General features: G+C 39.5%; 8 protein-coding genes across 18 annotated transcripts; 4 read left to right on the top strand and 4 right to left on the bottom strand.

Moving 5' to 3' along the window:
- Positions 1–1,707: 1,707 nt before the first annotated feature.
- On the bottom strand, positions 1,708–6,085 carry LOC107224730 (arginine/serine-rich coiled-coil protein 2). 5 transcript variants are annotated; one of them, XM_046734183.1, is made up of 6 exons: positions 5,941–5,998; positions 5,263–5,346; positions 4,633–4,714; positions 4,055–4,182; positions 2,736–3,417; positions 1,708–2,431 (listed from the first exon to the last, which is right to left on the bottom strand). In XM_046734183.1, the coding sequence occupies exons 3-6, from the start codon at positions 4,708–4,710 to the stop codon at positions 2,123–2,125; spliced, it is 1,197 nt and encodes a 398-aa protein (XP_046590139.1). In that variant the 5' UTR covers positions 4,711–4,714; positions 5,263–5,346; positions 5,941–5,998; the 3' UTR covers positions 1,708–2,122. The 5 variants fall into 5 exon arrangements, with proteins under 5 accessions (XP_046590139.1, XP_046590140.1, XP_015520391.1 ...); XM_046734184.1 differs by having other exon boundaries at positions 4,657–4,714; XM_015664905.2 differs by lacking the exon at positions 4,633–4,714 and having other exon boundaries at positions 5,941–6,085.
- Positions 6,086–10,583: 4,498 nt separating this feature from the next.
- On the bottom strand, positions 10,584–57,902 carry LOC107224728 (serine/threonine-protein kinase STE20). 4 transcript variants are annotated; one of them, XM_046734179.1, is made up of 8 exons: positions 56,651–57,902; positions 43,546–43,612; positions 28,260–29,886; positions 23,891–24,254; positions 23,288–23,484; positions 21,010–21,399; positions 14,778–14,980; positions 10,584–14,238 (listed from the first exon to the last, which is right to left on the bottom strand). In XM_046734179.1, exons 1-8 carry the CDS (start codon positions 56,682–56,684, stop codon positions 14,163–14,165), a joined length of 2,958 nt encoding a protein of 985 aa, XP_046590135.1. In that variant the 5' UTR covers positions 56,685–57,902; the 3' UTR covers positions 10,584–14,162. The 4 variants fall into 4 exon arrangements, with proteins under 4 accessions (XP_046590135.1, XP_015520388.2, XP_046590136.1 ...); XM_015664902.2 differs by lacking the exons at positions 43,546–43,612; positions 56,651–57,902 and adding exons at positions 39,756–39,893; positions 39,971–40,155; XM_046734180.1 differs by lacking the exons at positions 43,546–43,612; positions 56,651–57,902 and adding an exon at positions 39,756–40,155.
- Positions 17,373–83,592, top strand: LOC107224743. 4 transcript variants are annotated; one of them, XM_046734187.1, is made up of 6 exons: positions 77,602–77,982; positions 79,488–79,605; positions 79,838–79,919; positions 80,016–80,096; positions 80,433–81,070; positions 82,980–83,592. In XM_046734187.1, the coding sequence occupies exons 4-6, from the start codon at positions 80,091–80,093 to the stop codon at positions 83,362–83,364; spliced, it is 1,029 nt and encodes a 342-aa protein (XP_046590143.1). In that variant the 5' UTR covers positions 77,602–77,982; positions 79,488–79,605; positions 79,838–79,919; positions 80,016–80,090; the 3' UTR covers positions 83,365–83,592. The 4 variants fall into 4 exon arrangements, with proteins under 4 accessions (XP_046590141.1, XP_015520408.1, XP_046590143.1 ...); XM_046734185.1 differs by lacking the exons at positions 79,488–79,605; positions 79,838–79,919 and adding an exon at positions 17,373–17,460 and having other exon boundaries at positions 77,712–77,982; XM_046734186.1 differs by lacking the exon at positions 79,838–79,919.
- LOC107224719 lies at positions 73,060–75,679 on the bottom strand. Its single transcript, XM_015664891.2, has 2 exons — positions 75,551–75,679; positions 73,060–75,479 (listed from the first exon to the last, which is right to left on the bottom strand). Exons 1-2 carry the CDS (start codon positions 75,590–75,592, stop codon positions 74,904–74,906), a joined length of 618 nt encoding a protein of 205 aa, XP_015520377.2. The 5' UTR covers positions 75,593–75,679; the 3' UTR covers positions 73,060–74,903.
- Positions 83,593–86,780: 3,188 nt separating the features above from the next.
- On the top strand, positions 86,781–90,150 carry LOC107224718. The gene is made up of 2 exons (XM_015664890.2): positions 86,781–87,015; positions 88,680–90,150. Exons 1-2 carry the CDS (start codon positions 86,983–86,985, stop codon positions 89,274–89,276), a joined length of 630 nt encoding a protein of 209 aa, XP_015520376.1. The 5' UTR covers positions 86,781–86,982; the 3' UTR covers positions 89,277–90,150.
- On the bottom strand, positions 89,672–93,699 carry LOC107224716 (zinc finger protein 184-like). Its single transcript, XM_015664887.2, has 4 exons — positions 93,018–93,699; positions 92,243–92,500; positions 91,629–92,150; positions 89,672–91,468 (listed from the first exon to the last, which is right to left on the bottom strand). The coding sequence occupies exons 1-4, from the start codon at positions 93,234–93,236 to the stop codon at positions 90,914–90,916; spliced, it is 1,554 nt and encodes a 517-aa protein (XP_015520373.2). The 5' UTR covers positions 93,237–93,699; the 3' UTR covers positions 89,672–90,913.
- Positions 93,700–94,000: 301 nt separating this feature from the next.
- LOC107224717 lies at positions 94,001–97,378 on the top strand. Its single transcript, XM_015664888.2, has 2 exons — positions 94,001–94,262; positions 94,337–97,378. The coding sequence occupies exons 1-2, from the start codon at positions 94,138–94,140 to the stop codon at positions 95,655–95,657; spliced, it is 1,446 nt and encodes a 481-aa protein (XP_015520374.1). The 5' UTR covers positions 94,001–94,137; the 3' UTR covers positions 95,658–97,378.
- A 2,730-nt stretch (positions 97,379–100,108) lies between these two features.
- On the top strand, positions 100,109–102,787 carry LOC107224736 (protein takeout). The gene is made up of 6 exons (XM_015664915.2): positions 100,109–100,296; positions 100,806–100,898; positions 101,241–101,391; positions 101,508–101,641; positions 102,052–102,201; positions 102,547–102,787. Exons 1-6 carry the CDS (start codon positions 100,239–100,241, stop codon positions 102,696–102,698), a joined length of 738 nt encoding a protein of 245 aa, XP_015520401.1. The 5' UTR covers positions 100,109–100,238; the 3' UTR covers positions 102,699–102,787.
- Positions 102,788–112,308: the final 9,521 nt, after the last annotated feature.

The following is a 112,308-nucleotide window of genomic DNA, read 5'->3' as shown; positions in this document are numbered from 1 at the left end:
TTCCCAATACTCGTGAACCTAACGCGCGCAATTGATTTTGCATTCCATACAACCACACACGACAAGATCGGCGCGCAAAAATAATTGTCAACGGTCCTCAACCAGGTTAGATTCGATAAACATCGTGTTTTAGACAATCCAATTTTCTGTGATTTTTACAAACTGGAATGAAACTTTTGATTTCCTCATATTTTTTTAAATTCCGTAACAATTACTGGCTTTACATTATCATGTAAACACAGCAAAAAGTGTCCATTGTCATATTCATATTGCAATTTAAAAGAAATTTTCAACATCACAGTAAACGGTCTTGTGAGCTAATCGTGTTTTACAAGTTTTTCTCTCTCCTGGGCAATGAAGCCATTTTGTCCTTTGGGAAATGGTACAGTTTGCAATTACGGTCGTGTTGTCATTGGGAATGATTTGGGAAGATAACGAAAACACCAGCAATTGCAGCCAATTCTCGCTCACGCTACTGATATGTGAATCCTAACATCTTGCGAGCATCAATTTCCCTACATTTTCCCAGTAATCACGCAATTGCGATTATACATCTTGTTCTTTCCAAAAGTTTGGAGCATTGTTGCTGCTCAGGAGAAGAAAAATGTAAAATGTAACTTCATGAATTTCCTTGCAAATCTGGGAGGTCCGATATGCATTTAATTGTAAGTGAAGCTGTGAAATTGGGAAAAATGAGAAAGCCTTAGACTATTCACAAGTGTTCTTTCGTGAATATTTCATTCCGAAAAGATGAAACTGATACAGCAACAACTGGTCTTGCTATTACACGTAGTCAAATGCCAGAGGCGATAGAATTAATTGGAGAGGTGAGGCAGTGCATATTGCTACATTGTAGAACTATGAAGAATTTTTTGAAACACATGAAATGAGGAACTGAGACTTGTTCTGTACTGCATTGCAGCTTGTCTCATCAAACAATAAGTCACTGAAAACACTAAGTGACTGCACCATGTGCTTGCCACTGAAGTAATTGAATCCAGCACTCTTGAATCTTGAACCTTCCCCAGTATGGAACTTACAAGAAATGGCAGGAGTGTAAAAATTACCTATTAGTTCGAAATTTGCTTGAAAAAAAGTTGAAAAATCGTTCTAGTTTAAAATGTGTCGAAAATTTGTATCACTTTTTCTTATTCGCCTTTACTTCTTTCTGAATATAGAATTTTATTTACAAGATCCCAAGTATAGAATTTCACACTAGCAAAATTTTAAGCATGATTCATCCCATACCATGTATACGTAAGTCAGCCGGCTTGCAGAGAATGAATTAATTTTAAACTTAATCTAAGTTGGAAAAATTCATGCGTGAAATAATTGTAGTTTCTTTTCTACAGCCACTGCATTTTAGTATTACTGTACAATGTAGGTATAAGTCGTACTTACAAAATATTTTTCGTAACATCGTAGAATAGGACTTCTTGTATCAAGATATATTTCGTCAAAATGGAAAAAAAAAAAGGAACATCAAAAAGAAAAAACACTTACAAAGGAAGCGCTTTGTCACTTTCGACAAAAATTGGTTTATAATTGACTATTTTTAGTGTAGCAAAATTACATTTTTACACAACTGTAGGTGATAAGATAATGATGATTGTATCGCGAGCAACGTGTACATGAATAACCTATCCCACGAGACCAACATTTTTCGACTTACCTCAATTGAGGGAAGTAAACGTATTCCGTACAAAGTAATGGGTCTGTATTAAATTTATTTTCATAGTAGAAGTACATGATAGTAATAACTGTCTCTCTCTCTCATACTGTTTTCCCCGCACTCCCGAAATATATTTTTGTTATATGTATTAACGCTTTTTTAATTTGCGACAATCTAGTGTGATTTTGGTAACGACGGTTACTCAGATATTTTGTTATAAAATACTTTGACATCTTACACAAGTCTTGTGACTATGTACGGAGCATACCTATACGGATTAACAACACCCTAAAGAAAAATCGATCTCAATATAACCTTTACTTACCATTTTTGAAAAGTTCTCAAGAACTCTTCAATTAGCTACTGGATGAATACTAACGGGTAACCCATGTCCGTAAAAATAACTCTGTAGTATTGGATATAGCAAAGTCTAAATGCACACCAGACTTTTTATCGTGGAAATTGATACCCCCCCGTAGCATAGCCAAATCCGACTCCGCGTTGAGTGTGGGTTGTAGCACGTGCAACTTCGTATTGCTGTTCCATGTTACTGAACATTTCTTCCTGTTTTTTTAGTATCTCTGGTTTAGGTCCAGTTTCTGATCCAGGTCCGGAAACTGGTAAGTCACCTTTGATCCCCATCAGTCGTTTGAACTTTGCCGTTACTTTACCGTCTTGGTCGTGCGTAAATGTCGTACCAACCCATGTGTTGGCTGTTCCAGCTGCCAAACTTGTGGATTTACTTTCGTCCGGCTTTGACTATCGATTCAAAAAGTAGTTCCAACAGTTAAGTTATGGATATGAGCTTGAAAAAACTAATGCACGTTAAGATGAGAAATGTTTTTACATCATATAGGCACTGGGTGGAATAAGATAAAATGACTGGAATTGAAAAAGAGATTCTTATATATGTTACTATAAAGCAGAGAAGACATGATGCTTGCATTTTTTCTTTCTTCTGATTCTGATGAGACTGAGATTTTTGATCTGTATCTTATTCCACCCACTTTTTCAAAGTTAACCTTAATTCTAAGATTGAAAACTGATAAAAGTAATTCCTCACCTTGTTAGCCCACAGAAGTTTCCGCTTCTGTATTTGCTCCGCATACTTTCCTTGAGTAGCTGTAGCCAGGGGATTATAATAATTCTGTTCACTCTGAACATTCGTTGCACTATTTTCCCCTTCTGGAGCTTTTAGTTCTATGCCTAATTTTTCAAGCTGCGCCATTTTGTTTCTACTTTTTTCCTCACGATAAGTCATTGCCCTGAACGGGGGCACTACATGATCTTTAGACCTGGATCTGGATCGAGATCTGACTCTTTCTTTTTCTTTCGGATGAACTGGACGCTCTTCTCTGTGACGATCTTTGATTCTTTCCTCTCTGGGATGTCGGCGATCTCTGTCACGATCTCTGCGTCTGTCTCTATCTCTCCGATCATCTCGATGATGATAATCTTTGTTGCTTCTATCCTTATCTTCGCTTTTCTCTTCTCTATTTGACCTGGAAGCAGATCGATCTTTGCGTTTGTCTTCTTCCTTAGTCCTCCTCTCGTCATCTCTAGACTTTCTGCCATCCTTCCCGTCTCTGTGATCACTGTCCCGTCTTCTTCTGTCATGGTCGTGTGCAGATTTTCGATATTTGTCATCGCCGCGATATTTGTCTTCTGAATGTCTGGGTCGGTCTGATTTCTCCTTCTTCTGTTCTTCTCGTGGGTTGGTTGTGTGCGTCTCATGGTTCGATCGCCTGTAAAACCATTACGTTCTGCAGGGATATACCACACAGATTTGTATTATTAAATTGCTCGCTTAAAGGGTGGAATTTCAGAGGCAACGTGCATGTAACCAAATCCTTTGATACATAATTCATTAAATTAAAATGAAATAATTCAATGACATCGTATAGCTTTGAATGTACAATTTCTAATCATATTAGAGTTAACTTCGCAGAAAAAATTACTAGAGGAAGATGACATGCACGACAGCGGTCCTGAGAATAAAATACAAAACCACTTATATTACCCAATTGTTACCCTCCATTATCTGCGAATGCACGTTACCGCGGCAATTTAAGGATGAACAACTCTGGCGTTTACAGATTCCGAATCAAGCCTTGTCAAAACTCTTGGATACTTTTACAGCAGGAATCACAAAGGGGTCACGAGTAAATAAGTTGAAATAAGTTACGGGATTTAATATCATGGCGATTGCGCAGCCGGTAATTGGAAGTTCTCAGGCTTATAGACTTTCCGTTTTACTATCATATTGACTATTGATATGACATTAGCTTCCATAATGGTTTGAATTGAAAATAACAGCAGCGTATAAAATGCAGTTCATGTTATCAGCAGCATCAGAGAAAAATAAGCAACAAACCAGCCTACCTCTGGTCTGAGGATGACGAATGCGACCGCCCTGCTTCCACTTTTGACCCACGCCGAAACTGTGCGGTAGCGGGACTGTTGGCGCGTTCGCTGCTTGACTCGCCAGAAGAGTTGTTATTGTTGCTTTCCTAAAGAAATAAAAAAAAAAAAGTTTTAGTGCAATTCCCCAACTGGATTTAAGTCTGGTAATTTGTGTGAATTCCCATAACCAAATGAGCGAATGTTTGGTATATTTATTGCAGTAACACTTATATTGTTATTAGGCGAGATTTTTGAGTGTTTCTACACAAGTATCTACCTAACAATCCCTGAGCTATGCTGGTGTGAAAGTAAATGTCGAATGTTGGAATTCATCGAACAGTATACTTGCTAAATTATATTCAAACATATGAGATGTTTCTCAGTCTGACTCTGTGGTTTCCGATTTGTGATCAATTGGGACGCTTGTTTTAGAAATAAGCCCGGATTCTCCGAAATAAGACAATCATTAAGGGAGCTTGCAAAATTCATGGGCACCAGCGTTAGTAGCGGTTTAAATGAGTCATTGAAATTTTTGTTTTCTTTGGTATGGTTGTTACCTTCTGCTGGCTTCTTCTACTCACCTTTATCTTCGGATTAGGACTTGGGGGTAGTCTTGAAAGACCCTCACACAGCATAGACCTTGCCGAGGTGCGTAGATATTGTATCATGTATTATCAACAGAGCTACGTGTTAATATTTTCTCACGAAATGGCACCATTCCCATTTACTTATGAATATTAATCAGGTCAATAACAAAGCTATTCTGATCATCAATGCTGGTCCGTAAAAGTTTCATGCTTTCAAAATACTTCCTCCTAATCGAAATCAATGTCTACAAATTGCACCACTGTGTAAAGAGCTTTATAGAGTTATGCCAGTATTCACCCAGGCGCTCCAATTAGCATGATATACTTGTAGGCCTGGGTGAAATCAGAGATAAAAACATCTGTTGGACGGAAAATTTTGGTAGAAATTCTAAACTTTGTACTGTTTAGATTCATGACTTATGAATTTAAGCATTAGAGAGATAAGTTCACAAGACTTTCAAGACCAGCATAAGATCGTTTCTAAAAAGGGTGTCGATGCGGCACCACGAAAGTGATATAAAACTGTCTAAAATTGTGAAAATCATAGCATATCTAGGCCTTTCTGTTTTGTTTACCATATTTCGCACATTTATACCATACCTCACTCATGTCCATTTGAACGGGATCGTAATTGGCGTCACTGGCACGTCTTGCAGCAACCTCTCCTCTCTCTGAGTACGGCATCTTGATAAAACAAATTCAGGTAAAATTAGGCCAATATCGGTACCCAAAGGCTTGCCTTTTCCCAAGAGAATATTAAGCTGCATTTATGAATCACCAATGTGGTAGGATCGGTAAATATTAGTTTGTCAAGTTATAAATAAGCCACTATCAGTTTCAACATTTCCATGTAATAACACGGTGTATGGCATTGTGTGTTGCCCAAATATTGAACGGAAATATTCTCAAGCACAGTATCACCAGTTCGAAAAACATTAGCCTTAAATTATTATGGACCTTTGGTTGTAGAATGAGTCAAAGGGGGCCAAAGGTAAAGCTGATCAATGATTAAATTGCGAGTTTCTTGCGAAGGAGCGTAGAAAACAATTGGCACGAGATTCGACGCGAGTCGAATTTTCCAGGCGATAAGTCAATGACGTGAATTGTCATGGCAATGCGAAAGTAAACTAGCTTCGAAGCCATTTGCAACGATTCACTTCCAAGATTGACGATGCATTCAACTGAAAGCGAACATCGCTACGACGCTAATTCGCAAGCTGGGAACGAGGCTCGAGTTGACAATCGAGCGAGGAAATACCTCGTTACTTCAGAACTTACCTTCGAATCGTCGGATGCGTTGCTCTCCTCACCGTCGCTCGTATAACTCGCCAAGGAGTCCATAATGGCGTACTAAGCAAAAAAGTAAAACACTCTAACGCCGACGATTCGTACGCCTAGCAGAGGCTGCTGTTGCGATTTATCAGTTCGGCGCATGCGCGGAGCGTGGAACGGCAGATCCCAGAACTTCTACCGATGACGCTCTTTCACGTGCGCGCCATTTTTCAAAAACCAAAAATGTTTTTAAACTACTTTTCGAAACCATGAAATTTTGCTTTATGAATTATGATAAAACCGATGTATATGATTTTCATCAAAGCACTCGGAGTAAGCGTTCAATTTTGTCGCGAGGTATTTCCAAGATTTTTAAAAGGGAGACGGATCTTTAAGTCCCAACTTTTCACAGGATTTTCTCGATTCCTAAGCGACGAGAGTTCAATCATTACGGCTTAGGCCATTTTGATCGATTTTTAGGATTACGTACATACCTGAAATAATAAAAATGGAACCCTTATAGGATTACTTCGTTGTCCATTTGTCTGTCTGTTCGTCTGTCAAGACCCTTTTTTTAGGACCGAGTAGAAGTATCGAGTTGAAATTAATATCGAATACTAAGGTCTACCGTCCCTTAGAAGTGTAAAAAATTCAATCTTCTAAGTCAACGCAATCAAAAGATACGGTCATTTATGTCACGTATTCTGATATTCGCAAACTTACTCACCGAAACCTGTAACTAGGGGACTTCCCGTTGACCTAGAATCATGAAATTTGGAGAGAAGCAAGGTCTCACAACACAAGCGAAGGAAAAATTCCGAAAATTGTTAATTTGTAGTTATATGATATAAAAAAAAATAATAAAGTTTGTACGGAACCCTAAGGGCGCGAGTCCTACTCGCAAATTGTCTGGTTTACAATTGAAGGCAAGATGCTGGGGTGATGACGACGTGAAGTATCTTTTTTCTTCAATTTTTAATTCATATAGTATAGTTATTTGGAGAAGAAAATTTTACAGTTGAATCAAGTTTACACGTATAGTTTATAATAAGTTGTAGCACAATATGAGATTTAGTATTTAGTGTGTATCAATATGTTTGATTGTCTAAATTCAGAAACATGGCTTTCTTTTCTTTTTGACTTTCAAACAACATTTGCGTGTTGCAAATAGTATCGGTAAAACATAAATCGTATAATCTCAACTCTTTTATCGTGCCGAGCCACTTTTTTAAATTTTCACTAGACTCGAATGAACTCTTCATCGGTTCACCTATTTTCACAATCACGTATAATGTTTGACAATATATTTAAGTATGAAGCTACAATATTTTCCTCGTGAGTTAGTATGGTAAGACAGAAATTTTGTGTGCATTAAATATAAAGTATAAAATATTTTTGTGCATTTAATTACAAGAATATAAGGTGTGACAAACATTTATACAATATGAGTATATATATATATATTAGTTTTATCATAATATATTCGGGCGTATCAGTTATTAATGTAATATACATATACATCGATTGCATTAAGCTTATAATCATTACATAATGTACCCGTAGTTTTTTTGTAACGTCTGAAAAGGCTATACTTTTGCGTACGATGTACGAAATGAATCAATATAAATTTTATAACATACGTTCATTATTACAAATAATGTAACAAAGTATATAGTATTTAATTACGATGAAACTACAAGTTGTCAAATTCAGGTACCTATCGATTCAAGTCACATTGTTCATATGTGCACGGATAAATGGAAAACCAAATTCTAAACCTTCTAGACGTATTTATTCACGTACTGAATAAGTGAATTCAAAGCCCAATTACCAAATATCACGAATCGACAAGAACGTACCAAGCAAAGATCTCGTTATCGATTTTTTTTTCTTCGACAATAGCAACATACAGTCGAACCCTGGAAAATCATCGCAAGGATCATATACGAAGAAAAGTTGAGAGAAAAAATAAACAAAAAAAAAAAAAATTCAATACAAACATAGCCCTCCCAGACGTCATTCATTGATCGTTCAACAAATTATTACCAGATGTTTAATTTATTATTATTATAAGGGTAAGTCGAATTTTCGATATGACTTCAAAAATTAATACGATTCGCTTCTTATCGTATTTTACAAGCCTTAAGATACTAAATTTCTAAAGTCGTGCCTACATAATGGTCCCTCAGCCTTTAATATAAGGTCTCCGAATTTTCTATTATATCTTCTGCTTTCATTAATTTTTTTTGATTAATTTACCTTGTATCTGCTCACTATTTGTCTCATTATTAATATACACGAAATCATGAACATAAGGGTTCAAGACCGTTGTTTTCGAATACACATTGCCGACAGAGAAAGACAGAGTAAGAGAGGGAGAGAGGGAGAGAGAGAGAGAGAGAGAGAGAGAGAGAGAGAGAGAGAGAGAGAGAAGGACAGACAACATCGCTGTAAGTGACGTATTGAAGAAAAAGATATTCGGGAGAGTGAAAACTGGTGTTTGGGCTTCTATAATACAACCAAGTAACTTATCAAATTATTTTTCGTTCAGAGTGTTTGCCGCGTGAAAGGTTACTTTTACAAGTAAAAATTTCAAAAGCTCCGCATTTACATATGGTTTTTAAAACTTTCGCTACACATTGGCTGACAGCTATTAATATATGTTAAAACTATTTACATGTATGTGAATTAAGTAGCAACATGTAACAACATCTAGGATTGAATAGAAAAAATTCAAGTATTTAGAGTAGAGTTTACGTACGTGGATTATAATAAATTTGATTACTCGGCGTTGGATATTTGCAGTTTAGTTTTCTTTCCTCTTTTTTCAACACATCGCGCGTATATTTCAGTGCATTTTTAAACGCTGCAGGCATAGTATAGAGAACAGTTTGAATTACGTACGGTCATAAGGTATTCTATAAATTATTTGGAGTAAATAAGCAGTTGATAATTTCGATATTGTTATACACAAATATGTGGCAACGATATTATATAATTTACTTGTCTATAAATATTTCGCTCATGATTCAAAATTAGCTGTATTCATAATAATTATTTATACGAGTGAGAGTTTTTCGCATTAGTTTGCACTTATTTACGACTTGTTTAAAAACTGTTTGAAATTAATCAAAGTGACGCTAGTATCATCAATTACGAAAAAACAAAGGAATGTAAAATTATTTTTCACGTTTCAGAAGGTACATAAGTATATCTCATACGCAGTTGTACGTAATAAATTCTACCGACGTACGACATTGACGCCGCGTTTCTATCAACGCAATCAATAACCCGCAGTTATTTAAGGGGGGGACTGATTGTTTCCGTTTCCTCGATACTTTATCAGTGAAACTCGTGTGATTGAAAAAAAAAAGCACAACGAGAAAGAACAATACTGTAATAAACAAAATAAATGAAATGTAAAATATCGGATCGCGCGGGTTTCCTTTTGTCATGGCATACCTATACCTACACCTACATTAACATGAATTCGTAAACATGGACGTGTGTAAAAGGCAAAATGTATAAAAGGATCGCGCGCAACGTCACGCGGCACGACTGCAGATACGTATCGATGATTTTAGGAATAAATTTCGTTTTTTATCGACGATCAAGACGTGACACGGCAAAAACTCCGCACACAATGCTCTCTGATCAAGCCTCCGGAGGGCGACCCATATTGCACGTATGTTACACACATAAGTGACAAGCATACATCCACGTAAACAATTATCTACTATTGCATACGTAACGCCTCACGTCGTGTCATTAGGTTCACGTTATAACACACAACACGTATCATATATAGGCATGTGTACGTATATATATATATATATGTTATATAAAGTGCTTGTGCATTGTACAACAATATTGCATGTAAGTTTCTTGTTATATACAATTACAACGATAATCTAAACTTCGGCTAATTACAATCCGCGCGCGCTTTATATTCGTTATAATATACTTATATAAATTACAAATTTTCTTTCGTCGTCACACATTTTTGCAGCGGGTGTTTTTCTATATACATATACCTATATATATGTAAAGCTAGCAGTGATGAGCGCGAAAACCGAACTTCTTCGCAAGCAAGTTGCAGCGCCGCGAAGTTCGTCTCCGCATTTTTTCAATGTCATAATTATTCATTCCAAACGCTTATATTACGTACCTATATTAAAAGTAATTCGTCGAAGTTGGTCATAGTAAAAAATCTTTTTATTGATTATTTACTATGACCAACTTCGACGAATTATTTTTAATATATAACCAAAGTGGTTATTAATTTCAAACTCCTATACTATATATACATCGTTAAATTATGGAGAAAAAGAACTCATGACCGGGTTGTGCAGGTATACAAGCGTTTGGAATAAATAATTATGACATTGAAAAAATGCACAGATGAACTTCGCGGTGCTGCAACTACATATACATACTAACATATATATATATATATGAATCAATAAGTAAACCACGTGTCACATGATAGCTTTACGCCGACGAATAAATCGAAACTTGTTATTATTATTATTATTATTGTTATTATCGTTATTATTATTATTTGAAATACCGCGTACCTAATAAAGCTCGTGCAATTACCGACATAAAATATACATACTCAGCGCTAAAGCGCAACGACCGAAACTGCGTTTTTTTTTTTTTGTTTCTTTTAATCCAGAGTTGGGTTCGTAGATACAGGATAAAATCTTATACAACATCATAGCTATCGTGAACATGCGGAACGTGAGATTTAAATAGAAACGATCGATATCTCAACCGGATATATTAGAGTGACTCAATTACGAATATATTTAGAGAACTTTCGTTGATCGCTTCGCTAAGAAAGGTGCACTTCGTAAAATGAGAAGATATTTTACTGCAGGTATGCATTGGAGAATGTGAATAATGCGAGATTCGATAAACCCTGAATTTAACCCAATTGCGATAATAATTGATAATTACTGTAGTAGTATCGAGGTGTCAAGATATCGTCGGAGATTTCGAAATAAAAGATGTAAAATATATTTCTTTTTTGTTTCTTCGGCCTCAGTTACACGAAGTTTACTACGAAAATTAACTCGTCTCACAATCAGAGATTTTCACCGCACGCACAAAATTCGCTCACTTCATACGTATTATTATCATTTAATTCGCGGACTTGACGCGCGAAGCTTACCTTTTAGCCAAGTATAGAGCTTCTTGCACGTTTCACGTGACTGAGGCTTTATATTATTTTACAAGCACTGCGCGTACATTATGTACATTTAGCAAACGCCCAACCCTGGTTTGTCCATCTAATGGGTAAATCGGAGAAGCGTGTACGAATTAACGATAAGACGAATTAGCAAGCTCGAGGAGCTCGAGGAGGTTTTGAGCTTACTTACGAACCTTGGTACATATATCCAACCATCATCGAGGCAAAAAGCCTCATCTCTATTTCAAACCGTAGACTCTGAGACAAACTGGAGACGTTCGGCTGAATAATTTGTCAGTCGATGTATAAAAAACGTTTAATTAATCAAACTTCATCGATAAAACCCCTCGGTGGGTGGAATGAAAAATTCTTAATGATCGCAACGAGAAGTAAAAATTCAAAATCATCACGAACAAATCATACCAATACGATTACGATTGTAAAAAAATATGCCGGCAGTCGATTCGAGGACGAGGTTTAATTACTCGACTCCCAACTTACCGCGTGACCGGTAATTTCGAGAATTGTCAAGAGTCGTAGTAAATCGACGTTCTGAAATCATTAGTGTTATTAATTTCTCATTCCCACCCTTTCGCATCTTTCCTATAATCAAACCGGACACTCGCACTCGGCGTGTAAGCCTCGGAATGAGATTTGATCGGAAATTTGGCGCGAAGATCGGCGCCGGTTGAACCGATCATATTGTAACTTCCGTCCCGTCGACTTATTTCGAAAAAGCACTGGGGCGTGGTCCGATTGTTCCCGGTTCGTTACCTTCTGTTTACGCGACAGTGCGCCTAACAACAGCTCTCAACACCGAGGCCATCGTAACTATAATAACACCACGGATCGCAAAGGCCTCCGTCCACCCCCCTCGTCGTAGTTACGAGCCGTAGAGAAGCTTTTCTAGCCTCGAGCTTTAACGCGGACCGCGCTATTTTATCGGCTGTATTTTTCGTTTTTTTTCCTGCTTATTGTTCGTTTCCAGGGGTGTGCGCGAAGAGGGGTCAAGTCGGATGGAGTATTTGACTGTTAGAACGAATGATTCACAGAAATTATAAACCTAGTTGGAATTATTTCTGTAGCTTAACTTAAAATTGCTTGGTTTCAAATCTCGAGTCCGCTATTTGATGTTTCTTGTTTTAAATATATTTACGTCTATTTTTCAACAAATTGTTAATTTTGTTTTTACGAATTAGCGGTCAAATTTCACGTTAAAATATTATCAGTGATTTCGAGAGATTGACGAATTTCAGAAATAGGTGGGTAAACTTGATTCTCAAACCAAGTTATGAAAAAAAGTTGCGAGTTTGATTTGATGATTTGAAGTATCCGAAGTTAAATTGAATTATTCATTTAGTATAGAATTATGTACACACCTTCGTTTAATTTTTTTTTTTTTTTTCACTTTTATGCATCGTTTTTTTGGTTTCGACATTGGCGAATAATCTTAACTCCGTTTAGTCGAAAGAATTTTATGCAATGGATTTTTATGAGAACCAAAGTCTTGCGTGTAAGAAGAACCGACATTTTTAGCAACTCGATCAATAGAATATTGATAAAATTTTAAAGCTCATTCATTTTCCCTTATTCCGAATGTTTCACGTACCTCAAGTCATCCGTATTATCAAAACTACCGAAAATGCAAACCGATTTTTTAACCGTGTGTCGAATACTGAAATCAACAAATACGAATCTCAGGTTATTATATACGTGTATTAAAGAAACTGTGACAATTTTACCGTGTCTTTTTCATTGTAACCAAGGTTCCCGCGTCCCCTTTAATTAAGGGATAACAAATGACGTATAAATATTAATATGTAACGAGTATACGTACCTATACAATATTATACTTATATGTCTTACATGCTTATACATAGATTTATTATATTCCTTATCTGTTATTTACGTATATAATAAAGTTCAATATATATATAATTTATATACAGATCAGAGATAAAATTTGACTCTCATTTATTATTAACAACAGGTGTACGTATGTATGTATAATGATTATATCCTAATTGTGTAGATTAAAAAAATCGGCGGTGCTTATGGAAGATTATAATTTCGTTGGTTCGTTCAGTTTTCAGTATTATTATAACAATAAGGTACAGGTATTATAATTGTGATTATAGTTAATGCACATATCTACGTATCATACGCGTCTGCCCTAAGTGTTCATATATATTATAATAAAGTCTTGCCGGTAATTTTAGGAGTCGATGACCTGGTCGCGTGGTAATAGTCGTACTAAAACCACCCACACACCTGTTTATTTTACTTTATACGTATATATATATATACACATATAAATATATTTATATATATATATATATATATATATATATATATATATTACATAATATGTATCTACCTACACGTGTACGAAATATAGGAGAATCACGCTCGGTCATGGTGCGAAATTTTTTACGGGTAACTCAACGTCGAATATGTTCCTTTTTTGTTGTTGTTCTCCTTCTTCTAATCTCTCTCTCGTTTTTTCGACACGGATCCTTTGTACCGCCGCTTTTAACAGGCATATAGTAATATAATATCCTGATTCGGCACAGAAAATTACTGTGCAAGGATCGATGTCTAACGCTTTGTTATAAGTTTGGTCAAACACAGCTGTGCGTATATACGTATGTTAATATATGTATACGTGCTAAAACGGCTTAAATTTACACACCTTATTATGTATTATTACACGCAATGTATATCTTATTTTCCATCATATTTGGCACCTAAGTTATTCGGAATTATAACTTCTATATCATACACCCGGCACGAAATTCAAATTATATTTCTGTCTTCTTTACCTCGCGCTTTTCTTCTACCCCCACTGCATGAGAGGAGCCGCGTAAGTTTCGAATTCGACATTTCGTTCTTTGCTCAGGGTGAGTCGTGTTGAAAAAAATAAAAAAAAAAAAAATTACCTTTGACCGCAATCGTCGCCTCGAAAATATAACACGGTAATTAACGAGGATCGATTTGCTACGTTTTAAAACTGCCGTTGCTCCGATATCTTATATCATCGCTTGTAAGAATCGCTCTCTTGTATCAAAGCTTCGGTCACCGGCGGCAACGGACTTTCCACGGACACTTGCCTGAAAGAAATTCGCAATTGCAGGATAACAGTGAAAAAGAACTGAGGCTCTAAATTTTTGAACGATAAAGAAATACGATTAAAAAGAATTAAAAAATGAAGACATTTACTCGCGTTAGGCGACTTATGCTAATTATGTGTTTGTTCTTCCAGAAAGTGAGATGAACACGTTTCGGCATATTGAAGAGAAGAGATGAAAAATAGATCATTTTTACGGAAAGTCTGCATGATTTACAAGAAAGAAACGTTCAGCACTGATTGCGAAAGTAACGCACCTGGAAACTGCGGGTTAATTAATTGGCAATAAACTCTCAGATCTAATCGAGCTTTGCCGAAATTATCAAATCCTCAAAGAGCAGGTTTAATAAATGTTTTTGCATAAACGCCGATCAATTACACCTGCACTTTGTTTGCAGATCGGTTGATAATTTGTGTAAATTTTCTCGCTTCTTTCCTTTTTTCTCACCCCTTCTCCCCTGTATAGGTAATTGTATCATAAACGAGGCGTGGAATTGAGATTTTTTCGTAACTCGATCTCACCTGTCGCTGCAAAGGTGACCCTCGAAGGTGTCCGGTGCCGAGTTGCTTCTTCCCGCCTCGTGAAATTTCTCCGCCCGGATGTTCGAACTCTTCTCGGATATTCCGGAACTTCCCGTCCGGCCGGCAATCGGTGGTTGAGAAATATCACCTGGCATCGTGTCGCTGGACACAGATTTTGTACTTCTTTTCGCCAGGAAGGGATTCTGCGGAAACGATACTTTTATCAAACCGTGAAGATTCGACAAGTTCAAATCTCGAACATCCCGAATTTTCTCCTTGTATCCTCGTTAAGTTTCGTTTCATTTTTCGCTTTTGATTTATCTTCACCTCTTTTACTTGCAACGTTTCTACTTGAGTTTAACAAATGCAAAGGGTATAAAAATTAGATAACGGTTCACCGACGTCGCGTTGCACAATTTCTATTTTTGCACGATTATTTTACATTCGTCGAACCCAAAGAATGGAATTCGAGCCGAAAAAAAAATCGCCGACCGGATAATAATTACGTTAAGTGAATTTAATGACATGTGTAATATTAGCATAGTCATCTCAGAAACACTGATCGTGATGTACAGCTGTATCATCGAGTGCCTAAATTTTGATGAGAACGCCTAATGAGCACCTTAATAGCGCTTGATTATACGATTTATCATTGAACGTCCGGCGATCCGCAGGACATTTTTTTTGTTTTATATTAAACGTCCATCTCAGATGCGTTATTAGGTTTATTCACGACGTTGCAACGTGCGTCAGAATACAGAAAGACGGTAAACCGCGTTAAAAAAGAATAGATTAGGTACGTGTCTTGCAAGGAATAACAATTATGTAAATTTATATCACATATACCGAATTGCCGTATCGTAATTCACCTTCTCGATTAACGCTGTTGAGGCAATTCATATATAGATATATATGGGGCATTCCATGTCAATTCGCCGGGCCATTGGCCTGACCCCTTCCGATTTTGATGTCCAATTTATTTTGGGTTCTGTTTGGCGCAAAAAGACGACCTCAAATTTTTGGAAATTTTTATTTCATTTTTAAGGGGTTGCACGAGCTCGAAAATCATAAAATTGTGAGAAAACATGAAGAGGGATCGTTTTTAAATTGATGATTTTTTTGTCACAGAAACTAGGATCCGAAAAATAATTTTTCGTCCTAGTCCGAAAGTGGGCCAAAAACTAGAATTGTTGATTTTTTTTTTTTTCAAGAATATTTTATTTTCGGATTATAATCGGTTATATCGGGTCAGGCCAATGGCCCGGTGAATCGACATGGAATGCCCTATATGTATATTTGTTTGTGACTTGGTATTTGATATCCCGTCACATGGGCTATTGTAATGCACTCTTCCCTCCTTAGAATAACAAATAAACAGCGAAGGCACGTCGTCGGCCAATACTCCAGAAACAACGACTAGCTAATTTTAGATTAAATTTCTTACATCAAGCTAATACCTGTCTATTATTTTTGTTTTTTTTTTCTTAACTTTCGTACCGCACTACAAGAACACCCGCCGAGAACATAGCTTCGAGAGAACCATATATCGCAAGGCAGAGGTCACTGATCGGGTCAACAACGTCCTACCGGCAGCCAGAGGACAGATTATCGCAACCTAACTCCGGGTGGATGCCTGCAAGGATTGAGAACAGGGTCATTCGTGTTGGTACCAAGCGCAAGGTGCCAACACAGACCTCTAATGACCGGACTTATCGGCCAGGAACCGAACCAACTCCAATGCCTATTTCGCCGTCAGCCATCAAGCAGGAGCATGTTTGTCCGATGCACATGTCTCGTCGAAGGATCGCAGCTTGGCCCTCAAACCCGAGTAGCTGGGTATGGGCTATGTCGGACCGGTGATTGTTGGATGAGAAGGCCCGTGTGGCAATCACCTCTCGGTACGATGGTGCCGTACAGCGATTATAACCGAGCCGCGACTAAGGGGGCATCCATTAATCGCGTGAGACTCACGAGGGGGGGGGGGGGGGGGGAGAGGGGAGGGGTATTCGAAAATATCACGACTGATCGCACGGGGGGAGGGTAATATCACGTGTATTTTTTGGTGAATTTTTTCTAAAAACACCGAGTATATTTAAAGATTTTTATCGGTTTTATCGCATTTTTAACCCATGCACGCGAGTAGTCGATCGGCGAAAAAAATCACGTGATAACGTGCACAGGGGGGGGGGTCTAAAATTGATTATGAAGGCATCGCGTCATTAATGGATGCCCTGCCCTCTAACCGGAGAAATGGACTGCGCGGGGAATACCAACGTAGCGAGGAACAGGAAGCTTTAATTAAAATCATCATCTACCGCCAAGATCTATTCCCGCATCGATACCCCCCCCCCCCCCCCCCCCCTACACATCGATCGACGAGTCGATAAATTTATAAATGTCAACGAGGGAGCCGTTGGACTACCGCCCGTCTTACCTGTTGAATCGTGTCACGTGACTTGCTGGCCCAATTACGATCACCCGTAAACAAGGACGGCAATACGGCGAAAATCGAGCGAGATCGCGAGGAGCATCCCTCGACTAGGCACATTCCAGCACATTCTACGTCTAGTGTTCGCGCTACGTCGACGTGCTTTCCGCCACCTCGGCAGTGTTGTTACCGCATTTGTCAATTTTATTTGTTCTATCGCTGTCCGTGCCGTTCTCGCCTGGATCTTCTATTCACGTAAGTGAGGTTATCTTTGTTAAATTGCGAAGCCCGAAGTTATTTGCATCGTACCTTATCTGTATCTTTTACCTATTTTCTCTCTTATCTTTTCTCGCGGCTCTAGCTGCGTGGGCCACACGGGCTCGTCCTTTATCGTATCCCTTGTTGTATAATATCGCAAATAAGTTCGCGGCTAGTTAACTTGCTTGTTCGATTTCTAGTGGCTATTGCTCCTCTTTATTAATTTCGCTTTGCTTACCTAATGTCGCTGAATTGCAGCGTTTGGCTAGCGCTTTGCTTCTGATTTCATCGAGATTACCCATTTACCTGTTTTATTCGAATAGCTGACTATTGTTCGTTGTATTGATCGAAAAATTAACTAGCTTGTATACATTTTCTCAGTTTGTCTTATTCTTAGTCCCTTGTCTTTATCTTTTACCGTAATTTCCGTTACCTTGTCTAGATCCTTTGTCTGATTCGATTGATTTGCCTTGCCATCGATTATTGTTGAGTAATTAATATCGTAAATATGTCTCTCATCGCTGCGCGGTGTATGTAACACGTCGTTCTCGGAGCCTGGATATTGCGCCGTACTGTGAGTAACGTCTTTCTGATTAATTCTCGCTTCTTTTATCGCTGGCACGTAGTTTGTCCGTAGTTCTTCTCGCTTGTAATATATCGCATTATGGTATCTTTCGTGCAATTTTGTTTCTTGATACGTTAAGAATATCTATGTTCCCTATATCTTACCGTCAATTATCTCATATCTATCGCATATATTCCAAGCTAGACACTACGTATCGATTTGTCTTCTTCAAAACCATTTGTAAACTTTGACTATTATATCGAGTATTTTGTCCACCTAAATTTGGATTATTATATTGTTTCGCTAAATTGAATTGATGAACCGCTGAATTAACTTAGATATTATCTGATTGACTTGTAATTCTTGTTTCTTTCGTTTCTCACAATATCTCCGAATTTCTTTATTATTTTTAATGTTCTCTGCTAACTGCAGATTACCCCGACTGTTTTTATTTATTGTAATATTACTATTCTCGCGTTATCTCATTCTGTCGTCGCTTGCATTGTGCCCTAATTTAAGAACCTTAGATTGTGGATTGCATACTAGCCTACCTTGATTGACCGATTTTGTAAATCTCGCCAAATGTATCCCAATTAATAGTATCGCGAACGCACGCTCCTCTATCGCTATCGCATACCTCGTCTTGTTAATCTGTTGATTCTCACTCGTACCTTTTCTTTGGATGTATTCGAATTTCTTGCATGATTTAATTGTATCTGAATGCCTTGCATTTTTCCCTTGTAATTAATATTGCTCGCCGTTTTATCAATATAGTCGATACTCTTACTATACTCTGTTTTATTGTCTTTAACAATAATATCTTTATCGTTAATTATCTCGCTATTTTTGATCGACAATATTTATATATATACAAATATATATATATATATATATATATATATATATATATATATATGTATTTATATATATGTATAAATATTGTAAAAATTCTACAAACAAAGCAGCAGAGTTTGACTAGGAATTATTCGAAAGGTTGAGGATCATGCATTAGTTATAAATGAATCGCTCTTCTCCCGAGGGAATCACGAAGGCTTTAAGGGAAAGCCGTCCTTGAATATTACAGGTGTAAATATGAATCGCTCGATGGGAAAGATTGCGCAGAACTGCGGCCCACATCCAGCCCACATGTCCTCATATACGAGTATATTTCTCGTAGCTGATCGAAGGTACCTAAATCACTCCGAAACGAAACGGTCGAAGGTACCGATTAGGTACTTCCAAAGCTTCGCAATGCAGCCGAGGCCCGTTCAAATTTATTACTTACTAACCGTAAATCACCGTTCTTGCATTAGTAATGAAATTGAATCGGTATAATAATAAAAATGATAATCACAACAGCAACAACCACAATAATACTAATAATAATGCTTAAAACGAACAGCCGTTACGTATGATATGTTTTATTTTTCGTCTTGTTAATGTTAGGACGGTTCTTATGGGAATGTATGTATATAGTCACTTGATCAGATAAAAAAGATTCACGATTAATGGTTATTACCGTTATCGGTATTACAATATCATACATTTTATATCTTCTTCGGCAAGAGTTGAACAAAAAATGAAGCTTGCTAAATATTTTTACGTATTTCTCCATTCGGCGTGTAAACGAAGCCGAGAAACTCGAACGTTATGTTATATATGAAATACTTCGTAAATATTTTTATTCCTCCAACCTAACGATAATAAGAAGTAAGCCCGGTGTTTCAATTAAGCGCCAAGGGCTGCTTGTTCAACTTGATGAGTTATCCTTGTGAAGATAAAAGTTATTCGCAGCGCTGTATTATATTTTCTTTTACGCTTCTTTGAATATTTTATTTTTTATTTTTCATTCTGTAAAGTTGTTTAGTATTATTATTCATCAAAGGCTAGGGAAGCAGCTCGTCTATTAAATCAAGCGAAAAACAGAGCGATAATTGCCCTGAGAATCTGTTTGCCACGTACGAGTAACATGCGATTAAGTTTTTCTTCGTAAAAAGGCGACTACCGGTGCATAGATTTTACACGAGACGTATATTTATAGTGTTTATAAGTACCTAGAGTTGCACGACGCAATGTGGAGGAAAATCAATCGTCGGTACGACGCGTGAACTTATTTATTAATTATTAGTCATCGAGGAGGAGTCTTAATCGAAGTAGATGACACCGGCAGGCAGATTCTCGGAATTGAAATTTAGGAGGGTTCTTTTTCTTCGCCGTATAGACTTGTTAAAGATACTCGAAAACGAAAACGCCTTCAGCTTGGTAAAAATTTGGAGTGACGGTGAAACAAGTAAGCTTGATTTTTCAATCTTTGGAAATCATGAATTTTTGCGGGAAAAAATTGACTTTGCCGATTCTCCGAGGACTTGTATAAAGACGATATTTGCAACGCGTATAGTTTTCGTCAGACTTGATACGAGAAAGCTCGATGCGCAAACTTTACGACGGTTATTCCGCGCGGTGAAATAGAGAAGAAAATTCCTTGCTCCGGGATATAACGGGATAACATTCCAGGTCGTAAATAATAAATAAAAACCCCTCGGAGAAGTCGAGGAGGGCTTCATGTATTCTGAACGAAGCTCAACCTCGAGAATGTCATTAATAAGTTAACGCGAATAAGAAGGACGAGGTTCGGACCAAGTTTTCCGATGAAAACTCAACGCGCAGAGAACTCACGGTGTTCAAACACAAGCGTACAAGGTTTAGGCATTCGTCTGATTGTTTGCTCGTTTCGTTCTAACAATACGCGAGTAATTTCGCTTTTACATGCCCCTAAAAGCATCCTTACATGTATATGTGATCAGACAGCGCGGAGCCACGTGTCCTAGGAAAAAGACGGCCTGCGGTAGTAAACAGCCGAATAAAAAGCTTCGAGATTACTTTTCTCGAAAAAGTTGGCAGACATGATTACGGACGTTTCGGTACACTTGGCTGAGATTTCGCCTTGATTAAAGATAACCGGTTGCTCGGATTTTTCTCACCTGAAAGCTGTGCTGCTTGAGCATCGTTTTGATTAAAATGAGGGTGTCGAGCTTAGGAACCCTGGTAACGACTCGGGCGACCTCCTCGTCAGTGACGGTAACCGGAAGTCTGCAGTTGTCAGCTTCGCTCGGCAGAGCTTCCGCCCCCTCGTTCGTAACCCACGGATGTATCTTGATGTCCCTCAGCGCGATCCTCGCGGACGGTTCCTTCTCCAGCATCCTGGTTATCAGCTCCTTCAGTTTCGCAGAGAGCTCTGGTTTTTCTGGGAACTTTAACGGCTCCGATCGCACCGCCGCCTGCACACCGATTATGCTTCCGGATCCGTCCCAAGGCACTTTTCCGGTCACCAATGAGTAAAGAGTCACTCCCATCGACCAAACGTCGCAGAGCTGTGAACGTGGAGAATTTGCAGGGTAAATTATTTTAATTAAACTGCATTTCTTTCCCCCTTAGCCGGAAATCACGAATTTTTATACTGCTTTCTGAGAAACGATACTCGTAATTTTTCTTGAAATTATTGTAAGATTCCAAGTCACGACGCAACGAAACTTATACACTGAGAGAAATTTTTAGTTCCTGTTACCGCTCGGTCCTTAACTATTTTCATTTTTTTACCACAATCATGAAGTATAGTTCTAGGTAGAAAATGAAAATTAGTTTTCTAGCCGTTACCGGAAAGTCTATTATCCGTTACTATTCTTTCTCATTACGATCACTGTTACTATATTTTCTTGTAACTGTTGCGAAAATTTAATGCTCGTGCAACGATAAATTGACGTTAAAGCCTTGCTTAACTAAAAAAAGTAGAGTAAACCTCGGAAACTGATGTTGCGTTGCAATTACCAAAAAAGGATCGACAATAATGCAAAATGGTTACGCGCATCTAGTTTTTCGTAATTCCAACAACATTCAAATAGTTTTTTTTAACGATACCTGTTTTATTGAATTTTTCTAGTTACTATGGCAAGTAAAATTTTTCTCATTGTAACCATTAATTTTTTTTTTTTTTTTTCCCAATACATATATATTTATTTTTTTGATTCCAATAGCTTAATCTGCTTCTCATTTATATGTTCCGATGCATTTGGTAATTCTCAGACGGTACAGCTTGTGGAAAAAATCGTTTAATAATTCATAGTCTTCGATCAGGTTTGGGATCCCCGCATTACAGGTTGTGAAAAATGTATGCAACAGCAGTATTATAAGCACGGTCGTTGCATACAATGTGAATTAATGTTTTACGCAAGAGAAATTCCTCGTTCGATGATAATTATAAATAACACTATTGATTTCGCGCAGGTAAGAATGAATTGTTACGTACGTCGTATAGCTATAGATATACTAATAACCGTTATAAATGTTCAGTGCCGCGAACTTATCAATTCTCTTGCACTGATATTTGTGATGATAATAACCGTAATAAAACCGCACAACGTAGAAGCGTAAGCGCGACAACTTAGCGTTTGTCAAATGGTGCCGACTCTGTAAAAGTTGAGGACAGTTTTAACGGTGCGATAACTTTGAAAGGCGTTAATTATATTCGTTCGGAGTGCAGCCTCCAGGTATGCATCGCAGACTGCAGAGAACTCGTTACGTGTCCGGACAGCTGCGTGGAGAGGCTTTAATAGAGTCATGCTGGTGCCTAGCTCTACGCACTTTGACCATACATTATGCATAGGAGTACCGGTATACTGGTTTCAACTATTTTTCCACAATCCGATACTTAAGCGGTCGCCTAGCAGTATACCAAACCAATTAGCCAACAAGCCAATTACCGCACTTGTGTATTTACATAAAATGACACGGACACGCGCGCATTCGGTACAACGTGTCATAAGAAGGTTGGTTGGCTGACAATCGGCACTATATATTAATTTAAATAATAATAACAATAACGATGATAACAATTTAACGACGCCGAGGTGATGGAAGAACAGCGAGCAAGTTGAAACGAATAATCGACACGAATAAGCTTATTTCGTTTATAATTCAAATATTTGCTATTCTTTTATTTTCAAAAAAAATCTTCACAGCTTACGAATGTAATATTTCGACTATTCTAACGAGACGTATTGAATTTTGGCCGATCAATCAATCAATGAATCGATCAATCTCTTTTCTTTACATCAACCGTTTCTCGATACACGTTCGATTTCGCTAAAGAACACGTTACTTCTGCACTCTAGACCTGTAAAACGTTGAAGAAAGAAGATTTTCACATTTAAAACTTTCACACGAAACCCAAACCCGTGTTTGGAGTTTAAATTTTTCACCCACCGTTCCGGAATACTGCGCTCCAGGAGTGGTAGTTTCCGGTGCGGCAAACGCCGGCGTTCCAGCAGGTCCCGAGAGCAGTTCACCAGCAGCCCTTAATTCCGCGCTGACACCTAAATCCGCGACCTTAACGTGACCCTCGCCGTCGACGAGCAGATTGCTGGGCTTTATGTCCCTGTGTACTATCCGTTGGTAATGCACTGGAAGAACAAAGTTCGGACGAGAGCCGGGTGTGAGTTCACATCTGCGGATGCTTTTGCTCGCTCTGCAGTTGGACGCCACACACACACACGCACACACACACACACACGCCAACACACACACACACACGCGCGAACACACGTGCACTGATACGTGGACGTTCAAGAGCTGGGGGAACAAGAAGGGGTTGAAATGAGCTTTCGAGCACTCTTTGACGCTGTGAAACATTCCGACCGCCTCCGGTGCAGTAAAGCTCCGCTTGTCGAAGGAATGATGCTGGAAGTGAATAAGAGGCGAGAAGAAAAGAAAAAAGAATCACCAGGCTGCCACGCTTCGTTCTTAATTATGAATTTCACGTAACGTGAGGGAAGGAAATTACGATGACGAAGATGAAGAAGAACTCACGATATTCGACCCCCAAAACGATGTCGCGAAAGTGAATCCGCGCTGTGTCCTCGTCCAATGGTTGATCGGTCGGCAGCTGGAGGACCTCACCCTTTTGCACAAGCTCGAATACGAGGTAGAGGTTGTCCTCGTCCGGGTCATCGAGGACCTCGACGAGCTTCACGACGTTCGGATGATCGAGCTTTTTGAGAAGGGCAATCTCCCTGTAAACCTTTGCCAACGGATTAGCGAGCCCTTTTCTCCCCGGTGCCATTCTCCCGAAAATCCCGGCCTTCTTCATCAGTTTTTTCTTACTTAGGATCTTCATCGCGTAGTGCGTTTCGTCCTCTTCGTTGTAGGCGAGTTTGACAATACCGTAAGAGCCCTGAAAGAAACGCTGACTTAAGTTGCGACGTAACAAATTGGTGTAGAAGAAAAAGAGAGAGAGAGAGAGAGACAGCGATTATACCGGCAGCGCCATGTTGCTGACGCGTCCATCGACACGTTCATTATAACGAACATGACGCGTGATTAGACCCACACGAGCCTTAACAACTCGCGTTTAATTATCGATATTAAATTATTCATATTGTAGAATATTTTTTTCTTATTACTATTTTTTTCAAACTTTCTTTTTTTCAATAACGAAGCCAGTCTTACGGTCGTTCCTACTTTATCTTTGCTTACATTATACGCCGGATGAAGCATCGTAATGTTGGGCCGTGTAACACGCGTGTCAGATTTGACAAAGAGGTTTTATAGCTTTACAATTAGGTACGTATGCGTCGATATTATACCTATAGAGACGAGTATTTCTCTGCTAGTATTAAAAAAGCCCCGATCAAGCGTAGAACGGACGTGCGTGTCAGCGCTGTGGCTGCATATGATTATATTCGAATGATTTCTTACACCAGCTGAAACAGCTTGAACAAGAAGTGGGCGAACGACTATTACCGTGTTCTTTGCTATGCAAAATGTTATAGCAGGCTGTATAATGCCTCGGCTTATCGAACCCGGCTATCGGTAAATTAATTAATTTTCACACCGCGCCGAACAATGCAGTATAATCCCATGGCGTTCGGAATCCCCGATCCGCAGCTATAATACACACCTAATCGGACCCGACCGAGCCTTTCTATTTTATTTCAATTTTCGTCGTTGGAAAATCCGGGCTGCGTGAGCTGCGGGGAAAAAAAATTTACGATAAGAGAGGCGAAAATAAAAGGAAATAAAAAAATTTTTAATTGTACAACGAAATAAAAACAATTTTATCCCGTACGATCAATTCTACATAATTTCTGTAAATCTCGTTTACACCTACGCTAGATTTTCTCCTCCACCTGTATTACGACCTCAAAACTTACGCTTTACACGTTGGACTTTACACACTCAAAAACCGCAATAAATTCTTATACCTACGTATAACGCATATGATAAAGAAACAGTTTTTGCAGAAAAGTTTCTACGACTTTGAAACGATATTGCAGCTGATATATATATAATATATAAGTATATATAAATATAATATATAAGTATATATAAATATATATATATATATAAAGAGAGAAGAAAAAGGAGAAAAGAGAACCGAACAGAGCCGAACCGCGTGAGTTATGCGCCAATTTACGACGCTATAATATTATACATTAAATGCGGGTCGCGGCGCGGCAATATTCTTTATTGATGTATCATTTCTTTCGGCGCATGGTGTACAAGGTATATTGTGTCCTGCAAGCCTTGGTATAACTGCTGTGGACGTCGTCTAGTTACTCATTTTTTCATACACGATTTCTCATACATTATATCTACGGACGAGACCCTCGGCGAACGTTCTTACGGGCAATAATTTAAGCATCAATTTTATATCCGCAGCTGTTACAATGCCTTGGTTCAACCCGATGACGTTCGAAACTTAACGAGTGTTACATATTTCTTGTCAACGACTAAAACTGGCACGTTGGTTAATTTTTAAATCGTTCCGGACGCTCTCATTACCCTTTGAAATATTTACAAAAAGAATTGTAGCGGTATTAAGGTTGTCGTCGTTGTTGTTATTATTATTATTATTATTACTATCATTATTATTATTATTATCGTAAACCAGCACGATAATTGTCGTGCGAGGAAAGTTTTTATTTCGATCGATCTAATTGGCGTTCACCTTATTTGTGCGATTTTCGAACGTCATGCAACAATAGAAGTAATTATTTGTACAAACGATTTGATGATTTGGTGATATTAGGATTGAAAACTATTCATGTAAGTCTTATGCGAAATGTGTTCGGGTATTCAGAAATAGCAAAAAAAAATTTACCTACGTGTTCTTCTTATTTTCTCTTGAGATAAAAAAAAAAAAACAAAAAACCGTGCGAACCTTTTCCGAATTCAAAGTGCCCTGTCAATACAGAGTCGAGTTTTTCTATTTCGAGCAAAAAAGGTGTTCGTCGCCTTTAGGCGATTCCATTTCGTCAAAGGTTAAAACGTACGTTCGACCGATTTCTCGTGTGTGGAAAAATTTCACCGTATTATAGGCGAGTCTAATCCCGTGGCCGTATCGTGTCTTTGAATGACTATGCGTGTAGACGCGAATGAGGAATTTTCAACAACTTGGCAAAAAACGGTCCCCGCAATGCTTTATTTACAACCAGCTAATTTTTGACCCGCTTAATTCGCCAGCAGCACGCGAGACGTATAATTTAATTCTACCCCCGCATTAGCGGCGAAATGTTTAAATCTAATATACGAGTATAATATTTGTACGATTTTCGTTTCGTCGGACTTCATTAATTTCAATCTCAAAGAAGATTATTTCCTCACGAGATTGCTTTATCCTTTACATCTTGTTATGGTTACAAAGAAATTGAGAAATCGTAATGTTAAAGAAGAAAAAAAAAAATGTATGAAAATTTTCCAACCGGAATTGCAATGTCTTTTCCGACAAAATATGGAATTTGAATTTTTTTTTATATTCCTCGCTAATACGAAAATCCGGTGTACTTTGCTGAAAATATTTTTACGTATTCTAATTTCTGTATCGCTGGAAAAAGTCGTGAGAAAGTTAGCACGAGCACTCGTTCAAATAATCTTTCGTTATTTATTTATTTTTTTCATTGTCACAAATCATAGAATTGATTAGTAGCGGAATTTATACAATTCTGTGCGGCTCACGTTATTTTATAATGTTACACACACGGTCATTAAGGTTATCTCTTAATATTCCTTTACCGTTTAGCAGTGGATATGTAAATTTATGGAAACTAGCGGCTCTCTGCATATATTAATACTATCTAATTGCTGGAGGCGAACTGAAATTTGTACGTAGGCGCCTTTGATCTAACAAGTTGGGAATTCCGACTTGTGTAACGTATGGAACGTGTGATGTACGTATGTGAAGTGTAATAAATACGTACGAATATATATACTCGAGGAGATATTCAAATTTGAAATTATTACCAGACAAAACGAGGCTGCTGCCACCTTTTCGACAATCGGTTTACTCTTGACCCGATAAATACTTTGGTCACACGCGAACGGAGGCCAAACTTTCCGTCGAATTCAACTCCCGCGTTATCGAGGAAACGTTAAATGGAATTAGTTGGATACCCGTATTTTTCACACTTGGTTATTTTTTGTTTTCACCGTGCAAAGAAGTGATAAACAAGTTGCGCTAGTGACTAATTGTTATTTCTGGTTGACTCGTTAGTTTTCTTTTATTTTTCTCCTTCAATCCTATTCCGATAAGTTGTTTAATTTTGCAACATCGATCTGTTTTAACAAACCGTTATACCCATTACGGCTCGTCGTCGAGATCTACGCAGGTACGCCTCTAATGTGAGGCAAATATTGGTATAGCTTGCAGCGGTGTATTCGTTGAGTATTATTTGCAGAGACCAAAGTTCCGCCTATTCTTATTTTTTATTCTTTTTTTTTTCTTCTTCTTACATTCCTTTTTATTTGAACGTGTAATTTATGCCTTATGAATGATTTTACCTCTGGCGTAATTCCGACGGAAATTCTGATCTCATATTATACATACAAACGCTGATCCAGAAGGTTTTCAGAAGATCCACGATCCGAATTTTTCGACATTCAAACGAACTAGGCTAAAGCTGGCAATTAATCGTAACGATGTATTTCTGAGAAAAGTCGTGATGTCGCAATTTTAGAATTCTTTAAAATTCCGTAGATAAACCATATAAAATCCGGAAAAAAATACGAACAAATTTTTACAAATTTGATTCCTTCGCACTAATTATGACATAATTCATAACTTGAAACCCGTTGAAAAGAAGCACAACACAATGGGACTGAAAATCGACGACATTTCCAAGTGTCAAGAAATTGGCGAGCAGCGTTCTCGCAGGTTTAACAAGTACAAACATTGACTCACCTGTCCGATATTGTCCAAGAGTTTGTACTGATTAAGCTGAAGAGCACCCTGTCTATTGTCGATAGAAACGCGCCGACTTTCTCTAAGAGGTCGTCTCCTGGTCCTCGGCGATCCTTGAGGACTGCCGTACGGCGAATATGGACAATAGGGATAAATGGGTCTAATCCCGATCCCAGAGTCGCCGAGCAGTCGCTGCGACGCGCCCATTTCACCGGGGGTTGAAAGCTTGCGAACCGGAGGATCTGCGAGATTCGAAGAGGGTGAGAGGTGCGATCTTCCCTCGGGAGCGGCGGGAACGCCAAGGATTTCGGGACCCTCGGCGATGACCGGGGGGGCGGTTCCCGTCGTTCCTTCCTCTCCCGGAAGTCGTTCCTCGTCCTGCCGCGTGATCTGCAGTGAAATCCGCCTGTCGGCCAGGTTCGGAACACCGTCGCCTCGGTCCTCGGACTGCGTGGACAGGAGCTGGTAGACCTTGACCGACCTTGGCAGGAGTTTGCCGGTCGCAACGACATCCGCTCCCTGATCGTTTCGTTCGACCGTCGTCGGCGCAGGGGGTACAATGATTTCCGGCGTCTTGTCCGACGGCCTTTCGAGTATCCTCTCTAGTTCCATGCTCGGAAAATTTGGAGTGCTGTACTGGTGGACGATCCTCTTGTTTCGCTGGATACCGATCTTGGAGGCGAGCTGATCAACGCCGGTCGACGTCCGCCCGGGAAGATCGGCGGCGTCGAAGGACTCGACCCGCGACAGGACCTTGGACCTGTTAATCGGACCTCCGGGCTTAGCCTGCAGGACCTCGGCGTAGGAAAGAACCTCGCTCGGTGATTCCGAGGGTCGTTTCTGGGCCGGTTGATTCGAGGCGGTTTTTCCCCGCCTTTCGACGCCCTCCGCCTCGCGGATCTCGGGATTCGATACCTTGTTCCGGTTATCCGAATTCTCGGGGTTGGTCGTGTTCTGTTCCTGTTCGATCCTGCTTGTACAGCCACGCGTTACGGGGACGAAAGTCTCGGAGGTCAGCCTCTTCGTCGAGGACCTCCGGCGCTCCCTTATCCCCGTCAAATCGACCTCCGATGTCCTCCGCTCCTCGTCGAAGGTGCCCAGGTTGCTCGCGTACCCGCTGCTCTCCCGTCTCGGGGTCAGGCTTCGCGGCGAACGGGCCCTCAGCGACTCCCTGAGGTCCCTGAGTCCCTCGACCTCATCCTCCTCGAGGTAGAGGGCGCTGTCCTTGCGGACCTCGCGAATCTCCTGCGACGGGGTCGAGCAGATCCTCAAAAGCTCTGGTTCTCTGCAGGCCGGCGTCGCGGCGCGTTTCGCATCCTGCATAATCGTCACTTCCGGTATACGCGTTTCCACCGGCTTCTCGACGCCCTCCGGGGTCCTAACGACGCCACCCAGTCGGGACCGGTCCCCTGGGACCTGCGCCGAGCCCGAGTCCTCGTCCGCGCATTTCGCCGATTTTTGTACCGGCGATGACTTCGAGGAGAAGACGTCGCCGTGCGTCGATAAACGCAGCTCCAACATGTCACCACCCTCAGCTTCGCCCGCTGAAACGGTTCTTTGCGACGGAGAGGCGGCTCCGAGCCCTCCAGACGCTGCTCCTGGCGACTCCTCGTCGACGGCTGTGTACCTGGAAAAACGGAAAGGATGCGTTGTTTAAGATACGGGAGAACAACAAGTTGGGTATGTTGAATTTTACCGCAACCTTAAACAACGAAGGAGGGAAATATTTTCAATGTATTTTTTTTCTTTCTCTCCACACCCATGTATTATAAAAACGATTCACTGGACCAGAAATTTTTATTGTGAACTAATACAAGCAAGTTTAATTGAACCTGCAAAATTTTATCCAATGCAATGAAATTTTTCTTGGTTGATTGGTTTATTTTCATTGATTCGCATCACTGCGGCATGTATATATAACCCTTGTTTTATATCCCAGGGTACAAACGAGACCACGCCTTTTTTCGCTAATTTAAAGCACTTGAATCTAAAAAAACCAGGTCTCTGGCACCGTCTGACATTTTGATATTTTGTTATATAACCTATTCCCCAGATTTCTTATAGTTTCAGTTTTCTATCCGTACAATCATAGCCCAAGTTTTCTTTTTTATTTTCAACGTTGTGGCGAAATCATTCTACCTATGAGCCAGCGAATTCTTCGCGTCGAAAATAGGCATAAAAGAGAAAATCTCCTACTGGGAAATTAAACGATTGACCGTATAATGTAAAACGTATGTTGTTTGAAAATCACCGCCTGCAGCAGCCGGCATTTCTACGAGACGAGACGAGACGAGATGAGAATTCGCAACCGGCACATTTATCAATCTGTATGTTGCAACATTGGTCAGCGATACTCGCGGATCGAGATGCACGCAGGCAGGCATCAGTCGGGAGATTTACGAGGTTTGTTCGGTTCTAAATCACGAGCACATGCAGGAATCTACGGTGAAAATTGCAGGTTTCGAAACATCTATTACGGTATACGAATTCGAGTAGAATATGGGGCAGTGCACTTTTGCTTCACTTTTATTCTTAGCATATTTTTACCAGTCATTCGGAAAAATGTTTTCAAAATTGCTTAACAATGTAATGCGAATGATATCAATCAGCAAACTTTGAATTCTTAATTTTCCAAAACGATACGTTTGGAGAAGATTTCAGAGTAATCTATTGCGAAGTACGTCCTCTCAGCTTGTTTCTTTCAAAATTTTCCGTTAAACTAGTAGACAGAGATATTAAATTTAGCTGTCAACTCTGATATTTTCTCCTCGAAAAGGTAAACTCTGAAAACTCTCGTTTCACAGGGCTTTACGAACTTTGTGAGAAAATATCAGAGTGTCACATAATCATCACGAAGACAAAGAAAAGTTTCCGCAGAAAGAAAATCCACCCTATTATTTTTCACTTCGCGAATTTTAAGTCTATCTTTCTTTTCTTCTTCTTCCTTTTCTCTGTACCGCATTAATACACTTGAGTTTAAGAAAATTTTTATTTAACATGTAAAAAAATTTGCGACGAACACTGACAACGGCTGAAGAAATTGATCTACCTCTTTCACAGAAAGTTGAAGTTTCATCGAATTCGTTCGGTAACCGGTTGCTATAAATTATAATATTTGACCACGAAACGACGGTATCAAGTTAAAATATCAATATCCATCAAAGATGAAATTATACCGGACGTCTTATACCATATCCGCGAGTTAATTTGCAATGCAAAATTTTTTCATCCAGCGGTGCGGATAGACATAGTGGACACGCGGTCGCGAAATGCGCGCACGTGCAATCGTAAATTCCTCCCTTCTCCCTGTTCTTCTTTTCGATACAGCAAAACTCATCGGCGTCGTGTCTCCTGCGCGGAATGTGTAAATCGTGTGTAAACGCACGAGTTTTATCGCGCATTGCTTTCGTCTGCGATCGTCAATCCCCGTCTCTTCTCTTCTCTTCACTTCGTTTCTTGGACCGACTGACGCACTCCGCAGAAGTCCAACTGCGTTTACGCAACACCGGGATGTGGATGTACATGTTTATATTATTTCAATAAGACGCGCGCAAGTAACGAGAAACAGAGAGAGAGAGGGGCGCAGAATAAAGACGGTGAACGGAAAGCTGATTACGCTTGCGGTAGTTATCAACGTTCATAAAAATTGTACAGTGTGTTTGTCGATAGAAATATTACACTGTTTCGATTTTCCTGTTAACTCAGAAAAGGAAAATATACGTAAAAGGGCGCAGACGATTCGTTGAGCTGCAATAATATTTCGTTTCGCAGTACAACGAGAAGTGTGCATTTTGTGTTTCCCCCCTTTTTTTATCGCTGACAATGATTTTCTGCCCCTGATCAACCGTGACCAGCATCGTCGGGGAGAGAAGTTAGGCAACCCTGCACGCAGTGATGTTTTGTGGAAAACGCGTTGTGCAAACGTTCATTCTAGGCGACAAGTGTTCGTATTACGCCTAATTATTCCACTAGACTGCAGGATGACGTTACGAATTTATACGCTGCAGCAGCATGCCGGATGGATTATTATGTTATTGTTCGACGCACGTATCTCACTTCCAACTCACTTTGCGGTTTTGTAACCGCAGCCAGTTACCGGAAGTTAATTATCTCCGTTGGCACGTATCATTTGTTCGGACCATGCTGTTCTCATTACATGGATGTATATATGTATAATTATGCGTCCATTTACCGATCAAATTGGACTTCGATTACTTGCGATTTATCATAGGAGGTATCGTTATTATCTGTAAGCCTTGACGCGTTGCTGGGAATAACGCAGAATCGAGATGCACAAGAGTTTCATTTTTCGACAAAGAGAATACTGGGAAATCGAAAGGCGAGGGTTCAGAGTTCAGAAAAATCGCAAAGCGTCACGGCTAGCGGGAAATATATTCTTTGAGGCTTCTTTATCCGCTCGCGACATTCGAGATTAATTTTATTTCTCCACTTTTCTATTTCGTTTGAATCCCTCTGGTAATTCATCAATGGGGGAGAAAATACGATTTCTTAAACTACGATCGGTTTTTATCATATTTGACATATTTCAGTCGTTTTTATAATAATAATTTTCGGACTCCAAGCGAGTAAGGACAAGATGACATTTAACGGTGCTGCGTTCAAAGAGAGAATATATTTTACAAGAGTAAAGGAATCCGGCAGCCGTGTATTTGATTTTCGTTCGTTTGTTCTGAGAAAATGAGTTTTTTTCACTCTATTATTACCCCACACAGAGTCTCATTTGCGAGAAATTGACCGAAGTAGACTTTTTTGACTATCGTCAAATACTCGATCGTCGTGAAGAATTAGAGTTATTTTTCAAATACAGCTATACAGCTACGTGTATAATATTTAATTATTTGACCTGATTGCGAGTTTTGAATAAACGACTGTTCATTCGTCGTTCCATATTCTTGATAACTGTATACATACATGTATAATAACCATAAAAAATCTAAGAGAAATAAATAAACTGTAGAAGAGTAAATCACGTCCGTCGCAGTTAAATATTTTCGAAACGATATCTTCGCACTCGCGCAGCTGTATAATTCACATGCAAACGTATATCTATAGATTGTGCAAGAGAGACTTCGCGTAATACGAAGAATTAACGCCGCGCAGTGTCGTTTTGTTAATTGGCCGACCATATCTTTGCTCATTAGCTGTCGCAGTTGTCGCTTTCATCGCACCGATAACCACATACCTGAAAACCCCTTACTGAGTCTCTTCTGGTATCTTATGTAAGTTTCATGCAGGCATTTGCGTGCCTTATGTACGTACATGTACACCTCTTGTATATAACGGCTAATAGAAATTGGATTAATTTATCCGACACCGTAGCCGCCGCTATCGTAAGTATAAAATGTACCTACTTGCACACGGCATGCGATACAATCCATGATATGCGGTTGGTTTTCACTTCGAACGTCGTGCAGACAATTTGGGAAACAGAATTCAGAGGGGAGAAATTATACACGCCCGGAACAATTGTAAGTTGTTGTAGGTCTGAGCACTCGAAAGTTCGACTTGTAAGTCGGCTTGAAAGAGCTTTGGTACATCAGACGAATCCGTTGCTGTAAAGACGAATCGCCCTGGCAGTCGAAACATAAAATTGGAAAAAGAGAAAGAATCGTTTGAAAAATATCCAGCAATGTTATTTGCGTCGATAATTCCGCGCAAATTCAAATAATACAAGTTCAGATATGAAGAGTTTGAGAGAAGGGTTATCATTAGAACGTTCAAAATGATTAAACTCTGTTTTTTTTTTTTTCTTTTTTTTTTTTTTTTTTTTATCCACAAAGTCTAATACTTTTGAGCTTATTTTTTTTCGTCGTATATTCTCCATAGGTCGGTTGAATTTTTTTTTTACGAATAGCTGTGTCCAGAGTGGATAAAAATTGATTTGTGTAAGTACACGATATTATACAGACTAGTTACTATACTGTAATAGAAGACTTGTCAAATGATTTTTGAATAATTTGTGGGTATCGACTGAGCCAATAAAATGCGTCCATAAACGTGAGAATCGGCTCAAAAACAATCAGATTCCGATCATTCTAAACATTCTAATTACAAGGCCTTTTTTCAAATTGATGATGTGTTTACAAATAGCTTGTGTTGTTCAGATTTCTTTACATTCAATTCTATTACACGATAAGAATGTTGTTTCATTTGTGTTCACCACACCGCATAATTGTCGCAAATAACATATATTTCTGGAGATTTTTTTAAACGCCGGTCTCTCTCTTCTAACTTTCGTCATTAACCCTTTGAGTCATAGTAACAAGTATTCTTATCATTTATTTTATACCCATTTTTTGCATGTTTAGATAACTGTTAACCATATTTCTTAGCGGTTTTTTGCTATTTCTCATAGTACACTAACAGGTTTTGAATACTCGAAAGTAATTATCGCGATATAATTTAAATTATTGTTGTCAGAAGCAAATTCATTGGGAAAAATCGTGAAAATTCAAGAAATAATTCATTTCTGAGAAAATTACCCCTCTACACATGTACGTGTATTACGTAAATTATTAATTATTGTGGTCGCCAATTACGAATCAAAAATCATATTTCCAAAATTCAAGATGGCGGACCCAATATGGCCGAAAAAAATTTCAAATTCGATCGAAATCGGAGAAAAAACTCCGTCCAGGGATTTTTGGGGTCGCTTATATTACGAATCTGAAATCAGATTGCGAAAATTTGGTATGGAGAATGCAATCGGCCAGCCCAAAAACCTCTGCACAGAATTATTTCACCGTATTCGATGAAATTTGAAATTTTTGGTCCACCGTATTGGATCCGCTATTTTGAATTTATGAAATCTGACTCCACGTTTGTAATCAGCGATCCCTAAGACCACATAATACTATCTTGTTGCAAAAGTTGTCTCGGCACAGCAACGTCTGACTCAAAGGGTTAAGGCACAAGGTAGACACGTGCAGTGCTCGCGCATAGGAAGAGGATTGATTGCACCCACGTTGGGATAAATCGAGTGGGAATTGAGGCATTAAGAGGCAGACTGCACGCCGCGTCGGCCAGTTTCATTTGGCATCTACTCCTCGGCTAGGTGCTGGATATAACGGCGAGTGTGCCGCGTCGCGACGCCGCTCGTCGCCGACGCTTATATTCGCTTTGCGAGTCCCGTGGGAAATTCTATTTCACACGGTGTCAACTTATACACCTACCGACGTGCCCGCGTCCATACGTTCATTGGTACACAGCCGTACCCTTGCCGCCTGGTCTTTCATTAGGGCAAAGTGTCATCGGATATACACCTCCTCCTTTTCCCCGGCCGATCCGCGATCGGCGGACTCGGTAAATCGCAATTGAAAACCTATCGGGTATAGAATACGCTATGTGATATCTACGCTTTCCCCAGACGCTTCTCGCCGGATCCCGCAAGTTTATCACGGGTTTTTTTTTGTGTCATGTACGCCACGCGATTCCTTTGCAATGTAATATCTATATACCTGTTTAAAATAGTTTGGTAATTTTCTCTTTTTATATTATAAATTTTATTCCCCTCTCATAATATTATTTAATGCAGGAATTTCTTGTTCTTCTTCTTTTCCTTCACCTTCTTACATTTTTTCGTTCACATTTCTACGCCTCCGTTATAACGGATCGTAATACACTATCGTTGCCTATTTATGAACAAACTCTATTCATCCATTCATCCATCGACATGCCGATCTATAACCAATCGTCTATACGCGCCTTGAATCCGTTTCTCCATTGTCTAGCCTAAGGCTTTGGCTATTCATGCGAATAGTGTGGTTCTCCCCCTTTCTGGGTGAATAATTGTTGTTATACGCGACTGCGGAATGATCTTCATCAACGCTGATGGACAATATTTTTGAGATACGTTTATAAAACGTGACCATGGATCATGTTCCGGATTATATCTACAGCCCAAGCATATAGAACAAAAAATTGACCAGCTTTCCTAAGCGAGTGACGCATCCTCGATGATTAATATCGTTGAAAAAGTAACTTTCTCTGTTTATTTTATATTTTTTTTTTATTAAAAATGACCTGTTTGGAGCTTTACAATTTCGCAGATATTTCAGTTCCCCTTGATTAATTATGTGTCGTAATCGTCGCAACTTTTTCACAAAAATATATGCACATTAGGGGTGGTCCTTATTTAGGGTGGTGACGAATCTTTTCCACCCGACCCCCCAAATTCGACGCTTAGCACACTCTCAAAATCTGGTATTTTTTTATTTAGACGAAGTGCGATACGTCTAGATCGTTCAATGTCCGCTAAAACCTCGCAGTTACAGATATTTCGGAACATTATTACTTTCATAATAAAAATACATACTGAGAAAGAAAGTTTTTCGCATGTTATTTTCATACGATACATCGATGACAATGCGGACTATCGTAAAAAAGTGAAAAAAATTAGGCAATTGTCTTTGAATTATTTCAAGTTGATTTGTGGGGGTGGGGTGAAATAAAATTATCAACACCGTAAATAAGAACTACCCGAAATACACTTGTATGTTTAATTACAAGACGACTGAAATCCGGGGGTAAGTTTCGCCTGTTTGTCCGAGTTGATTTACGTGCAAAAATTTCGGTCACCCCTTCGTAACAAGTCTTTTTGCCCTCGCGCCACTTCTGCCGTTGCTGCTGCACGCGACGCTCGTTATTACTCGATATAATATGCCTACACGAAGTTGTATGCGTGTATAACAGCAACAGCACCGTATCTCCGAGAGCTGCTTGACACCTATACTCGAGTGCGGAGAAAGTAAACTCTCGTTAACAAGGTGCCTGTAATTCAGACGTGCCAAAGCCTCCCGAGTATCGCAATCATCGACCCCTCTGTGGCGCCAACCGAATTGCATATCCAGCTCTCAAACGTTACGGGAATCAGCCAATGAACGTGCGATTCCGAAGTTTGCGCAAATATTTGCACAGCTTTGACGTGACGCAAAAAAAAAAAAAAAAAAACTGCGAATGGCTGAAATTGCATCGCTCAAAGACGCGAGGTTTCCCATTTCCTTCCCTACGAACGAATAATATGTGTAATGCTTGTGATACCACTTCGACGAACGTGTAATAACATGTAACGAAAAAGGTATTCGAATTGTGGCAGCGATGCGGAGAGTCGACGATGATGACTTGACGTTATGCCCACGGTGTTTGACAAGGGCCGATACGTGTCCTCGCATCCTTAAAATTATCAACTCACGTTACACGTGCAAAGACGGAACGATAATTCGTCAGTGCGGATCAAAGTTTCCGTCACGTCGGGCATGATTTGATTTTCGTTTCGTCGTTTCATGCAGCGCGATTATTACACTGAGAAAAATTTCATTCGTTACGGTAACTAGAAAATTTCAGTAAAACGGGTATCGTTAAAAAAATCGTTTGAATATTGTTGGAATTACGAAAAACGAGGTGCGCGTAACCATTTTGCGCTATTGTCGATCCTTTTTTGGTAATTGCAACGGAAAATCAGTTTGTGAGGCTTACCGTACTTTTTTAGTTAAATAAGTGTTTAACGTCAATTTATTCTCGCATAAGCATTAAATTTTCGCAACAGTTACAAGAAAATATAGTAACAGTGATCGTGATGAGAAAGAATAGTAACGGATACTGGACTTTCCGGTAACCGCTACAAAACTAATTTTGATTTTCTATCGAGAACTATATTTTTCGATTGTGGTAAAAAATGAAAATAGTTAAGGACTGAGGTAACCGGAACTTGAAATTTCTCTCAGTGGATAGGATAAAATTTTACGGTTTTTTTGAAATTGCTGCATTAACGCACTTTCATTAGGTACGCGTGCAGTATCCATCGTTTACTTTTAACGACGGAATTTTAATTCGCAAAACGAAGGTGTTTACAATGAGGTTGAAGTTCGATAGTAACGGAAGCAATTATACTTACGATGGCCTTCTTTTTTCATTTAGAAAAACTCGTCATGTCGCAATGCTTTAGAATTGTACCCATATTTTGCAATTTCAACTTCTCAATAGTTACTTCGTAGCCATAAAATATCTCGTTGCGCTAACGAGATTACTTATACATCTTCTGCAGCCTCATATTTTCTGCATCAAGGGGTTAAATCAGCGAGAATACATCACACGGTGAAATTCTTCTCATTTTTCGTCTCAAGTTTCTTACAGAGATATTTCCTTAAGACAGATGCCAAAAATACTTATACAATGTTTATACATGCAAAATTGAAGCAGTGCCAATCACCGATTTGAATCTCAAGCCAATTACTCTTCACGTCGTAAAATTCGCAGAATTGATGAACGTTCCGGTAGATGATTTTGTAAACACTTGATAATTTTAGTATCTTGATTATATCAGTGGTACCTATAATTATAAGTTTTACGGCTGATCAGTATCGTCAATCGAGAATACATCTAAATATTCAGAAGCAACGTATCAATCAGCTTCTTTTTCAGACGCTTTTTCTTTCTGACGAGCCCGCAATTTTCAAGTACATACTTGAATCAAACAGGAATTTTTTCAAGATTATTTAGCCTAAGGCCAAATTGATTGAGCAACAATTATTTAAATTTTTAATCAAACAGGTTATGCCTTATATCACGGATCAAACGATTCGAAAAAGTGGTAAATTGTATTTTATGAGCGACGATTGTAAAAGTGTAAAGATCAACGCGTCTAAAAACCAACAGAATTTCAGACAATTTTGCAAGATTTCATTCGGCCATTTCGAAAGTTCTTTAATTAATCCGTAACGAGGACTGTTTCACAGACTAATTTGTATTTGCAAACCGCATTTCACGAAATGATCACGCAATTAACATGAATCTATATTTCCTTTTCTCGATAATTAACCAGTCGGCTCGTCTCGACACAGCTTCGGTGAAAGAGCAAGACCCTCACTCCATCAACATAATTCAAAACTTGTCAAAAATGAAACATTGTACACCATATTACATTTCTTATCCGAGCAGTGGATTCGCATATATCAATTAATTATTTAATTACTGTGTACGCGAATATTACAACTGTTGAACCCATTTATACTAATAATATTTGTCCCCTCTGCATTGTGTTCAAACACCGGAAATTCACTCTCCACACTGCGTGTAATATCTAGTAGCAGAGAAATTGACGTAACCTCGATTCACGCGATCCTAATGCATTTTCCGAGTCACAGGGTCACAGGATATAAATCCCTGCACTACGGGATATTTTTGTGTTAAGGGTCGACGTTGCGCCCGCAATTTATACTCACGCCAAATATGACGCAGCTTGCTTGCAGCAGCTCAAGCGCGGGAAAAATTTGAACCTTTAAAAATTGCGACGCACACTGCAGTTGTAATTCAGTTCAACCGAACCCTTCTTATTCAATTTTTCTTGGATAATTCAATACTTTTTCTTCGATTCCGCGCTAATCATTAATAACAATGCGAATTCGTTATCGATATAACGTACAACATAACGCTGATTGTAATGACAGTAATTAAACCACTGCATCTTATAATTCTCACCTATATATTCAACCACTCCGTTCAGCCGTGAATAAAAAATCCGTGTATACAAAAATCGTAATCCTTATCCCAATCCACTATGCAGGACGTCCCGATCGAAAGTACAGTACAAGTCCGGTGAAAACTCGATCAACACCTCTGCACAAATAAAACAACAATCTCGCGTGATGAGAACTCGTCGAAACTCGTCCAACGTTTCAAAGATCATCCATTACCCGCGCGATCATCGCAGCACTTTTCCCGCTGTGTTCTTCTTCGTCAATCTGTTCAAATAAATAAAAGCCAACGAAACGACAACAAGATTGGGAATCCCCGAACTACGCGCCTGCGATGCGATAAAATCTTTTCGGTGTAACGTGTGTTCGAAAAAGAAAAAAATCGAAAATGAGAAATAAAAGAAAAAAAAAAAAAAAAAAATTAAAAAAAAAACAAAAGAAAAAAACAGTAAAAACACCGCGCGACGGCTCTTTCTTGCCCTACGGTGCAGAGGAACACAACCCTGACCCTCTCTCAGGAGCACGTGCGTCTGACAGAACGCGTCCGCGTCGTCGGCTGGTAATCCTTTACAAAACGGCGGGTATCGCGCGGCGGGCCGTTTCTACGCCCGACTGCGGCTGCCCACTGAACTCTCAACCGTCGTCGAACCTCTCCGCGTCTTTTCCGATCCCCCTCCTCCCGCCCCCCTCCCCTCTTGACCTACCGCCTCCTCCTCCTCTTCCTCCTCCTCCTCCTCCTCCTCCTCCTCCTCCGCCTAGTCGGTGCCGCTTACTTGTTTCGCTGTACAGTAGCTGAGACGCAGGTCTCTATAGCGACGTGCGGATGGAACGACGTCGTCGAACTTCGTGATAACAGGAATGGTATACGGGTGGATGGGGAAAAAAAAAAAAACGAAACAAAAAGAAAAAAATGTTTTTTATAAGGTGGATCACGGATCAGCGTACTCGTATGATTTTTAACATTGCGAATCGGAATTTGGTATCGAAATTGCGCCGTCATACTACCCGGATTTTAAGTTTGAGATTATGTGGTGAGAAAAATGTGGGTTGCGATTTAAAAGAGACATTCGTTGGTCGAACAGGTACGGTGCTTGATTATTTTTCTGCTTTTTATCGTAACCAAAAAGTATATCGTTTTGGGTATAAATTAAAAGTTATATTTACGATTTAGCCAGAATGTATGGCGTATGTGTGTCAGTTTTTTTTTTTTTTTCGTTTCATTATGGTCACTCGTACCGCGTTTTCTTATAACTATTGAAATAACTTGATAATAATGCATACGAGAAATGGTACTGAAAACTAAAATTAACACCAAATAGTTACTTATATCACATTTTCTTGTGGTTCTGATAATATTTAAATAGCTGTTGTAACGATATCGATTTTACTACAGAATTTTCTAGTAACTACGTACTATAAATCAAATTCCCTCTTTCCAGGCAACTTGGCACTTGCACTGGCCCAGATAAACTTTTTTCAAACCACGATCGAAACGTCATCTGTGATAACGGATTAAAGGGGTGATTTCACCCTTTTACTCTTCATCTTTGAGCGTATTTTGAATAAATGCTATTTAAGGCTCAGATTTGAAAGACACTGGTTTTATCTTTAATTTACAAGCTTTGAAATTTGAATACTGACCCTCGACTACAATCAAGTTACTCGAAACGACCTTTGCGAAAAGATATTTAACACGGCACGACAACATCGAAACCCCAGCCACCTACGAGTTTGATGTAATTTCAATCCACATCCTAATGTGTGCAGCGGCAGACTCCTTGTCGATCTAAGGACGGTAAAGTGGATTTTGAAAGGTCAAAAAAGAAATATTTCTCAAGAAGCCCGGTTAAACCCCACCCGAGATGAGCTGCACTCGGTTAATCGCGGCTTTAATGTATTCCGTAGATAAGTAAGTGGTTTTCGCAGAAATTCCAGAATGATTCATGTCCGAATTATAATATATTATAAGACTCCGCGAGCTATAAGCGACAAGTCTTGTTCGAACGTAAATCATTCTAGATTCTGCAAAGACCACTTATTACACGTATCACAACAGGATGTGTTTGTATGAAATTTTAACAAAATAATAGGACCGGTTTCGAAATTATCGCGAGAAAAATGTAGTCAAACAATTACGCACCACTTTTAGAATTACAAGTCATGTTACTTGGGGTAAAATTTCCTACTTTCAATTCACAACATCGTTACATCTTTGTTACACACTGACAATCAGTCTTAGGTTTTTTAATTATCAGCAAAAATTAAAAGCCTTCTTTCACGATATGATTTTTTATCATTGCCAAAAAATAACACCCCTCGACAAGTTTGCCTGTCCTCTGATTTCTCCGTGATAAAGTGACGAGAGTTCATCTTTCCCTCGGTTTCTTCAGCGGTAATATCCGTGCTCCGTCAATCGATGCAACGCGACACCATAAAACCGCTTTGATGTCTTCCGGCGAACCGAATTAACTGGTATCCATGATGAATTTCAATCACCGAGCGCATTTGCCCGAAAATTTTCACCCCTTTTCACTTTTTCACGCTGATCATTGGGCCCGAATGAATTGATTACGCTTTTCGCATTCATGCATTCACCTTGCTCGCCTGCACGCCATGGGGGAGATATTTTTAAAGAAGATTTTACAGCTGCTATTTGCAGATTGATAAATTTTTTGCATGCCGTAATATCCGACTTTACCTGCAGGTTTTTCCAATAGAATTTTCATCACTTTTTAGAGTACATTCTCCGTTATTGAGACAGTTAATTTTTTGCACTGGTTCGAAAATTCTTGACCCTGATTTAACGCGAACATATGAGAATAAAACCATGTATTATAGTCGAGAAATGGAGAGAAACAAAAAGAAGCTTCTCGAAAAAATCCAGATATATAACGAATTTAATATGTTTCCATCGCTTTTGGACTGTGAATTCAGAAAGTCGAAAAATTTGCGAAGAATTTCTTTGAACGTCCGTCAAATTTTTTCTCTACATCCAAATTTCAATTCGCAAACTTCTGCGATAACTTATTCGTCAGAATTATGCGGTGTAGATTTCAAACGAAGTTTAAAAGAAATTCAGGAAGGAATACAGTCGATCAAAAAATAGCTCTACTCCGAACATGGAATCCGAGAATTCGTTACTCGACCCGTGCAACACCGCAAGCGTCCCTTATTCGCAAACGATATTATTGCATAACCCGAGGACAATGGGGAAAGTGACCGACTGTGTTTAGCGGAAAGTTCGGCGTTCGGTGGTCAATTACAAATGGCGAATCGCTATGTCCATACGCGGAGAACGTCGACCAAAGTCGTGCAAAACCGACCTTAAAAGAATATCACGAATGAAGAAAAATCTTATCCAATCGACCGTTTTAATTATTCGCAAAAAGCGCGTCAATTTTTGCAGATCAGTGACACGATCGAATTGGTTTAAGCCAACCGAGACTCGTCGGTTCAATTTATCGATTATTGGGTTGAAATTTCAAACAAGTACCGATTCGTAGTAGGTACTACACTAAAGTAAACTGTAGTAACACCGATCAGTGACACTTTCGAAAATCAAGATTTCCACCAATTCATCATTCGTCATTTTATTTTCGCACGTTTGAAGTTTTTGTATAACCGCCATTCCAAACATTGATCCATCCAAGTTTTGACCCACACTCGATTACTGACAGCCGAAACTGAGCGCCAGACTATTTCTCAGCATAAACGTTACAAGTCGCATGTTCAGGCTGTTCAGGGACAGTTAATTATTGGACTAATTACCGTAATTAGTTACTGCGTTTACTTGCCTTGGAATGTCGCCGATTCTGGGTGGTCGAGTCTTACGCGGACATGCGTCCCCCCATACATTGCCAGCTGTAACAATAAATGCGGAATAACGTTATTTATTTTTAACGATCATTTCAACATTGACGGTGGTAAACTGACTTGTGCAAGTGTACACGCGTAGCGTTAATTACGACGCTGACGCCGATCAACCGTATAATATTTATATCCCACGCATAGCTCATCCAGAGATTTCAATTTGCTCGATACCGAGCTCACTTTTTCCTCTACCCCTCCTCTTATCACTTCGGACTCTGGCCCGATCTTGAGTTTCTTCTCTGCCGCGTGTATCTGCTCTGTAACAACTCACAGCTACGCGAGCAATCGATTATTCGTTATCACTCGGGGAGAGATAGCCTTTTCAACTTCGCGTTGTGACCGATATGCAAATTGCCACACTCAGAACCGAGGGACAGTTACTCGCTAATACAAGCCGCGTCCCCTTTTCTATTCAATTTTATCAAGCTCTGCTGAAGCGTATTTTTTAACGAATCAGCCCTCTGATTGTCTGCAGGAAATGCATTGTACCGATTCTCCGATACGAATGTGCACTGCTCGGAGAATTTATATCAGATGAATTTGTAAATTTATCAATTTGCAAAGACAATCGACCGATGGATTATAACACTGTATTTGTATACCGCAAGCGAAAGAAAATTATACGACAAGTATGCTCGACACGAAACGCGTATACGGTAGTCATGCACGTATATGCACATCGAATTGTGAAAGCCCAATTGCAGTTTGATTGGCTGATCCGGTTAAGTTTGGACCTCGTGTATGGCTCGGTGAGTATAATTCTGATCAAGTGCAGTCGGATCGTATAATTCTCTTACTTTTACTTCAATTTATCTAATGATCCGGATCCGATTACCAAATTAGGCAGAGAAACAAGTTATCTAATAAAAGGGAGGTTCTTTGCGACGGCCAGGCTTATGCGCCAAGGGACTAAGTGTAGTTTCAGTGTCTGGATCGTGAAAAACAATTTTTAACGTACGTAAGTAGGAAAAGTTGATGGAGTTGAAACTTGAAAGATTGAAGAAATCTTTTGACACATGAATTTCTTAACGCGAGACGTAAAAGGAGGCATAAAATATTACGAGGAGTGTATTAGCTGGACTTCTTGCACACGTTCTTATGGAATAAAATTAATCCCTAACTGAAGTTTGTAAATTAGACGCAACGAATCCGAATTTCTTACATTCGGAAATTAATGATACGAATTGAAAACCCCGTAATAAAAAGGTAATCTGCTTATTTCATTCGTCGCCATCTGCTTTTCCACATCAAAGAACCGCCGATAATAAACGAAAGATAAGAAAGATAAGAATATTATATACACCAATATTGCATATGTATATGCTAGTGGAATTAGTTCGTCGCGGTTTTTCGCCATTTCCTTACTTCGTGAGACGTGCGATTTTCGAATTCGAAATAAACACTTCAACTCGGTAATCGAGAGGGTAAAATCTGCAACATTGAGTGAACATCGAGCTGCACTAATTAGGATCAGCCGACGCCACGACGTTACTCTATTATGCATACAGCCAGTCGAATGTCAGACTTTCGTTGTCTAGTATTTCCATTAACGCAAACGGCTGGGTCGTGTCATAATCTGAGCCCGAAATTAGACGTGCGAATTTCGGTGAAATCTAAAGCTGAGCTGGTTTAAGCGGCGCAAGTTTGGATATCGAGTTACGTTCTGGTTCTCTGTTTCAAATAATACAACGCATGGTGGGCGAAACAAATGTAAATTAGCTAGAGTGAATGGATCCGGTGTAAGGATACAGTCTGTATTATGTTTCGTCTGGAAGCAACGTATCTTTTTTTTTTTTTTTTCTCTTTTCTTTTCTTATTTTAATCACTCTTGACTGAAAAACTTGTTGTTAATAGCGAGAAAGGAATACTCGCTGAAGGATATCTCTTAAATCCAATTTTAAAAGGTCCCCCTCCGAACTCGAAGTTTTCCCATTTAATCGTAAGTAACACGGTGTCAGTTGAATATTTAAGTTGTAAAATCAACAGTTTTACCGGTAAAGACGTTTGAAGAGAAAATGTTTACACAAAAAGACATGTCTTGTAAACGGTTGAAGTTAGAGTAGATCTTGTCCTTTAGACATTTTTACAGAGAATTGGATCGCCTATAAATCTTCTTACTCAAGCTTTTGCTGTCAAGTGACACATCAGTTTAGCTACTAAAGGCTTTGAGGAAGAATTTTCACATTGAATTGACTTTCGATCAGAGACTTGTAATATACTTTCTAACAGTGTGAGCTACGGATTTTTCTCTATAGACATTTTTCTAGATAATTTCATTCCATACAACGTAATCCCAGAATTGAGTCCAGATCATAAAATGCGTCTAGTTGGTCTAAATGATTTAGAAAGAAAAAAAAAAAAAAATGCCATGTTCCTCTTGTTATTGGAGGGATATTTTTAAATTGGATCTCAGAAATATCCTTCCGTGATGATTCTTTGCTTACCATTTGCAAGAAATTTGTTTGATGGTAGCGAAAAGAAATGCTGCTTTCAAATAAAACAGCAGCTTGTCGATGCATACCCTATTTGTAGAACCAGTAACAAATTGTCCACGGTCCAATTGTTAAATTGTTAACAAGTAGACACGGGCCACAAGCAGCTTAGCATATGTAGGGCTCGCGCAGCTAATCGCGAAACTAAACGTAGGACATCCGTTTTAAAGAGGGTCACATCCCCTCGTAAATGTTCGTATCAACGCGTTTATTCTTACGCTCTCCATTGTCTAAAGCAGTGCAGGCAGCGACGTTGAGCAGCGAGGCTCTTGATAAGTGTTAAACGATGTGCCTAATGAGACAATTCGTACGGACCTCCCTGTTCATAATACTCCGAGCCCGGTGAAACGATGCAAATCTCCGGACAATTCCACGCTTACGGCTCGCTCAACTCCGTTTAACAGAACGTGTGAAATACGTGGCAGCTGAAATTTAGCGTCGAATGAAATCCGACTCATCACGTTCACAATTACATCGATGTGACCGTATTGGATGAAAAATTTCTTTTAAATATCTTCGCCGTATCTATTCCTCGTCCAGGAACGAGGTAGTAAAACGTATAATCTCCAAACTTATCCACCATTTCCGCAAAATGGCGGCTTTATCGGCGTCCTTGAAACGAGGATAACTTTTGAGCTACTTGGTGACTCGGTACTAAATTCAGGCAGTGATTTCTTGCCATTCGTCTACAGCTACCTGATTTTTTTCGCAATTTTTCTCGGCACGAATAAAAAATTACGATCATCTGAATTTTCGAAGTGTAAATGATCGCGAAACGAGACGGCAAAACGTGTTTTTTACGGTGACGGAGCCTTATACGACAAGGAACACGGGTTTTCATGTACCTGCAGTATTGTCGAAATGCGACAGAATGTTTTGATACTTTTTTTTATTTCAGGTTACGGAATGTTTTCATACGTATAAAGCTGTCAGTTTTCATATAGTGTTTACGCGAATTTACCTACATCGTGATAGGAAACCCAAGGAAAAGCTCCTCCAGTTCTCAAGGCAATAGACGTAGAGAGGTCCATGAACGTGACGGCCTGCATCTTTGTACCCGAAGTTTGAATATTTCAAATATCGTATCCTGAAACCGTCTCCTCCTCCACTTCAGGCACCATTCAATTCTCCAATTCCCCTCGTTTTTATACCTATTTCCGAGCCGGGTGTCACACATGGAGGAAGCGTATCGTCTCACCGACATATAAATATATTCAACTCGCCTTGAAACTTGGACCATATAACGAGGCCATCACCCATGAAGGTGCTTTTTCGTTCAAGTCCCGCGACGGATTCGTCATGGTCGTATATTTTGTCTGTAGGAAAATGGAAAAATAAAAAAATTGCAAATAACAAAAGTGCTCTTCCGACCGGAAGGAGACGAGAAGGGAATTGAATCGAGAAACAAGATCCAGGCTGAGGGAACGCCGAATGGACGTGGTCGATAAGCGGAACGAATGATCCTGCAAACGAACTGGAGAAAAACAAGGGTGTCTGACGAAATTACCTGATTAGGTAATCGATTCCGATCCGTTGCGTTTTTGCGAACGCGTCGCGCACTCCTCGTAGCTTCTCGAAGGTCGAATCCTTGTTCACTTAGTCTAATTAAAGAGCAGGAATTTGGCACAGTCGATAAACGATAGACTCAATAACGTATCGCTGGGAAATTAGAAAGTGGCTTTGTACCGTGTAACATATATCTTATGCGGAAACGTAATAAGCGCGCGGTCCGTTTAAATTATAGTCCGATCCTATTAGCGGGATTCTGCACTTTGAGGTAAGTATATACGTCTTATTTCGGCCAGGATCCCGCCTACAGCCGTACCTGCGTGGCCTAAGCACTCAACCTCGGGTTTCTCGGTAATTTGGAAAATGCGATCTCTTCCCAACCGAATCTAATTTCACGCAAGGTGAAACCAGAGAGCTCGCTGCTTCTCCGGATATGCGCCAACCACAAGAGGGTCATCGTAATGTGTTCCCAAAAACTTTCAAATGTCAACGAATAATGACGATGATATCGAACCTCAAAGATTCTCCCGGCCTTCGAGATGATCGAGATGGATTTGATCCACTCCGCTTCGGCCTTGATCTCTGCAGATAAGAATTTCATTTCAAACCTTTGCGCGTGTGTGTGTGTGTGTGATACGCCGGATGTCGCAGCTCACAGATTCGTGACCGTCCGCGTCAACGTGTATCGACGACAAATACTGCGCCATTTGACATCGACGACAGGCCCAAGTGTCAAGTGTCATCGGTCCAGTTCGCTCCGTCGTTTTTAACTGACACACGCAGGCACGCCAAGCCGATCAAATCTGTCCTCTTCGCTTCTCTCGAATTGGAATATATGTATATATGGTATGTATAATGTTTGATTGGATGTTTGAAGGGTGTTGTCGCCGAGTCAATTGAAGCGATATAAAGTATACAGACGATCTCGGTACTCGCGTCAAATTTTACTTTCTCTTGCAATAGTGCGAACAAAAAAAAAAAAGAAAAAAAAAAAGACACATGAACTACCATCGCATTATCCTCGATATATCCATGGAATTACATGTTTTCGTTGCGTTTGGCTCTCTTCTTACACACTTCCACACGGTCATTCGGATCTCCCGATTCCTCGGCCGCCTACTTAGAATTTCAAATACCCGTTCCATGGTTTACTATACTTTCTGTTTTCTACGCGGTTATATTTATACTTCATAGCTTATACTTTCCAGCGACAGTGACGGATGCCTTGTTTTCTTTGGCTGTATTGTCAATCAACCGCATCACCCTATTTTCAGTTTATACCGCCTGACACTTGAGTCCATTTTACTGTCGCTCGGACACCGCGTCAATAGCAACCAACGCATTTTGTTCTATTTAACCATAGCTGTATAATCGTAATAGCAAGAATTAATGATTGACGCTACATTAAATTCTCACGAACCTTCTCCGAGAAATGGTTTTAATACAAGCAGGTGCCCTTACCGTTCCTAAGACTTCGGTCATGAAGACAGTTGCGAAACTTGGAGGATCGAAGAAAGTTCACTCGTCGTTCATAATTTCTGTACATACAATGAGGCACGTCGCCGCAACTGTGGCGATCGATGAATCGGAGTGAATTTAAGAGGTTCGAACCTCCGTGATTATTCGGTCCAAGATGGAGCGCTCATTTACGCAAAAAGGAGTCAATCACTCAACCATCTGTCCGTTAGTTTCGCGGTCTTCGTGATAGCCTGCGGGTTTTTCGACCGAAGAAACCGAATTCTAAAGCTCAACGTTGAACGTACACGAAGATACACCCGAAGACACGTGGACGAGACGGTCTTCGGACCAATCAGGGCGACAGTTCCCGCCGTAGATAACGTGCTTTATTGATGAAAGCTCTGATCGTGGCTGCAGCGTCGCAAGCACGGTGATTTAAGACGGTCGGAATCGGATATTGGCCCGTCGTGCAAATCAATTGGTCCCCATCTAATGGAGCGAGACAGAGGAGGATAAGAGAGCCGAGAGAGTACGGAGATGCGAGCGAGAAATCGTCCTCGACGTCTCCCAAGGAATTCATCTTCCGGAATTAACCTTCGAACTGTCGTTCGCTGTGTGTAATAGTGTAAGTTGAGTCATTGAGACGCCGCGAAGTTTGGAGCTGGGAAGCAAAATCGACGCTGACGGCGGCCACTCTAACATACGAGAGATAAGAAAAATATATACTCTCCGACTTGTGGCGGGTGCCCCATTAGGTCTATTTATAATGCGGAAATTTCCACCCGCACAACCCAACATACATACTCACCTGTGCGAGGTTTATACAGGCGAACGAATCTTCTCGTGGGCGAAAATTACACAAGCTAGAAATACACAAGCGAAAAAAAAAACGAAATGGAAATATTCGCCCAGCTTTTATCAACAAATGGGTTCTGTACACTTTTTACACGTGTGTTGAGGAAAATACACCATTTTCTATTAGCCTGTAAACTGTTTACAGGGGAAATGATGAAGCGCTGAACTAGGTCGGGTTAAGGGAACGTTTTCATCCCGAGCAGCTTCCTTTGATTCACATTCTCCGGGTTACAATTACAGTAACTCTGACCGTATAAAGAAACTTGATAGCGAATCTGACTCTGGTTTAAAACATGGAGAGACGTGGCTGATTCGTAGGAGAGAAGAAAATAAAGAGACGAAAACGGAAGTGCTGACAGAGCGTGACGAAGTTAATCGGGGCAATACAGAGTGAAACACGATTGGAAATATCAGAGCTTATTTATCGTGAATCGCATTGCTACCAATGTCTGAAATATGAAATTGGCTTTTCTATCGTTACACAACACGGAGCAAAGCGATTGGCATCGACCGATTTTATGCGATTGCTCGAGATTCTCTTAAATTTGATTATGTTGCTATTCACTGCTTGTTTTCGTTCTAGAAATGCGATAAAACCTTGTTCGACGACGGGTAGAGATGACGAGGGTCAATAAAGTTTTAATCAGCGCTCTCGTCCAGCACAGACAACGGTCGAGAACTGCGGACGAAGAAAAAAACTGAAAAGAAAAGGAATACGTGGTCAAAAGTGATATTAGAAAAAAAAAGAAAAAAAAAAGAAAGAAAGAAGAAATTTTTAACCACGATGAAAAAGAGTGCGCGCAACATAATTATGAAACGTATAAACAAAGGCCGTTCCGTTACTTCTGGGAAAATTTCCGTCATGCCGCAACGCAAAAAGCCCTAAAATTATCGTGCTCGAGGGCGCGGAGAGAAACAGAGAGAACCGATCCCCTGAATAATACATTCAATTCCGTACAAATCTCCCTGGCCAAAACGCCGCGGTAACGATAATTTACTGTAAAATTATGTGAACAAGTATATACCAGGTGTATAATTTGAAAGAATGTAGACCTCGGTTGTATTGTAAGGAACCTCTTGCGGGTAAGAGAATTAAATTTAATTTTTACCGATGAATTATTAGATAGTAATAATTATTTTCGTTGAAAATGGAAGATCTAGTTCTAAAATATAAACTGCAGGATGTCGGGACCCGAGATATTATCAAATTATGAACTATGCGTAGAGTTAGATACAAGATAAAGAAGAACTTTATCATCCAATCCAAAGGTCGTTTATTTGTTTGAGAATATTTCAAGTCCGTTTCGCGATTAAAGGATAATTGATTCTCGTCTCCTTTCGAAGAGGATCGACATCGACGGCTTATAACAATGGAAACGTTAATATTCTTCGTGTTGCGCAATGCTCGCGAGTGTTTAGCGGGTGGGAAATGACTCGGAGTTAATTCCCTCGGCGGTGACACAAGACCCGACAATGTAACCGATGCCCCCGAGGCGTAATCCACCTGCCGGCAGGTTGACTTATACACTCGCCGAGTGTAGAAAGTACGTAATAACGAGTGTGGGCACTGCCATCTCAACAATTTCGCAAGACTTGTAACAAGGCGTTATCAGGGTAGCGAGAAAAGCAAAATTACACATCGAAACATGTGTCGTTACAGATAATTACGCAGGCTTCTGTGTCGAATTGTTCATACATTTTTCATCCTAAGAAATGATCCGGTCGCTCTTGATATTTTTCGCTTTAAGTTACGCGTCTATATTATTCGAGACGATCTACCCGGTGCAATAAAAAACGAACACATGACTCGATCGCTAAATATCAATGACGAATTCGCAGCGCACGGCGTGATTGATGGTAAGATTAACGCGATATTCTCAGATACACTTCGTGATACAATAATTGCAATTTCGATCAGTGCCGAGGAGAGAAGAGCATGAAACGGTAACAAGAATCGATTACAGATATTCGCTGAACCGACGTTTCTTGTTATTGTAGAACACGAGAAGAGTAAGGATGAAGAGTTTCGTCTTGTTACACTAAGACCGAAACGCCTATTCGATTAAAGTATAATTATATTATTATCGTTCGAGCTCAGTCATCTCTGCAAAATAATAATATGAATAAATACTTGAATTTCTGCACGTGTGCTGTGAGACGCTTATATGTATGTTTTGTACACTCTTGTCATGCAGACGCGTTGAATCGGCCCAAAAATAAAAGGTGAAGTGTTCGAGTCGGTCATCCGATAAATTCTTATACACCTGTTGCACTCCATCAACGGCGAGAAAAACATCAGATCGCTACAAATCCGCGTCTGCGTTATATTACAGGTAATTTAGAGTAAAAATTTATATAAATTATCCGCCGCAAAAATTATCTGATCGAATTCACGTTTGTTTTTATAAAACATTAGATCCGTCCTACATAAAATGTAGGTATAGCTTGATAAAGTGGAAAGGAATAAATTTGTCAATCACTTGATCGAAATAAATTTATATAGCCGATTCTCGCTCGTCTTTACACAACACGTACACACGCGATATTCGTGTTTAAGAATTTAACGCGTAGGTATTGAGCTGCGATCGTTGGAGCCAACCATAAAATTATTTCACGTATAGAGCTGTTATTGTCAAGAGAACATCATCTGCACACACACGCCGTCTTGTATCGGGTTATAACGTTGCGTAACGAGTGTTCTTCGCAGTCCGGCAATCGTTATAATTTATGTCGTTACTTTTTTTTCTTTTTTTTTCTTTTTTTTTTTGGTTTATTTTCATCTTTTTTTTTTTTTCTTTTTTTCTTCATTCAATCGCCATCTTTGAGACGGTTCTTAAAAAGTCTGTCGTCACGGTCGTAACTTGGAAACATTCGCGCTGTTCGTCGTACTTTTTAAAATTAATAACTGAATTGTAATTTTATTGATTATTCTTCTCACTCTCATTTTCTCGACATGTATATAATGTGTATATTTTTTAAAAAGCAGATTATATCTCGGACCTTCGAAACTACACGTTTACTACTTCGATCGGAACCCTGGATCTTTCATAATAAGCGCTACACCTGTGTGTAATAATTAACGTTTATTAATATATGAAGTTGAACGAGTCAACATATTTTTCCTCCTCTTCTTCCCTGCGGCGGTATAGTATAGTTATATATATGCCAACCTTTCTGCTGCACATACATGGTCGAGCCGTGTTGCTTTTTACGCGTATGGAACACGGTTATCGTCCACATCCCGAATCGGAATAAAGAAGCGAGAATTAAACCTGGAAACGGGAATATCAGGCAGCGCAAAAACGCAGCACGGCACGACCTTCTGCCTTGGCAAAGAGTAGAACGAAAAATGAAGGAAACGAAAGAGGAATTAGAAAAAAAGAAAACAAAAAGAAAAACATATCACACCGTTGCTCCGGGGAGATTGTTTTAAAAATTTATTCTTGCCCACCGAAATTGCTCACAAAGGTTTATTTAATTACACCTCGGCACATCCTCAATTCCATCGAGTCTTCGTCACCTTTTATGAATTTGGATAAACGCGAGTCGCGGTACGTTATTCACTTGTGATATCTTTCGGTAGGAGAATCTTTTTTTTCTTCTCTTTTTCCATTCTCTAAGTCAAAAATTCACAACTGCAAATTACGTATGTAGGCTTGCCGGTTAAAGCACCGCAAGAAGGATGCTGGCCATTCGACAAATAAGAACGGCTCGACAAGATCTTTCGAGAAATTTCTAACCATCAGTCACGATCAGCCAGAATTGTGATGCTAATTAAATAATCCGGCGTCGTACGTCAGATACGCTGATATTGAAGCAGGACGTATTAATTATTGTGCATCGAGTGTGAGATTTCTCTGACGACTGATTGCAAGGCATCCGTCGGTTTTCGCACCTAAATAATTAGGCGCAGGCGTTAACGAAACAGTTGCGACAGCTGGGCGTCGTTGACATTTGAATTATTTGATTATAGGTTGTAAATTTTGAGCAGCAAACTTCGCCACACGATAAATAATGTGCGAGAGCTCTGCGAGACTCCGATGCCTGAATTCGTAATAATGTAATCTCTTTATTATGCGATCGCCGAGGGGTTTTGTAAAGGCTAAAAGATTATAGATGAGCTGGCAGAAAATCTATCTCCCGAGTATAATAATTCAAAGGTCTTACAGAGATCTGCTTGAGATCGATCTATCACTCGACCTTTGAAACACACAAGCAAACGTATAAGCAATACGTCGGCTCTATGTAAGTCTGCCAATAAGCGAAGCTCATTACCATTAACTGCCGTCGTCATCGCGTTATTAAATTTCTTTCTTTTTTGTTTTTTCTTATTTCGACTCTCAGGCAAAATGACACCGTCTTAGATTTGACTCCGTCTTTGTAGAATAACGATTCAAAGCTACAAGGTATGTATTACGATGTTAGGTACGTCGCGTATCGGTTGAAGCCTTATAATCGGAAAGTGATTTCTGGTTTCAAACGTCACCAAATATTTATCGACGACGATATTAATCGCTGTTCGATTCTCCGTCCATCTGATTGCTGTTTCGATATAAGGATTTGTACGGGACGGCGCCTCAACGGCGAACGTGACGATTCTATAATATATAGTCTTAGACCCCGGGTGCTTTCAGCATAGGAAACCTTGCGATATCGGTCCTACAATTAGTGTCACAATACCGGAGTCAGCCCCCTGAATGTGCTATACACTTGCGTTGTAAGTGAATTGGAACGGACTATAGGTAACAATGACCGAGTTCAAGCAATAACAATTAATAAAGACGGTGTAGATGTCGGATAATGTAAAGCTGTATAATATATTGTTACAGACCTTCGCTTGCGCCGCGTGTACAATTGGAAAAACTTCTCCGTTCCTTTTTATCGTACCGAGACCGTGTTCGCGATTAGTCGATTAATCGGTCGGTCGAATAAAAAATTAATAATAGACAGTGGCTATTAATTGATTGATCGATAAAAGCAATTATCGCGTTGTAAAAAAAATAAAACAAAATAAAAATCGTACTATTATATTACACAATAACGATCGAAACGAGCCACATATTTCACATATTCACATGTTGATACGGAACGTTTAAACTCGGCTTAAAACAACTTTTGAATCCGTATAAATTTCATCTAAATTCGATCGGTATGACGAATAATTGACATGGGAAATGAGTTAAAACAAAAAAAAAAATAAAAACAAAGAGAAAATATATTATCACTCCGTCGAATTGCGGGTACTTTTATATTCAATGAATAACCGGTCGCTAGAGAGTCGGCCGATGCAATTCTATTTTTCTCACCGATGTCTGCGTTCTATACAGGTACGAGTATGTAAATATGCGGTAGACATATTATGGTAAGGTATGCGGAGTGAAAAACAATTCTTTCAAAGACATACCCTGCACAGATGTAACATCCTGTAGGTAAGAAGCTCAAGACAGACACCTAATTGAGGCGATGATAAAAACCGCGAATTCCCATGAGAAAGAAATTCGCATTACACACGCATGGGCGTAACACCTGCGTATATTTGTAAAGTTTTTATTTCTTATTACACAGGCGGCAATTATCCGCTACGTTAGTTTTTTCCCTACGCTTTCGTTCTTTTATCGTTACATTTCTTTCTCTTTGCGGTGAACTTTATAATTATCCGTTCGTCGCAGGCGTTGTAACGAAGCTGTCTGTAATAAGTTGTTACACAGCTTCAGCCCGGTTCGCACCATGTTCGCGAAATTGAACATGGTTGGATATAACAATTCGTTACAAGTATGGCTAGATCGGGCTCTTGCGTTGCGTAAAATAAAAGCGAACAGGTGTAATCGGTGGGGAAATTGCACCGCAATGACTTTCGGCAAGTTAAATTGGAGGGAGGAGAATTGATAGATCGATAAAATTGCAGCCGTAATACCAATTCGGAGTGTTACACCTTATTGGGAGGGACGTTGATGAGTTTGCAGATAGCCGAAACATGTGTTAATATCGTGAATGGACAGGCCGAAAAATAGAAAGGATAAATATATTCACTGCCGGTTGTACGCGAGCCGTGCAACAACAACATTAAAGCCCGCGGTAATGATTATCGAGTTAAAGAATTGCGCGATGGAAAATATCGATACGCCTTGTGGGTTTTATAATGAGATGACCGCGCATCGAGTGTTTATATCGAATGATTGCATGTATTCGTAAGCGGCGGAGATCTGTTCAAACAAGAGAACGAAAATATAACTTACCGGAATTGTAAACAAAAGCTTAGGTATCGAAGCTTCGTTTAAAATAGCTTCAAAGTGGTCGGAGATTTGATAGATTCGTTCGATTTCACTTTGACATCGGTCACTTTATTCAGTATTGCACGGTATTGATTACGATCAATAAATTGCAATGTTGAATTAACTACTGAAAAAAAAAGAAAACTTATTTCAGCAAATTTGTAAAGAACGGTCTTCTGAATAAAATGAGTAAAATTGAACGAATATATTAGATTTTTAAACAATCTTATGCTGTCCGAAACGATGCACCGTGAGCTGAGCTTTTGTTTGTAAAACCATTATTTTCTATCCTTGTTCCTTCAAAAAGACCTTCCCTCACAGCTTGCGAATATGACGACATGATAAATGTACTTAACGCAATAAAGTTGGTAAGATTTCGGGAGTCCTGGCCATCAGTCTTATTAAAATTAGTCAGAATAATCAGTTAATTGGGCATAAATTACCTTCAACAGCCGTCATATTGTCTCCGAGTTTCATCTCTGGTGCATCTATCTGGGTCGTCGGACCCTTGGGACTCGTTCCGCGTCTGACGATATCGGGTTTCTTCCACTCGCGAGGAGAGAGACTCGGTCGGATGATGGATATGGAGATGGAGGAAAGGGCCAGGAAATAGGGAAGGGAGAGAGCTTTTCTGTATCAGTGATGCGTATCAACTGTCAGTCGGCCGAGTTGAGGAATGGTGTTAAACTTGGCGCTGTTCGTTGTTGGCACGCGTGTAAGCAGGTGGCTCCTTCCTTTTTATCTCCGCATCCGGTTCCGGATTCTTCTTCGCTTTTTATACCACCCTCGGATTTTATCATCGAATCGGTCAGAGTCTCTTTACGACGACCAACGTCGAAAGCTCAATTTTTGTACTGTATCTATCATTTTTTATATTTCATATTACAGACTGTCTTTAAGCTCGTATAATAATGTTATATTTTTAAAAAGGTATAATTTTTATTCAACGTCAATTAAAACCACTCTCTTCTTTATTACATGTTTATCGCTTTTGTAGAAGGTCGTTTTTTTTTTTTTTTTTCTAAACCATTTTCATTATTTATTCAGTTTTACATTTAGGGATAATATCTTGAGCACTTTAAGCGCGTTGTAAAGTTTAGAATTTTTATAGCTCGTTGACGTTCGATTAATGTACTGAAATTTGTGTTCGCCACTGTTCATTATATATAAATCTATTTTAAAACGTTCCGTCTTTTCTAGAACTCTATTCTCTTTTCAGCGATCACCAAAATCATATCTCTTACCCGAATCTGATCACGCTAAATCGGCGCAAGATTTATCCGCACTGTGCACTTATCGATACGAGCTACCAGTTTTATCATCCGAAAAACGCAACGTTCGATTAATCTTCCCGCAGAAAAAGCTGGAATCAATCTTTTTTACACGAGTTCTGATCAGACCCATCACAGCAGGTTTCGTGCGATCGACTACCCTACTTTTAAACTCCCTCAAACTGAAATTGAGTTCAACAACCGGTAGAAGACAAAGACTAGACGTTAAAACTGGCTACACGGCGGAGTGCGGTCGTTTTTTTCTTTGTCCCTTTACCGAATGAAAACCAACCAGGCGGTTTGTCCTGTCCGTGTGTGTAGTGGAGCATAATGAAATATCGAAAAACGCCGTTGGCATCGACATCGTGACGTGTTCATGGCTAGGTGCTTTATCGACTATCTGTCAAAAGGAATAAACCGCGCTTGAGGATCCAATCGCATAATCGTTAACCCGCCGGCATCCCGAAGAACCTCGAGGAAACCCCTTCCGTACATAGGGTATAAAAAAAAAAAAGAAACAAAAACAACAACAACAACAAAGATCTATCCGAGCCTGCAGTTTCAATATCGGAGATTTATCTTGTCGGTGGAAATTTCTTCGCGGACTTGAACTTTTTCATTTATCTTTTTTTATTCTTATTTTTCTTCTTCTCCTTTTTCTTACTCTGATTTTTGTTGTTGCGAATTTCATTCCCGCACGCAAGTTTCTTACTCCCCTCAAGAATGAGAAAAACTGGCCGCACCGACGGAGCAACGTCACGATTTCGTGACTGTGTATCTTAGCCGTTTCTAGACGAGTCCTCGTGTTGTACGCGAGCGGCTTCTTCGCTCCCTGAATTCAGAGATGAATACCCATTGTTGGGATATTTTTAGGAACGAGAGGTCGCGCTAGGCCTCCACCGAGGTTTGACAAATACAAAAGAGATTGCGAGATTCAATTTATCGAGTGAAGAAGAAGAAGAAGAAGAAGAAGAAGAAGAAGAAGAAGAAGAAGAAGAAGAAGAAGAAGAAGAAGAAGAAGACGAAGAAAAAGAAGAAGAAGAAGAAGGAGGAGGCGGAGGAGGAGGAGGAACAGCCGTAAAAAAATTTAGGCCAAAGATTATCCCCGTTATGGAGTATCGGCACTTGGGTGACTGTAATTCAGCGTGAAAAAATACCGTTGGAGAGTGATTATGAATATCAGAAGGGAAAGTTGGCCCTGTCTCTGCCCGCCAATCTCCGACAATGAATATTCAAATACGGGGAAAAAAAACAAATCTCTCGAGCTTTGCTTCTACAGGGTGAAAAAAGCGGGGAAGATTCTTTGATCAAGCGACGACTGACGTACGCTGGATTCAAAAGAACCGAGTCGACTCGACGCGGCGTCCAAACAAGAGTGCGGGGTGCTCTGGATTACCGGGAACGTAGAATAAAAGCTGGCCATAAAGCTCCTGATCAAAGCACTTACACGTGTGCATGACGGAGAGCGAAACGAGTGCCGTGAAATATTTTCCATCGCCGGAGTAAGGGAGAAAGGAAAAATATCCTGAGGGTGCGGGTTTCGTTAGTAATTTCTCATGCCGAGCGAGCGGCTGTTACTTTAAGGAAGTCCTAAATCCATTGCAACGGCTAAAAATATAATTCTAAATCGAGTCGGATCTGCAAAATTTTCTTTCAAATCACGGGGAATCGATTTTTGTGGCTTACGCCGTTGCGGATATTAAATCAGCTGAAATCACGTGACGTAACGCATTGAGAAATCGCGCGTGGCAAGCTTCGGAAATCATGGAAATCGATATGAGTCTTGCGATAAAGTCATTTTCACTCCGCATTATCATTTGCTCTACTTGTTATCCGTTTTACCGAGCCAATTTCCATTTACTTCCGATTATTTACCCTGACTTCAATCACTCACTGAGGTTTCCGGGGTCTTATCCAATCTGCAAATCGGGGATATGTTTCATTGGAAATTAGTTGAGATCGCTTGTTCGACGTGCTATAAAAAAACTAGTGCTATATTTTTATCCGACATACCTAAATACCTATAAAAAGAAGCATTGTTACTTGAGGGAGAAATTAAAAGTTACGTTTTGCAGGCATGTGTTACCATTGTTAAAAGATGGCTCGACTTCCACCGATTACCAAACGTATCTCAACTCATTGATGTTGAATGTTGAAAAGCATCTCGAATTCCTCGTATTACCATTTATACTTGATCAAACCTATTATTATTAATTATCAACCCTCTATTTGCACAATTTTTTTTTACATATTTAACAAAGTGTTCTAGGTTTTGGAAAAATCGGGAAAAAAATTCAAGGCTACTTCTCAAAGTCTTGAACCACATTATCCGTACAAGTTGACGACGGACTCGAAAATTTTCAAGTATTACAGATGAAATTTGATGTTGAGAAAACGAGCGTTTCCTACAAGACCGATCGTTTTCATACGGAGATATAATTTTATTTCAAAGTGAACGATCCCTCGATTCGGACCTCTGGGGGATGATCTTAGGGGGGTGCATTAGCTGACACAATGCGAGGAGTTCGGAGGCCGCGTTGCGCTCGCTCTGTTATTCCTTGCTGAATCGATAGAGCGAAGTGCGCGGCGCTGTGTTGCGGGGGATGCCGATGGTGGTGGAGGTGGAAGTGGTGGGATATATATTCGAGGCATAGCGCGAGAGTAAACCGCGGCTAAATTCTATGCCAGATTTACGGGGAACGGGCCCCGCGAATTCCCTCGGGAGCTTTAACGTGTCCCCCTTTTCGTCGGGCCCGGCAGCGCGACTCCGACTCTCAAACTTTTGCTCCATTCTCCGTCAATGTCCTTTAAAGTCATTATTCAATTTCCCGGTCTCGCTTATTGCATTGGAAACAACCCTTTCCTCTTTTCTTTATACTCGCATATTGGACGGTAATTGATTACCGACGGTTACCTGTTACATTTAAATTAAGAGATTTTGGTCTCTTCGTTGTACAGGAAAATTAGACGAGATTGTTTCTGATGGAGTAGTAATTTCTTTTTGTTTTTTTTTTTATTATCATTCTCCTGATCTTTTATTCCAAAATTTCATACGAAGATTAAATAGTTCGACTATATACGTTTGCCATTGGTACCACAAGGTGTCAATTTCTAACGAACCTTTATAAATTACAGTGTTGATGAGCTTGAAATTATTCTACGGATATACGTATGATATTTGTATATTTTTCGTTGTGACGTAACTATCCTTTCTTTGAAGCGAAAAAAATTTTTAAAAATGCGACCGAATTAATTTTCATTTGTAAAAATAATTTCCACACCAAGAAACGGATTCAGAAACAATTATCACCTACTGAGGAAAGACTGTTCGAAACTGAAGGAAAGTATTTTCAAAAACTGAAAACAATCTAATTAGAAATGAATCTTTCTTTAACGAAGTCATAATTCTGTTGACAAACTGTCGGTAATTTTTTAACTTTTTTTACATCGATCTTCGCGGCGATCGATGGGCCGAAAGAAGTTTGTGAAAGGCCGGCGCAGAATACTCGGTCCGCATCGCTGATTCCCCCTGCAGTTAATCATAAGTTTTTTCTCCTTTCTTTGCGAAATAGGTCTTATATATCTGAAACCTGACCGAACCTGTACTTTCCCATTTATCAAAGTTATCTGATCGGTCCCGTCGGGACGAAAGGCTGAAATTTTACGCGCTCAAGTCGGGTCCTTGAGAGATACGAGGCGATAGCTTCGAGTCGAGATTTATATATATATATATACGAGGAAGAGGAGGAGGGGGAGGGGGAGGGGGACGGGACGCGAGATTCGCAAAGCGTGTAGTTGACGCCCGGAAAAATACGCTCCTCGTATTTCTATTTTCGCAAGCTCGCTAGATCCATTCAAGAGTTATTCCGTATAATAAAAGAAAGGAAGAAAAAGACAAACCGTTTTCCTCTTCCTTCTGCAAACAGAGATCCGCGTTCGTTTTCATTTCACTTTATTGCGCCGATGTTGCACAATCGTTACTCGAATAACGTTCTCAGCTCTGCGTCTGATTGAAATCACTGCAGAAGCAGGTACATTTAATTTATTTAAACGCGAAGGTCGGAAGATACGTGCCGTGCAGTTCGCCAATCGGTTTAACACTTTTATACGTTTTCTCACGATTATGTCAGACAGGTTACATGCATGCATGACATCGCGGCTGCTTGTATGTACAAAGGAGCTGAGCGACCGTCGAATCGATAACTATTTATAATATAGCTAGAACACGTGGCGTGCAGACAGTCCAGGTGATCGTTATCGACGTGCCGAGAGAAATTTCTAGTCTGGATTACACCGTATGTACGGTAGGGCGGTTCGTAAACAAAAAAAAAAAAAATAAAATTATTTTAACTTTCAAATATTCAAAATTTCAACGCAGATTTTTTCGTACTAAAAAAATTCCCACGCGTCTCAGGTTTTACAAAAAGTTTTATTTCGTCGTACAAAACATACGTTATAGCCACAGAAGGATTTAAGGATATCTCAATTTTGATATTCCCGAAAGAAGCCTTTTTAGAAATTTCAACGTCGTTGAGGCAGTAGTAAAAAAAATTGAAAAGTGAGATATTTTTTAGCGAAGAAGTGCGAAATCTAATAAAAGGACCTTTCCGAACCTTTCTGGTATACCGTCTTCGACTATTTTAGTTTCTTACCATGACGTTAAAAATGAAAATGAGTTCTGTGGCTGTAACCAGAAAATCTGGTATTTTTCACTTTTTCTTTTCGTTTGATTAATTATCGTCACTCTTACCGCATCATCCTTTTCTAACTATTGCGACGATTTGGCGTTAGCGCGGCAATAAACTGACATTGAGACCTTGTTAGATCGAAGACGTTTGATCAACTAAACACATAGATCTAATTTACCAATAACCATCAATTTTAGTATGCCTAAGCTGACTCCACACACACTTCCATGCAATTGGAACGTTATTTGAACAGTTATTACGACGATACCCGTTTTACTGAAATTCTCTAGTAAATATAATAGGAATGAAATTTCACTCGGTGGCAGGTTGTAGACGACGATAATTAAGCGAGGCCCGGAAAAGGTCGTCCGTGGCCTCGCTTCAAAGATCGCGGGGTTAAGTCAACTGATCGAGGGTCGGAGATATAAAGTGGAGAGGGAAAACAAGGGGGAGAATAAAATTGGCGAATTCAATATGGGCACGTATCGCGCGATTCCTTGCCGACGCAAAGGTAATCACTTCGCGGCGAAAGGTGAACAGCTCGTTCCGCGGAAACGTTAAACGAGAGGGTTCGTAGACCTCTCGATAATTTCGAAGCCGTAAAATTGCGTCGATTTAATTACGCTTCGCGGCCCTATGTATACATATAGGCATAAGGAATACGGTACCTGCGAAACGACGTTTTTTCATCAATACATTTCTGCATTGCTATATATCGTTCCGTTATATCGTGCATATTACGTTCTGCATCGTGAATATAACGTTAATTGGTCAAAATTATAATCCGCAGTTGCGACTGTGTAAGATAAGAATGGCCAAAAATAATCGTTTATTGTTTCCCGATTAATCGAGTATAATCGATTATTTCTTAAACTCGGTTATTCTTCCTGGTAATCGGTTTTTGTTTTTTACGCCCATGAACGATGCAATAAAATATCAATTTATGTGATTAGCGTGTCAATTGTCATCATTGTTTACTCACTAAGTACGTAGTTGATGTAATAAGTGAAAGGTAAACGAATATATTCACCAGAAATTGAGAACTATTTTGAACGAAACTGTAAGTTATCAAAAAAACTTTTCCTCTATTAAGACTACATACCGAAATTTACGAAATTTTAGTTTCATACATACCGTTTCAAAACAAAAAAGAACGAAGCAACCGATTCCTCGATTAATTTTTACCGATTCAATCGAGCAGTGTTCGATATTTTTTTGAATTCGATTAATCGATGCATCGATTATTTTCAACTCAGTGTCCATCGCTATTGTTCGAGTTTGACGAACGGTTTGTTTTTCGAAAATGAATCAAAGCAAAGAGAGAGAAGGAGAAAAATCCTTCGTTGACAGATTGACGCGATTGTCAAAATTCTCAACTCTCGATCCTCTCTAAATATGGTCATCGTTTTACTCCCGACCAAAATCAAACTGTTACGACATCTTGCCCACGTCTTCGGAAGGCTTAAGGTCTGTTTGTCGTTTGACCTGCGCACAGATTCCGTGCACACGCATATATGTATTCATATATGTATTATTATACATAGATATTATTGACGTAAAAGGGGAATTGAGCAGCGTGGAATTATCAATGAAATACGTCACTCGGTCAAACGCCTAGAGGCGAGAGGCCTGTCGCTGACGTAATAGTCCACACATTCTATACATCTGTAAGGTGATCGTCACCGTATGGCGAAACGTTTTTCGTTGAAACGTACGAAAGCTTTCAGTTTCAGCGGGGATACCCAGTTGAAATAGTTACAACGATCAAAGATATAGGCATAACGAAGTAACGTTGATGAATAGGGTTGGTGGACGGCGACAGAAATATTACTAGAAAACTTGAGTAACTATGATAGATCGGACGTCTGAATCAAAAGTCAGGAGGATAGTACGAAGCGTTTTAAAAATTTCCAGCAATATTATTTGCCACGTTGATGGTGAACGTTAAGATAAAAACGTGTTTTTCACGTAATAAAAATGAATCTGAAGAAAATCGAACGACATCAGCTAAGAGAATTAATCAACAGTTCGAAAAAATGCTTTGTAATTAGAACGGTCAAAGTGATTGACCTCTCATGTCTTTGATACGGTTCTGATGTTTTTAGGCCTATTTTTTTGCGATACAGAGATCTCCACAGATTGCCTGCGAAAATTTCACGAACAATTATCTGCAGCGAGGATGAGAATACATAGATGTGCGTAAATACGATACGACAAATGTTCGTCAACGATTAGATTTCCTCGTTATAATTTTATCATAATCTAAGGTTTATTGAATGTTTTTCAGACAGTTTGTAGGGATATCTAGTTAGTGAAGAAATCGAGCTGAGAAGTATTGAATTTGGATGAAAAATACCCGACTTCAATCGTTTCAAACGTTCCGACAGTAAAGCTGTTTCTCAAATCGTTGATATCTTATAATTTGTGTTATTCAAATTACTTTTGAAAACACATCTAGCATATTTGAAAAAATAAGAAAATATTGATTTTTCCGCCAATGTTTCGTTACGATAACGTTGCTAACTTCAACCTCGCTCATTCAAACGGTTCATACGATCCATCCATAAGCACATGGATTTTTTGCAGCATCGCGTACGAACTTGGGTACATTTTATTACACGAAATGATTTTGGACGTAGTAGTTTACCGTAGTGGTAAGACGCAACCGTTGGAGCGTAGTGTAATCTAGTGAATACGGGTGGCACGGGTCAGACTTTAGATTGCGGTGAGAATTACAAGTGTGGCGACTCGTAACTCGGCACGTTTTTTGTCTACAGAAACGTATAATTGCCAGATCTCACAGAGGCTCTTTGACAGAGCGCGAGCGCTTCTTCTCGGTCTGGAATTCTTGATGGAAATTCGTCTGACAATGAACTGTTACAGAGTTTTCGTACAGCTGAAATGAATTATTTCACTTGATCAAACTCTGTCTGTATTCAAACCATTCGAAATAGACGCCATGTTATACAAATTCAATGCTACCTCGGTACAAATTAAACCGTTTTCTGTCGTGACCTCGTAAAGATGTAGTTATCCCTCAATTTATATGCATACACGCTGTTGTACACGTTATTGCTTTAGCTTTGAATAAAATTTTTACTACGCATCCTCTGACGGTTGGAAAGCTATACAACTTTTTTATGGGTATACTCCACACCCGTTAAACATTGCTAAGTCGGACAATTTTTACGTCACAACACTGCCATTTGCTTCTGCAGAAATGATTTAGGGTTTAATCGTCAGTGACTTGCAACGTAAAAGTCTTCTGCAAATAAATGAGCCATCTTGTAATGATATCGAACGGATTTACTAAATGTTGAATGATTTCGAAGCGATTTGAAAGTAAGCTTTCGTTTATAATTCTGGTATTATAAAGTTTTGTACTTTTAAATAGAATTTCGTGACTTTGGAACACATTAATTTGATAGATACTCAACCAGCATTAAACACACCTTCTATATCCAAATTGGGGAAAAAATTGTTTGAATGATGAGATTGAAAATTTTTCTATTAGCTGCTCAACATTTGGGAAAAAAGATGAAAAATACAACCCGGTAGACATGGTCAACAAACTTCGTGTAGCAAATTCCTATAGTATTAAATTCTTGAGGTCCTCACCTTCGTACCACTCGACCAGTTCGGAAGTGGAAAAGTTTCATCGACTTATCGATACAAAAAGTCAAAGCCACCGAAGTAACGGCTTGTGTACGTAAATAACGCTACGCGCGACTTTAAATCCTGGCATTTCAGCATCGAAGAACGCTTAACAGATCCTTCAGTCTGTCAACGGATGAAACAAGCACATTCGTACGAAACTGGGTATTGTTCAATATACTTATATCGTGACAAGCCGTACTCAAAGAGGTTTTCGGTGTTATACCTACGAAAAATCGTCGAGAATTTAAAAGTCTGCTTGTTCGATCCATAACAGGCAAGGTTTTGTTCCAAATTGCTTGTCGAACATTGCACGGCGTTACTACAAGCAAAGCTTTTTCCAACGGATTTGATAAAATCGAACCCCGTGCCTTTGAGGACAAAAACCTGTTTAGATCCATCCGAAAAACCGCTATACACGCAATATATTATGGGACATTCCTTACCGTAGATACATATTTAAATAACGTTATATCATCGTGACACTGAAATCGTTGACCATGATACCGAGAGCAGGTATTATACATGTGTAACTCGCTGACAAAGTTCAAGATCCCGCGGTGATGCGGCTCTAATCGCCTTGAGAATCATGCGACATTACGTGTCGCTCGATCATTTAATGGATCATAAATCAGGAACAGCAGCCGGGCGCTGCGTTCTAATATATCCGCGCTGTAACTGCGCGTCTGTCTTATAATACGATTCAAATCCTTTCCTCCAAGTTTCGCCAATGATACATCACGCAATCTCGCGGACGGCCACGCGAGGTCGGTTGGGTCACGTTTTAAGGATAGATTGGACAGCCGAAAGCAACCGACGCGTATAACTGTTTCTCGGGATTATCAATGCCAAGTTTAATACCGCGGAAGTGGTGGACCGGGATAAAAAAAGAACCAAAAAAAAGGTTGACGATAAAATATGTAAATGTACATATGTATAATATATATATATATATATATTTGTGTGCGTGTGGGCAACATTCGCACGTGGAACGGTTACAAATCCGTTGCGTCATGCGGGAAAAGAGGTCCGCGAGTGATGGATTAGTATAACTTTTACCGCGTTTGATTTCATTTGATTTGATTTTTTTTTTCCTCTTTCTCTTCCTTTTGCCAGTCTTATTTCTTTCTAAAGCCACGCAACGAGCAATTCACTTCGCGAATCGAAAAAATGAACCGGAATAGCAGGAACGTTCAGCTCGCGTACATAACGTACGCGTCTGGTTCGAATTAACGCACGGAGCAACCGCGGATCGATTTGGTTTTAACAACGTTATAGTAACTTGGTTGTTCACCGTCATCGCGAAGGTATAACACACGTACACATAAGGTACACCGCAGTTGTGTGGGCGTAGTTTTGTTTGCATAGTTGCTTTCTATAACCGTGACATCGGATAACGCCGGAATAAATTATTGTCATACCGTTGCGACAGTGACGTTATGACTGGTACGTATGTACGTATAATAGATACGTAAAATGCTCCAAGGCACTTCGGGTAAATAAAACGAGACATTCGATTGCGACGCGGAATTAGATTGTGGTGAAAATTTGATACGGAACGCCCGTTACGGCGCCATAGGAAAGTTGTCGGAAATGATATTCACAGGAATATGTGGATTAGCTGTGATTTCCTGGAGTGCTGCGGGAATCGACGGGGTTAGTTAATTGATTAATTAATCACTCGTTACCGCCGAGTAAATTGCAATCAAGAAACTGCGTAGGTGTGTAATGTTGCCTTCCGAAATAGACGACTAATCCGGTAAATATACGAATCTAGATCACGCCATGCAGCCAGCTATACCTTTTTCCGTCTCGAGCGATTGTAATCGATCGTTTTTTTTTTCATGCAAGAGGAGAAATGAAATTTTTCGATAATCACCACGCTGCAGGCAATTAAGCAATTACTATAATCAAGTATCAGAAGTGGTTGGCATTTTTATCTCTTTATTCCAGAAAGTAGAGAAGTTTCGTCTTCGGTGGATTTTGGAATTTGCGAAGAAAGACATGTTCCACTTCTCGTACGAAAAAGAACATCACAATGTAATAAAATTCGTTCGCGAAAATTTTAGCTTCCCTCTTTCAAACGGGATTAACAACAGGGGATGCAAACAGCGGCGACAATGGAAAGGCGTCCCTTAATAGGATTGATGACATTTGACCTTGCCAACCCCCAAATTGCCTCCAAAGGTATAAATGAAAACCGGTGCCAAAGCGAAACTCTTCACCTATCTCAATCACAATTAGTACCTATAATCACGTCTTGTCGCTTAATTTGCATAACATTGATCTCAAGGATATTTGAAGTTACTATTTTCCGCCAAGAGCACACTGTTTAAAGAATCCAAAATTTTCACGAATCCGGGATATGTATCGTCGGTATTAATTTGAAGAAAATTTTGCGCCACAACCACGATGTTTCGTACGTTCGGCGATTCGAATTGAGGTTTGAAATTTTTGAAAATCATCGACCGGACCGTGAGTAAAATAACGCTTTAACAAAGGCCAAAAATGATCGTCATTCAAACTGCAATGGAGAACGTACCTGATATACAAGGCACGATTTGTAATTGAAACGTACGCGGATATATACGATATCGCTTTGGTCGCACGGATTTCGATTCAGATTCCTTAATTAGGAGCAAATTCGGGGGTCGTTAAAGTGGATTTTCGTTGAACCCCTCGAGCCGTCGCTCGAGGCGACAACGAAGTTGAACGAAGTAAAAAATCTCGAGCCCGCGAGTTTAGTCAACATCCTCGTCCTCGCGAGAGGCGAGCGGAGGTCCCGCGGGGCGCGCGTGTTCCGGAAGGTCCTCTTTAACGGCGTTACTTTGCGGCCTTGGTTCACAGCAGAGGGTCGAACAGCGGGGATGAGACGATCCGCACCCGCGACACACCGCGATCAACACTCGGCTCTCTCTTCTCCACTTCTTCTACCAGCCCTCGAGGGCTGCCACTCGCAACTCTGCGGCTCGAAGGGCGAGCGAGCTTGCGAATTCTTGCATGGTGCGCCCGGTCGACGCGCCTCAGGGCGACGCTTTGCTTTGCGGGCGTCTCGGCGCTCGGCCCGGTGCCGACTGCTTCGACCTCCTGCCTCTCCTGACACGTACGAGTTGCGCTGACGCGCGCACACGCCGTTTATACGTGACGTCGACGTCGACGACGACGACGACGACGAGGACGAGACTCTCCGTCTTCGCACCCGCGTTAGTACCTCTCCATCCGACGTTCCGTGTCACACCTGTAGGTACCTCGTCATCCTGTAGCTCCGTCGCGGACGATAAAGGAGCTTTAACGATACCATTGACGAAAGTTCATTTACCGTAACAAAGAAGCGGAAGAAGAAGAAGAAGAAGAAGAAGGAGATGGATAATAGAAATTAACCCGTTCACTTAAAAATGAAAATATTTACTCAAGATACCTGTATTTCAACAAAGAAACGCTTTTTCAATGATTTTCAGATGTTTTGAACATGTTTCAGAAACTGAATATTTTTTTTTTTTCTTCAAAATTTGCGTTCTTCTCGCAATTGGAGAATAATTCTACAAAATATATATCGGCGATCGATTGTTCAGAAAATTCTACCCCTGTTTCATATACTTGACAACTATTCAATATGCGATATATTTCGAGAAAATGGTAAAAAACGAAAATCAAGATTTTACGCTATAGTGTACAAAAAAAGGAATTGGTTGGTTACTATTTCAACTTGCCGACTCTCCGACTGGTTGAAATTGCCTTCATCTTCACCTCAGTCGGCGGCGATTCGAGTTTCACAATCAGAGGCCTAGATCATGGACTAGCCATTCTTTTCTTCTATTTTAATTTCACCGTTTTTTACAGTTCACAGTCGATGAAAACATTCATTCCTTTCTTACTTATTGGAAAATTCTGATAAGATGGGTGTATTGCGGCAATAAAACCAAAATATTGTTCGAATTGAAGGCAAGTATGGGAAAAATGTATGCTTCGTGATTGTCAACGTTGATCCGTTTGTAGAGTTTAGTAGATTTGAGTAAGCTGGTGTTATCATCACGTTCTTGTTGCACTATCATTGAACCATCGCTAAAGTTACATCAAGAAAAAAAAAAATACCGTACGAGTAACTATAGCTATCCGAAAAAATAGTTACACAAACTAGATCTTCTGGTCAAAGATAAAAACCTTTTTTTCAATTTCTATCCAGAACACTGTCTTTCGGTTACGGTAAAAGATGACAATAAATAAGGACCGCATATTGACGATACTTAGAAATTGTTTTTTATTGTACATACTCCTCGCGCAAGTTACGTTCGGAGTAATAAACCTGCCGTAGAAATTTTACCACGGTTCCTGCGCCGATGTAGCGAATGCAGAATCGACACTCCGTATCCGGTGAAAAAATGAATACTTTCCAATGGACCTCAGTGCATTGGTTCGACGTCAGTTCATCGGATCGGTAGAGCTAAAACACACCACAAAAGCATGAGCTTCGTCGCGGAGTAGAGAGATTCATATTTCGTTAGCAGAATCAGTACATTATCGGAAACACAACGCCGTGCTCCAAAGTTCAAACCGAGTCGCAGCTAATGCTCGGAAAAGTAACGCAAGTTACTCGAAAGGTACAGGTCAAATTTCATTCCCCACTAATTTCGCGACGTACGATCTGGCGGTTTTACATGGAAGTCACCCACACACACCATACACCATAGTCGATGAGTGGGTGGTTTAAAAGCGATATGGCTCAAGCGGAGGGCTTAGGATTTGCGACCGGATAGCCCGGGGGTGGACAAGTAAATATAGAAGTACACGGGGACCGTCTGGTTGAATGTCAGGAAAGCACAAAGGTCTGCAGGTCCTGCAGGATGCGAATCGTTGCGTAGGAGGTTTCATGGTTCACGGATCCACGGTGTTGACGATAAGATACGAAGCTGCATCCTGCTGGCAGATTTTTCCCTCGGAAGCGCCACCCAGGCGATCGTTATTCGCTGTAACGTGTATTTTTTACGTTCGACACACGTGTGCCTGGGTTCCTAGACGAGGGACTGGCGGTCTTGAATGATCCGGCGTAACTTGTTGATTGCTCCATATTCGCTTAGAAGCCTGTTTCGAAAGCAAAAGCGGCTCGGTCGATGTTCCTACGAACAGTGTGATTAACATCTAGCCCAGTACTTACAGCAATTATTGTTGTCGGGTATTCGGTAGTTCATTAATCACTACCACCTTCGACCCACACACGCGCAACCTTCCACGCCTCGTTGCCGGTATCATAAATACTCTCGATGATACACTGTTTCATCGCTCAAGTTGCACAGCTCATCCCATCCTCGAGGCAGAGTTCATCTAATACTGCTGACGGTACGGGATATTAATTGATAAAATCGCGTTTGTCGAAGTTTTAGATGGTTTTACGATACAAGAGTGGAAAAAAAACTCCACGAATAATGAAGTTGAACATGTGAATTGATGCTCGCTGTTTGAATCTCTAAAACTTGCCATGATCGTGATTGCTGGTGTTTTGCCCCGATGAACTCTACTCTACTCTCTCCCTCCCTCTCTCTTTTAACCGAGAATTTGAAACTGTTATTTGTTATACGATGTCCTCGCAGGAGTAGACGAGTCTTGGTATACGAGAAATCGAATGGCCGGGGAAATTCTCGCGAGCTCTTAGCTCAATAAGTCTCCGGGCTACCGGTCGTAAATATGGAGATGCAATTACGCGAAGGTTGGCGAATAAGTTGGTAAGGGACGAGATGAGAATTACCTGCGGGATGATTAGTTTTACCTTTTACCAAGAAACTGGTAAACGTAAATGTGACAACCCGCCCCTGCCAACCTGCAGGATAAAACGCCCGCTCGTCTGACTCCCGCGTAATTAAATTCCCCACCGACGACTTTCCCCTTTTTTTTTTTTTTACGTTAGCGCGTGTTTTTCATTCTGTCTCTCTCTCTCTGCACTACTCTTTTTTTTCCTATCGGCTCGCTCGTCCACCTTTCATCGGTTCCGCACACGCGGCAATGGGTGATTTCTAGCTTGGACGCACCGAATCCTACAGGAAGCGCTGATTTCGGATTGACATCCGAACAGGGGTGAAATTCCCTTCGAAAGTTTCGCGCTGGCCAACGTTACGCGATTAGCGATATTGCCGGTCGGAAGTTTGGCGGAAAAAATCTAGGGTCATATACGTGGGATGAACGCAAATAAACGCGGCCTCAGTCAGCCAGAAAAATTTTATACCTACCTCGACGAGCGAACTTCGCGGGGATGATATATGTATAATTTACACGGCGAAGAACGCCACTTTACTTATTCAATCGCGAAACCGGGGGAAATACGAGGGTGGAGTAATATTTCCACCCTTGGAAGGGTGAATTTTCAAGAGAGACATCGGAACTTTGCAGTTTACGTGCTTGATCATTATTATTGTCATTATTATTATTATTATTATTATTATTATTATTATTATTATTATTATCAATAATACTATTAAACGTCGGGAGAGAAATCGTCAGGTTGATCTATTTCACAGTTGAAAATAAGTATTGAATAACTCGTTTCGTCGGAAACAAAAAAAACAAATCTTACCTGAAACAATATTATTCGATGACTTTGTTCCGATATTCATCACCGATCGCGGGGTGTGGATTTTTATCGTACAAATGTTTTCCGATACTTCGGGCACAGTGATCAACATTCTTGAGATATTGACAGAGCCCTCGACTCGGTTGCTGACTCGGCGTGTAGAGAAAGGATTCGCTCGGCACCGAGGGCGGTGTCTTGATTCACAGAAATGGGTCGCCAATTAGGTCAAAAGGGGTCAGGTGCCAACTTGACTCGAGGATCGTGCCCCGTTCCTTTACCTCGTTTCTCGTCATTTCCTTTCCCCGCAGACGGAGGATCGAGACGAGTGGCGTCGGAGTGTTCGGGTCTCGTGTACAGAAATTTCATGCGTTTCCAATATCCTTTGGGGAATTTTTATTCCTACCGTCTTTCTACCGGTTTCGCAGCTAAGATCAATTCGACGGAAAGGTATTATTTTACCCTAGGGTATTTTTATCCCCCGAATTTAGAAGCGAATCTGAAGGATAATTAATTGTGTATAGGAAGTGGGTCACAGACGTCGTTCGAAGCAAATTGCATAATTTAATTCATCGAGGTTGTTACGTTGTATGTAGGTAGGTACGAACCTACGCGAGTATAATTAATCGGTAAGCTTCACGAGGAACGATTTATTTACATAAATTGCACGGTACAACACAGGTGTGAAAATTTCTATCGCGGTTGTACGCTGATGATAATCTTCATTTAACAATCAACAATCTTCCGTTCAACAATCCTGCCACGTCATCGCGAGAGCATCGCGGCTATTAGATAATTGGCTCGTGACCAATCGTCAATCTCCGCCGAGGAACTGAGCAAACAATTCAATCCTGAGGGCTGATAATAAACCGAAGGAAGGAGATCTCTCTTCAAATATCAAAAGCTACGTATACATTTTTCCCCTTAATTCAAGTGGCTGCAATCATAATGAGCAGGAACTTCCAATAATTTTTCCACAGAAAATTGAAAAACCTTGCTGATCGGGGAGGGGGGTAAGGGGGCAAATAAAATGGAAAGTACACAAGCGACGCAGATACTGCAGGTTACACGCCCCAAACGATTATTTAACAACTTTTACCCCCAACGAATCAGAAAGAGGGCGAAAGTTGTCCAAGTAAACATGCGGAGCTAGGGGGAGTTTTCTTAAAATTGCGAAGCTCACGCAAACGAGCTCGCGATTAAGCCACGGTGTTCGCCTTCGAATCTGAAACGAACTTTTCCTCCGTATATACCTGTACACGTGTACAATACCTACAGTTAACAGCCAACTTTAAACTCTCCAGAGTCTTAGCTCCCAGCGTCCCACTAGTTTTCGAACTACCCGCAAACTCTGAAAGTTTTATCACTCGCTAAACTTTTCTCCGCTAATGGCCGAACCCCTCTGCGAATTCAATTCCCGCAACATATTATTCTAGTTTGCGGATTGAATAAATCTCCGCTTTCTCCGCGAATCCCCGGTGATCTCAATGCCGTAATTAGAGTAACGAGAACAGAGTTTACCTCTGCTGATTGTCAGCGTTCATCGTAATGTACGAGTATATTCAATTTACTCGCCATCGAGACTTGGGAGAGTTACCGGATTTATTTTCACTCGCCAATGATACCGCACGTTCTCTCTTTCTTTCTCTTAACTGCGGTGGTTGTAATAGATGTATAAATTAATTTTCGTTCTGTGAGAAATTCATCAAATTTTTACAAAAATCGATATATTGTTCGAATGAGAGTGTTTACAAGGCGGGAAATGGTGGCCGCAACAAAAAATCCTGTCGTAGGAATCGAATGAATGTTTTTCACGTACATTTAGATGTCACGAATTTTATGGTGGGAAGAAAAACGTTGAACTTGATCAGAATTCTTTTAGATATTCGTAGTAGAAAATGTAAAAGTGAGTGATTTTCGTTATATTTAATTGTTAACTTTCAAGGTATGTAACATTCCATTAGATTTCACCAGGGAGTTTAAAAATTCAGTTGGAATCATCAAGTTTTCAACGCAAGAGTATATTGTTTCAGGCAATGTAATACCATTAGTTGATTGTTTTCTTTTTTTCTTTTTTTTAATCATGTATCAACGACCGCTTGAAATGATATTCTTTTGCGATTTTCACTGACGACTTTTTCCTTGCAGTGTATAATCCAATAACCGTGTTTCCATTATACAGAAGAATGTATGCATCTACATCGTTGCATCCTTAATTTAGCCCCAGCTTCTACGATCTCTTGTAGAAGGTAGAATCGAAAGCTGAATCCATAAACTGCTAAAAAACGAATATTCAATCAACGAATATACTTCACAAAAACAAAAAAGGGAAAAAATCAAGCTTTATCTTTGGGGGGTGACGCTCTCAAATTCGAACATCCAAAGATCCCAACCATATACACCGTACATACATTCTTCTGACAACGGGCTTTTCTCGTCCATAAAACATGCCGAGAAAACTCTTAGAAAAAAAGTTTTCACTTTGTCAGGTCAAGTTGAAGTATGATTCTCGCTGCGCAGCTCGGTGTTATTTTCTATAAGCAGTCGGATAGTCCGTGAGAATACTGCCAGTCGAAACAAAGGCTCCAGGACCACCGAGGATGCCTCCCTTGTTGGCGAACCATCCGTTGCCGCCGAAGAACCCGGCAGGATCAAACCTGTTGGCGTAAAATCCGGAGTCGTTTAATCCAATCAGATTGGCGAGGGCCCCATTAGCGAACTGTTTGCTGCCGTTGCCCTGATCGTTGGAAACGATCGAGCCGAGGTGGCTCAAGCTCTCCTTGAGCTCTCCGATCCTGTCCTGGAAGAAGGTCTGGGGTGAGAATTGAACCTTCTGCGCAAAGGGTGCCAGGATCCAGGCGAGTCCTTGCGGTCGTTTCGCGCCGTCGTCCACCGTGACATTTTCCAACAAGGTCGATGACGTCGGAGGCGAAACCCTCTTCGCACCAGAGGTCAACTGGTCATTCGACGTCCTCGCCGAGGCTCCGGGAACTTCCCCAACCTCGGCTTCCCTCTTATAATCCCCCTGCAACCCCGTGTCTATTTCATTCCCTGCACCCGCTTCCGAGGCGCGTTCGATGGGTTTGGAGCTGACTTTCGCGCCCTGGAAACAGAGTGTTGGAAACGAATGATCGTCGGTGCTTTTGACGAAGAAAGTGTGGCGGGTGTTCTTACCGAGAGAATTAGCAGTAACAGCAGCGACGGGACGGACAGCATGGCCGGACTTTACTCCCTTACCGTGATATTCGGCAGTTAACGATTGTCAATAAACTTCCGTCGATGCTCTTCCCGGACGTGTGCTTGCCGTAAGTCTAACACGAAGCGAGTCCAACCTGTCCGCTTTATAGACTCTTATCGCCACTGAACGATATTATAGGGGTGCCCCCATATCCACCGCTTCGAGATAAATTTAACGAGATTAACTCACCGCAATATCCGTTCCACCCGGCTGTTGCGTTACGGTCTATTATATACAGGTATCGAAGAGCCTTGAGCAATGTCGTTTTTTCAACAGTATACGGAATGTGGGCGGTATTAAATCGCTCGGTTCCCCATCGGCTAAAGAGATGATTTAATCCTGCAGTGAAATCAATCATTGTAAACAGCTACCGGGAGAACGTAAAATGGATTATAAGCGTCAGGAAAATAGGCAAAGATTCAAACGTCGAGGTTCCATCAAGAGGAACAAAATATCTGGAAATATGTACACCTAATGGTCCTTCGACGTTCCTGCACAGACACCGAGCTTCGAGTCTCCGTACACTACACACCGGTGGAAATAAACACAGGGTGAATTTAACGGACCCAGGTTCCATTGTCGAGCTAGTCTACGTTGTAGCAGAAAAGGTGTGTCTCGATAGGAAAATGAGCGGCACGTGATCAAAGGGCGTGATGGAATCTCACGCAAGAAACGTGTTTTCTCTCTCCCCGTGATCCTTTCAAGTCGCTCAGTCGCTCCTTGCCATCTCTTCTTCTTTCTCGTCGGGCTGGTACGTAAACGAGTGTAAATTAATACAGGAATTTAAAAGGTAAAATTCGACGACAACATAACCGGTCGTGCTGTTTTAAGCAGACTGCACACCACGCGGCAACTTTGCGAGCAAACGAACGTGTATAATAAGGTATACGCGTTGGGTGTAACGCTCCGCTCGTACCTACGCCTTGTGCCATCTATCATTGAGAATTGCCGGACTTCTCTCGAGGCTTAACGTTCCCGCATCTCTGCAATATCTTGTTCAATGTCATCGTTTAGCCTGCACTCGTCGCAAGGTAACAAGGCCCAGATCCTCCGACATAAGACTCCATCCTCCATTAGACCCTTATCGGATCGATGGATCTCTCTATCGGACGTCACATGCTTAACTCTTTCGTTTATTATTCGACCTTCGATCCGACTCCCGAGTTCAAGGAACGATCGTTCAAACTGACGATGAATAAATTTGTCTCCGTCTCGAGTCAGACTTTTTCACTCAAATACTGACCACCAAATTACCCACTGATTTAATATATTTGCTGGATTACAACGCCCGCGGACAGCCGTGAAATATTTTTATTTGCAAAGTTGTGGATTTCCATAAACCGTGAGTCTTCTTTCCCTCTCACACCGGCACGGTTCAACGTCTGGAGCTTAATAAAACTGGAAAAACCACCAGAATCGATAGGTTAATTTAACGTTACACCGAACGGAGTGGGAATTCCCTTGTGTTCGTAAACACGCCAGTCTGGGGTAATGATCGAGTTCGTACGAATGCCGAAAAACGATCGATTACGCGCACAGGTCGTAAAACGAGCGGCTCGATTTCCCCGTTCAGTGTATAAAAAAATACGTAGCGACTTTAAGGAACGGTACATAATATTCATGCGAATATATCAATCTTCTTTTCTTCCAACTCACAATCGGTTTGCGCAGAGACAGAGAGAGAGAGATAGAGAGAGAGAGAGAGAGAGAGAGAGAGAGAGAGAGAGAGAGAGAGAGAGAGAGAGAGAGAGAGAGAGAGAGAGAGAGAGCGACACGTCCGATCCGAGGCACGGTTAAAAAAACTGCTGGCAATATCCTTTCCTCCGGGCATCGCGATCACCAATAATACGTATGTCCATGTATCGCATCACACCCATGCACACATTATCGTAGGTGTGTGCGTATAGGATTCGAATCGTTAGTCAGGACACACGAACGCGGCAAACTGACTTACTTGCGTACTACATACGAATCACGGATGCACGTCGTGCGTGTCAAGACGTGGCCGAAGGAGACGCGTGTATGTATCTCAATTAAGTCGGCTGTAACCACTTTGTGTGAGTGAGTCACGAGAGTATGTTTGTGTGGGTGGGATAGGAGGCTCCGAAACCGTTACAAGAGAAGTCTTTTCAAGAAGACCAGTCTCGACTTACCTACCTGCCTGTCGTCAAGCACAGCTTGTGAGCGACGGAAAATCAACGCTGCAGATTTCAAAGAGTCGACCGGATTTACGCTGCAACGCCCGAGGATCGAGGCGAGGTCTCTTTCGCCTTGGCGTTATCGCAACCTTAAACCTAAAACTGGAGCTGCTGCGTAGATAATCATGAGAGCGGTGCACTGCCTTTTCATCCTGCTCGTCGTTCATGGGGTGAGTGATTGTTTGTTTTTGTATTTTGTTTGTTTTTTTTCTTCTTCTTCTTCTTCTTCTTTCAACTTTCTTTAATTGTTATTACGTACATTGTGCAGACGGTGATGTCACCGCGATATTTACCCGCGATCATCATCGTCTTATTGACTCCGTATAATTTGTCTTCACATCTCCTCTCGGCTGTACGGCCCCGAGCTAAAAACTCGAAAACATGATATTTTGAATTCCATTAATCTGCCGCGGTTTATTTATTTTTTTTTCTTTAACAACCGACTGATATTTGTACAACCTACCCACACTCGACGTCGATTACGAGTTAATAAGATGCCTGCGCGGACTCTTGTAATGCCTCGATTTTTAACGACGATACGCAATCGTCTTGAAGCACGGGAATCGATGGGTGGGCAGTCATGTTCCAAATCCATACAGAATTAAACGGCTCCACCGGGTCGCCGGAGCTATGCGCCTTGCCTTTTGATTCGCCTCACCGTCGTTTTAACTGTCAAGGTTTTGCATCGCGGCCATCCGGAATACCTACCTTAAAATTAATTATTCGCGATGCCCAAGGGGACTTTGTTATCCGTCGTTACACGTAATTATCTACGACACCCGGTATATTGCCGTATACCCACCTACGATATGTACATATTATACACGCATACGCGTGTGAAATCAAACACGTAGATACGCGTGTCGCGTGTGTATATTAATGTGAAAATGATACATAAATTCGTTGTCCTGATTTCCCTCGGGTGTCTCGGCCGAGAGCTTCGCGCTTGACATTTCGCTCAACTATACAACCGTGTAAAACTAACCCTGAGTAATCATCGCCATTTTTATGCTTATTTGTCACGTGTCTTTTACGGACCCGACTTCGGCGTTGCCGCACCGAGTTCTGAAGCCGAATTGAACCTCCATGGCTCGACAAATCGTGTTGGGAATGGCATGTTCTAAACTCGGTTTCTTCTGCCCAGTCATCGGAGACAGAGCCAAAATGACGAACGATGAATGCAGGCATTTTTCTCAACGGAAAAACACTTCTCGTGGTCATTCGGCCATGCGTGCGAAAAATATTTGCTGCGTGACTAAAAGAAATGGGAAACACAATCATATACCACCCGACACGTACACTCCGCGCACGCTTGGCCAGTGAACCCTTTTTACCAACGACCTTGTTGTTATTGGCCAGGAACATGTTTATTTTCTATCTACATTCTAGAATTTTATATTACGTTACGTTCGAAATTAATCGAATATTAGCAGAGCTTGAATCATCGAGGTAAAAGCAAAGTGTGCAAGTGTTTGAAGTTCGTGACTATATCTTATCCGTCAAATTACACAGGTCAACGTGAAAAAATTTCTTTTTTTTTTTGAGTTTCTATTGAGAGAAATAAATTTCGATTCTACACATCGAATAATAATGAAAACCTGTATTTATTATACATAAAGTTTGTTTTCGTCATTTTTACGTTGATAAATAAGCCTCGAAGTTTTCTGGTTGATAGCTAATACGAGTGCCTATTCCGAAGAAAAAGGAAAAAGTTTTCACCAAGATGCGACGGATGATGGGGATGATTACGTTTGGGGTTTGATACGCGGAAGTCCATTACGAAAATAGAAGAAGTACGAAAAATATTCATCTTTAAACATTGTTCGTCAATTCTTTTACATTTGTGATTTATTATTAATTATTAGTCTTGAATAAAAGTGATTTAAATGCAAGACTGACGTCTTCCCAATTGTTATTTACAACAAATGTTTGAGAAAATAGGTTATTTCTTTTAAAATCTGAAATATCGTTCTCGTTTCTACAAAAACAAACTTTATCTAATAAAACAATTTTTTCACTTATTAGCTACGTAGAAGAAATTAAAATTTGACATCTTCAACCCAGACTCAAAACTCGTGTTGACCGGTAGCAATCATATCCTTATTGCGTATGTATAGTCTCGAACGATGTTTGCGGAAACAATTAATCATATTATGTTACGACACGGTGTATGTATAAATACGATTCGTACGACTTGTTCCAGGCCTCCCCTGCGATCGTGAGGAAAGGACCGGCGTTCGCTACGCCCATTTATTCCGATGCCTTCCTGCCAGCCGCGATGCAAGTAAGTTCGACGATGCCATGGATCCGTTAATACAGTCCGCTTCGGTTGACTTGTCATCGCAGGACTCACCGATGAATTCTGGGTCGAGATTGAACCTGATAAATAAAAGATGTCAGAAGTATTAACCAATTATTCAAGAATCGAGGAAGTTCAATGAAATATGAACAATTAATTCATGATCATTGTTTAGTATATTCGTTGCTACCACTAATTGCTTTTCATTAATAACGATGGTTGGAATCGAAGAAACATTCTTCCGCCATATTTGACGAATCCTTTTTATTTTCACGCATTTTACGTACAATTATCATCAGCGGAGTTTTTCTCCACGCGCAGGTTATATTCCACGCGGTTGGTCAGCTGAAAATACACGCCGCCGAAGAGGAGGAGGAAACTCTGTTACGAACACCGTCGACGAGTCCGCATCCGCCCGGACAGAGACAACCCTTACCTGCAGAGGTACAAACGCGAAACGACGTCGAGACGTCGACGATATCCGACAATGAGAAGTACTTCGTGCCACCCGAGCGGTACCAGGAGGAGGCCTTGATAATCGCAAAACCGGAGGGTGCGAATTCCGAGAAGGTTGGCGGGGGCCAAGCTGTCACTCCGGAAGCGAACCACGAGGAATCGGAAGTTGTTTACGGGCTACCGGAAACCAACTACGAACTTCCGGAGAGGGATCAGGAGGTGCCGGAAAAGAGTAACGGACAAACGATCAGCAGGTGCAGACCAGGCTACCGACTCGTTACTAACATGCCCAAAGAATCGACCGTCGACAGCGTTGTTCGGCAGATTTACAACATCATGGAAACTTCGTCGTCGGGATACAAGGACGTCGCCCAAGCTTCGCCGGAAATGGTCTCAACCTCGGGGACCGAGTGCATCGAGGCCAAGAATCCGGCACATTATATTCCTGCCGATGGATCGTCCGACGATAGAGAAAAATCTGACGAAGACAAGGACGATGCGAGGTAAGTAACGTGCCTTAGTTCGATTGATTTCGTTCCATGTATGCGATGCAAAGAAAAGTTTATACCATTTTTCTGTCAGGCGAAATCTTTGAGCAGGTTGGTGGAGCGAAAATTGGTAACTTTGATTATTTTATTACACTGTTAGAAAATAGTCGGACACCGAGTATTTGTTGAATTATTGTTATATTCGTAAGGAACGAAATAAGATCGCTTTGAAAATTTAAAATTGGATAACACTGGAGATGTAGAAAAAGGGTTGGATGTCGATGCCTGCTCTGAAATCGCTTCGAAATCGTTATAAAATTAGTAGAGCAGTTCGATTTCATTTTACTATAACTCGTTTTATTCCGAAGACTATTATCTCCAAATTCGATAAAACAAAGAAAATCTATTCAAGCGAATTTGCAGAGAATAGTCTTTTGAATAAAACGAGCCATCGCAAAGTGACACCGAACAAATCCATGAAATTTTCAACCATTTCTAAACGATTTTAAACGAAACATCAATGTCCGAGGCCTTTGTTTATAATTCGAATATTTTCGAATTTTGCATTTTATAAAAGATCTTCGTAGCTGACGAATAAAACAATTTGATAAATACCCAACGGTTCACTATCTCATAATAAATTAAACACGAAGTATCGCGTTTTGGTTCATCAACCTCGTTAATTGCGCTTTATAAACTTCTGCTTAATATTAACCGGTTAACATTTCCATTTCGAGAATCTCGCTCGTATAAACCAGCGTTAAAAAACAAGCGTATTTATTTAGGAGGAAGAATTTTTAACGTCCGTTAAAATTACACCCGACTCTGGAATACGCTTCATTTCTTCGAATTAATAATTGAATGAGCCTCGGGATATTTGACTGAATAATATCACCGACGATGAGCCAGTATTCTACTCGGGTATAATAAGGTATACGTTACAATGCCCCGTTTTCACTGTTTATCATGGCTGACGTGATCCTCCTGCGTTAATACTACAGCTGTATACTTTTCCGCAGGATCGTTAATCGCTAAGGAAACCTGCGGATACGAATGAGTTATCAAGTTATTTATCAACGTGCGTCACTTGGCACGGTATTAACCGTATAACCGCCTCGAGGTATTTGCGATTACTTACCTCGTCCCTATCAATTACTAGCTGAGCGTGCTGGTAGTTCCAAATTGTGAATCTATTACAGAAATTTTCACTTTTACTCGTTATCTCGTTTCAGCTTCCAATTATTCCTGCACCGCGGGCTGTTATTAGCCGATAACAGGCCGGTTTATTCCGTGAATCGTGTTTCAATTCGACGCAACGTGACCTAGTTTTATTAAAATCCAACTGGAGTCATTACCACCACCGAATCCCGTGAAATGACATTCAGTTGCGAAAGCTACCGCTCTAATTACACCGCATGTTGTTGTTTCGTTAAATTTCTGTTTTACAATTTGTAAAATAACCATGCACGGCGAATCGCGCGGTTAACTCGAAGAAAATTTTTACACCTCATTATCTATCGTAACATAATACATCGCGCGTGATAATTGCGGACGAAAAATATCTGAGATCTGAGGTCGAAATGAACTTTCAATGCTATTACGTATTAATTATCCCTCATAGTCATGAAAATCCCTCTGTTTACTTGATCAAGTCTGTTCACGGCTAGTCAACGCATTTTCCATTGCCTCATCGTTGAATCTATAAACAGCAATTAATACTTCCTCGATTCCGTCATTGGATCAAGGCTAATGATGATTTTACAGCATAATTTTTAGCCAACTTCGATCGGATGGAAAATTTCGTCAAGGCCTCGTAAACACAACGTATAACGATATGATCGCTATAAAATTTGTAAAACTTGTTCTTCGAACAACGATTAAACGGTTCGTTTGTTCCTTTTTTTCAATTTTATTCTTTCGTCAGGTTCACGCTCCTCGGCGAGAGAGTCGACCAGGTGCCGAATCCGAGTTTGGTCGCCTTCCTGAGGGCTGGAAACGCGACCACCAACCCGTCCCTTCTCCAGCTGAGCGAGCTTTACGACGTCCTGAGCAAGGACGCGAGGAGGCAGGGATACTCGAAGTACGCCGGATACTCGGACAAGGTCCTAAAGTTCTTGCAGGAATCCTCGGGCGGCGAAGCCGGCGTTCAGCTCAGGCAATTTCTCGAGAAAGCCATGGCGGCTAACGAGTTGTCGAGGTACGATTCTATGACCAAAACGAAGCAGATTATCGCCGTTCTGAAGGACCCGGGCAGCAGGCTGAGCACCGATCTAAGAAACAAGGTTTTGCCGATGCGCTTCGTGTTCTGATGAACCGAGCATTCGACAGGATGGCGACAGACCGGGAAAACCGGGAATAGTCGAGGAATTTTGTGTGTCGGAAGAAGTCAGAGAATTAAGACGGGCCACAGGGAAAATACACTGAGAGAAATTTTCAGTTCCGGTTACGGCTCGGTCCTTAACTATTTTCATTTATTACCGCAATTGAAAAATATAGTTGTAGGTAAAAAATGAAAATTAGTTTTCTAGCCGCTACCGGAAAGTCTGTTATCCGTTACTATTCTTTCTCATCGCGATCACTGTCACTATATTTTCTTGTAACTGTGCGAAAATTTAATACTTGTGCAAGAATAAATTGATGTTAAAGCCTTATTTAACTAAAGAAGTACGGTAAACCGAACAAACTGATTTTGCTCTGCAATTATCAAAAAAGGATCGACAATAGCGCAAAATGGTTATGCATGCCTCGTTTTTCGTAATACCAACAATATTCGAACAGTTTTTTTTAACGATACTTGTTTTACTGAATATTTCTAGTTACTGTAACAAATGAAATTTTTCTCAGTGTAGTACATTGTTTAACAAGGGAATAAGGTCAAGTTTTAATTCCTGTGTTACATATATATATATGTATATATAGGACTTTATTCCCGACTCAACTCTGGCCGCAATATTTATTTGAAAATTGGGACTTCTAAATTGGGCTCGTATTTACCGCTGATTTGGATTTGGGGCAAAATATGCTGCTTTCGTCCCGCTTTTGAGGTAAAAAAAGTTAACTTTATGATTGAGTCGGGAATAAACGTACTTTTTTTTATGAATCGTTTTCAGACTTTAGCCATGCTTCGTAAATTCAGTCAAGTTTTCAGCAAACTTTCGGAAATAGTATTGTTCAATTTCTAATTAGTTGTGTGTAACGACGCAACATATACTATTTGTTTTTTGGATACAAATTTATATATTCGAAGTGCGCAACTTCTGAAGCTCTTGGTTATGAAAGCCGTCCAACATTACCTAACTTTCGTGACAAATGGTCACGGAATGCTGCATTTTTTGACAGGAAAAATCGGAGAATTTTATTCGAGAAAAATTGTCGCCACCCTGGTTCGATCTCAATGGGCCACCTTCGCAGCGCTATATTGTGATTTACTGTTTCGTTGTACCCTTTATTTTGTAATATTTAGTCACTTTTATATTGTATAACTGCAACACGCATGCACGCAAGACTGTGGAACAAGAAGCTGTGTCTCGACCATACCCTGTATAGGCTCAATAAATAATGTTATAATTAAAAAAATTGGCTTTAGTGGGAGAGAGAAAATTTTCGCTGGAGTAACTAGATGTCGAAAATCATTTACCTCACCTTTAAATGTAGCGTGAGATCATTATACTTTTGCTTCCACTCAAGTAATCATCGTCTCAATATCATTCGACATAATTTCGCAATCTTCGAAATCACACCGAAATCAGTAATATTAAAATGAAAGTATCCGTCAGTAATCATTGTTACAAATGTGATAAATCATTTATTATTACAGAAATCTCTTTCTGAGTTTAAGAAATCATAAGAAATCATGGAAGTCACGTAACCGTGGTAACATTTATTTTTCAAGTAATCTCTCGAATTCACTCTATAAAATGTAAGTAATCATGAGATATTGCGATCATGTTGTATATCATGTGATAAAGTAAAATTTATCCATGTTACGGTAACTCAACCCTTTTAAAGTCATTCTGAAATTGCAGAACCGTGATTTCCGCATCAACGTTTCCGATAACTTCAATCTAGTGATATCCTAGTAGTTATTCAAATCCAACCAACAATCCACTTACAACCGGAACATGTTTATATCTATAACTCGTCGGTAATCAATAAACTGCGTGAAAGATATTTAAGGACAGCCGATACCCTGTATTCATTTATAACCGACTAAGTTCGAGTGTTCTCCATTTGTCAAACTTACCTCACAAAGATCCCTTCAATTGCTCGTTGAAAACTTTTCCGAAGTTCGAAAGCTGTGTAAGTGCCTCCCCGAGGCAGAAAAGTTTACATGCACTATGCGCAAAAGGTTGTTACCTACAAAGCTGTAAATCTAAGAACTAGCCCCCTGAATTCACACCGAACAAAACAAGGGTTCGTACCTTCTGCAGAAGCCCGTGGGTGATGAAATCCCGCTGAGAATTCGTGCTGCAATCTGCATTCATTTACAGGCTGTCAAATCCGACGGGGATTTACATTAATCCAAATCAGTTTCTGCAGCGATGTTCGAGCTTTCGGGAATCACGCGTTTATTTGCTGGGGGCTAATTGTCAGAGCCGTTAACGAATCGATACCTCCTGCTGTTGGCCGCGTCGTAACCGTGTGCCAGGGTTGATACCGTCTTCGCAAATAAACGTGCAAGGATTATACATTTTTGCACATAGCATTGGAGACCAGATATGCGAACCTCCCTCGTTCCTCATCCGCAACGGCAAATGTCAATCAGAAGTTCGCTCCGTCGTCGTGCCCGTAATTAAAATGAAGCTCGTAGTTTGTCATGCCAATATTCGCTGACACGGGCTGCCTACCGTGAATATTAACAAGTTAATTATGATAATAAATGGGTTTTAACACGAACGTGTCAGTAGCCATGCTGGCCATTACACGCATCGCAACATCCTGTCTTCCTGCTGTATACAAACGTTCGCGTTCGATTTTCAATGGCCGAAATTCTTCGGAAACTCTTACTCACTTTCGTGTCGCGGTGCATTTGAAAGAAATTGTAAAAAAAAATAAAAATAATAATTCAATTGTTTGTCGGCCTGCGTCACATGCGTATACAATATTTGCTTGAATCATCATTTCTTTTTTTCTTTTATTCTTTTTTTTCTATGTCTTTTTTTTCTTAAATTCTAGTCTTCCTGCAGCGAAACAGATCACGCGTTACTCACTTCCATTCTCGTCACTGCAACGGGCCTTGAATTATCAATCACGATACGTGTGCATTCATGGTTTCCAACCAGCTTATGGCAAGCCCCTGCAAATAAGTTGCATAAAAATGTTAAGACGGTCATTCAAGTATTAAACATTATGTTTAAATCGAGTTTAATAATTCGAAACTGCGTTATTTTTATTTAGTCATTGTATGGTTAACAGAAGTATTGATTTTTGAAAACCGCCTGAACGACGACGTGACAAAATAATTACGACATGTCGCAGGGTCGAATTTGACTGATTTTCAATAATTGAAATGAAATTTTGTACGGGTCCCTGACCCAGTATAACACCAAACAGAAAAGATAATTATTATTTGTAGTTTGAGTAACGCGGTTTAGAAGGCGACGACTGTACGTACAAATTACGTGCCTCGGCTGCAAATGTATTGAGTAATTCTGATCCGACGATTTTGTCTAAGGACAGGGGCGTAGGCGGCAAAGACACGATACAACAAGATTCGGTTACTGTTTTACTCACGATTTTTTCTTTCCGACCCCATTGCATTGCGCAGTGGTATAAATTCGATTACCGCTTCGAGGTGTCTTTATTTCAACCCAAAGCACCTACCTTGTAATTGAAATAATATTTCATCGTCCAGCTGCAGTGATTTTATACAAAATTTACCATTTTCGCCACACGTGCCGCTGAATAAGCTCTGAAACATTATTACCATGAAGATTTTAATCGGATACTGTGTTCTCTGCGTAAGTCTTTCAAATTCTCAAGTTTTCTTTAATGTCAAGAAAGGTAAGTATACTCGACACCTTCTTCGTGCGAGGAAAATATTTGTTTAACAATTTTTTAAATTCTCCCGTGCTTGTTGAATCACCGTAAGAAATTTTTTAGAAATATCTTCTGAATTCAATACGAAAAGTATAATACTTATCTTTTCGAAACTTTCGTATAATTTCACACGTATGGAATTCTTTAAGTTTTGGTATCAGGTGCATATTTGGCATAAAATTCTTTAAAATTTACATAAGTGTGAAGGTCTCTCGTGTATAATTATGGCTGTACACTATATGTCATTTTAATACACTTGAAGAAGTTCTACGCAGTTTTATGTACTCACGTTATTCGTTGGCAGTTATCGAATAATTCATCATTTTTGGACCGATGCCAATGAATTGCCTATAGAATTTCACGTTATTTTCACTGACACAGATTCACACCGAACAATTATAATGAACGATATATGATATAAAAAAAAATGTACAGCTACACTGCAGAAAATTTCTGTCATCTACTAGATAAAATATTAAAATTACAGTGGAAAAATTCACGTACTGAAAATGAATTCGTTAAACCGTAATTTCGACATTTTTTGCCAATAACTTTTACGGGAATCATCATTTTTTTATATACCGCACAAAAATTAGCACACGGGATGAAATACATTTATATTAGATTTTATTTTTTAAAAAGATACGCCATCCGCATTTTGTTGATTTAGCACTTGCACTTGTAGATCCTATATATCTTATAAATCGTCCGCGATCTAAACTCATTTACCTACTCAGGTAGTTTGAGTGATTCTTTGTTAGACGAAACTGTCGTCAAAGGTCAAATATCCATTCAGCTTCAACGCCTACTCATTTTTCCGCAACATCGTGCAGAGACAAATCAAGTTGTTACTAATCAAGCACGACAAGGCCCAAGTGAAATTCAGCGAACTTTTGATTACGTTGGTTAATATAATTAGATCTTAATAATCTAACGTCCTCGAAGCCGTCCTCTTTCATCGGCGGTCCTCTTCGCGATTTCGTAATTGCATAGGTGCGCATATGTTGCTATACGAATTTTAGTCATACGTGAAAAAAAAAAAATTTATTCGAATGTGAAATTTTTCGCATATCGATTGCCGACTCGCTCGATTTATACTGTGCTCCTTGCGCCGCTTCGGCTAATTCCCGATGAATTATCACATTCTCGCCCCGGCCATGTTCCGAATAACACCGTCGAGTGCTATGATTTTCTCTTGAACTTTTCCATCCTTATAAATTGTCCCACCTACTACTCCACTATTCGTAGAGTTAAGAAATTGTACCTACGTACACAATACGAGGATAGTACGAGAAATACGCGTGATGTATTACAAGGATCAGCACGGGCACTCTCAAGTTGGGATACAACGAAAACAGAGTATACTGTTGTTACTTGGCTGATATACCACATACGGAATTACATTTACTCGACCGAAACTACTCGAGAATTACAATATTCCGATATATTCCGAAAAATAAACAGCTACGTAAATGTAGTAAAAGATATTGCAGCGGAGTAGCGTGTTGATTTTAATTAAAATGCGTTTGAGATCTGTCGATTAATCGTGGAAATGCAGTTAACGACAATTATATGTGGATTTCAGATTTTTCTAATAGAAGTGCAGGGTAAACCGCAAATAACGAAGCTATTCCCGGTTAAAGAATTGGCAGCGTTTCACGAGAGAACAAGCGACATAAAACCGCTCGACAAATTGCTTGCCAAGTTACAAGCTGGTTATAATTTCGTTTTCAACCGAGCCGAGGACACGAGTAACGTTGAGAAAATTTTGTCAAACGACGAGCCGAACCCAGACGTCGAAGCGTTGAAATTGATCTGGGCGAACGTGATCAGCCCTCTGCCAACCGCTTCGAGTGGCAATAAGGAATCCGATTTCACCTTAGGGCGGTCCTTCGATACGGAAAGCAAGAAGGAAAATGAAATATCGAAGGGATCTGCCGCCCCGGAAACTGTGAAAAAATCGGAGACTGACGACTGGCTCGACGGAATCGAGGCGCCGAAAACCGTCGACGGATTAGAACTACAGGAGAATTCGGACGACGATAGCGTCGTCGAAACAACGACGCCGACTACTCTCCAATTGCCCGCGGCTCTTGGACGACATTTGTTGGAATGGCTCGGGAGTCTCCTCAACTTAACTTACGGAGCTTACACCAGGGTGGCTCAGGCCGTAAAGCCGTAGAGGGATGAGAAAAAACAGGATGTAAGGGAAGTCGACTTTTTATCCGTCATCAGACTCCACGGATCCGAACTCTGCGATGGATCGAATAGCGATAAGTAATACAATATCGTAGTTGTAAGAAACTATTGCTATTTGTATAAATAATAAATATGCGGTATACTTACCCTATTCGTGCAATAAAGAATATTGTCTGTTGAATTTAGGGAGTATTTCGAAAAGCGTTTGACTTATCGTCTTTGCGGCGTACTAACGGATTGGTAAATAGAATTGGGGCTTCATCGAGTAATCGTTGATTTTTACTATTAATGAAACGACAACCTTTCACTAGGTTTCTTTTTATTCCAAAATATCTCGATCAGAAAAATACATATGTGTATGTGATTTTTGGCAATCAGTATCAATATTATACATATAACAAGAGTTTTGTTGAGTAAAATGTATTATACCTACATCGTAAAATACATCATCACTGTCTAAATGATGGTTTAAAAAATTATATAGTCTAGTCAATCTCGAAAAAGTTCTTAAAATTGAATCGATCGATTCACAGTCAATAAAAATTACAGTCAAATACTGACATCAATATGTAAGATCTTTGGCTCTATCATTATGCAGTATTATGAGATGTACATTATACGTTATATCGTCATAAAATTATCAAGACGCAAGGAAAACCTCTAGATTTAGATAAATTAACTATCGTTATCATGATTACTTCTATAATTATTCACTGGTGGGAACATCGTCCGATTACATTATGGGTGGGAGAAAACAAAAAAAAAAAAAGACCAGCTACGGCATAACCATGTTTGTACAATCTATTGAGTTAATCAGACACTGACGTGGTGAATTTAAATAACGATAAAACACTCGTCAACGTATGCAATAAGGTACTACGATTTTTTGTTAACTTTATGACAATATTAAAAATAATAAAATATATTATTAATTACATAGTTAAGTGAGTTACCGATTATCAGCTGATCCCTAGGACAAAAAAAAAAAATAAAAAAAATCCCGAAAATGCCTATAAATAAAAGCAGATCAAAACTTTACTGGCTCAATCATCGATTAAAAATTATCATTACTCAATTATTATTGTGATTGTAGACTAGATCCTTTCAAATTATCTTGTTTAAAGCTAGTCTAACAACTATAGGTCACTGTCTTGTGATCTATGGACATTGGCCAGTCCATAGTTACTCCAATTCTTCACATCAACCGCCGATATTAACAGCTATGATATATTATTAAGATTACCTCACTTGATTCGCGAGTTAGCCGTCAAGTCGGAATAACGTGACGGAAGCACGCGATCTATCGAAGAATAAAACTATGCACTGTCGGATCAGGTTTGATCAAATTTGCATTCATTACAAACTCAAGGTTTGTATAATATAATAGTACAGTATTTACCTGCTCATGACGCAAACCAGATCCAATAAAAACAAGTTATGCTCGCGCACCTCAGTCAAAGATTATCCCGGGATTAGCCGACCTGAGCAATAACATTATTGCTAGCAAATTATTGCTGTTTGAAATTCAATATTACAATTAATCACCTCTTTTCATTTTTTTTTTATTTCCTAGCTCCTAAAAAGAAACTACTGCTGTTTCATCTTTTATATTACCTAAAACTATGATGGCATTAAATATCTCGTATTCTGTGGCAAGATTTCGTTCATATTCACAGCCAGTTGCTGTATTAAAGCTCCCTCTTTTAACGCCTGCTCTTTAAATGCGGAAAACGTTTGTATCAAGTTTGGATTCTTCTGCAGGTTTTGTATATGTTGAACAAAATGGTTATCTTGTTTTATAAAATTAGAATTGTCTTTTTGCACAAAGTTTCCTTCCTGTTTGGGGGTAATATTTGCTATTTTTTCAATCGTTTCCTTGGAGTCAACGAACCCCGATTCCTTCTTCGATTTAGTTCGCTTAGCTCCCAAATGAGTTTGTGTATGTTTATTCAAGTGATCCTTCCTTGAAAATGCTTTGTGACACACGTTACACGTGAAGTTTTTATCACCCGAATGAATGACGTAGTGCCTAGTACGATGTTCGTTTCGTTTAAAGGCTTTCATACAGACCGGACATTTGAACGGTCTTTCATCCGAGTGACCTCTCATGTGCTGATCCAGATGTTCCTTCCGTTTCAGCATCGCTCCGCATTCTTTGCACTGGTATTTACGTTCCTGAAAATAAATTATTTTTGAATAACTAAAATATTGGTTGCAGTTTGCCGTGCTGTGTGAAATTTAACAAGTCTCTTTACAACTTTTCATTGCTCGATTCTAATATTTTTGACACGTTTCAGGTATTTTCAACAAGATTGCTACCGCATTTTAGCCTTACCTGTATGTGATTTTGGATATGTTGTTCAATATCACTTTTATCAGGAAAAGCCAAGCTGCACTCAGGACAGCAAAATAGCGTGGATCCATCGAGGGCAATGGTGACTTTAATCTCACCAGTTTTAGCCCTGAATTTCATTTTCTTTTCAGTCTTAGGCGATTCGGTTTGTATCTGTTGTTCAACCTTTATTGGTTGCATACTGTTATCATTATCATGTCCCTCCATGTGGACGTTCAAGTCCTGAGGATTTATTGTTATCATAGTCATATTCTCAGAGCCAATATACGGATTACCGTTGCTTTGTAATTGGCCATTGCGTAAAACAGGAACGTTAGGAATGTTTAATATATTTTGCGACTGTTCCATACTCTTTTGTACTTCTGATTGTTCTTTCTTGATTTGCGTTTGTTCCGACTGTAATTTTATTAACTGCTGCAGGGTCAGCGGCAACGTCGTCGCTTGTAGTTTTTGAAGGTACTCAGCCATTGCCAAACTCTGTTGCTGCAGCTGTATCTGCGACTCCTATGGAATTCAAAGAGAAACGAAAAATGAGTGAAATAATTTTTTAACAAAAAAAGAAAGGAAGATTAAGCAGTATCCTAGCTATTATTTACCATGCTTGGATTTTCCACCTCCGTACCATCTTCGTGCTTTAAAGAGACTGACTCGGCTTCCGACGTGGTAGGAAAATACATATTGGGTATTATCCGTACCGGCAGACTGTTGGGCTGAACGCTGAGAATGGTGGCAGTATTCTGTGTATAATTTGGAATGTTTAACGCCTGCATACCCTGCTTCTCACAGAGTTGCATCAGGGTATTATGATCTGGCCATGCGAGTATTGTTCCAGGGTATTTTCCTGGCTGATTAATCTGAAAGATAAATGAGTTGACAGAAACAAGACAAACTAGACACAAAATTCTTCATAAAAAATTTTATGAAAATTTTTCCACACATCTCGAACTGTGACAAATTTTTTTCGTACAGGTGCAATGTACTTATGCATCGGTGATAGCTCAATTCAAGTAAATATCAACTAACGAGTCTACACTGATTCTCGTATATCTTGCGTTCGATTCCACAGTTACTGTTAATTTTCATCATCTTCCAGACATTCATAGATTTCATAGGACGTAACAATATGAGAATACCCATCGCTGGCTAGCGTCAAAAATCGCACTGACGAGCAGAGCAAATTCAATGTGGCAGAAAGAGTGATTTCTGAATAAACGGTGAGAACAACCGGACCGAAATATTTACAGCAGGTAGACGCAGTGACGATTAAGAGTGTGTATCGAGATTGAAATCGGATTCAGTCTACCCCAAGGGTTTGCGAGACTAAGAGCCGTAGCGGGGTTGTTTGTAAATCAAATACAATTGATCTCTAACCTGTGCAGTAAGTAACTGCTGTTTTCCTGAATGGAGTGCCGCAGAAGGATTCGTGTAAACGGAAGCCTGTGTTCGTTGCAAGTTTCCAGGATCAGCATCGGCAGCAACAGCAGTAGAAGAATTTGAATAAGTTGAATTAGATACGACATTCGACCGGGACGTGATTTCGGAAAATTGTGGGAGAGAGCCCTGCGTATTATTATCATCGGTATAATTCATAGTTGGTTAGAAACGTCGATGATCGAGAAAAACGTAAAATAAAAAAGAAAAGAGACAAGTAGACACGAGTAGGAGCACAAAACGACAGCTTGGTTTATCACAATCGTGTGAGAATAAAAGATCCCGACGAAATAACGCCGTCGGCTAGCGTTGGGGGTTTTATAACCTAAAATACAAAACTATACGCGCACTGGACGCTGCTATTCGAAATCACATCACTTTCACGTTATCCCCTATGTACAATTATCACATATTTATTTATTAAACATGTTCAATCCTCCGTTATCCACCCTGGACGCCGTTAGGCTCGCCGAATATTCACACCGATTAATTAAATTAAACTAAATTTTATTCGAGGCATCGTTAAAAAGAAAAATGCACGGCTCGCGTCTCGCGTGTCGTTCGTTCGGTTCGGTTCAGATTCGTGGTTGGTTTTCAGTGTTGTTTGCCGACAGCGACACGGCGTCTCTGTAAAAACATGGCCGCCGCGCTAAACACCATTTTACACACATGTGTTCGATCAATCAATTGAGCGTCTAGTCGAGCCGCTTCGGCATAGAAGCGGCCCGTAAAACGGAAGCGATAGATTTGTAAAATTGAATGAAAATCAGATTCGAATTGGCGAAATTTTTGTTCGCTTCCCAACGACGTCCTTATTTCGCACAGGCGAATATCAAACAACTTTTCAGAACTTCCGCGCGCGCGTAAAAAATTGTAAAGAGAAAATAAATGAAACAAAAACTTAACTCAAACAAAATAAAATTTCATTCCACTGTTGTGGCCATACTGTGCGACGCTTTTTTGTTTACAACCGCGACGCGCGTCAAATCTATGTCCATATACCGTCGAAATGTCAAAAATTCGCTGACATTTACTGGAAAAAATCGTACGCCATTGGTTTATGGCATCTTCCTTCGGTGTGAAAATTGACAATTTACGCAGCAGAAGTCGCGTCCTGTTGACGTGCCTCGAAGAGAACGCTAAAATCGTCCGCAAGGAGGTTAAGAAGCTCCGCTCCCAAGACTCGTAAGTTGACGCATAAAAGACTCGGTAACACGTCTGTAAAGTAAATTATACATGAAAACATGAATCTTCCGTAGATACCGTTTGCACGGTACAAGCAAACGCCGCTCGGCTTATGGGCGACAATCCGACATCTGGAAGTTGCGCAACGACTCGAGTGGTGTCGGCGCTCTTCTCTGCCCCGACTACTTTCGGCCGTCGTCGAAATACGAATCTGTCTCAGCGACGGACATGAGCGCCAACCGGAGGCTGCCGGTGGTTAAACCTGAAAGGAAACAGCCGAAGTCGTCGTCTCCGCGACGTTCGGTCGTCAAGGAATGCTACTGCCAGACGGCGATGCTCCAGACGCGGAAGGCGAATCAAAGGTCGATGAGGACGAGACACGCGCCAATTTGCTTGCCGAGTTTCCGCGAAACCGACGATGCGGTTCACGGCGATGCCGGCTCGCCGCGGGATCCTCCGGAACTGGCTTACTCGCCGCCGTTGAGCACGACAACGCTGAGACGAGCCCAGAAGATCGACTACACACCGAGGTCCGAATTTTTGCGGAGAGTTCAGAGCAAAATCAACACCCTGCGCGATAGTCAGCTTGGAACTCCGAGAGCTCCGAGTCCGCTGCCTCGGAGGTTTAATTCGACGAGTGGCAACGTTCCAGGGAACTCAAAATCCTTGGAAGAAAGGAGGAACGGCGGGGTCGAGTTACCGCGAAAACACAACTGCCGTCGCGGTGTGGACATCGAGGCTTTGCCGAAGAAGACTTCGCTGCCCAAGAAAACCATCGCGTCCAGGAAGTTAATGAACGATCAGAACAAACCGGCGAATTTCAGGAGCCGCGAACGCAGAGCGGCCTTCCGGTCGTCGTCGCCGGACGGAAGAACCCTTCGTATGGTTTCTGGGGACGGAAATTTTTCTCGCCCATCCGTCGGAGACGAAAGGAAATCTTGCCCCTGCTCGGAGTATCGGGCAGATAAATTTTTGGGAGAACAAGGCGAAAACGAGGCGGTCGACTCGGAGGTTAACGATGTTCGGAAATTTCGCGATAAGAATTACTTCGACACGCACGCCTCCTGCCCGTCCTTACTCGGCTCTCGGTCCTCCGGTTCTCTCCAGCAATTTCGCCTCAACGAGAGGCTCTTTCCCGAGCCGGTGGGGAGGGTTCATCGCGATGACCTTGTCGTCAGCATCCCTCCGTGCGCCACCAGGCAAAGGAGGGGAGTCCACTATTTTCCGAGGAGCATAGTCAGGCAGGAGAAGAATGCCTCGAATACAAATTACACTAAAAAACGACGATGTCCCGCGGGCTGTCCTTTGATCGGTCATGCCGTCGACTTGGGCGCCCTCAAAGTTTCCCATCCTTCGAACAGTTTGGCACTAAGATTTCAAAAAGGAATTCGTTGAACTTTGGCTCAATAACATGTCGAATTTGAGATATCGGCAGAATTCAGTTGCAGAATCTGGCCGCAGATAATACAAAATGTTCATTACTTCAAACTCCATTGAAATTGACACGGCGCGTGTGGATAATTTGCAACGGTTGCGCTGCTGTATGAACGTCTGTTACTTTGGTTTTATCATTTTTGCTCGGCAGTTTAAGTTCAATCCTCGCAAAACGCACCGGTAGAAAATCTTTGGCTTTTACTATTCGATACATTCATTTATCACACAAATTCACCAAAATCTCAGGCCTCATTTGTATAATGTCATAATTATTCTTTATGCATACTCGTTAAAGTAACTGGATATTTTAGAACGGTACGCGGTAAACGGAAAAACGAAAGTGAATACTTTCGAACAACTCGAATGGAATTGGTATATGTTTTGTTGAACAATTTAAGTTATTTTATACTTTCTTTGGTACCGTGAATATATTGTGTTGAAATTTTCCCGAAGAATTTTTTTTTTCATGATTTGGATACTATCTGATCTCACTGGCGCTGTTGTTAAAATTTTATACCAGAACAAGTCCGCGCGATGAGCAATTATTATTACTGATTTATCAGAAATCAAGCGCAATAATGGAAAGTGATTTTTAGAAAAATATGTTAGCAATTATTTCAGATAAATTAACCTATCGAATACTTGAAACAAAAATGTGTTGTACAACATATACATATATTCTAAAATTGCAACATGCCCAGCACATTCATTTAGGAAAAATTTTCTAGCCACGTGCATACGCTTCGCGATACTGCAGACGGTCATTCCGTTTGTTTTCACTTTTATAAAATGCATTCTTCACAATGTGTTCGAAATCTCACCATACACATTTCTATTTAAGAGATATCAGATAGCAATAAGCTTTAACAAATCGGTTGCAAGTTTATGCATGTCATCGGTGAAATCATTTTGAACTTTTTATGAAACCAACGTTCAGTCGTATAGCTTAGTTGGTTCATATTTACGAGTCGTATAATTCAAACGATCTTTTTGTATACAAACAACATTTTAGATTTTGATAGTTTCTATGTAAATTAATTTTTTAGGCTTAATTATACATTTAACCGTACGTAATCGTTGTCCAAAGTACAAAATTGTTGAGCATTCTTGTCAGAAGGTCGGAAGGAATTTATACAGTTTGTATTGAAACGTTTACAACGTGTGTACATAAGTAGATATACATATAATGACGTTGATACACACGGTTTCAGATATCGTTGGTGGAGATGGAAAAGTTGCAGGAGGGTCTATGTGACCAACGTGAAATGGGTTATGGCTTTTTGGAAAAAAACAATTAACTAGATGATCCGCGTATTTACGATTCTTATATGTATTGTGAACGTTAATCATCGATGTATCATTTTTCATCGTATGCTGATTACAATCAATAGCAAGTCTGTGTGATTTGACCTTGTTTACCATGATGCTTTCACAGAAAATGATGAAGAAAATTTTACCGCGTAAACATCCGTAGGTAGGCAGTTTTCCATCTTCGTCAAACAGATTGATTCTGTCTGACGATAAATATATCTCGTATACTGAATTTATTTCAACTTTAAAAGAATAAATGTTGCCATAATTTGTATACAGCTGGACGCAATGAACAATGAATTTATCGAAAATTGACCGTGTACTGTACAATAAAACTCTTATGTCCATAACACTGACAATCTTCAAAATAATAGCAGCTCCTGGCTTTTTTTTTCCTCTGTTAATCCCAACGTTACAATTTCATACGTATACATTATTTTTGAGTGTACGATAATTTTGGCGTGGAAATGCTCATCATATTCTGCGAAGCAAGTCGACGCATGACGATCACTTTCAAACTTCCGTCATATCCGCCGGTTATTTCTTATTTACCTTCACATGTGTTACGTTCAACAGGTCATCAACAATCTCGGACACGAGATGATCCCGCACCGGCAAGTCATAATAATGAAAATGAATACGTTCTTGCCAAATTACAGTAAAAGAATAATGAGCCGGTGGCCCAAGTTTCGCGTGATTCAGGTTCAACCTCAACCTTGCTATTTTTGAAAGCCCAAAGTTGAATATGCGACCTACCGATGCTCTGCATGGCCTTCACACGAGAAACTGCACGTAGCCACTCACTCGCGAGTCTTATTTACAACGATAAATTTGTGAAAAAACCTGGCATCCGTGAGCCGTGACACACGTAAATTGTAGAATTCGTGCCTCGCGTTGAATTACAAATTAATTTTTTCAAGCGGGTAACAAATTATAGCCGGGTTCAGTCATCGATATATGTCTCGACGGTGATTAAACTTATGTGTAAATATACGGACCAATGTTGGCTTCATCTTACATATACAGATTTCGATCTCGTTTTTCATTTATAGGATTGAATTGTACCAATAAGAAATGGAAAGCAATTGCTTACGCAGTTTGAAAACTTTTTTATTCCACAACAAACGAAACAACAAGTCGGCTAATTTATTCGTTTTCAATTAACTGGTTTTTCGTCTATTTTGATCAACAGTCGTTACGTCTACCGAATACAACGTTACCAACAAGTTATTACACCGTATCTAACTTGGCAAATTCCAAGGTGCAAATTCCAAATAATTTGTAATAAAAAATTCGTAACCAAATTAATTACAGTTAAATTCCGACGAGAGTATCGTAATAAAAATATTAAAAATGCAAACAACTTCGTCAGAAGCTTTACTTAGATTGTACATTTTTCATTCGCATTACTCGTCTAGACGGTAAACACATGTACGGAAAAATCCGAGGTGAATTTGACCTTCCTAATAAACCTTTAATTGCGCATCGACTTATTTTGTAAAATAATTCAATGAGCAGTTAGTCGTTGAAAAAAAAGAAATAGATAATATATTTACGTTATCAATGAAAATACACGTGTTGACCGGTACCTTTGCATGAGAAAGAATCAAGGAGCAGAGCGCGAGTGGCAATAATTTAAAGAAATGTTACTTCGGAGAGAAAACCTTCGCGTGGTAAACGGACGCGTGTAATATATAAACGAGGCGTGTTCAAAGTCCAGACGGGATCCACATATGCTCAGGTTTTCTCAAGCGATTGTCTGCATCAATCAAAAGTCTGCAACTTTTCACGTAGCCCGCATTCCGAGAAAAATAAAATGAAAAGAAAAAATGTATAATAAAACGCCTTTAACCGAGAGAGAACCATAGAATGCATTAGGATGTAAGTCAGAGTTTGGCCATTCCATCGTGATCTACGGTTAGTGTCTGAGTTGGAGGCAGACGGGAAAAAGAGCATTTAAACAAACGCTTAGAGCGAAAAAAAAGATTTCAAATCCTTCACCTCTGTCCACGAAGGGTGAAATCGTGACAACTGGCATTGTGAATGCCATTTCTGCTTTTCAGGTCGCGGGTTGAAACGTGGGATGGTAAAAATTGCTTTAATAGGTTGTTTTTCAATTTCCACCGGACAAGGGCAAACCTATGCATAGCTGCGTTTACAACATAGGTATGTTTACTGGTGAACAGTAAACTTGAACAAAACCTGAATGACAAATGATTTTGTAAGCCTCGAGAAGTGTAAAGAATTAATTAACCGAATGCACAAGCACCTACGTAACTATCGTAAAGCAGGTAGTAACACACGATCGGAAAAGCACTGCGGGCAACGAAGTGCAAAGTATTCCATCACAAATGCCATTAGAACCGTAAATTTTATTCTCATTACTAATTATTTATGCATCAGTATTTTATATACAATTTTACGCCTAAGGGGTTTAGACGGGTTCGTATTAAAATAGGTATACTATAGCGACGGAGAAATAGATACAACGAATCCATAAGGTGGGTCCGTTGGATCACAGGTACCATGCAGGTACCATTGACTTAGATTTGCCTCATTGTTTGTATAATCAATTCTACGCGTCGGCAAAGTAATTGGAATAAATTAAATCTCAAGATCAACATGTGTTTACAACTTAGTGGAAATCTTTCGACGTGTAGGTAGGCTGACATTTCGTTGACGTCACGTAGTTCGTTAACTATTTCTTTTTTTTTTCCTTTCCACGAGAAAACATTGGCAGCTGACACAAATTATAATGTTTGAGACACATCATTATAGGTTGATTCACCTCTGTCCATCATGCGTTGGATATCTACTTACGAACTTATTACCCCATTTACCGAGTAGCTTCCCTTCGTTGTAATATCTATCAATTTATTTTTTGGCAACGTTGATGTAACGCATAAATGGGATTCCCTTATAGGACACGTTTTAAGAAGAGGTCGGGCACATTAGGCAATGTTAATATGAGACACGAAAATTTTCGCATCGCGTTTGTGTGGATGATGATGAACCGTGCGTGTATTAAACTACACATGTAAAATCCCGCCGGTCAAATGGTGGGGGATCTACCTTAAGTATTTAAATAGCCATGCAATTTACTCAGTCCTTGTAGTTCACTTCAAGCGTTCAAAGAATTAACAGTCTTTGAGACAACGAAACGACGACAAAGCAATACCGATTGAAAGTAATATACGATATTCTGAAACAGTGAAATCTGCACTTCGTAAAATGAAGATCATTGTCACGTTCCTGGCGATCTTCGCATTGTCGGCAGCAGTTGAGCTACGTAAGTAGAAATATCATCGACACAGATCCATGCATCGGAGAAATAATACTGTGATTTTTCAATACAATTCAAACCGGATTTCATTTACTTGCACGAACCTCGTAGAGTCCAATTATGCATTAGCCCTTGGTACCAGATCCTTGCGACACGCAAATACGCGCGATAATTTATTGGGGAAAATCCTTATCCGACGAAGTCTATATTCGGATATCAGAAGTCCTTGAAATCGGTATGCACCATGAACTTCGCCGATGCAATTGCCTGCAGTAATTAGTTCATGGTGAGAGAAAGTCTCGGGCAGGAGACGATATAATTGCTTCGGGTGTCGCGTTAGTATTGTGCTGTCATCGATGCCATTTATCAATTGTTATGAAGACGTTGCTCAACACAGGCCTTGAATGTAACTTGTGCTTCGTACGATTGTTGTATTTCTTTTTTACCCGCAATGATTTCGCGACCTATATTACTTTTCGGAATCAATTAATTTTAATCCTTCAATTTCCTAACAGCGCCAAGCTTGAAGACCTGCCGAAGAAAAGATCCGCAGTACCAGCAATGTTTAAGCGCCGCCGTCCCATTGTTCATCAAGTCTCTGTCTGCAGGTGAGAATCGAAAAATCAGAAAGCATGAAACATGTTCCTTCTGTTAATATTGCCCTAGCCTCCCTGTAACTCGAACAATTTTACTTTGGCCTTGTTCAATGGACACCGGTTTATTCCCATTAGAGTCCGTCACATTTCTCTTGTCTTGGACGTTTTCGCTGGATCCTCATGAATGAAAGTGTATTTTCAAACTCGTTCGAAGTGAATTTTACGCGGTGTCCTTGTGAACGTTCATTATAATTACTGAGACGGTCACCGCGCGGCAAAACGCACGGTTGTAAGCGAAACACATTCGTCACATCAAAACTGTCACTTGCTTTACGTATTTTTCATCGCTTTCAGGTCTCAGAAATTTCAGAATCCTCCCCATCGAGCCTTTGGCAGTTGACAGCATAAAAATTGGCGAAAGTACCGGTCCGGTATCCGTGAAACAATCGTATCGCAACATCAAGTTATACGGACTAACGAGAGGATTGGAAGTAAATAATTACAGGCAAGTGAAGAATAATGTAACGCGATAAGAGGGCAAAGTTTTTTCTACTAGAACATTATACTCGATATTTTACTAATGCGTTTTTAAGTTTGTGTCATATTGTCAATGTTTCACAGAATTGATTTCAACAAGCTGATTCTAACATCCGATTCCTACAATCCTCAAGTTGATTTCGTCGCCGATTACGAATTGGATGGTCAAGTTCTGGTTCTTCCCATCCATGGAAAAGGCCACTCCAACATAACCATGAGTAAGAGCAGCGAGTTGATTCAATAATATTTACATATCGTAACCCGCGGGTACCGCTGGAGTTTCACGGCAGTTTCCGTTGTGCATTGTGGAAAAGATTCTCGTTAACTTGAAGCCACTTCGAAATCATTTTTACCCCATGGCACTTGTACACGGATCCCAGAGTTGGTTACCCAATGACCGTAGATCGATTGACGATAATCAGATATCGAAAGATATGGAATCGATCGACTTGGAAAGAACTCTTTCCTATGGTCAATTGATCCCTTTCATGTAAATCGATCACAAATTTTTAGAAGTAAATATAATCAGCTCATTTTCATTTACCGGGTACTGCATTAGAACGTATGTATTTGTACGTCTGTATATCATGGATATGAGTTTATTTAAACTTTTCGATTCTGTTCGCAGTCGGCTTACATGCAAAGAACACCATATACTGTGACACGCACGTCAAGGATGGCGAGACTTATCTAAGAATCAAGAAGTACGACATCAAATTTCACCCCGAAAGAGTCCTGATGCACTTCGGCAATCTATTCGATGGTGATAACGCTCTGGGTAAGTATATTTACAACAAATTGAGCATCTTAATATTATTTCATTATTTTACCCTTTATTCAAAGTAGAATAAAAGAGAAAATAACGAAAGAACAGGACTTGTATTACACAGAATTATTATCACTGACAACGAGAGATAAAACACGTTAAAAATATCTCGAGACTTGGAAACAAGTTATAGTTGTAAGATCGTATTTGTCTACGATACTAAGTTGTTAATTTTTAAATTACATCGAACACAATTATTTAAAAAAAGAGAACAGACTCATTTGCAGTCCAAAGAATGGCTGGAAATCCCTGGTATTTGGACTAAAAAAATATTTTCTGCCCCCTCCCCACATATAGCAGAACAGATGAACACATTCATCGCCCAGAATTCCGATTTACTCTTCAAAGAGCTCCAGGCATCCTACGAAGAGACGTTTGGCCTCGTCTTCGCGAAGCTTGGAAATGAAGTTTTCAGCCGTATCCCAATGAACAAATTATTCCCACAATAAAATATCATTAGCTTTAACTTGTAAGCATTATAATTTTGTAATTAAAGAAATGTGGAAAAATAAGAAAAAATTTGAAAATTTGATGAAAATCGGCGATCTTATGCGATCATTGTTTATTCCCTAACTCTTTCTATTTATACACTTTCTAGTATTGAACATAGCATATCGTCCAGCTATTTGAATCCCCGCTCTATCTGGAAAAATTGTAGAATTCTACAGTCGACCCAATAAGTGAAAAAGAAGTGAAACGGATTGAAGTTTTTAATTCAATCCAGTCGGGTTTCTTTTCCGGTAATTCGTATGAAAACGAACCGAAAAACGATGATCCGAGTACATAAACAAATAGAAAAGAATTTTACTGATATATTTCAAAATGCGAAACAATTCCTACAATTAAACGTTGAGAAACAGTGTGAGATTATATGTATATATTTTGTCAGATCAAATATATAATAAATTTTTCTAGTGGTTTATTTTTAACAATTATTCACAAATCTGTACACTAAAAAAAATAATATCACGATTTATTTGGTTCATTGGATGGTTTTGTAGTTTGGTTTTACAGGCAAATGCGACGGTCACTATCAGTTTGTTTTTAGGTTTTATTCATCTTCGAAAATTTACCTTGGTATAAACAATAGGATGGAGCGAAACATTTACTACCACTTACATCGAAATTATCCGGCATCACTTGGAAAAGCCTGAATAAACCGAAGGAAACGTTTATTACTTCGTGTGTTAGCCGTACGTATTTTTTAAATAGAATTCGATCGGATGGAAAAAAAATAGTGCTAATTGATTCGGAGAGCTTCATGTAAGTCGTATTCTTTTTAAAGGAATACATTCGGACAGATTGAACTACAATATTGAAAATGCAATAACCTATTCTTATCGAAGAATTAAAACGAATCAGCTGCGAAAGGCTGCATTCGTGACTCGTTTGAATAGGACGGGATAGAAAAGGCATTGCCTGAAGAACATACAGACAGTTTGGTGTGACAACCGAAAATCGACGTGCGATTGCGCTCCCTGAGATGTTCCAACGGTAGAGTTGAGAACTTATTGCAGAACATCGGAGAGTTACCGATTGCGACATGATGCCGGCTGCATTCACCTTCCGAATAACACAGTCTTCGCTATGGTAAGCCCAAACGAGTACTTACAATTAGCCTGTGTGTACTTACCGACTTGTCGGCGATACAAGAAATTAATAATGAGAATGAATTTCTTCCAAATTTGGAGGGGGAACAGTGATTTAATTAAAGCATAGGTACCGGAGAGAAGAATGTATACATAAATCATAAATAATAATAGACCTGATATAATAATGATGCAGGGACCAAAAAGTATATATTTATATGTGGTCCACGTGCGATATTAATATATATGATCCATTTACGATTAATACGTGATGCATATTATAAATTTTATAATTTTCCAGGAGACTAACTAGATTATCGACAATGATACGGCTATATTATAAAGATAGAAGAATTATTCATTTCGAAATGGGATTCTATTCGACGCGCGCTCGACGTATTCCATAACATTAGTATTCATAATTATTCCAACAACTTTTCATTTGCTCTCTCGATCTTGAATTTTCATAGGCATAGAATCGAAACGTTGTTTTAGCTGGTCGCAAGTGAAGTATCTGCGTTGGGTGGAGGAGCAGAATTGTTTTTCGAAAAGTATTCGGATGGAAAAAAATTCAGAGTAACTGTAACACATCACGGATGCGCTAATTTTGATCGAGATGAAACGGATGCTTCGTATATGAGACAGTATTTAACGCTGCGTAGTGATTTAAAGCCCTAGAAAGGTGATAGGGAGAGAAAGAACGACGCTTCTTAACACTTCGAGTGTATTTTAACACACATTTGAAAGATACGAGCGAAATTTTTCGTCATCCAACTGTCGCAGAACGGCAGCATTATTAGCCGACCCGTTCACTGAAGAATATATCTTCAGTCAACGGCTGACCATCGAAGGGCCTGGCCCCTTGAGTCTGGAATCGGCAGGAGAGATAAAGTGTGTATTTCTTGTATGAATTTGTGAAACCTAAAATCATTGTACATCATATCATATGATCATACATCATACATCATACATCATACATCGTAGATCATACATCGTACATCATACATCATCATACATAGTATTAAAGGTCGAAACCAAAGTTTGGATGTCGGATGTTCAGAAAGTGACGTCACCAATTCAAAATCAGCTAGCCGAATTCCTCAGTCTGGAAACAACCGCGCAGTAGAGCGGACGGATGAGAGTCGCGCTCCGCAAATTTCGAGTACCGGGTTCTCAACCTCCCGGATCCCGCGCTTCGGGTCCGCTACGTATTTCGAGTACCGGGTTCTCAACCTCCCGGATCCCGCGCTTCGGGACCGCTACGCGGTGAAACTCGACTTCCAGGATAAGCGCTCCGTGTTTACAATAAATTATTTCAATTCGTTTTTCGCGCAAGCCCAAATTCAGTAGCTGTCAGTACGCTAATAAAATTTCTATAAATTTATAATCTTCTCATAATCTTTCTGGTAGATTATATCGATAAAAAAATTATATCAAACCTTACACATTATTTTTGATTTGTTCTCATGCTGAAAATATTTATTAGTATTCGGGGTATAACTCGAGGTGGTTGGCGGTGATCGTTGGGGGTGGTTAGGGGTGGTTGCGGGTAATCTCGGTGATTCAGGAGGAGGAGGACGAGGATTTGTGCTCGCTGAGTTTAACAATTTTATAATATTCGATTGCAATTATAATTATATTTCATCTAATCTTTTTCAAACTTGTCATCTTTACAATAAATTATTTCAATTCGTTTTTCGCGCAAGCCCAAATTCAGTAGCTGTCAGTGCGCTAATAAAATTTCTACAACTTGATAATGTTCTCATAATCTTTTTGATAGAATATGTCGATAAAAAAATTGTATTAAACCTTACACATTATTTTTGATTTGTTCTCACGCTGAAAATATTTATTAGTATTCGAGGTATAACTCGAGGTGGTTGGCGGTGGTCGTTGGGGGTGGTTAGGGGTGGTTGCGGGTAATCTCGGTGATTGAGGAGGAGGGGGACGAGGATTTGTGCTCGGTGAGTAAAACACTTTTATAATATTTCATGGCAATTGTAATTATATTTCATCTGAAATATTACAAACTTGTCACGTTTACAATAAATTATTTCAATTCATTTTTCGTGCAAGCACATATTCAGTAGCTATGAATAGTCTTATACAATTTATTATGTTATTAATTGATTAATTAATATTCTTATAATATTAAATGGCAATTGTAATTACATTTCATCTGAAATATTACAAACTTGTCACGTTTACAATAAATTATTTCGATTCATTTTTCGTGCAAGCACATATTCAGTAGCTATGAATAATCTTATACAATTTATTATGTTATTAATTGATCAATTAATATTCTTATAATATTTAATGGCAATTGTAATTACATTTCATCTGAAATATTACAAACTTGTCACGTTTACAATAAATTATTTCAATTCATTTTTCGTGCAAGCACATATTCAGTAGCTATGAATAATCTTATACAATTTATTGTGTTATTAATTGATCAATTCATATTCTTATAATATTTAATGGCAATTGTAATTACATTTCATCTGAAATATTACAAACTTGTCACGTTTACAATAAATTATTTCAATTCGTTTTTCGCGCAAGCCCAAATTCGGTAGCTGTCAGTCCGCTAATAAAATATCTCGACTTCCAGGATAAGCGCTCCGTGGTTCCTCGTTCATGTTTACAATAAATTATTTCAATTCGTTTTTCGCGCAAGCCCAAATTCAATAGCTGTCAGTACGCTAATAAAATTCCTATAACTTTATAATCTACTCATAATCTTTCTGGTAGATTATATCGATAAAAAAATTATATCAAACCTTACACATTATTTTTGATTTGTTCTCAGGCTGAAAATATTTATTAGTATTCGGGGTATAACTCGAGGTGGTTGAAGGTGGTCGGAGGTGGACGAGGAGGAGGACGAGGAGGACGAGGATTTGTGCTGGGTGAGTAAAACACTTTTATAATATTTGATGGCAATTATAATTATATTTCATCTAAAATATTTCAAACTGGTCATGTTTACATTAAATTATTTCAATTCATTTTTCGCGCAAGCACATATTCAGTAGCTATGAATAAGCTCATACAATTTATTATATTATTAATTAATTAATTAATCAATTACTCAATTATATTAAACCTTACACAATATTTTCGATGTGTTCTTATACTGAAAATATTTATTACTATTCAAGGTATAACCTGAGGTGGTTATCGGTGGTTGTTCGAGGTGGTTGAAGGTGGTCGGAGGTGGACGAGGAGAAGGACGAGGAGGACGAGGATTTGTGCTGGGTGAGTAAAACACTTTTATAATATTTGATGGCAATTGTAATTATATTTCATCTGAAATATTACAAACTTGTCACGTTTACAATAAATTATTTCGATTCATTTTTCGTGCAAGCACATATTCAGTAGCTATGAATAATCTTATACAATTTATTATGTTATTAATTGATTAATTAATATTCTTATAATATTCAATGGCAATTGTAATTACATTTCATCTGAAATATTACAAACTTGTCACGTTTACAATAAATTATTTCGATTCATTTTTCGTGCAAGCACATATTCAGTAGCTATGAATAATCTTATACAATTTATTATGTTATTAATTGATCAATTAATATTCTTATAATATTTAATGGCAATTGTAATTACATTTCATCTGAAATATTACAAACTTGTCACGTTTACAATAAATTATTTCAATTCATTTTTCGTGCAAGCACATATTCAGTAGCTATGAATAATCTTATACAATTTATTATATTATTAATTCATTAATTAATATTCTTATAATATTTAATGGCAATTGTGATTACATTTCATCTGAAATATTACAAACTTGTCACGTTTACAATAAATTATTTCAATTCATTTTCCGTGCAAGCACATATTCAGTAGCTATGAATAATCTTATACAATTTATTATATTATTAATTAATTAATTAATATTCTTATAATATTTAATGGCAATTGTAATTATATTTCATCTGAAATATTACAAACTTGTCACGTTTACAATAAATTATTTCAATTCATTTTTCGTGCAAGCACATATTCAGTAGCTATGAATAATCTTATACAATTTATTATGTTATTAATTGATCAATTAATATTCTTATAATATTTAATGGCAATTGTAATTACATTTCATCTGAAATATTACAAACTTGTCACGTTTACAATAAATTATTTCAATTCATTTTTCGTGCAAGCACATATTCAGTAGCTATGAATAATCTTATACAATTTATTGTGTTATTAATTGATCAATTCATATTCTTATAATATTTAATGGTAATTGTAATTACATTTCATCTGAAATATTACAAACTTGTCACGTTTCCAATAAATTATTTCAATTCATTTTTCGTGCAAGCACATATTCAGTAGCTATGAATAATCTTATACAATTTATTGTGTTATTAATTAATTAATTAATATTCCTATAATATTTAATGGCAATTGTAATTATATTTCATCTGAAATATTACAAACTTGTCACGTTTACAATAAATTATTTCAATTCATTTTTCGTGCAAGCACATATTCAGTAGCTATGAATAATCTTATACAATTTATTGTGTTATTAATTGATCAATTCATATTCTTATAATATTTAATGGTAATTGTAATTACATTTCATCTGAAATATTACAAACTTGTCACGTTTCCAATAAATTATTTCAATTCATTTTTCGTGCAAGCACATATTCAGTAGCTATGAATAATCTTATACAATTTATTGTGTTATTAATTAATTAATTAATATTCCTATAATATTTAATGGCAATTGTAATTATATTTCATCTGAAATATTACAAACTTGTCACGTTTACAATAAATTATTTCAATTCATTTTTCGTGCAAGCACATATTCAGTAGCTATGAATAATCTTGTACAATTTATTATATTATTAATCAATTGATTAAATACATTAATCCTTACACAATATTTTCGATGTCTTCCTATACTAAAAATATTCATTACTATTCCAGGTATTACTCGAGGTGGTCGGAGGTGGACGAGGAGGAGGACGAGCTGGACGAGGAGGAGGACCAGGTGGACGAGGAGGAGGACGAGGTGGACGAGGAGGAGGCGGGGTGGGTCGTGGGAGAGGACCGCTCCTCTCCTCAGAGGAGAGGAGGGGGAGGGGCAGGGAAGGGGGAGAGGTGGGCGGGGAGGGGGAAGGGATGGGAAGGGACGGAGAGGGGAGGGCGGCGGGGAGGGAGAGGGGAGGGCGGCGGGGAGGGGGAGGGGAGGGCAGCGGGAGGGGGGTGGGTGGGCGGGCGGGCGGGAGGGGGGGGCGGGAGGGTGGGAGGGAGGGAGGGCGGTCGGGCGCAGGAGGGGGGGGGGGGGTGTACTGCTCTATTAACTCTAACGGGCTCGCATCGACATCCGTCCTCCACTTTCTCCCTCCCTCCCTCCCGCCCTCCCTCCCTCCCTCCCGCCCTCCCTCCCTCCCACCCTCCCACCCTCCCACCCGCCCGCCCGCCCACCCACCCACCCACCCCCCTCCCGCCACCCTCCCCTCCCCCTTCCCGCCGCCCTCCCCACTCCTTCCCATCCCTTCCCCCTCCCCGCCCACCTCTCCTTCCCATCCCTTCCCCCTCCCCGCCCACCTCTCCCCCTTCCCTGACCCACCCCCTCCTCTCCTCTGAGGAGAGGAGAGGTCCTCTCCCACGACCCACCCCGCCTCCTCCTCGTCCACCTCGTCCTCCTCCTCGTCCACCTGGTCCTCCTCCTCGTCCAGCTCGTCCTCCTCCTCGTCCACCTCCGACCACCTCGAGTAATACCTGGAATAGTAATGAATATTTTTAGTATAGGAAGACATCGAAAATATTGTGTAAGGATTAATGTATTTAATCAATTGATTAATAATATAATAAATTGTACAAGATTATTCATAGCTACTGAATATGTGCTTGCACGAAAAATGAATTGAAATAATTTATTGTAAACGTGACAAGTTTGTAATATTTCAGATGAAATATAATTACAATTGCCATTAAATATTATAGGAATATTAATTAATTAATTAATAACACAATAAATTGTATAAGATTATTCATAGCTACTGAATATGTGCTTGCACGAAAAATGAATTGAAATAATTTATTGGAAACGTGACAAGTTTGTAATATTTCAGATGAAATGTAATTACAATTACCATTAAATATTATAAGAATATGAATTGATCAATTAATAACACAATAAATTGTATAAGATTATTCATAGCTACTGAATATGTGCTTGCACGAAAAATGAATTGAAATAATTTATTGTAAACGTGACAAGTTTGTAATATTTCAGATGAAATGTAATTACAATTGCCATTAAATATTATAAGAATATTAATTGATCAATTAATAACATAATAAATTGTATAAGATTATTCATAGCTACTGAATATGTGCTTGCACGAAAAATGAATTGAAATAATTTATTGTAAACGTGACAAGTTTGTAATATTTCAGATGAAATATAATTACAATTGCCATTAAATATTATAAGAATATTAATTAATTAATTAATAATATAATAAATTGTATAAGATTATTCATAGCTACTGAATATGTGCTTGCACGGAAAATGAATTGAAATAATTTATTGTAAACGTGACAAGTTTGTAATATTTCAGATGAAATGTAATCACAATTGCCATTAAATATTATAAGAATATTAATTAATGAATTAATAATATAATAAATTGTATAAGATTATTCATAGCTACTGAATATGTGCTTGCACGAAAAATGAATTGAAATAATTTATTGTAAACGTGACAAGTTTGTAATATTTCAGATGAAATGTAATTACAATTGCCATTAAATATTATAAGAATATTAATTGATCAATTAATAACATAATAAATTGTATAAGATTATTCATAGCTACTGAATATGTGCTTGCACGAAAAATGAATCGAAATAATTTATTGTAAACGTGACAAGTTTGTAATATTTCAGATGAAATGTAATTACAATTGCCATTGAATATTATAAGAATATTAATTAATCAATTAATAACATAATAAATTGTATAAGATTATTCATAGCTACTGAATATGTGCTTGCGCGAAAAATGAATTGAAATAATTTAATGTAAACATGACCAGTTTGAAATATTTTAGATGAAATATAATTATAATTGCCATCAAATATTATAAAAGTGTTTTACTCACCCAGCACAAATCCTCGTCCTCCTCGTCCTCCTCCTCGTCCACCTCCGACCACCTTCAACCACCTCGAGTTATACCCCGAATACTAATAAATATTTTCAGCCTGAGAACAAATCAAAAATAATGTGTAAGGTTTGATATAATTTTTTTATCGATATAATCTACCAGAAAGATTATGAGTAGATTATAAAGTTATAGGAATTTTATTAGCGGACTGACAGCTACCGAATTTGGGCTTGCGCGAAAAACGAATTGAAATAATTTATTGTAAACGTGACAAGTTTGTAATATTTCAGATGAAATGTAATTACAATTGCCATTAAATATTATAAGAATATGAATTGATCAATTAATAACACAATAAATTGTATAAGATTATTCATAGCTACTGAATATGTGCTTGCACGAAAAATGAATTGAAATAATTTATTGTAAACGTGACAAGTTTGTAATATTTCAGATGAAATGTAATTACAATTGCCATTAAATATTATAAGAATATTAATTGATCAATTAATAACATAATAAATTGTATAAGATTATTCATAGCTACTGAATATGTGCTTGCACGAAAAATGAATCGAAATAATTTATTGTAAACGTGACAAGTTTGTAATATTTCAGATGAAATGTAATTACAATTGCCATTTAATATTATAAGAATATTAATTAATCAATTAATAACATAATAAATTGTATAAGACTATTCATAGCTACTGAATATGTGCTTGCACGAAAAATGAATTGAAATAATTTATTGTAAACGTGACAAGTTTGTAATATTTCAGATGAAATATAATTACAATTGCCATGAAATATTATAAAAGTGTTTTACTCACCGAGCACAAATCCTCGTCCCCCTCCTCCTCAATCACCGAGATTACCCGCAACCACCCCTAACCACCCCCAACGACCACCGCCAACCACCTCGAGTTATACCTCGAATACTAATAAATATTTTCAGCGTGAGAACAAATCAAAAATAATGTGTAAGGTTTAATACAATTTTTTTATCGACATATTCTATCAAAAAGATTATGAGAACATTATCAAGTTGTAGAAATTTTATTAGCGCACTGACAGCTACTGAATTTGGGCTTGCGCGAAAAACGAATTGAAATAATTTATTGTAAAGATGACAAGTTTGAAAAAGATTAGATGAAATATAATTATAATTGCAATCGAATATTATAAAATTGTTAAACTCAGCGAGCACAAATCCTCGTCCTCCTCCTCCTGAATCACCGAGATTACCCGCAACCACCCCTAACCACCCCCAACGATCACCGCCAACCACCTCGAGTTAT

Source organism: Neodiprion lecontei, chromosome 3 (genome assembly GCF_021901455.1).
Source record: "Neodiprion lecontei isolate iyNeoLeco1 chromosome 3, iyNeoLeco1.1, whole genome shotgun sequence".
In the NCBI taxonomy this organism is placed as follows: Eukaryota; Metazoa; Arthropoda; class Insecta; order Hymenoptera; family Diprionidae; genus Neodiprion; species Neodiprion lecontei.
This window is presented reverse-complemented; position numbering and strand designations above follow the sequence as displayed.

Bases quoted from the DNA above. Each gene is read 5' to 3' on its own strand.
- LOC107224719 (XM_015664891.2), bottom strand. From the start codon at position 75,592: ATGCTGTCCGTCCCGTCGCTGCTGTTACTGCTAATTCTCTCG. The intron at 75,480-75,550 runs GTAAGAACACCC...CTCTGTTTCCAG, and splicing joins TGTTACTGCTAATTCTCTCG to GGCGCGAAAGTCAGCTCCAA.
- LOC107224730 (XM_015664905.2), bottom strand. From the start codon at position 6,003: ATGGACTCCTTGGCGAGTTATACGAGCGACGGTGAGGAGAGCAACGCA. The intron at 4,183-5,262 runs GTATGGTATAAA...TTATTTCTTTAG, and splicing joins TTCAAATGGACATGAGTGAG to GAAAGCAACAATAACAACTC. The intron at 3,418-4,054 runs GTAGGCTGGTTT...ATGGTTTTACAG, and splicing joins TCGTCATCCTCAGACCAGAG to GCGATCGAACCATGAGACGC.
- LOC107224717 (XM_015664888.2), top strand. From the start codon at position 94,138: ATGGCATCTTCCTTCGGTGTGAAAATTGACAATTTACGCAGCAGAAGT. The intron at 94,263-94,336 runs GTAAGTTGACGC...AATCTTCCGTAG, and splicing joins AAGCTCCGCTCCCAAGACTC to ATACCGTTTGCACGGTACAA.
- LOC107224736 (XM_015664915.2), top strand. From the start codon at position 100,239: ATGAAGATCATTGTCACGTTCCTGGCGATCTTCGCATTGTCGGCAGCA. The intron at 100,899-101,240 runs GTGAGAATCGAA...CATCGCTTTCAG, and splicing joins CATCAAGTCTCTGTCTGCAG to GTCTCAGAAATTTCAGAATC. The intron at 102,202-102,546 runs GTAAGTATATTT...CCCCACATATAG, and splicing joins CGATGGTGATAACGCTCTGG to CAGAACAGATGAACACATTC.
- LOC107224728 (XM_046734179.1), bottom strand. From the start codon at position 56,684: ATGAAACTCGGAGACAATATGACGGCTGTTGAAG. The intron at 43,613-56,650 runs GTAATTTATGCC...TTATTGTTACAG, and splicing joins CAATATGACGGCTGTTGAAG to CTGGCAATGTATGGGGGGAC. The intron at 29,887-43,545 runs GCAAGTAAACGC...CCGTTTTTCCAG, and splicing joins AGAATCGGCGACATTCCAAG to GTACACAGCCGTCGACGAGG.
- LOC107224743 (XM_046734185.1), top strand. From the start codon at position 77,938: ATGAGAGCGGTGCACTGCCTTTTCATCCTGCTCGTCGTTCATGGG. The intron at 77,983-80,015 runs GTGAGTGATTGT...GACTTGTTCCAG, and splicing joins TCCTGCTCGTCGTTCATGGG to GCCTCCCCTGCGATCGTGAG. The intron at 80,097-80,432 runs GTAAGTTCGACG...CTCCACGCGCAG, and splicing joins TCCTGCCAGCCGCGATGCAA to GTTATATTCCACGCGGTTGG.
- LOC107224718 (XM_015664890.2), top strand. From the start codon at position 86,983: ATGAAGATTTTAATCGGATACTGTGTTCTCTGC. The intron at 87,016-88,679 runs GTAAGTCTTTCA...TGTGGATTTCAG, and splicing joins TCGGATACTGTGTTCTCTGC to ATTTTTCTAATAGAAGTGCA.
- LOC107224716 (XM_015664887.2), bottom strand. From the start codon at position 93,236: ATGAATTATACCGATGATAATAATACGCAGGGCTCTCTCCCACAATTT. The intron at 92,501-93,017 runs GTTAGAGATCAA...TTTATCTTTCAG, and splicing joins AGCAGTTACTTACTGCACAG to ATTAATCAGCCAGGAAAATA. The intron at 92,151-92,242 runs GTAAATAATAGC...TGAATTCCATAG, and splicing joins AGGTGGAAAATCCAAGCATG to GAGTCGCAGATACAGCTGCA.